The sequence below is a fragment of the Camellia sinensis genome, chromosome 6 (assembly GCF_055761805.1).
Source record: "Camellia sinensis isolate YWXY chromosome 6, ASM5576180v1, whole genome shotgun sequence".
NCBI classification, from domain to species: Eukaryota; Viridiplantae; Streptophyta; class Magnoliopsida; order Ericales; family Theaceae; genus Camellia; species Camellia sinensis.
This window is the reverse complement of record NC_138966.1, coordinates 37,364,365-37,508,543: the sequence shown is the minus strand read 5'-3', so window position 1 is coordinate 37,508,543 and position 144,179 is coordinate 37,364,365.

Sequence of the window (144,179 nt, the reverse complement as noted above, 5' to 3'; positions counted from 1 at the left end):
TAGGTGTTCGAGTGTTCGAACCGTAATGCGCAAGAAATGGTATGTAAACCCCGTATTTACATATCTGCCACTGTGCAGGAGAATCCGTATAGGTGTTCGAGTGTTCGAACCGTAATGCGTAAGAAATGATATGGAAACGCCGTATTTACATATCTGCCACTGTGCAGGAGAATCCGTATAGGTGTTCGAGTGTTCGAACTGTAATGCGTAACAAATGGTATGCAAACGCCGTATTTACATATCTGCCACTGTGCAGGAGAATCCGTATAGGTGTTCGAGTGTTCGAACCGTAATGCGTGAGAAATGGTATGGAAACCCCGTATTTACATATCTGCCACTGTGCAGGAGAATCCGTATAGGTGTTTGAGTGTTCGAACCGTAATACGCAAGAAATGGTATGTAAACCCCGTATTTACATATCTGCCACTGTGCAGGAGAATCCGTATAGGTGTTCGAGTGTTCGAACCGTAATGCGCAAGAAATGGTATGTAAACCCCGTATTTACATATCTGCCACTGTGCTGGAGAATCCGTAGAGGTGTTCGAGTGTTCGAACCGTAATGCGTGAGAAATGGTATGTAGACGCCGTATTTACATATCTGCCACTGTGCAAGAGAATCCGTATAGGTGTTCGAATGTTCGAACCGTAATGCGTAAGAAATGGTTTGTAAACGCCGTATTTACATATCTGCCACTGTGCAGGAGAATCCGTATAGGTGTTCGAGTGTTCGAACCGTAATGCGTAAGAAATGGTTTGTAAACGTCGTATTTACATATCTGCCACTGTGCAGGAGAATCCGTATAGGTGTTCGAGAGTTCGAATTGTAATGCGTAACAAATGGTATGCAAACGCCGTATTTACATATCTGCCACTGTGCAGGAGAATCCGTATAGGTGTTCGAGTGTTCGAACCGTAATGCGTAAGAAATGGTTTGTAAACGCCGTATTTACATATCTGCCACTGTGCAGGAGAATCCGTATAGGTGTTCGAGTGTTCGAACCGTAATGCGTGAGAAATGGTAAGTAAACGCCGTATTTACATATCTGCCACTGTGCAGGAGAATCCGTATAGTTGTTCGAGTGTTCGAACCGTAATGCGCAAGAAATGGTATGTAAACCCCGTATATACATATCTGCCACTGTGCAGGAGAATCCGTATAGGTGTTCGAGTGTTCGAACCGTAATGCGCAAGAAATGGTATGGAAACCCCGTATTTACATATCTGCCACTGTGCAGGAGAATCCGTATTGGTGTTCGAGTGTTCGAACCGTAATGCGCAAGAAATTGTATGTAAACCACGTATTTACATATCTGCCACTGTGCAGGAGAATCCGTGTAGGTGTTCGAGTGTTCCAACTGTAATGCGTGAGAAATGGTATGTAGACGCCGTATTTACATATCTGCCACTGTGCAGGAGAATCCGTATAGGTGTTCGAGTGTTCGAACCGTAATGCGTAAGAAATGGTTTGTAAACGCCGTATTTACATATCTGCCACTGTGCAGGAGAATCCGTATAGGTGTTCGAGTGTCCGAACTGTAATGCGTAACAAATGGTATGCAAACGCCGTATTTACATATCTGCCACTGTGCAGGAGAATCCGTATAGGTGTTCGAGTGTTCGAACCGTAATGCGTAAGAAATGGTTTGTAAACGCCGTATTTACATATCTGCCACTGTGCAGGAGAATCCGTATAGGTGTTCGAGTGTTCGAACCGTAATGCGTGAGAAATGGTAAGTAAACGCCGTATTTACATATCTGCCACTGTGCAGGAGAATCCGTATAGTTGTTCAAGTGTTCGAACCGTAATGCGCAAGAAATGGTATGTAAACCCCGTATATACATATCTGCCACTGTGCAGGAGAATCCGTATAGGTGTTCGAGTGTTCGAACCGTAATGCGCAAGAAACTGTATGTAAACCACGTATTTACATATCTGCCACTGTGTAGGAGAATCCGTGTAGGTGTTCGAGTGTTCGAACCGTAATGCGTGAGAAATGGTATGTAGACGCCGTATTTACATATCTGCCACTGTGCAGGAGAATCCGTATAGGTGTTCGAATGTTCGAACCGTAATGCGTAAGAAATGGTTTGTAAACGCCGTATTTACATATCTGCCACTGTGCAGGAGAATCCGTATAGGTGTTCGAGTGTTCGAACCGTAATGCGCAAGAAATGGTACGTAAACCCCGTATTTACATATCAGCCTCTGTGCAGGAGAATCCGTATAGGTGTTCGAGTGTTCGAACCGTAATGCGTAAGAAATGGTATGGAAACGCCGTATTTACATATCTGCCACTGTGCAGGAGAATCCGTATAGGTGTTCGAGTGTTCGAACTGTAATGCGTAACAAATGGTATGCAAACGCCGTATTTACATATCTGCCACTTTGCAGGAGAATCCGTATAGATGTTCGAGTGTTCGAACCGTAATGCGTGAGAAATGGTATGAAAACCCCGTATTTACATATCTGCCACTGTGCAGGAGAATCCGTATAGGTGTTTGAGTGTTCGAACCGTAATACGCAAGAAATGGTATGTAAACCCCGTATTTACATATCTGCCACTGTGCAGGAGAATCCGTATAGGTGTTCGAGTGTTCGAACCGTAATGCGCAAGAAATGGTATGTAAACCCCGTATTTACATATCTGGCACTGTGCTGGAGAATCCGTAGAGGTGTTCGAGGGTTCGAACCGTAATGCGTGAGAAATGGTATGTAGACGCCGTATTTACATATCTGCCACTGTGCAGGAGAATCCGTATAGGTGTTCGAATGTTCGAACCGTAATGCGTAAGAAATGGTTTGTAAACGCCGTATTTACATATCTGCCACTGTGCAGGAGAATCCGTATAGGTGTTCGAGTGTTCGAACCGTAATGCGCAAGAAACTGTATGTAAACCACGTATTTACATATCTGCCACTGTGCAGGAGAATCCGTGTAGGTGTTCGAGTGTTCGAACCGTAATGCGCAAGAAATGGTATGTAGAAGCCGTATTTACATATCTGCCACTGTGCAGGAGAATCCGTATAGGGGTTCGAATGTTCGAACCGTAATGCGTAAGAAATGGTATGCAAACGCCGTATTTACATATCTGCCACTGTGCAGGAGAATCCGTATAGGTGTTCGAGTGTTCGAACCGTAATGCGCAAGAAATGGTATGTAAACCCCGTATTTACATATCTGCCACTGTGCAGGAGAATCCGTATAGGTGTTCGAGTGTTCGAACCGTAATGCGTAAGAAATGGTATGTAAACCCCGTATTTACATAACTGCCACTGTGCAGGAGAATCCGTATAGGTGTTCGAGTATTCGAACCGTAATGCGCAAGAAATGGTATGTAAACCCCGTATTTACATATCTGCCACTGTGCTGGAGAATCCGTAGAGGTGTTCGAGTGTTCGAACCGTAATGCGTGAGAAATGGTATGTAGACGCCGTATTTACATATCTGCCACTGTGCAGGAGAATCCGTATAGGTGTTCGAATGTTCGAACCGTAATGCGTAAGAAATGGTTTGTAAACGCCGTATTTACATATCATCCACTGTGCAGGAGAATCCGTACAGGTGTTCGAGTGTTCGAACCGTAATGCGTAAGAAATGGTTTGTAAACGCCGTATTTACATATCTGCCACTGTGCAGGAGAATCCGTATAGGTGTTCGAGTGTTCGAACTGTAATGCGTAACAAATGGTATGCAAACGCCGTATTTACATATCTGCCACTATGCAGGAGAATCCGTATAGGTGTTCGAGTGTTCGAACCGTAATGCGTAAGAAATGGTTTGTAAACGCCGTATTTACATATCTGCCACTGTGCAGGAGAATCCGTATAGGTGTTCGAGTGTTCGAACCGTAATGCGTGAGAAATGGTAAGTAAACGCCGTATTTACATATCTGCCACTGTGCAGGAGAATCCGTATAGTTGTTCGAGTGTTCGAACCGTAATGCGCAAGAAATGGTATGTAAGCCCCGTATATACATATCTGCCACTGTGCAGGAGAATCCGTATAGGTGTTCGAGTGTTCGAACCGTAATGCGCAAGAAATGGTATGGAAACCCCGTATTTACATATCTGCCACTGTGCAGGAGAATCCGTATAGGTGTTCGAGTGTTCGAACCGTAATGCGCAAGAAACTGTATGTAAACCACGTATTTACATATCTGCCACTGTGCAGGAGAATCCGTGTAGGTGTTCGAGTGTTCGAACCGTAATGCGTGAGAAATGGTATGTAGACGCCGTATTTACATATCTGCCACTGTGCAGGAGAATCCGTATAGGTGTTCGAATGTTCGAACCGTAATGCGTAAGAAATGGTTTGTAAACGCCGTATTTACATATCTGCCACTGTGCAGGAGAATCCGTATAGGTGTTCGAGTGTTCGAACCGTAATGCGCAAGAAATGGTATGTAAACCCCGTATTTACATATCTGCCACTGTGCAGGAGAATCCGTATAGGTGTTCGAGTGTTCGAACCGTAATGCGTAAGAAATGGTATGGAAACGCCGTATTTACATATCTGCCACTGTGCAGGAGAATCCGTATAGGTGTTCGAGTGTTCGAACTGTAATGCGTAACAAATGGTATGCAAACGCCGTATTTACATATCTGCCACTGTGCAGGAGAATCCGTATAGGTGTTCGAGTGTTCGAACCGTAATGCGTGAGAAATGGTATGGAAACCCCGTATTTACATATCTGCCACTGTGCAGGAGAATCCGTATAGGTGTTCGAGTGTTCGAACCGTAATACGCAAGAAATGGTAAGTAAACCCCGTATTTACATATCTGCCACTGTGCAGGAGAATCCGTATAGGTGTTCGAGTATTCGAACCGTAATGTGCAAGAAATGGTATGTAAACCCCGTATTTACATATCTGCCACTGTGCTGGAGAATCCGTAGAGGTGTTCGAGTGTTCGAACCGTAATGCGTGAGAAATGGTATGTAGACGCCGTATTTACATATCTGCCACTGTGCAGGAGAATCCGTATAGGTGTTCGAATGTTCGAACCGTAATGCGTAAGAAATGGTTTGTAAACGCCGTATTTACATATCTGCCACTGTGCAGGAGAATCCGTATAGGTGTTCGAGTGTTCGAACCGTAATGCGTAAGAAATGGTTTGTAAACGCCGTATTTACATATCTGCCACTGTGCAGGAGAATCCGTATAGGTGTTCGAGTGTTCGAACTGTAATGCGTAACAAATGGTATGCAAACGCCGTATTTACATATTTGCCACTGTGCAGGAGAATCCGTGTAGGTGTTCGAGTGTTCGAACCGTAATGCGTAAGAAATGGTTTGTAAACGCCGTATTTACATATCTGCCACTGTGCAGGAGAATCCGTATAGGTGTTCGAGTGTTCGAACCGTAATGCGTGAGAAATGGTAAGTAAACGTCGTATTCACATATCTGCCACTGTGCAGGAGATTCCGTATAGTTGTTCGAGTGTTCGAACCGTAATGCGCAAGAAATGGTATGTAAACCCCGTATATACATATCTGCCACTGTGCAGGAGAATCCGTATAGGTGTTCGAGTGTTCGAACCGTAATGCGCAAGAAATGGTATGGAAACCCCGTATTTACATATCTGCCACTGTGCAGGAGAATCCGTATAGGTGTTCGAGTGTTCGAACCGTAATGCGCAAGAAACTGTATGTAAACCACGTATTTACATATCTGCCACTGTGCAGGAGAATCCGTGTAGGTGTTCGAGTGTTCGAACCGTAATGCGTGAGAAATGGTATGTAGACGCTGTATTTACATATCTGCCACTGTGCAGGAGAATCCGTATAGGAGTTCGAATGTTCGAACCGTAATGCGTAAGAAATGGTTTGTAAACGCCGTATTTACATATCTGCCACTGTGCAGGAGAATCCGTATAGGTGTTCGAGTGTTCGAACCGTAATGCGCAAGAAATGGTATGTAAACCCCGTATTTACATATCTGCCACTGTGCAGGAGAATCCGTATAGGTGTTCGAGTGTTCGAACCGTAATGCGTAAGAAATGGTATGGAAACGCCGTATTTACATATCTGCCACTGTGCAGGAGAATCCGTATAGGTGTTCGAGTGTTCGAACTGTAATGCGTAACAAATGGTATGCAAACGCCGTATTTGCATATCTGCCACTTTGCAGGAGAATCCGTATAGGTGTTCGAGTGTTCGAACCGTAATGCGTGAGAAATGGTATGGAAACCCCGTATTTACATATCTGCCACTGTGCAGGAGAATCCGTATAGGTGTTCGAATGTTCGAACCGTAATGCGCAAGAAACTGTATGTAAACCACGTATTTACATATCTGCCACTGTGCAGGAGAATCCGTGTAGGTGTTCGAGTGTTCGAACCGTAATGCGTGAGAAATGGTATGTAGACGCTGTATTTACATATCTGCCACTGTGTAGGAGAATCCGTATAGGAGTTCGAATGTTCGAACCGTAATGCGTAAGAAATGGTATGGAAACGCCGTATTTACATATCTGCCACTGTGCAGGAGAATCCGTATAGGTGTTCGAGTGTTCGAACCGTAATGCGTAACAAATGGTATGCAAACGCCGTATTTGCATATCTGCCACTGTGCAGGAGAATCCGTATAGGTGTTCGAGTGTTCGAACCGTAATACGCAAGAAATGGTATGTAAACCCCGTATTTACATATCTGCCACTGTGCAGGAGAATCCGTATAGGTGTTCGAGTGTTCGAACCGTAATGCGCAAGAAATGGTATGTAAACCCCGTATTTACATATCTGCCACTGTGCTGGAGAATCCGTAGATGTGTTCGAGTGTTCGAACCGTAATGCGTGAGAAATGGTATGTAGACGCCGTATTTACATATCTGCCACTGTGCAGGAGAATCCGTATAGGTGTTCGAATGTTCGAACCGTAATGCGTAAGAAATGGTTTGTAAACGCCGTATTTACATATCTGCCACTGTGCAGGAGAATCCGTATAGGTGTTCGAGTGTTCGAACCGTAATGCGTAAGAAATGGTTTGTAAACGCCGTATTTACATATCTGCCACTGTGCAGGAGAATCCGTATAGGTGTTCGAGTGTTCGAACTGTAATGCGTAACAAATGGTATGCAAACGCCGTATTTACATATCTGCCACTGTGCAGGAGAATCCGTATAGGTGTTCGAGTGTTCGAACCGTAATGCCTAAGAAATGGTTTGTAAACGCCGTATTTACATATCTGCCACTGTGCAGAAGAATCCGTATAGGTGTTCGAATGTTCGAACCGTAATGCGTAAGAAATGGTTTGTAAACGCCGTATTTACATATCTGCCACTGTGCAGGAGAATCCGTATAGTTGTTCGAGTGTTCGAACTGTAATGCGTAACAAATGGTATGCAAACGCCGTATTTACATATCTGCCACTGTGCAGGAGAATCCGTATAGGTGTTCGAGTGTTCGAACCGTAATGCCTAAGAAATGGTTTGTAAACGCCGTATTTACATATCTGCCACTGTGCAGAAGAATCCGTATAGGTTTTCGAGTGTTCGAACCGTAATGCGTAAGAAATGGTATGGAAACGCCGTATTTACATATCTGCCACTGTGCAGGAGAATCCGTATAGGTGTTCGAGTGTTCGAACTGTAATGCGTAACAAATGGTATGCAAACGCCGTATTTACATATCTGCCACTGTGCAGGAGAATCCGTATAGGTGTTCGAGTGTTCGAACCGTAATGCGTGAGAAATGGTATGGAAACCCCGTATTTACATATCTGCCACTGTGCAGGAGAATCCGTATAGGTGTTTGAGTGTTCGAACCGTAATACGCAAGAAATGGTATGTAAACCCCGTATTTACATATCTGCCACTGTGCAGGAGAATCCGTATAGGTGTTCGAGTGTTTGAACCGTAATGCGCAAGAAATGGTATGTAAACCCCGTATTTACATATCTGCCACTGTGCTGGAGAATCCGTAGAGGTGTTCCAGTGTTCGAACCGTAATGCGTGAGAAATGGTATGTAGACGCCGTATTTACATATCTGCCACTGTGCAAGAGAATCCGTATAGGTGTTCGAATGTTCGAACCGTAATGCGTAAGAAATGGTTTGTAAACGCCGTATTTACATATCTGCCACTGTGCAGGAGAATCCGTATAGGTGTTCGAGTGTTCGAACCGTAATGCGTAAGAAATGGTTTGTAAACGCCGTATTTACATATCTGCCACTGTGGAGGAGAATCCGTATAGGTGTTCGAGTGTTCGAACTGTAATCCGTAACAAATGGTATGCAAACGCCGTATTTACATATCTGCCACTGTGCAGGAGAATCCGTATAGGTGTTCGAGTGTTCGAACCGTAATGCGCAAGAAATTGTATGTAAACCCCGTATTTACATATCTGCCACTGTGCAGGAGAATCCGTATAGGTGTTCGAGTGTTCGAACCGTAATGCGCAAGAAATGGTATGGAAACCCCGTATTTACATATCTGCCACTGTGCAGGAGAATCCGTATAGGTGTTCGAGTGTTCGAACCGTAATGCGCAAGAAATTGTATGTAAACCACGTATTTACATATCTGCCACTGTGCAGGAGAATCCGTGTAGGTGTTCGAGTGTTCGAACCGTAATGCGTGAGAAATGGTATGTAGACGCCGTATTTACATATCTGCCACTGTGCAGGAGAATCCGTATAGGTGTTCGAGTGTTCGAACCGTAATGCGTAAGAAATGGTTTGTAAACGCCGTATTTACATATCTGCCACTGTGCAGGAGAATCCGTATAGGTGTTCGAGTGTTCGAACTGTAATGCGTAACAAATGGTATGCAAACGCCGTATTTACATATCTGCCACTGTGCAGGAGAATCCGTATAGGTGTTCGAGTGTTCGAACCGTAATGCGTAAGAAATGGTTTGTAAACGCCGTATTTACATATCTGCCACTGTGCAGGAGAATCCGTATAGGTGTTCGAGTGTTCGAACCGTAATGCGTGAGAAATGGTAAGTAAACGCCGTATTTACATATCTGCCACTGTGCAGGAGAATCCGTATAGTTGTTCGAGTGTTCGAACCGTAATGCGCAAGAAATGGTATGTAAACCCCGTATATACATATCTGCCACTGTGCAGGAGAATCCGTATAGGTGTTCGAGTGTTCGAACCGTAATGCGCAAGAAATGGTATGGAAACCCCGTATTTACATATCTGCCACTGTGCAGGAGAATCCGTATAGGTGTTCGAGTGTTCGAACCGTAATGTGCAAGAAATTGTATGTAAACCACGTATTTACATATCTGCCACTGTGCAGGAGAATCCGTGTAGGTGTTCGAGTGTTCGAACCGTAATGCGTGAGAAATGGTATGTAGACGCTGTATTTACATATCTGCCACTGTGCAGGAGAATCCGTATAGGTGTTCGAGTGTTCGAACCGTAATGCGTAAGAAATGGTTTGTAAACGCCGTATTTACATATCTGCCATTGTACAGGAGAATCCGTATAGGTGTTCGAGTGTTCGAACTATAATGCGTAACAAATGGTATGCAAACGCCGTATTTACATATCTGCCACTGTGCAGGAGAATCCGTATAGGTGTTCGAGTGTTCGAACCGTAATGCGTAAGAAATGGTTTGTAAACGCCGTATTTACATATCTGCCACTGTGCAGGAGAATCCGTATAGGTGTTCGAGTGTTCGAACCGTAATGCGTGAGAAATGGTAAGTAAACGCCGTATTTACATATCTGCCACTGTGCAGGAGAATCCGTATAGTTGTTCGAGTGTTCGAACCGTAATGCGCAAGAAATGGTATGTAAACCCCGTATATACATATCTGCCACTGTGCAGGAGAATCCGTATAGGTGTTCGAGTGTTCGAACCGTAATGCACAAGAAATTGTATGTAAACCACGTATTTACATATCTGCCACTGTGCAGGAGAATCCGTGTAGGTGTTCGAGTGTTCGAACCGTAATGCGTGAGAAATGGTATGTAGACGCCGTATTTACATATCTGCCACTGTGCAGGAGAATCCGTATAGGTGTTCGAATGTTCGAACCGTAATGCGTAAGAAATGGTTTGCAAACGCCGTATTTACATATCTGCCCCTGTGCAGGATAATCCGTATAGGTGTTCGAGTGTTCGAACCGTAATGCGCAAGAAATGGTATGTAAACCCCGTATTTACATATCTGCCACTGTGCAGGAGAATCCGTATAGGTGTTCGAGTGTTCGAACCGTAATGCGTAAGAAATGGTATGGAAACGCCGTATTTACATATCTGCCACTGTGCAGGAGAATCCGTATAGGTGTTCGAGTGTTCGAACTGTAATGCGTAACAAATGGTATGCAAACGCCGCATTTACATATCTGCCACTGTGCAGGAGAATCCGTATAGGTGTTCGAGTGTTCGAACCGTAATGCGTGAGAAATGGTATGGAAACCCCGTATTTACATATCTGCCACTGTGCAGGAGAATCCGTATAGGTGTTTGAGTGTTCGAACCGTAATACGCAAGAAATGGTATGTAAACCCCGTATTTACATATCTGCCACTGTGCAGGAGAATCCGTATAGGTGTTCGAGTGTTCGAACCGTAATGCGCAAGAAATGGTATGTAAACCCCGTATTTACATATCTGCCACTGTGCTGGAGAATCCGTAGAGGTCTTCGAGTGTTCGAACCGTAATGCGTAAGAAATGGTTTGTAAACGCCGTATTTACATATCTGCCACTGTGCAGGAGAATCCGTATAGGTGTTCGAGTGTTCGAACCGTAATGCGTGAGAAATGGTAAGTAAATGCCGTATTTACATATCTGCCACTGTGCAGGAGAATCCGTATAGTTGTTCGAGTGTTCGAACCGTAATGCGCAAGAAATGGTATGTAAACCCCGTATATACATATCTGCCACTGTGCAGGAGAATCCGTATAGGTGTTCGAGTGTTCGAACCGTAATGCGCAAGAAATGGTATGGAAACCCCGTATTTACATATCTGCCACTGTGCAGGAGAATCCGTATAGGTGTTCGAGTGTTCGAACCGTAATGCGCAAGAAATTGTATGTAAACCACGTATTTACATATCTGCCACTGTGCAGGAGAATCCGTGTAGGTGTTCGAGTGCTCGAACCGTAATGCGTGAGAAATGGTATGTAGACGCCGTATTTACATATCTGCCACTGTGCAGGAGAATCCGTATAGGTGTTCGAATGTTCGAACCGTAATGCGTAAGAAATGGTTTGTAAACGCCGTATTTACATATCTGCCACTGTGCAGGAGAATCCGTATAGGTGTTCGAGTGTTCGAACCGTAATGCGCAAGAAATGGTATGTAAACCCCGTATTTACATATCTGCCACTGTGCAGGAGAATCCGTATAGGTGTTCGAGTGTTCGAACCGTAATGCGTAAGAAATGGTATGGAAACGCCGTATTTACATATCTGCCACTGTGCAGGAGAATCCGTATAGGTGTTCGAGTGTTCGAACTGTAATGCGTAACAAATGGTATGCAAACGCCGTATTTACATATCTGCCACTGTGCAGGAGAATCCGTATAGGTGTTCGAGTGTTCGAACCGTAATGCGTGAGAAATGGTATGGAAACCCCGTATTTACATATCTGCCACTGTGCAGGAGAATCCGTATAGGTGTTCGAGTGTTCGAACCGTAATACGCAAGAAATGGTATGTAAACCCCGTATTTACATATCTGCCACTGTGCAGGAGAATCCGTATAGGTGTTCGAGTGTTCGAACCGTAATGCGCAAGAAATGGTATGTAAACCCCGTATTTACATATCTGCCACTGTGCTGGAGAATCCGTAGAGGTGTTCGAGTGTTCGAACCGTAATGCGTGAGAAATGGTATGTAGACGCCGTATTTACATATCTGCCACTGTGCAGGAGAATCCGTATAGGTGTTCGAATGTTCGAACCGTAATGCGTAAGAAATGGTTTGTAAACGCCGTATTTACATATCTGCCACTGTGCAGGAGAATCCGTATAGGTGTTCGAGTGTTCGAACCGTAATGCGTAAGAAATGGTTTGTAAACGCCGTATTTACATATCTGCCACTGTGGAGGAGAATCCGTATAGGTGTTCGAGTGTTCGAACTGTAATCCGTAACAAATGGTATGCAAACGCCGTATTTACATATCTGCCACTGTGCAGGAGAATCCGTATAGGTGTTCGAGTGTTCGAACCGTAATGCGCAAGAAATTGTATGTAAACCCCGTATTTACATATCTGCCACTGTGCAGGAGAATCCGTATAGGTGTTCGAGTGTTCGAACCGTAATGCGCAAGAAATGGTATGGAAACCCCGTATTTACATATCTGCCACTGTGCAGGAGAATCCGCATAGGTGTTCGAGTGTTCGAACCGTAATGCGCAAGAAATTGTATGTAAACCACGTATTTACATATCTGCCACTGTGCAGGAGAATCCGTATAGGTGTTCGAGTGTTCGAACCGTAATGCGTGAGAAATGGTATGTAGACGCCGTATTTACATATCTGCCACTGTGCAGGAGAATCCGTATAGGTGTTCGAGTGTTCGAACCGTAATGCGTGAGAAATGGTATGGAAACGCCGTATTTACATATCTGCCACTGTGCAGGAGAATCCGTATAGGTGTTCGAGTGTTCGAACCGTAATACGCAAGAAATGGTATGTAAACCCCGTATTTACATATCTGCCACTGTGCAGGAGAATCCGTATAGGTGTTCGAGTGTTCGAACTGAAATGCACAAGAAATGGTATGTAAACCCCGTATTACATATCTGCCACTGTGCTGGAGAATCCGTAGAGGTGTTCGAGTGTTCGAACCGTAATGCGTGAGAAATGGTATGTAGACGCCGTATTTACATATCTGCCACTGTGCAGGAGAATCCGTATAGGTGTTCGAATGTTCGAACCGTAATGCGTAAGAAATGGTTTGTAAACGCCGTATTTACATATCTGCCACTGTGCAGGAGAATCCGTATAGGTGTTCGAGTGTTCGAACCGTAATGCGTAAGAAATGGTTTGTAAACGCCGTATTTACATATCTGCCACTGTGCAGGAGAATCCGTATAGGTGTTCGAGTGTTCGAACTGTAATGCGTAACAAATGGTATGCAAACGCCGTATTTACATATCTGCCCCTGTGCAGGAGAATCCGTATAGGTGTTCGAGTGTTCGAACTGTAATGCGTAAGAAATGGTTTGTAAACGCCGTATTTACATATCTGCCACTGTGCAGGAGAATCCGTATAGGTGTTCGAGTGTTCGAACCGTAATGCGTGAGAAATGGAAAGTAAACGCCGTATTTACATATCTGCCACTGTGCAGGACAATCCGTATAGGTGTTCGAATGTTCGAACCGTAATGCGTAAGAAATGGTTTGTAAACGCCGTATTTACATATCTGCCACTGTGCAGGAGAATCCGTATAGGTGTTCGAGTGTTCGAACCGTAATGCGCAAGAAATGGTATGTAAACCCCGTATTTACATATCTGCCACTGTGCCGGAGAATCCGTATAGGTGTTCGAGTGTTCGAACCGTAATGCGTAAGAAATGGTATGGAAACGCCGTATTTACATATCTGCCACTGTGCAGGAGAATCCGTATAGGTGTTCGAGTGTTCGAACTGTAATGCGTAACAAATGGTATGCAAACGCCGTATTTACATATCTGCCACTGTGCAGGAGAATCCGTATAGGTGTTCGAGTGTCCGAACCGTAATGCGTGAGAAATGGTATGGAAACCCCGTATTTACATATCTGCCACTGTGCAGGAGAATCCGTATAGGTGTTCGAGTGTTCGAACCGTAATACGCAAGAAATGGTATGTAAACCCCGTATTTACATATCTGCCACTGTGCAGGAGAATCCGTATAGGTGTTCGAGTGTTCGAACCGTAATGCGCAAGAAATGGTATGTAAACCCCGTATTTACATATCTGTCACTGTGCTGGAGAATCCGTAGAGGTGTTCGAGTGTTCGAACCGTAATGCGTGAGAAATGGTATGTAGACGCCGTATTTACATATCTGCCACTGTGCAGGAGAATCCGTATAGGTGTTCGAATGTTCGAACCGTAATGCGTAAGAAATGGTTTGTAAACGCCGTATTTACATATCTGCCACTGTGCAGGAGAATCCGTATAGGTGTTCGAGTGTTCGAACCGTAATGCGTAAGAAATGGTTTGTAAACGCCGTATTTACATATCTGCCACTGTGCAGGAGAATCCGTATAGGTGTTCGAGTGTTCGAACTGTAATGCGTAACAAATGGTATGCAAACGCCGTATTTACATATCTGCCACTGTGCAGGAGAATCCGTATAGGTGTTCGAGTGTTCGAACCGTAATGCGTAAGAAATGGTTTGTAAACGCCGTATTTACATATCTGCCACTGTGCAGGAGAATCCGTATAGGTGTTCGAGTGTTCGAACCGTAATGCGTGAGAAATGGTAAGTAAACGCCGTATTTACATATCTGCCACTGTGCAGGAGAATCCGTATAGTTGTTCGAGTGTTCGAACCGTAATGCGCAAGAAATGGTATGTAAACCCCGTATATACATATCTGCCACTGTGTAGGAGAATCCGTATAGGTGTTCGAGTGTTCGAACCGTAATGCGCAAGAAATGGTATGGAAACCCCGTATTTACATATCTGCCACTGTGCAGGAGAATCCGTATAGGTGTTCGAGTGTTCGAACCGTAATGCGCAAGAAACTGTATGTAAACCACGTATTTACATATCTGCCACTGTGCAGGAGAATCCGTGTAGGTGTTCGAGCGTTCGAACCGTAATGCGTGAGAAATGGTATGTAGACGCCGTATTTACATACCTGCCACTGTGCAGGAGAATCCGTATAGGTGTTCGAATGTTCGAACCGTAATGCGTAAGAAATGGTTTGTAAACGCCGTATTTACATATCTGCCACTGTGCAGGAGAATCCGTATAGGTGTTCGAGTGTTCGAACCGTAATGCGCAAGAAATGGTATGTAAACCCCGTATTTACATATCTGCCACTGTGCAGGAGAATCCGTATAGGTGTTCGAGTGTTCGAACCGTAATGCGTAAGAAAATGGTATCGAAAAGCCGTATTTACATATCTGCCACTGTGCAGGAGAATCCGTATAGGTGTTCGAGTGTTCGAACTGTAATGCGTAACAAATGGTATGCAAACGCCGTATTTACATATCTGCCACTGTGCAGGAGAATCCGTATAGGTGTTCGAGTGTTCGAACCGTAATGCGTGAGAAATGGTATGGAAACCCCGTATTTACATATCTGCCACTGTGCAGGAGAATCCGTATAGGTGTTCGAGTGTTCGAACCGTAATACGCAAGAAATGGTATGTAAACCCCGTATTTACATATCTGCCACTGTGCAGGAGAATCCGTATAGGTGTTCGAGTGTTCGAACCGTAATGCGCAAGAAATGGTATGTAAACCCCGTATTTACATATCTGCCACTGTGCTGGAGAATCCGTAGAGGTGTTCGAGTGTTCGAACCGTAATGCGTGAGAAATGGTATGTAGACGCCGTATTTACATATCTGCCACTGTGCAGGAGAATCCGTATAGGTGTTCGAATGTTCGAACCGTAATGCGTAAGAAATGGTTTGTAAACGCCGTATTTATATATCTGCCACTGTGCAGGAGAATCCGTATAGGTGTTCGAGTGTTCGAACCGTAATGCGTAAGAAATGGTTTGTAAACGCCGTATTTACATATCCGCCACTGTGCAGGAGAATCCGTATAGGTGTTCGAGTGTTCGAACTGTAATGCGTAACAAATGGTATGCAAACGCCGTATTTACATATCTGCCACTGTGCAGGAGAATCCGTATAGGTGTTCTAGTGTTCGAACCGTAATGCGTAAGAAATGGTTTGTAAACGCCGTATTTACATATCTGCCACTGTGCAGGAGAATCCGTATAGGTGTTCGAGTGTTCGAACCGTAATGCGTAAGAAATGGTATGGAAACGCCGTATTTACATATCTGCCACCTTGCAGGAGAATCCGTATAGTTGTTCGAGTGTTCGAACCGTAATGCGCAAGAAATGGTATGTAAACCCCGTATATACATATCTGCCACTGTGCAGGATAATCCGTATAGGTGTTCGAGTGTTCGAACCGTAATGCGCAAGAAATGGTATGGAAACCCCGTATTTACATATCTGCCACTGTGCAGGAGAATCCGTATAGGTGTTCGAGTGTTCGAACCGTAATGCGTGAGAAATGGTAAGTAAACGCCGTATTTACATATCTGCCACTGTGCAGGAGAATCCGTATAGTTGTTCGAGTGTTCGAACCGTAATGCGCAAGAAATGGTATGTAAACCCCGTATATACATATCTGCCACTGTGCAGGAGAATCCGTATAGGTGTTCGAGTGTTCGAACCGTAATGCGCAAGAAACTGTATGTAAACCACGTATTTACATATCTGCCACTGTGCAGGAGAATCCGTGTAGGTGTTCGAGCGTTCGAACCGTAATGCGTGAGAAATGGTATGTAGACGCCGTATTTACATACCTGCCACTGTGCAGGAGAATCCGTATAGGTGTTCGAATGTTCGAACCGTAATGCGTAAGAAATGGTTTGTAAACGCCGTATTTACATATCTGCCACTGTGCAGGAGAATCCGTATAGGTGTTCGAGTGTTCGAACCGTAATGCGCAAGAAATGGTATGTAAACCCCGTATTTACATATCTGCCACTGTGCAGGAGAATCCGTATAGGTGTTCGAGTGTTCGAACCGTAATGCATAAGAAAATGGTATCGAAACGCCGTATTTACATATCTGCCACTGTGCAGGAGAATCCGTATAGGTGTTCGAGTGTTCGAACTGTAATGCGTAACAAATGGTATGCAAACGCCGTATTTACATATCTGCCACTGTGCAGGAGAATCCGTATAGGTGTTCGAGTGTTCGAATCGTAATGCGTGGGAAATGGTATGGAAACCCCGTATTTACATATCTGCCACTGTGCAGGAGAATCCGTATAGGTGTTCGAGTGTTCGAACCGTAATACGCAAGAAATGGTATGTAAACCCCGTATTTACATATCTGCCACTGTGCAGGAGAATCCGTATCGGTGTTCGAGTGTTCGAACCGTAATGCGCAAGAAATGGTATGTAAACCCCGTATTTACATATCTGCCACAGTGCTGGAGAATCCGTAGAGGTGTTCGAGTGTTCGAACCGTAATGCGTGAGAAATGGTATGTAGACGCCGTATTTACATATCTGCCACTGTGCAGGAGAATCCGTATAGGTGTTCGAATGTTCGAACCGTAATGCGTAAGAAATGGTTTGTAAACGCCGTATTTATATATCTGCCACTGTGCAGGAGAATCCGTATAGGTGTTCGAGTGTTCGAACCGTAATGCGTAAGAAATGGTTTGTAAACGCCGTATTTACATATCTGCCACTGTGCAGGAGAATCTGTATAGGTGTTCGAGTGTTCGAACTGTAATGCGTAACAAATGGTATGCAAACGCCGTATTTACATATCTGCCACTGTGCAGGAGAATCCGTATAGGTGTTCGAGTGTTCGAACCGTAATGCGTAAGAAATGGTTTGTAAACGCCGTATTTACATATCTGCCACTGTGCAGGAGAATCCGTATAGGTGTTCGAGTGTTCGAACCGTAATGCGTAAGAAATGGTATGGAAACGCCGTATTTACATATCTGCCACTGTGCAGGAGAATCCGTATAGTTGTTCGAGTGTTCGAACCGTAATGCGTGAGAAATGGTACGTAAACGCCGTATTTACATATCTGCCACTGTGCAGGAGAATCCGTATAGTTGTTCGAGTGTTCGAACCGTAATGCGCAAGAAATGGTATGTAAACCCCGTATATACATATCTGCCACTGTGCAGGAGAATCCGTATAGGTGTTCGAGTGTTCGAACCGTAATGCGCAAGAAACTGTATGTAAACCACGTATTTACATATCTGCCACAGTGCAGGAGAATCCGTGTAGGTGTTCGAGTGTTTGAACCGTAATGCGTGAGAAATGGTATGTAGACGCCGTATTTACATATCTGCCACTGTGCAGGATAATCCGTATAGGTGTTCGAATGTTCGAACCGTAATGCGTAAGAAATGGTTTGTAAACGCCGTATTTACATATCTGCCACTGTGCAGGAGAATCCGTATAGGTGTTCGAGTGTTCGAACCGTAATGCGCAAGAAATGGTATGTAAACCCCGTATTTACATATCTGCCACTGTGCAAGAGAATCCGTATAGGTGTTCGAGTGTTCGAACCGTAATGCGTAAGAAATGGTATGGAAACGCCGTATTTACATATCTGCCACTGTGCAGGAGAATCCGTATAGGTGTTCGAGTGTTCGAACTGTAATGCGTAACAAATGGTATGCAAACGCCGTATTTACATATCTGCCACTGTGCAGGAGAATCCGTATAGGTGTTCGAGTGTTCGAACCGTAATGCGTGAGAAATGGTATGGAAACCCCGTATTTACATATCTGCCACTGTGCAGGAGAATCCGTATAGGTGTTTGAGTGTTCGAACCGTAATACGCAAGAAATGGTATGTAAACCCCGTATTTACATATCTGCCACTGTGCAGGAGAATCCGTATAGGTGTTCGAGTGTTCGAACCGTAATGCGCAAGAAATGGTATGGAAACCCCGTATTTACATATCTGCCACTGTGCAGGAGAATCCGTATAGGTGTTCGAGTGTTCGAACCGTAATGCGCAAGAAATTGTATGTAAACCACGTATTTACATATCTGCCACTGTGCAGGAGAATCCGTGTAGGTGTTCGAGTGTTCGAACCGTAATGCGTGAGAAATGGTATGTAGACGCCGTATTTACATATCTGCCACTGTGCAGGAGAATCCGTATAGGTGTTCGAATGTTCGAACCGTAATGCGTAAGAAATGGTTTGTAAACGCCGTATTTACATATCTGCCACTGTGCAGGAGAATCCGTATAGGTGTTCGAGTGTTCGAACCGTTATGCGCAAGAAATGGTATGTAAACCCCGTATTTACATATCAGCCACTGTGCAGGAGAATCCGTATAGGTGTTCGAGTGTTCGAACCGTAATGCGTAAGAAATGGTATGGAAACGCCGTATTTACATATCTGCCACTGTGCAGGAGAATCCGTATAGGTGTTCGAGTGTTCGAACTGTAATGCGTAACAAATGGTATGCAAACGCCGTATTTACATATCTGCCACTGTGCAGGAGAATCCGTATAGGTGTTCGAGTGTTCGAACCGTAATGCGTGAGAAATGGTATTGAAACCCCGTATTTACATATCTGCCACTGTGCAGGAGAATCCGTATAGGTGTTCGAGTGTTCGAACCGTAATACGCAAGAAATGGTATGTAAACCCCGTATTTACATATCTGCCACTGTGCAGGAGAATCCGTATAGGTGTTCGAGTGTTCGAACCGTAATGCGCAAGAAATGGTATGTAAACCCCGTATTTACATATCTGCCACTGTGCTGGAGAATCCGTAGAGGTGTTCGAGTGTTCGAACCGTAATGCGTGAGAAATGGTATGTAGACGCCGTATTTACATATCTGCCACTGTGCAGGAGAATCCGTATAGGTGTTCGAATGTTCGAACCGTAATGCGTAAGAAATGGTTTGTAAACGCCGTATTTACATATCTGCCACTGTGCAGGAGAATCCGTATAGGTGTTCGAGTGTTCGAACCGTAATGCGTAAGAAATGGTTTGTAAACGCCGTATTTACATATCTGCCACTGTGCAGGAGAATCCGTATAGGTGTTCGAGTGTTCGAACTGTAATGCGTAACAAACGGTATGCAAACGCCGTATTTACATATCTGCCACTGTGCAGGAGAATCCGTATAGGTGTTCGAGTGTTCGAACCGTAATGCATAAGAAATGGTTTGTAAACGCCGTATTTACATATCTGCCACTGTGCAGGAGAATCCGTATAGGTGTTCGAGTGTTCGAACCGTAATGCGTGAGAAATGGTAAGTAAACGCCGTATTTACATATCTGCCACTGTGCAGGAGAATCCGTATAGTTGTTCGAGTGTTCGAACCGTAATGCGCAAGAAATGGTATGTAAACCCCGTATATATATATCTGCCACTGTGCAGGAGAATCCGTATAGGTGTTCGAGTGTTCGAACCGTAAAGCGCAAGAAATGGTATGGAAACCCCGTATTTACATATCTGCCACTGTGCAGGAGAATCCGTATAGGTGTTCGAGTGTTCGAACCGTAATGCGCAAGAAACTGTATGTAAACCACATATTTACATATCTGCCACTGTGCAGGAGAATCCGTGTAGGTGTTCGAGTGTTCGAACCGTAATGCGTGAGAAATGGTATGTAGACGCCGTATTTACATATCTGCCACTGTGCAGGAGAATCCGTATGGGTGTTCGAATGTTCGAACCGTAATGCGTAAGAAATGGTTTGTAAACGCCGTATTTACATATCTGCCACTGTGCAGGAGAATCCGTATAGGTGTTCGAGTGTTCGAACCGTAATGCGCAAGAAATGGTATGTAAACCCCGTATTTACATATCTGCCACTGTTCAGGAGAATCCGTATAGGTGTTCGAGTGTTCGAACCGTAATGCGTAAGAAATGATATGGAAACGCCGTATTTACATATCTGCCGCTGTGCAGGAGAATCCGTTTAGGTGTTCGAGTGTTCGAACTGTAATGCGTAACAAATGGTATGCAAACGCCGTATTTACATATCTGCCACTGTGCAGGAGAATCCGTATAGGTGTTCGAGTGTTCGAACCGTAATGCGTAAGAAATGGTTTGTAAACGCCGTATTTACATATCTGCCACTGTGCAGGAGAATCCGTATAGGTGTTCGAGTGTTCGAACTGTAATGCGTAACAAATGGTATGCAAACGCCGTATTTACATATCTGCCACTGTGCAGGAGAATCCGTATAGGTGTTCGAGTGTTCGAACCGTAATGCGTGAGAAATGGTATTGAAACCCCGTATTTACATATCTGCCACTGTGCAGGAGAATCCGTATAGGTGTTCGAGTGTTCGAACCGTAATGCGCAAGAAATGGTATGTAAACCCCGTATTTACATATCTGCCACTGTGCTGGAGAATCCGTAGAGGTGTTCGACTGTTCGAACCGTAATGCGTGAGAAATGGTATGTAGACGCCGTATTTACATATCTGCCACTGTGCAGGAGAATCCGTATAGGTGTTCGAATGTTCGAACCGTAATGCGTAAGAAATGGTTTGTAAACGCCGTATTTACATATCTGCCACTGTGCAGGAGAATCCGTATAGGTGTTCGAGTGTTCGAACCGTAATGCGTAAGAAATGGTTTGTAAACGCCGTATTTACATATCTGCCACTGTGCAGGAGAATCCGTATAGGTGTTCGAGTGTTCGAACTGTAATGCGTAACAAACGGTATGCAAACGCCGTATTTACATATCTGCCACTGTGCAGGAGAATCCGTATAGGTGTTCGAGTGTTCGAACCGTAATGCGTAAGAAATGGTTTGTAAACGCCGTATTTACATATCTGCCACTGTGCAGGAGAATCCGTATAGGTGTTCGAGTGTTCGAACCGTAATGCGTGAGAAATGGTAAGTAAACGCCGTATTTACATATCTGCCACTGTGCAGGAGAATCCGCATAGTTGTTCGAGTGTTCGAACCGTAATGCGCAAGAAATGGTATGTAAACCCCGTATATATATATCTGCCACTGTGCAGGAGAATCCGTATAGGTGTTCGAGTGTTCGAACCGTAAAGCGCAAGAAATGGTATGGAAACCCCGTATTTACATATCTGCCACTGTGCAGGAGAATCAGTATAGGTGTTCGAGTGTTCGAACCGTAATGCGCAAGAAACTGTATGTAAACCACATATTTACATATCTGCCACTGTGCAGGAGAATCCGTGTAGGTGTTCGAGTGTTCGAACCGTAATGCGTGAGAAATGGTATGTAGACGCCGTATTTACATATCTGCCACTGTGCAGGAGAATCCGTATGGGTGTTCGAATGTTCGAACCGTAATGCGTAAGAAATGGTTTGTAAACGCCGTATTTACATATCTGCCACTGTGCAGGAGAATCCGTATAGGTGTTCGAGTGTTCGAACCGTAATGCGCAAGAAATGGTATGTAAACCCCGTATTTACATATCTGCCACTGTTCAGGAGAATCCGTATAGGTGTTCGAGTGTTCGAACCGTAATGCGTAAGAAATGATATGGAAACGCCGTATTTACATATCTGCCGCTGTGCAGGAGAATCCGTATAGGTGTTCGAGTGTTCGAACTGTAATGCGTAACAAATGGTATGCAAACGCCGTATTTACATATCTGCCACTGTGCAGGAGAATCCGTATAGGTGTTCGAGTGTTCGAACCGTAATGCGTAAGAAATGGTTTGTAAACGCCGTATTTACATATCTGCCACTGTGCAGGAGAATCCGTATAGGTGTTCGAGTGTTCGAACTGTAATGCGTAACAAATGGTATGCAAACGCCGTATTTACATATCTGCCACTGTGCAGAAGAATCCGTATAGGTGTTCGAGTGTCGAACCGTAATGCGTGAGAAATGGTATTGGAACCCCGTATTTACATATCTGCCACTGTGCAGGAGAATCCGTATAGGTGTTCGAGTGTTCGAACCGTAATGCGCAAGAAATGGTATGTAAACCCCGTATTTACATATCTGCCACTGTGCTGGAGAATCCGTAGAGGTGTTCGACTGTTCGAACCGTAATGCGTGAGAAATGGTATGTAGACGCCGTATTTACATATCTGCCACTGTGCAGGAGAATCCGTATAGGTGTTCGAATGTTCGAACCGTAATGCGTAAGAAATGGTTTGTAAACGCCGTATTTACATATCTGCCACTGTGCAGGAGAATCCGTATAGGTGTTCGAGTGTTCGAACCGTAATGCGTAAGAAATGGTTTGTAAACGCCGTATTTACATATCTGCCACTGTGCAGGAGAATCCGTATAGGTGTTCGAGTGTTCGAACTGTAATGCGTAACAAACGGTATGCAAACGCCGTATTTACATATCTGCCACTGTGCAGGAGAATCCGTATAGGTGTTCGAGTGTTCGAACCGTAATGCGTAAGAAATGGTTTGTAAACGCCGTATTTACATATCTGCCACTGTGCAGGAGAATCCGTATAGGTGTTCGAGTGTTCGAACCGTAATGCGTGAGAAATGGTAAGTAAACGCCGTATTTACATATCTGCCACTGTGCAGGAGAATCCGTATAGTTGTTCGAGTGTTCGAACCGTAATGCGCAAGAAATGGTATGTAAACCCCGTATATACATATCTGCCACTGTGCAGGAGAATCCGTATAGGTGTTCGAGTGTTCGAACCGTAAAGCGCAAGAAATGGTATGGAAACCCCGTATTTACATATCTGCCACTGTGCAGGAGAATCCGTATAGGTGTTCGAGTGTTCGAACCGTAATGCGCAAGAAACTGTATGTAAACCACATATTTACATATCTGCCACTGTGCAGGAGAATCCGTGTAGGTGTTCGAGTGTTCGAACCGTAATGCGTGAGAAATGGTATGTAGACGCCGTATTTACATATCTGCCACTGTGCAGGAGAATCCGTATGGGTGTTCGAATGTTCGAACCGTAATGCGTAAGAAATGGTTTGTAAACGCCGTATTTACATATCTGCCACTGTGCAGGAGAATCCGTATAGGTGTTCGAGTGTTCGAACCGTAATGCGCAAGAAATGGTATGTAAACCCCGTATTTACATATCTGCCACTGTTCAGGAGAATCCGTATAGGTGTTCGAGTGTTCGAACCGTAATGCGTAAGAAATGATATGGAAACGCCGTATTTACATATCTGCCACTGTGCAGGAGAATCCGTATAGGTGTTCGAGTGTTCGAACTGTAATGCGTAACAAATGGTATGCAAATGCCGTATTTACATATCTGCCACTGTGCAGGAGAATCCGTATAGGTGTTCGAGTGTTCGAACCGTAATGCGTAAGAAATGGTTTGTAAACGCCGTATTTACATATCTGCCACTGTGCAGGAGGATCCGTATAGGTGTTCGAGTGTTCGAACTGTAATGCGTAACAAATGGTATGCAAACGGCGTATTTACATATCTGCCACTGTGCAGGAGAATCCGTATAGGTGTTCGAGTGTTCGAACCGTAATGCGTGAGAAATGGTATTGAAACCCCGTATTTACATATCTGCCACTGTGCAGGAGAATCCGTATAGGTGTTCGAGTGTTCGAACCGTAATGCGCAAGAAATGGTATGTAAACCCCGTATTTACATATCTGCCACTGTTCAGGAGAATCCGTATAGGTGTTCGAGTGTTCGAACCGTAATGCGTAAGAAATGATATGGAAACGCCGTATTTACATATCTGCCACTGTGCAGGAGAATCCGTATAGGTGTTCGAGTGTTCGAACTGTAATGCGTAACAAATGGTATGCAAACGCCGTATTTACATATCTGCCACTGTGCAGGAGAATCCGTATAGGTGTTCGAGTGTTCGAACCGTAATGCGTGAGAAATGGTATTGAAACCCCGTATTTACATATCTGCCACTGTGTAGGAGAATCCGTATAGGTGTTCTAGTGTTCGAACCGTAATGCGCAAGAAATGGTATGTAAACCCCGTATTTACATATCTGCCACTGTTCAGGAGAATCCGTATAGGTGTTCGAGTGTTCGAACCGTAATGCGTAAGAAATGATATGGAAACGCCGTATTTACATATCTGCCACTGTGCAGGAGAATCCGTATAGGTGTTCGAGTGTTCGAACTGTAATGCGTAACAAATGGTATGCAAACGCCGTATTTACATATCTGCCACTGTGCAGGAGAATCCGTATAGGTGTTCGAGTGTTCGAACCGTAATGCGTGAGAAATGGTATGGAAACCTCGTATTTACATATCTGCCACTGTGCAGGAGAATCCGTATAGGTGTTCGAGTGTTCGAACCGTAATACGCAAGAAATGGTATGTAAACCCCGTATTTACATATCTGCCACTGTGCAGGAGAATCCGTATAGGTGTTCGAGTGTTCGAACCGTAATGCGCAAGAAATGGTATGTAAACCCCGTATTTACATATCTGCCACTGTGCTGGAGAATCCGTAGAGGTGTTCGAGTGTTCGAACCGTAATGCGTGAGAAATGGTATGTAGACGCCGTATTTACATATCTGCCACTGTGCAGGAGAATCCGTATAGGTGTTCGAATGTTCGAACCGTAATGCGTAAGAAATGGTATGTAAACGCCGTATTTACATATCTGCCACTGTGCAGGAGAATCCGTATAGGTGTTCGAGTGTTCGAACCGTAATGCGTAAGAAATGGTTTGTAAACGTCGTATTTACATATCTGCCACTGTGCAGGAGAATCCGAATAGGTGTTCGAGTGTTCGAACTGTAATGCGTAACAAATGGTATGCAAACGCCGTATTTACATATCTGCCACTGTGCAGGAGAATCCGTATAGGTGTTCGAGTGTTCGAACCGTAATGCGTAAGAAATGGTTTGTAAACGCCGTATTTACATATCTGCCACTGTGCAGGAGAATCCGTATAGGTGTTCGAGTGTTCGAACCGTAATGCGTGAGAAATGGTAAGTAAACGCCGTATTTACATATCTGCCACTGTGCAGGAGAATCCGTATAGTTGTTCGAGTGTTCGAACCGTAATGCGCAAGAAATGGTACGTAAACCCCGTATATACATATCTGCCACTGTGCAGGAGAATCCGTATAGGTGTTCGAGTGTTCGAACCGTAATGCGCAAGAAATGGTATGGAAACCCCGTATTTACATATCTGCCACTGTGGAGGAGAATCCGTATAGGTGTTCGAGTGTTCGAACCGTAATGCGCAAGAAATTGTATGTAAACCACGTATTTACATATCTGCCACTGTGCAGGAGAATCCGTGTAGGTGTTCGAGTGTTCGAACCGTAATGCGTGAGAAATGGTATGTAGACGCCGTATTTACATATCTGCCACTGTGCAGGAGAATCCGTATAGGTGTTCGAATGTTCGAACCGTAATGCGTAAGAAATGGTTTGTAAACGCCGTATTTACATATCTGCCACTGTGCAGGAGAATCCGTATAGGTGTTCGAGTGTTCGAACCGTAATGCGCAAGAAATGGTATGTAAACCCCGTATTTACATATCTGCCACTGTGCAGGAGAATCCGTATAGGTGTTCGAGTGTTCGAACCGTAATGCGTAAGAAATGGTATGGAAACGCCGTATTTACATATCTGCCACTGTGCAGGAGAATCCGTATAGGTGTTCGAGTGTTCGAATTGTAATGCGTAACAAATGGTATGCAAACGCCGTATTTACATATCTGCCACTGTGTAGGAGAATCCGTATAGGTGTTCGAGTGTTCGAACCGTAATGCGTGAGAAATGGTATGGAAACCCCGTATTTACATATCTGCCACTGTGCAGGAGAATCCGTATAGGTGTTCGAGTGTTCGAACCGTAATACGCAAGAAATGGTATGTAAACCCCGTATTTACATATCTGCCACTGTGCAGGAGAATCCGTATAGGTGTTCGAGTGTTCGAACCGTAATGCGCAAGAAATGGTATGTAAACCCCGTATTTACATATCTGCCACTGTGCTGGAGAATCCGTAGAGGTGTTCGAGTGTTCAAACCGTAATGCGTGAGAAATGGTATGTAGACGCCGTATTTACATATCTGCCACTGTGCAGGAGAATCCGTATAGGTGTTCGAATGTTCGAACCGTAATGCGTAAGAAATAGTTTGTAAACGCCGTATTTACATATCTGCCACTGTGCAGGAGAATCCGTATAGGTGTTCGAGTGTTCGAATCGTAATGCGTAAAAATGGTTTGTAAACGCCGTATTTACATATCTGCCACTGTGCAGGAGAATCCGTATAGGTGTTCGAGTGTTCGAACTGTAATGCGTAACAAATGGTATGCAAACGCCGTATTTACATATCTGCCACTGTGCAGGAGAATCCGTATAGGTGTTCGAGTGTTCGAGCCGTAATGCGTAAGAAATGGTTTGTAAACGCCGTATTTACATATCTGCCACTGTGCAGGAGAATCCGTATAGGTGTTCGAGTGTTCGAACCGTAATGCGTGAGAAATGGTAAGTAAACGCCGTATTTACATATCTGCCACTGTGCAGGAGAATCCGTATAGTTGTTCGAGTGTTCGAACCGTAATGCGCAAGAAATGGTATGTAAACCCCGTATATACATATCTGCCACTGTGCAGGAGAATCCGTATAGGTGTTCGAGTGTTCGAACCGTAATGCGCAAGAAATGGTATGGAAACCCCGTATTTACATATCTGCCACTGTGCAGGAGAATCCGTATAGGTGTTCGAGTGTTCGAACCGTAATGCGTGAGAAATGGTAAGTAAACGCCGTATTTACATATCTGCCACTGTGCAGGAGAATCCGTATAGTTGTTCGAGTGTTCGAACCGTAATGCGCAAGAAATGGTACGTAAACCCCGTATATACATATCTGCCACTGTGCAGGAGAATCCGTATAGGTGTTCGAGTGTTCGAACCGTAATGCGCAAGAAATGGTATGGAAACCCCGTATTTACATATCTGCCACTGTGCAGGAGAATCCGTATAGGTGTTCGAGTGTTCGAACCGTAATGCCCAAGAAATTGTATGTAAACCACGTATTTACATATCTGCCACTGTGCAGGAGAATCCGTGTAGGTGTTCGAGTGTTCGAACCGTAATGCGTGAGAAATGGTATGTAGACGCCGTATTTACATATCTGCCACTGTGCAGGAGAATCCGTATAGGTGTTCGAATGTTCGAACCGTAATGCGTAAGAAATGGTTTGTAAACGCCGTATTTACATATCTGCCACTGTGCAGGAGAATCCGTATAGGTGTTCGAGTGTTCGAACCGTAATGCGCAAGAAATGGTATGTAAACCCCGTATTTACATATCTGCCACTGTGCAGGAGAATCCGTATAGGTGTTCGAGTGTTCGAACCGTAATGCGTAAGAAATGGTATGGAAACGCCGTATTTACATATCTGCCACTGTGCAGGAGAATCCGTATAGGTGTTCGAGTGTTCGAATTGTAATGCGTAACAAATGGTATGCAAACGCCGTATTTACATATCTGCCACTGTGTAGGAGAATCCGTATAGGTGTTCGAGTGTTCGAACCGTAATGCGTGAGAAATGGTATGGAAACCCCGTATTTACATATCTGCCACTGTGCAGGAGAATCCGTATAGGTGTTCGAGTGTCCGAACCGTAATACGCAAGAAATGGTATGTAAACCCCGTATTTACATATCTGCCACTGTGCTGGAGAATCCGTAGAGGTGTTCGAGTGTTCAAACCGTAATGCGTGAGAAATGGTATGTAGACGCCGTATTTACATATCTGCCACTGTGCAGGAGAATCCGTATAGGTGTTCGAATGTTCGAACCGTAATGCGTAAGAAATGGTTTGTAAACGCCGTATTTACATATCTGCCACTGTGCAGGAGAATCCGTATAGGTGTTCGAGTGTTCAAACCGTAATGCGTAAAAATGGTTTGTAAACGCCGTATTTACATATCTGCCACTGTGCAGGAGAATCCGTATAGGTGTTCGAGTGTTCGAACTGTAATGCGTAACAAATGGTATGCAAACGCCGTATTTACATATCTGCCACTGTGCAGGAGAATCCGTATAGGTGTTCGAGTGTTCGAGCCGTAATGCGTAAGAAATGGTTTGTAAACGCCGTATTTACATATCTGCCACTGTGCAGGAGAATCCGTATAGGTGTTCGAGTGTTCGAACCGTAATGCGTGAGAAATGGTAAGTAAACGCCGTATTTACATATCTGCCACTGTGCAGGAGAATCCGTATAGTTGTTCGAGTGTTCGAACCGTAATGCGCAAGAAATGGTATGTAAACCCCGTATATACATATCTGCCACTGTGCAGGAGAATCCGTATAGGTGTTCGAGTGTTCGAACCGTAATGCGCAAGAAATGGTATGGAAACCCCGTATTTACATATCTGCCACTGTGCAGGAGAATCCGTATAGGTGTTCGAGTGTTCGAACCGTAATGCGCAAGAAACTGTATGTAAACCACATATTTACATATCTGCCACTGTGCAGGAGAATCCGTGTAGGTGTTCGAGTGTTCGAACCGTAATGCGTGAGAAATGGTATGTAGACGCCGTATTTACATATCTGCCACTGTGCAGGAGAATCCGTATGGGTGTTCGAATGTTCGAACCGTAATGCGTAAGAAATGGTTTGTAAACGCCGTATTTACATATCTGCCACTGTGCAGGAGAATCCGTATAGGTGTTCGAGTGTTCGAACCGTATTGCGCAAGAAATGGTATGTAAACCCCGTATTTACATATCTGCCATTGTTCAGGAGAATCCGTATAGGTGTTCGAGTGTTCGAACCGTAATGCGTAAGAAATGATATGGAAACGCCGTAGTTACATATCTGCCACTGTGCAGGAGAATCCGTATAGGTGTTCGAGTGTTCGAACTGTAATGCGTAACAAATGGTATGCAAACGCCGTATTTACATATCTGCCACTGTGCAGGAGAATCCGTATAGGTGTTCGAGTGTTCGAACCGTAATGCGTGAGAAATGGTATGGAAACCCCGTATTTACATATCTGCCACTGTGCAGGAGAATCCGTATAGGTGTTCGAGTGTTCGAACCGTAATACGCAAGAAATGGTATGTAAACCCCGTATTTACATATCTGCCACTGTGCAGGAGAATCCGTATAGGTGTTCGAGTGTTCGAACCGTAATGCGCAAGAAATGGTATGTAAACCCCGTATTTACATATCTGCCACTGTGCTGGAGAATCCGTAGAGGTGTTCGAGTGTTCAAACCGTAATGCGTGAGAAATGGTATGTAGACGCCGTATTTACATATCTGCCACTGTGCAGGAGAATCCGTATAGGTGTTCGAATGTTCGAACCGTAATGCGTAAGAAATGGTTTGTAAACGCCGTATTTACATATCTGCCACTGTGCAGGAGAATCCGTATAGGTGTTCGAGTGTTCGAACCGTAATGCGTAAAAATGGTTTGTAAACGCCGTATTTACATATCTGCCACTGTGCAGGAGAATCCGTATAGGTGTTCGAGTGTTCGAACTGTAATGCGTAACAAATGGTATGCAAACGCCGTATTTACATATCTGCCACTGTGCAGGAGAATCCGTATAGGTGTTCGAGTGTTCGAGCCGTAATGCGTAAGAAATGGTTTGTAAACGCCGTATTTACATATCTGCCACTGTGCAGGAGAATCCGTATAGGTGTTCGAGTGTTCGAACCATAATGCGTGAGAAATGGTAAGTAAACGCCGTATTTACATATCTGCCACTGTGCAGGAGAATCCGTATAGTTGTTCGAGTGTTCGAACCGTAATGCGCAAGAAATGGTACGTAAACCCCGTATATACATATCTGCCACTGTGCAGGAGAATCCGTATAGGTGTTCGAGTGTTCGAACCGTAATGCGCAAGAAATGGTATGGAAACCCCGTATTTACATATCTGCCACTGTGCAGGAGAATCCGTATAGGTGTTCGAGTGTTCGAACCGTAATGCGCAAGAAATTGCATGTAAACCACGTATTTACATATCTGCCACTGTGCAGGAGAATCCGTGTAGGTGTTCGAGTGTTCGAACCGTAATGCGTGAGAAATGGTATGTAGACGCCGTATTTACATATCTGCCACTGTGCAGGAGAATCCGTATAGGTGTTCGAATGTTCGAACCGTAATGCGTAAGAAATGGTTTGTAAACGCCGTATTTACATATCTGCCACTGTGCAGGAGAATCCGTATAGGTGTTCGAGTGTTCGAACCGTAATGCGCAAGAAATGGTATGTAAACCCCGTATTTACATATCTGCCACTGTGCAGGAGAATCCGTATAGGTGTTCGAATGTTCGAACCGTAATGCGTAAGAAATGGTTTGTAAACGCCGTATTTACATATCTGCCACTGTGCAGGAGAATCCGTATAGGTGTTCGAGTGTTCGAACCGTAATGCGTAAAAATGGTTTGTAAACGCCGTATTTACATATCTGCCACTGTGCAGGAGAATCCGTATAGGTGTTCGAGTGTTCGAACTGTAATGCGTAACAAATGGTATGCAAACGCCGTATTTACATATTTGCCACTGTGCAGGAGAATCCGTATAGGTGTTCGAGTGTTCGAGCCGTAATGCGTAAGAAATGGTTTGTAAACGCCGTATTTACATATCTGCCACTGTGCAGGAGAATCCGTATAGGTGTTCGAGTGTTCGAACCGTAATGCGTGAGAAATGGTAAGTAAACGCCGTATTTACATATCTGCCACTGTGCAGGAGAATCCGTATAGTTGTTCGAGTGTTCGAACCGTAATGCGCAAGAAATGGTATGTAAACCCCGTATATACATATCTGCCACTGTGCAGGAGAATCCGTATAGGTGTTCGAGTGTTCGAACCGTAATGCGCAAGAAATGGTATGGAAACCCCGTATTTACATATCTGCCACTGTGCAGGAGAATCCGTATAGGTGTTCGAGTGTTCGAACCGTAATGCGCAAGAAACTGTATGTAAACCACATATTTACATATCTGCCACTGTGCAGGAGAATCCGTGTAGGTGTTCGAGTGTTCGAACCGTAATGCGTGAGAAATGGTATGTAGACGCCGTATTTACATATCTGCCACTGTGCAGGAGAATCCGTATGGGTGTTCGAATGTTCGAACCGTAATGCGTAAGAAATGGTTTGTAAACGCCGTATTTACATATCTGCCACTGTGCAGGAGAATCCGTATAGGTGTTCGAGTGTTCGAACCGTATTGCGCAAGAAATGGTATGTAAACCCCGTATTTACATATCTGCCATTGTTCAGGAGAATCCGTATAGGTGTTCGAGTGTTCGAACCGTAATGCGTAAGAAATGATATGGAAACGCCGTAGTTACATATCTGCCACTGTGCAGGAGAATCCGTATAGGTGTTCGAGTGTTCGAACTGTAATGCGTAACAAATGGTATGCAAACGCCGTATTTACATATCTGCCACTGTGCAGGAGAATCCGTATAGGTGTTCGAGTGTTCGAACCGTAATGCGTGAGAAATGGTATGGAAACCCCGTATTTACATATCTGCCACTGTGCAGGAGAATCCGTATAGGTGTTCGAGTGTTCGAACCGTAATACGCAAGAAATGGTATGTAAACCCCGTATTTACATATCTGCCACTGTGCAGGAGAATCCGTATAGGTGTTCGAGTGTTCGAACCGTAATGCGCAAGAAATGGTATGTAAACCCCGTATTTACATATCTGCCACAGTGCTGGAGAATCCGTAGAGGTGTTCGAGTGTTCAAACCGTAATGCGTGAGAAATGGTATGTAGACGCCGTATTTACATATCTGCCACTGTGCAGGAGAATCCGTATAGGTGTTCGAATGTTCGAACCGTAATGCGTAAGAAATGGTTTGTAAACGCCGTATTTACATATCTGCCACTGTGCAGGAGAATCCGTATAGGTGTTCGAGTGTTCGAACCGTAATGCGTAAAAATGGTTTGTAAACGCCGTATTTACATATCTGCCACTGTGCAGGAGAATCCGTATAGGTGTTCGAGTGTTCGAACTGTAATGCGTAACAAATGGTATGCAAACGCCGTATTTACATATCTGCCACTGTGCAGGAGAATCCGTATAGGTGTTCGAGTGTTCGAGCCGTAATGCGTAAGAAATGGTTTGTAAACGCCGTATTTACATATCTGCCACTGTGCAGGAGAATCCGTATAGGTGTTCGAGTGTTCGAACCGTAATGCGTGAGAAATGGTAAGTAAACGCCGTATTTACATATCTGCCACTGTGCAGGAGAATCCGTATAGTTGTTCGAGTGTTCGAACCGTAATGCGCAAGAAATGGTACGTAAACCCCGTATATACATATCTGCCACTGTGCAGGAGAATCCGTATAGGTGTTCGAGTGTTCGAACCGTAATGCGCAAGAAATGGTATGGAAACCCCGTATTTACATATCTGCCACTGTGCAGGAGAATCCGTATAGGTGTTCGAGTGTTCGAACCGTAATGCGCAAGAAATTGCATGTAAACCACGTATTTACATATCTGCCACTGTGCAGGAGAATCCGTGTAGGTGTTCGAGTGTTCGAACCGTAATGCGTGAGAAATGGTATGTAGACGCCGTATTTACATATCTGCCACTGTGCAGGAGAATCCGTATAGGTGTTCGAATGTTCGAACCGTAATGCGTAAGAAATGGTATGTAAACGCCGTATTTACATATCTGCCACTGTGGAGGAGAATCCGTATAGGTGTTCGAGTGTTCGAACCGTAATGCGTAAGAAATGGTTTGTAAACGCCGTATTTACATATCTGCCACTGTGCAGGAGAATCCGAATAGGTGTTCGAGTGTTCGAACTGTAATGCGTAACAAATGGTATGCAAACGCCGTATTTACATATCTGCCACTGTGCAGGAGAATCCGTATAGGTGTTCGAGTGTTCGAACCGTAATGCGTAAGAAATGGTTTGTAAACGCCGTATTTACATATCTGCCACTGTGCAGGAGAATCCGTATAGGTGTTCGAGTGTTCGAACCGTAATGCGTGAGAAATGGTAAGTAAACGCCGTATTTACATATCTGCCACTGTGCAGGAGAATCCGTATAGTTGTTCGAGTGTTCGAACCGTAATGCGCAAGAAATGGTACGTAAACCCCGTATATACATATCTGCCACTGTGCAGGAGAATCCGTATAGGTGTTCGAGTGTTCGAACCGTAATGCGCAAGAAATGGTATGGAAACCCCGTATTTACATATCTGCCACTGTGCAGGAGAATCCGTATAGGTGTTCGAGTGTTCGAACCGTAATGCGCAAGAAATTGTATGTAAACCACGTATTTACATATCTGCCACTGTGCAGGAGAATCCGTGTAGGTGTTCGAGTGTTCGAACCGTAATGCGTGAGAAATGGTATGTAGACGCCGTATTTACATATCTGCCACTGTGCAGGAGAATCCGTATAGGTGTTCGAATGTTCGAACCGTAATGCGTAAGAAATGGTTTGTAAACGCCGTATTTACATATCTGCCACTGTGCAGGAGAATCCGTATAGGTGTTCGAGTGTTCGAACCGTAATGCGCAAGAAATGGTATGTAAACCCCGTATTTACATATCTGCCACTGTGCAGGAGAATCCGTATAGGTGTTCGAGTGTTCGAACCGTAATGCGTAAGAAATGGTATGGAAACGCCGTATTTACATATCTGCCACTGTGCAGGAGAATCCGTATAGGTGTTCGAGTGTTCGAATTGTAATGCGTAACAAATGGTATGCAAACGCCGTATTTACATATCTGCCATTGTGTAGGAGAATCCGTATAGGTGTTCGAGTGTTCGAACCGTAATGCGTGAGAAATGGTATGGAAACCCCGTATTTACATATCTGCCACTGTGCAGGAGAATCCGTATAGGTGTTCGAGTGTTCGAACCGTAATACGCAAGAAATGGTATGTAAACCCCGTATTTACATATCTGCCACTGTGCAGGAGAATCCGTATAGGTGTTCGAGCGTTCGAACCGTAATGCGCAAGAAATGGCATGTAAACCCCGTATTTACATATCTGCCACTGTGCTGGAGAATCCGTAGAGGTGTTCGAGTGTTCAAACCGTAATGCGTGAGAAATGGTATGTAGACGCCGTATTTACATATCTGCCACTGTGCAGGAGAATCCGTATAGGTGTTCGAATGTTCGAACCGTAATGCGTAAGAAATGGTTTGTAAACGCCGTATTTACATATCTGCCACTGTGCAGGAGAATCCGTATAGGTGTTCGAGTGTTCGAACCGTAATGCGTAAAAATGGTTTGTAAACGCCGTATTTACATATCTGCCACTGTGCAGGAGAATCCGTATAGGTGTTCGAGTGTTCGAACTGTAATGCGTAACAAATGGTATGCAAACGCCGTATTTACATATCTGCCACTGTGCAGGAGAATCCGTATAGGTGTTCGAGTGTTCGAGCCGTAATGCGTAAGAAATGGTTTGTAAACGCCGTATTTACATATCTGCCACTGTGCAGGAGAATCCGTATAGGTGTTCGAGTGTTCGAACCGTAATGCGTGAGAAATGGTAAGTAAACGCCGTATTTACATATCTGCCACTGTGCAGGAGAATCCGTATAGTTGTTCGAGTGTTCGAACCGTAATGCGCAAGAAATGGTATGTAAACCCCGTATATACATATCTGCCACTGTGCAGGAGAATCCGTATAGGTGTTCGAGTGTTCGAACCGTAATGCGCAAGAAATGGTATGGAAACCCCGTATTTACATATCTGCCACTGTGCAGGAGAATCCGTATAGGTGTTCGAGTGTTCGAACCGTAATGCGCAAGAAACTGTATGTAAACCACATATTTACATATCTGCCACTGTGCAGGAGAATCCGTGTAGGTGTTCGAGTGTTCGAACCGTAATGCGTGAGAAATGGTATGTAGACGCCGTATTTACATATCTGCCACTGTGCAGGAGAATCCGTATGGGTGTTCGAATGTTCGAACCGTAATGCGTAAGAAATGGTTTGTAAACGCCGTATTTACATATCTGCCACTGTGCAGGAGAATCCGTATAGGTGTTCGAGTGTTCGAACCGTATTGCGCAAGAAATGGTATGTAAACCCCGTATTTACATATCTGCCATTGTTCAGGAGAATCCGTATAGGTGTTCGAGTGTTCGAACCGTAATGCGTAAGAAATGATATGGAAACGCCGTAGTTACATATCTGCCACTGTGCAGGAGAATCCGTATAGGTGTTCGAGTGTTCGAACTGTAATGCGTAACAAATGGTATGCAAACGCCGTATTTACATATCTGCCACTGTGCAGGAGAATCCGTATAGGTGTTCGAGTGTTCGAACCGTAATGCGTGAGAAATGGTATGGAAACCCCGTATTTACATATCTGCCACTGTGCAGGAGAATCCGTATAGGTGTTCGAGTGTTCGAACCGTAATACGCAAGAAATGGTATGTAAACCCCGTATTTACATATCTGCCACTGTGCAGGAGAATCCGTATAGGTGTTCGAGTGTTCGAACCGTAATGCGCAAGAAATGGTATGTAAACCCCGTATTTACATATCTGCCACTGTGCTGGAGAATCCGTAGAGGTGTTCGAGTGTTCAAACCGTAATGCGTGAGAAATGGTATGTAGACGCCGTATTTACATATCTGCCACTGTGCAGGAGAATCCGTATAGGTGTTCGAATGTTCGAACCGTAATGCGTAAGAAATGGTTTGTAAACGCCGTATTTACATATCTGCCACTGTGCAGGAGAATCCGTATAGGTGTTCGAGTGTTCGAACCGTAATGCGCAAGAAATGGTATGTAAACCCCGTATTTACATATCTGCCACTGTGCAGGAGAATCCGTATAGGTGTTCGAGTGTTCGAACCGTAATGCGTAAGAAATGGTATGGAAACGCCGTATTTACATATCTGCCACTGTGCAGGAGAATCCGTATAGGTGTTCGAGTGTTCGAATTGTAATGCGTAACAAATGGTATGCAAACGCCGTATTTACATATCTGCCACTGTGTAGGAGAATCCGTATAGGTGTTCGAGTGTTCGAACCGTAATGCGTGAGAAATGGTATGGAAACCCCGTATTTACATATCTGCCACTGTGCAGGAGAATCCGTATAGGTGTTCGAGTGTTCGAACCGTAATACGCAAGAAATGGTATGTAAACCCCGTATTTACATATCTGCCACTGTGCAGGAGAATCCGTATAGGTGTTCGAGTGTTCGAACCGTAATGCGCAAGAAATGGTATGTAAACCCCGTATTTACATATCTGCCACTGTGCTGGAGAATCCGTAGAGGTGTTCGAGTGTTCAAACCGTAATGCGTGAGAAATGGTATGTAGACGCCGTATTTACATATCTGCCACTGTGCAGGAGAATCCGTATAGGTGTTCGAATGTTCGAACCATAATGCGTAAGAAATGGTTTGTAAACGCCGTATTTACATATCTGCCACTGTGCAGGAGAATCCGTATAGGTGTTCGAGTGTTCGAACCGTAATGCGTAAAAATGGTTTGTAAACGCCGTATTTACATATCTGCCACTGTGCAGGAGAATCCGTATAGGTGTTCGAGTGTTCGAACCGTAATGCGCAAGAAATGGTATGTAAACCCCGTATTTACATATCTGCCACTGTGCAGGAGAATCCGTATAGGTGTTCGAGGGTTCGAACCGTAATGCGTAAGAAATGGTATGGAAACGCCGTATTTACATATCTGCCACTGTGCAGGAGAATCCGTATAGGTGTTCGAGTGTTCGAACTGTAATGCGTAACAAATGGTATGCAAACGCCGTATTTACATATCTGCCACTGTGCAGGAGAATCCGTATAGGTGTTCGAGTGTTCGAATTGTAATGCGTAACAAATGGTATGCAAACGCCGTATTTACATATCTGCCACTGTGTAGGAGAATCCGTATAGGTGTTCGAGTGTTCGAACCGTAATGCGTGAGAAATGGTATGGAAACCCCGTATTTACATATCTGCCACTGTGCAGGAGAATCCGTATAGGTGTTCGAGTGTTCGAACCGTAATACGCAAGAAATGGTATGTAAACCCCGTATTTACATATCTGCCACTGTGCAGGAGAATCCGTATAGGTGTTCGAGTGTTCGAACCGTAATGCGCAAGAAATGGTATGTAAACCCCGTATTTACATATCTGCCACTGTGCTGGAGAATCCGTAGAGGTGTTCGAGTGTTCAAACCGTAATGCGTGAGAAATGGTATGTAGACGCCGTATTTACATATCTGCCACTGTGCAGGAGAATCCGTATAGGTGTTCGAATGTTCGAACCGTAATGCGTAAGAAATGGTTTGTAAACGCCGTATTTACATATCTGCCACTGTGCAGGAGAATCCGTATAGGTGTTCGAGTGTTCGAACCGTAATGCGCAAGAAATGGTATGTAAACCCCGTATTTACATATCTGCCACTGTGCAGGAGAATCCGTATAGGTGTTCGAGTGTTCGAACCGTAATGCGTAAGAAATGGTATGGAAACGCCGTATTTACATATCTGCCACTGTGCAGGAGAATCCGTATAGGTGTTCGAGTGTTCGAATTGTAATGCGTAACAAATGGTATGCAAACGCCGTATTTACATATCTGCCACTGTGTAGGAGAATCCGTATAGGTGTTCGAGTGTTCGAACCGTAATGCGTGAGAAATGGTATGGAAACCCCGTATTTACATATCTGCCACTGTGCAGGAGAATCCGTATAGGTGTTCGAGTGTTCGAACCGTAATACGCAAGAAATGGTATGTAAACCCCGTATTTACATATCTGCCACTGTGCAGGAGAATCCGTATAGGTGTTCGAGTGTTCGAACCGTAATGCGCAAGAAATGGTATGTAAACCCCGTATTTACATATCTGCCACTGTGCTGGAGAATCCGTAGAGGTGTTCGAGTGTTCAAACCGTAATGCGTGAGAAATGGTATGTAGACGCCGTATTTACATATCTGCCACTGTGCAGGAGAATCCGTATAGGTGTTCGAATGTTCGAACCATAATGCGTAAGAAATGGTTTGTAAACGCCGTATTTACATATCTGCCACTGTGCAGGAGAATCCGTATAGGTGTTCGAGTGTTCGAACCGTAATGCGTAAAAATGGTTTGTAAACGCCGTATTTACATATCTGCCACTGTGCAGGAGAATCCGTATAGGTGTTCGAGTGTTCGAACCGTAATGCGCAAGAAATGGTATGTAAACCCCGTATTTACATATCTGCCACTGTGCAGGAGAATCCGTATAGGTGTTCGAGGGTTCGAACCGTAATGCGTAAGAAATGGTATGGAAACGCCGTATTTACATATCTGCCACTGTGCAGGAGAATCCGTATAGGTGTTCGAGTGTTCGAACTGTAATGCGTAACAAATGGTATGCAAACGCCGTATTTACATATCTGCCACTGTGCAGGAGAATCCGTATAGGTGTTCGAGTGTTCGAACCGTAATGCGTGAGAAATGGTATGGAAACCTCGTATTTACATATCTGCCACTGTGCAGGAGAATCCGTATAGGTGTTCGAGTGTTCGAACCGTAATACGCAAGAAATGGTATGTAAACCCCGTATTTACATATCTGCCACTGTGCAGGAGAATCCGTATAGGTGTTCGAGTGTTCGAACCGTAATGCGCAAGAAATGGTATGTAAACCCCGTATTTACATATCTGCCACTGTGCTGGAGAATCCGTAGAGGTGTTCGAGTGTTCGAACCGTAATGCGTGAGAAATGGTATGTAGACGCCGTATTTACATATCTGCCACTGTGCAGGAGAATCCGTATAGGTGTTCGAATGTTCGAACCGTAATGCGTAAGAAATGGTATGTAAACGCCGTATTTACATATCTGCCACTGTGCAGGAGAATCCGTATAGGTGTTCGAGTGTTCGAACCGTAATGCGCAAGAAATGGTATGTAAACCCCGTATTTACATATCTGCCACTGTGCAGGAGAATCCGTATAGGTGTTCGAGTGTTCGAACCGTAATGCGTAAGAAATGATATGGAAACGCCGTAGTTACATATCTGCCACTGTGCAGGAGAATCCGTATAGGTGTTCGAGTGTTCGAACTGTAATGCGTAACAAATGGTATGCAAACGCCGTATTTACATATCTGCCACTGTGCAGGAGAATCCGTATAGGTGTTCGAGTGTTCGAACCGTAATGCGTGAGAAATGGTATGGAAACCCCGTATTTACATATCTGCCACTGTGCAGGAGAATCCGTATAGGTGTTCGAGTGTTCGAACCGTAATACGCAAGAAATGGTATGTAAACCCCGTATTTACATATCTGCCACTGTGCAGGAGAATCCGTATAGGTGTTCGAGTGTTCGAACCGTAATGCGCAAGAAATGGTATGTAAACCCCGTATTTACATATCTGCCACTGTGCTGGAGAATCCGTAGAGGTGTTCGAGTGTTCAAACCGTAATGCGTGAGAAATGGTATGTAGACGCCGTATTTACATATCTGCCACTGTGCAGGAGAATCCGTATAGGTGTTCGAATGTTCGAACCGTAATGCGTAAGAAATGGTTTGTAAACGCCGTATTTACATATCTGCCACTGTGCAGGAGAATCCGTATAGGTGTTCGAGTGTTCGAACCGTAATGCGCAAGAAATGGTATGTAAACCCCGTATTTACATATCTGCCACTGTGCAGGAGAATCCGTATAGGTGTTCGAGTGTTCGAACCGTAATGCGTAAGAAATGGTATGGAAACGCCGTATTTACATATCTGCCACTGTGCAGGAGAATCCGTATAGGTGTTCGAGTGTTCGAACCGTAATACGCAAGAAATGGTATGTAAACCCCGTATTTACATATCTGCCACTGTGCAGGAGAATCCGTATAGGTGTTCGAGTGTTCGAACCGTAATGCGCAAGAAATGGTATGTAAACCCCGTATTTACATATCTGCCACTGTGCTGGAGAATCCGTAGAGGTGTTCGAGTGTTCAAACCGTAATGCGTGAGAAATGGTATGTAGACGCCGTATTTACATATCTGCCACTGTGCAGGAGAATCCGTATAGGTGTTCGAATGTTCGAACCGTAATGCGTAAGAAATGGTTTGTAAACGCCGTATTTACATATCTGCCACTGTGCAGGAGAATCCGTATAGGTGTTCGAGTGTTCGAACCGTAATGCGCAAGAAATGGTATGTAAACCCCGTATTTACATATCTGCCACTGTGCAGGAGAATCCGTATAGGTGTTCGAGTGTTCGAACCGTAATGCGTAAGAAATGGTATGGAAACGCCGTATTTACATATCTGCCACTGTGCAGGAGAATCCGTATAGGTGTTCGAGTGTTCGAATTGTAATGCGTAACAAATGGTATGCAAACGCCGTATTTACATATCTGCCACTGTGTAGGAGAATCCGTATAGGTGTTCGAGTGTTCGAACCGTAATGCGTGAGAAATGGTATGGAAACCCCGTATTTACATATCTGCCACTGTGCAGGAGAATCCGTATAGGTGTTCGAGTGTTCGAACCGTAATACGCAAGAAATGGTATGTAAACCCCGTATTTACATATCTGCCACTGTGCAGGAGAATCCGTATAGGTGTTCGAGTGTTCGAACCGTAATGCGCAAGAAATGGTATGTAAACCCCGTATTTACATATCTGCCACTGTGCTGGAGAATCCGTAGAGGTGTTCGAGTGTTCAAACCGTAATGCGTGAGAAATGGTATGTAGACGCCGTATTTACATATCTGCCACTGTGCAGGAGAATCCGTATAGGTGTTCGAATGTTCGAACCATAATGCGTAAGAAATGGTTTGTAAACGCCGTATTTACATATCTGCCACTGTGCAGGAGAATCCGTATAGGTGTTCGAGTGTTCGAACCGTAATGCGTAAAAATGGTTTGTAAACGCCGTATTTACATATCTGCCACTGTGCAGGAGAATCCGTATAGGTGTTCGAGTGTTCGAACCGTAATGCGCAAGAAATGGTATGTAAACCCCGTATTTACATATCTGCCACTGTGCAGGAGAATCCGTATAGGTGTTCGAGGGTTCGAACCGTAATGCGTAAGAAATGGTATGGAAACGCCGTATTTACATATCTGCCACTGTGCAGGAGAATCCGTATAGGTGTTCGAGTGTTCGAACTGTAATGCGTAACAAATGGTATGCAAACGCCGTATTTACATATCTGCCACTGTGCAGGAGAATCCGTATAGGTGTTCGAGTGTTCGAACCGTAATGCGTGAGAAATGGTATGGAAACCTCGTATTTACATATCTGCCACTGTGCAGGAGAATCCGTATAGGTGTTCGAGTGTTCGAACCGTAATACGCAAGAAATGGTATGTAAACCCCGTATTTACATATCTGCCACTGTGCAGGAGAATCCGTATAGGTGTTCGAGTGTTCGAACCGTAATGCGCAAGAAATGGTATGTAAACCCCGTATTTACATATCTGCCACTGTGCTGGAGAATCCGTAGAGGTGTTCGAGTGTTCGAACCGTAATGCGTGAGAAATGGTATGTAGACGCCGTATTTACATATCTGCCACTGTGCAGGAGAATCCGTATAGGTGTTCGAATGTTCGAACCGTAATGCGTAAGAAATGGTATGTAAACGCCGTATTTACATATCTGCCACTGTGCAGGAGAATCCGTATAGGTGTTCGAGTGTTCGAACCGTAATGCGCAAGAAATGGTATGTAAACCCCGTATTTACATATCTGCCACTGTGCAGGAGAATCCGTATAGGTGTTCGAGTGTTCGAACCGTAATGCGTGAGAAATGGTATGGAAACCTCGTATTTACATATCTGCCACTGTGCAGGAGAATCCGTATAGGTGTTCGAGTGTTCGAACCGTAATACGCAAGAAATGGTATGTAAACCCCGTATTTACATATCTGCCACTGTGCAGGAGAATCCGTATAGGTGTTCGAGTGTTCGAACCGTAATGCGCAAGAAATGGTATGTAAACCCCGTATTTACATATCTGCCACTGTGCTGGAGAATCCGTAGAGGTGTTCGAGTGTTCGAACCGTAATGCGTGAGAAATGGTATGTAGACGCCGTATTTACATATCTGCCACTGTGCAGGAGAATCCGTATAGGTGTTCGAATGTTCGAACCGTAATGCGTAAGAAATGGTATGTAAACGCCGTATTTACATATCTGCCACTGTGCAGGAGAATCCGTATAGGTGTTCGAGTGTTCGAACCGTAATGCGCAAGAAATGGTATGTAAACCCCGTATTTACATATCTGCCACTGTGCAGGAGAATCCGTATAGGTGTTCGAGTGTTCGAACCGTAATGCGTAAGAAATGATATGGAAACGCCGTAGTTACATATCTGCCACTGTGCAGGAGAATCCGTATAGGTGTTCGAGTGTTCGAACTGTAATGCGTAACAAATGGTATGCAAACGCCGTATTTACATATCTGCCACTGTGCAGGAGAATCCGTATAGGTGTTCGAGTGTTCGAACCGTAATGCGTGAGAAATGGTATGGAAACCCCGTATTTACATATCTGCCACTGTGCAGGAGAATCCGTATAGGTGTTCGAGTGTTCGAACCGTAATACGCAAGAAATGGTATGTAAACCCCGTATTTACATATCTGCCACTGTGCAGGAGAATCCGTATAGGTGTTCGAGTGTTCGAACCGTAATGCGCAAGAAATGGTATGTAAACCCCGTATTTACATATCTGCCACTGTGCTGGAGAATCCGTAGAGGTGTTCGAGTGTTCAAACCGTAATGCGTGAGAAATGGTATGTAGACGCCGTATTTACATATCTGCCACTGTGCAGGAGAATCCGTATAGGTGTTCGAATGTTCGAACCGTAATGCGTAAGAAATGGTTTGTAAACGCCGTATTTACATATCTGCCACTGTGCAGGAGAATCCGTATAGGTGTTCGAGTGTTCGAACCGTAATGCGCAAGAAATGGTATGTAAACCCCGTATTTACATATCTGCCACTGTGCAGGAGAATCCGTATAGGTGTTCGAGTGTTCGAACCGTAATGCGTAAGAAATGGTATGGAAACGCCGTATTTACATATCTGCCACTGTGCAGGAGAATCCGTATAGGTGTTCGAGTGTTCGAATTGTAATGCGTAACAAATGGTATGCAAACGCCGTATTTACATATCTGCCACTGTGTAGGAGAATCCGTATAGGTGTTCGAGTGTTCGAACCGTAATGCGTGAGAAATGGTATGGAAACCCCGTATTTACATATCTGCCACTGTGCAGGAGAATCCGTATAGGTGTTCGAGTGTTCGAACCGTAATACGCAAGAAATGGTATGTAAACCCCGTATTTACATATCTGCCACTGTGCAGGAGAATCCGTATAGGTGTTCGAGTGTTCGAACCGTAATGCGCAAGAAATGGTATGTAAACCCCGTATTTACATATCTGCCACTGTGCTGGAGAATCCGTAGAGGTGTTCGAGTGTTCAAACCGTAATGCGTGAGAAATGGTATGTAGACGCCGTATTTACATATCTGCCACTGTGCAGGAGAATCCGTATAGGTGTTCGAATGTTCGAACCATAATGCGTAAGAAATGGTTTGTAAACGCCGTATTTACATATCTGCCACTGTGCAGGAGAATCCGTATAGGTGTTCGAGTGTTCGAACCGTAATGCGTAAAAATGGTTTGTAAACGCCGTATTTACATATCTGCCACTGTGCAGGAGAATCCGTATAGGTGTTCGAGTGTTCGAACCGTAATGCGCAAGAAATGGTATGTAAACCCCGTATTTACATATCTGCCACTGTGCAGGAGAATCCGTATAGGTGTTCGAGGGTTCGAACCGTAATGCGTAAGAAATGGTATGGAAACGCCGTATTTACATATCTGCCACTGTGCAGGAGAATCCGTATAGGTGTTCGAGTGTTCGAACTGTAATGCGTAACAAATGGTATGCAAACGCCGTATTTACATATCTGCCACTGTGCAGGAGAATCCGTATAGGTGTTCGAGTGTTCGAACCGTAATGCGTGAGAAATGGTATGGAAACCTCGTATTTACATATCTGCCACTGTGCAGGAGAATCCGTATAGGTGTTCGAGTGTTCGAACCGTAATACGCAAGAAATGGTATGTAAACCCCGTATTTACATATCTGCCACTGTGCAGGAGAATCCGTATAGGTGTTCGAGTGTTCGAACCGTAATGCGCAAGAAATGGTATGTAAACCCCGTATTTACATATCTGCCACTGTGCTGGAGAATCCGTAGAGGTGTTCGAGTGTTCGAACCGTAATGCGTGAGAAATGGTATGTAGACGCCGTATTTACATATCTGCCACTGTGCAGGAGAATCCGTATAGGTGTTCGAATGTTCGAACCGTAATGCGTAAGAAATGGTATGTAAACGCCGTATTTACATATCTGCCACTGTGCAGGAGAATCCGTATAGGTGTTCGAGTGTTCGAACCGTAATGCGTAAGAAATGGTTTGTAAACGCCGTATTTACATATCTGCCACTGTGCAGGAGAATCCGAATAGGTGTTCGAGTGTTCGAACTGTAATGCGTAACAAATGGTATGCAAACGCCGTATTTACATATCTGCCACTGTGCAGGAGAATCCGTATAGGTGTTCGAGTGTTCGAACCGTAATGCGTAAGAAATGGTTTGTAAACGCCGTATTTACATATCTGCCACTGTGCAGGAGAATCCGTATAGGTGTTCGAGTGTTCGAACCGTAATGCGTGAGAAATGGTAAGTAAACGCCGTATTTACATATCTGCCACTGTGCAGGAGAATCCGTATAGTTGTTCGAGTGTTCGAACCGTAATGCGCAAGAAATGGTACGTAAACCCCGTATATACATATCTGCCACTGTGTAGGAGAATCCGTATAGGTGTTCGAGTGTTCGAACCGTAATGCGCAAGAAATGGTATGGAAACCCCGTATTTACATATCTGCCACTGTGCAGGAGAATCCGTATAGGTGTTCGAGTGTTCGAACCGTAATGCGCAAGAAATTGTATGTAAACCACGTATTTACATATCTGCCACTGTGCAGGAGAATCCGTGTAGGTGTTCGAGTGTTCGAACCGTAATGCGTGAGAAATGGTATGTAGATGCCGTATTTACATATCTGCCACTGTGCAGGAGAATCCGTATAGGTGTTCGAATGTTCGAACCGTAATGCGTAAGAAATGGTTTGTAAACGCCGTATTTACATATCTGCCACTGTGCAGGAGAATCCGTATAGGTGTTCGAGTGTTCGAACCGTAATGCGCAAGAAATAGTATGTAAACCCCGTATTTACATATCTGCCACTGTGCAGGAGAATCCGTATAGGTGTTCGAGTGTTCGAACCGTAATGCGTAAGAAATGGTATGGAAACGCCGTATTTACATATCTGCCACTGTGCAGGAGAATCCGTATAGGTGTTCGAGTGTTCGAATTGTAATGCGTAACAAATGGTATGCAAACGCCGTATTTACATATCTGCCACTGTGTAGGAGAATCCGTATAGGTGTTCGAGTGTTCGAACCGTAATGCGTGAGAAATGGTATGGAAACCCCGTATTTACATATCTGCCACTGTGCAGGAGAATCCGTATAGGTGTTCGAGTGTTCGAACCGTAATACGCAAGAAATGGTATGTAAACCCCGTATTTACATATCTGCCACTGTGCAGGAGAATCCGTATAGGTGTTCGAGTGTTCGAACCGTAATGCGCAAGAAATGGTATGTAAACCCCGTATTTACATATCTGCCACTGTGCTGGAGAATCCGTAGAGGTGTTCGAGTGTTCAAACCGTAATGCGTGAGAAATGGTATGTAGACGCCGTATTTACATATCTGCCACTGTGCAGGAGAATCCGTATAGGTGTTCGAATGTTCGAACCGTAATGCGTAAGAAATGGTTTGTAAACGCCGTATTTACATATCTGCCACTGTGCAGGAGAATCCGTATAGGTGTTCGAGTGTTCGAACCGTAATGCGCAAGAAATGGTATGTAAACCCCGTATTTACATATCTGCCACTGTGCAGGAGAATCCGTATAGGTGTTCGAGTGTTCGAACCGTAATGCGTAAGAAATGGTATGGAAACGCCGTATTTACATATCTGCCACTGTGCAGGAGAATCCGTATAGGTGTTCGAGTGTTCGAATTGTAATGCGTAACAAATGGTATGCAAACGCCGTATTTACATATCTGCCACTGTGTAGGAGAATCCGTATAGGTGTTCGAGTGTTCGAACCGTAATGCGTGAGAAATGGTATGGAAACCCCGTATTTACATATCTGCCACTGTGCAGGAGAATCCGTATAGGTGTTCGAGTGTTCGAACCGTAATACGCAAGAAATGGTATGTAAACCCCGTATTTACATATCTGCCACTGTGCAGGAGAATCCGTATAGGTGTTCGAGTGTTCGAACCGTAATGCGCAAGAAATGGTATGTAAACCCCGTATTTACATATCTGCCACTGTGCTGGAGAATCCGTAGAGGTGTTCGAGTGTTCAAACCGTAATGCGTGAGAAATGGTATGTAGACGCCGTATTTACATATCTGCCACTGTGCAGGAGAATCCGTATAGGTGTTCGAATGTTCGAACCATAATGCGTAAGAAATGGTTTGTAAACGCCGTATTTACATATCTGCCACTGTGCAGGAGAATCCGTATAGGTGTTCGAGTGTTCGAACCGTAATGCGTAAAAATGGTTTGTAAACGCCGTATTTACATATCTGCCACTGTGCAGGAGAATCCGTATAGGTGTTCGAGTGTTCGAACCGTAATGCGCAAGAAATGGTATGTAAACCCCGTATTTACATATCTGCCACTGTGCAGGAGAATCCGTATAGGTGTTCGAGGGTTCGAACCGTAATGCGTAAGAAATGGTATGGAAACGCCGTATTTACATATCTGCCACTGTGCAGGAGAATCCGTATAGGTGTTCGAGTGTTCGAACTGTAATGCGTAACAAATGGTATGCAAACGCCGTATTTACATATCTGCCACTGTGCAGGAGAATCCGTATAGGTGTTCGAGTGTTCGAACCGTAATGCGTGAGAAATGGTATGGAAACCTCGTATTTACATATCTGCCACTGTGCAGGAGAATCCGTATAGGTGTTCGAGTGTTCGAACCGTAATACGCAAGAAATGGTATGTAAACCCCGTATTTACATATCTGCCACTGTGCAGGAGAATCCGTATAGGTGTTCGAGTGTTCGAACCGTAATGCGCAAGAAATGGTATGTAAACCCCGTATTTACATATCTGCCACTGTGCTGGAGAATCCGTAGAGGTGTTCGAGTGTTCGAACCGTAATGCGTGAGAAATGGTATGTAGACGCCGTATTTACATATCTGCCACTGTGCAGGAGAATCCGTATAGGTGTTCGAATGTTCGAACCGTAATGCGTAAGAAATGGTATGTAAACGCCGTATTTACATATCTGCCACTGTGCAGGAGAATCCGTATAGGTGTTCGAGTGTTCGAACCGTAATGCGCAAGAAATGGTATGTAAACCCCGTATTTACATATCTGCCACTGTGCAGGAGAATCCGTATAGGTGTTCGAGTGTTCGAACCGTAATGCGTAAGAAATGATATGGAAACGCCGTAGTTACATATCTGCCACTGTGCAGGAGAATCCGTATAGGTGTTCGAGTGTTCGAACTGTAATGCGTAACAAATGGTATGCAAACGCCGTATTTACATATCTGCCACTGTGCAGGAGAATCCGTATAGGTGTTCGAGTGTTCGAACCGTAATGCGTGAGAAATGGTATGGAAACCCCGTATTTACATATCTGCCACTGTGCAGGAGAATCCGTATAGGTGTTCGAGTGTTCGAACCGTAATACGCAAGAAATGGTATGTAAACCCCGTATTTACATATCTGCCACTGTGCAGGAGAATCCGTATAGGTGTTCGAGTGTTCGAACCGTAATGCGCAAGAAATGGTATGTAAACCCCGTATTTACATATCTGCCACTGTGCTGGAGAATCCGTAGAGGTGTTCGAGTGTTCAAACCGTAATGCGTGAGAAATGGTATGTAGACGCCGTATTTACATATCTGCCACTGTGCAGGAGAATCCGTATAGGTGTTCGAATGTTCGAACCGTAATGCGTAAGAAATGGTTTGTAAACGCCGTATTTACATATCTGCCACTGTGCAGGAGAATCCGTATAGGTGTTCGAGTGTTCGAACCGTAATGCGCAAGAAATGGTATGTAAACCCCGTATTTACATATCTGCCACTGTGCAGGAGAATCCGTATAGGTGTTCGAGTGTTCGAACCGTAATGCGTAAGAAATGGTATGGAAACGCCGTATTTACATATCTGCCACTGTGCAGGAGAATCCGTATAGGTGTTCGAGTGTTCGAATTGTAATGCGTAACAAATGGTATGCAAACGCCGTATTTACATATCTGCCACTGTGTAGGAGAATCCGTATAGGTGTTCGAGTGTTCGAACCGTAATGCGTGAGAAATGGTATGGAAACCCCGTATTTACATATCTGCCACTGTGCAGGAGAATCCGTATAGGTGTTCGAGTGTTCGAACCGTAATACGCAAGAAATGGTATGTAAACCCCGTATTTACATATCTGCCACTGTGCAGGAGAATCCGTATAGGTGTTCGAGTGTTCGAACCGTAATGCGCAAGAAATGGTATGTAAACCCCGTATTTACATATCTGCCACTGTGCTGGAGAATCCGTAGAGGTGTTCGAGTGTTCAAACCGTAATGCGTGAGAAATGGTATGTAGACGCCGTATTTACATATCTGCCACTGTGCAGGAGAATCCGTATAGGTGTTCGAATGTTCGAACCATAATGCGTAAGAAATGGTTTGTAAACGCCGTATTTACATATCTGCCACTGTGCAGGAGAATCCGTATAGGTGTTCGAGTGTTCGAACCGTAATGCGTAAAAATGGTTTGTAAACGCCGTATTTACATATCTGCCACTGTGCAGGAGAATCCGTATAGGTGTTCGAGTGTTCGAACCGTAATGCGCAAGAAATGGTATGTAAACCCCGTATTTACATATCTGCCACTGTGCAGGAGAATCCGTATAGGTGTTCGAGGGTTCGAACCGTAATGCGTAAGAAATGGTATGGAAACGCCGTATTTACATATCTGCCACTGTGCAGGAGAATCCGTATAGGTGTTCGAGTGTTCGAACTGTAATGCGTAACAAATGGTATGCAAACGCCGTATTTACATATCTGCCACTGTGCAGGAGAATCCGTATAGGTGTTCGAGTGTTCGAACCGTAATGCGTGAGAAATGGTATGGAAACCTCGTATTTACATATCTGCCACTGTGCAGGAGAATCCGTATAGGTGTTCGAGTGTTCGAACCGTAATACGCAAGAAATGGTATGTAAACCCCGTATTTACATATCTGCCACTGTGGAGGAGAATCCGTATAGGTGTTCGAGTGTTCGAACCGTAATGCGCAAGAAATGGTATGTAAACCCCGTATTTACATATCTGCCACTGTGCTGGAGAATCCGTAGAGGTGTTCGAGTGTTCGAACCGTAATGCGTGAGAAATGGTATGTAGACGCCGTATTTACATATCTGCCACTGTGCAGGAGAATCCGTATAGGTGTTCGAATGTTCGAACCGTAATGCGTAAGAAATGGTATGTAAACGCCGTATTTACATATCTGCCACTGTGCAGGAGAATCCGTATAGGTGTTCGAGTGTTCGAACCGTAATGCGTAAGAAATGGTTTGTAAACGCCGTATTTACATATCTGCCACTGTGCAGGAGAATCCGAATAGGTGTTCGAGTGTTCGAACTGTAATGCGTAACAAATGGTATGCAAACGCCGTATTTACATATCTGCCACTGTGCAGGAGAATCCGTATAGGTGTTCGAGTGTTCGAACCGTAATGCGTAAGAAATGGTTTGTAAACGCCGTATTTACATATCTGCCACTGTGCAGGAGAATCCGTATAGGTGTTCGAGTGTTCGAACCGTAATGCGTGAGAAATGGTAAGTAAACGCCGTATTTACATATCTGCCACTGTGCAGGAGAATCCGTATAGTTGTTCGAGTGTTCGAACCGTAATGCGCAAGAAATGGTACGTAAACCCCGTATATACATATCTGCCACTGTGTAGGAGAATCCGTATAGGTGTTCGAGTGTTCGAACCGTAATGCGCAAGAAATGGTATGGAAACCCCGTATTTACATATCTGCCACTGTGCAGGAGAATCCGTATAGGTGTTCGAGTGTTCGAACCGTAATGCGCAAGAAATTGTATGTAAACCACGTATTTACATATCTGCCACTGTGCAGGAGAATCCGTGTAGGTGTTCGAGTGTTCGAACCGTAATGCGTGAGAAATGGTATGTAGATGCCGTATTTACATATCTGCCACTGTGCAGGAGAATCCGTATAGGTGTTCGAATGTTCGAACCGTAATGCGTAAGAAATGGTTTGTAAACGCCGTATTTACATATCTGCCACTGTGCAGGAGAATCCGTATAGGTGTTCGAGTGTTCGAACCGTAATGCGCAAGAAATGGTATGTAAACCCCGTATTTACATATCTGCCACTGTGCAGGAGAATCCGTATAGGTGTTCGAGTGTTCGAACCGTAATGCGTAAGAAATGGTATGGAAACGCCGTATTTACATATCTGCCACTGTGCAGGAGAATCCGTATAGGTGTTCGAGTGTTCGAATTGTAATGCGTAACAAATGGTATGCAAACGCCGTATTTACATATCTGCCACTGTGTAGGAGAATCCGTATAGGTGTTCGAGTGTTCGAACCGTAATGCGTGAGAAATGGTATGGAAACCCCGTATTTACATATCTGCCACTGTGCAGGAGAATCCGTATAGGTGTTCGAGTGTTCGAACCGTAATACGCAAGAAATGGTATGTAAACCCCGTATTTACATATCTGCCACTGTGCAGGAGAATCCGTATAGGTGTTCGAGTGTTCGAACCGTAATGCGCAAGAAATGGTATGTAAACCCCGTATTTACATATCTGCCACTGTGCTGGAGAATCCGTAGAGGTGTTCGAGTGTTCAAACCGTAATGCGTGAGAAATGGTATGTAGACGCCGTATTTACATATCTGCCACTGTGCAGGAGAATCCGTATAGGTGTTCGAATGTTCGAACCATAATGCGTAAGAAATGGTTTGTAAACGCCGTATTTACATATCTGCCACTGTGCAGGAGAATCCGTATAGGTGTTCGAGTGTTCGAACCGTAATGCGTAAAAATGGTTTGTAAACGCCGTATTTACATATCTGCCACTGTGCAGGAGAATCCGTATAGGTGTTCGAGTGTTCGAACTGTAATGCGTAACAAATGGTATGCAAACGCCGTATTTACATATCTGCCACTGTGCAGGAGAATCCGTATAGGTGTTCGAGTGTTCGAGCCGTAATGCGTAAGAAATGATTTGTAAACGCCGTATTTACATATCTGCCACTGTGCAGGAGAATCCGTATAGGTGTTCGAGTGTTTGAACCGTAATGCGTGAGAAATGGTAAGTAAACGCCGTATTTACATATCTGCCACTGTGCAGGAGAATCCGTATAGTTGTTCGAGTGTTCGAACCGTAATGCGCAAGAAATGGTATGTAAACCCCGTATATACATATCTGCCACTGTGCAGGAGAATCCGTATAGGTGTTCGAGTGTTCGAACCGTAATGCGCAAGAAATGGTATGGAAACCCCGTATTTACATATCTGCCACTGTGCAGGAGAATCCGTATAGGTGTTCGAGTGTTCGAACCGTAATGCGCAAGAAACTGTATGTAAACCACATATTTACATATCTGCCACTGTGCAGGAGAATCCGTGTAGGTGTTCGAGTGTTCGAACCGTAATGCGTGAGAAATGGTATGTAGACGCCGTATTTACATATCTGCCACTGTGCAGGAGAATCCGTATGGGTGTTCGAATGTTCGAACCGTAATGCGTAAGAAATGGTTTGTAAACGCCGTATTTACATATCTGCCACTGTGCAGGAGAATCCGTATAGGTGTTCGAGTGTTCGAACCGTAATGCGTGAGAAATGGTATGGAAACCTCGTATTTACATATCTGCCACTGTGCAGGAGAATCCGTATAGGTGTTCGAGTGTTCGAATCGTAATACGCAAGAAATGGTATGTAAACCCCGTATTTACATATCTGCCACTGTGCAGGAGAATCCGTATAGGTGTTCGAGTGTTCGAACCGTAATGCGCAAGAAATGGTATGTAAACCCCGTATTTACATATCTGCCACTGTGCTGGAGAATCCGTAGAGGTGTTCGAGTGTTCGAACCGTAATGCGTGAGAAATGGTATGTAGACGCCGTATTTACATATTTGCCACTGTGCAGGAGAATCCGTATAGGTGTTCGAATGTTCGAACCGTAATGCGTAAGAAATGGTATGTAAACGCCGTATTTACATATCTGCCACTGTGCAGGAGAATCCGTATAGGTGTTCGAGTGTTCGAACCGTAATGCGTAAGAAATGGTTTGTAAACGCCGTATTTACATATCTGCCACTGTGCAGGAGAATCCGAATAGGTGTTCGAGTGTTCGAACTGTAATGCGTAACAAATGGTATGCAAACGCCGTATTTACATATCTGCCACTGTGCAGGAGAATCCGTATAGGTGTTCGAGTGTTCGAACCGTAATGCGTAAGAAATGGTTTGTAAACGCCGTATTTACATATCTGCCACTGTGCAGGAGAATCCGTATAGGTGTTCGAGTGTTCGAACCGTAATGCGTGAGAAATGGTAAGTAAACGCCGTATTTACATATCTGCCACTGTGCAGGAGAATCCGTATAGTTGTTCGAGTGTTCGAACCGTAATGCGCAAGAAATGGTACGTAAACCCCGTATATACATATCTGCCACTGTGTAGGAGAATCCGTATAGGTGTTCGAGTGTTCGAACCGTAATGCGCAAGAAATGGTATGGAAACCCCGTATTTACATATCTGCCACTGTGCAGGAGAATCCGTATAGGTGTTCGAGTGTTCGAACCGTAATGCGCAAGAAATTGTATGTAAACCACGTATTTACATATCTGCCACTGTGCAGGAGAATCCGTGTAGGTGTTCGAGTGTTCGAACCGTAATGCGTGAGAAATGGTATGTAGACGCCGTATTTACATATCTGCCACTGTGCAGGAGAATCCGTATAGGTGTTCGAATGTTCGAACCGTAATGCGTGAGAAATGGTTTGTAAACGCCGTATTTACATATCTGCCACTGTGCAGGAGAATCCGTATAGGTGTTCGAGTGTTCGAACCGTAATGCGCAAGAAATGGTATGTAAACCCCGTATTTACATATCTGCCACTGTGCAGGAGAATCCGTATAGGTGTTCGAGTGTTCGAACCGTAATGCGTAAGAAATGGTATGGAAACGCCGTATTTACATATCTGCCACTGTGCAGGAGAATCCGTATAGGTGTTCGAGTGTTCGAATTGTAATGCGTAACAAATGGTATGCAAACGCCGTATTTACATATCTGCCACTGTGTAGGAGAATCCGTATAGGTGTTCGAGTGTTCGAACCGTAATGCGTGAGAAATGGTATGTAGACGCCGTATTTACATATCTGCCACTGTGCAGGAGAATCCGTATAGGTGTTCGAGTGTTCGAACCGTAATACGCAAGAAATGGTATGTAAACCCCGTATTTACATATCTGCCACTGTGCAGGAGAATCCGTATAGGTGTTCGAGTGTTCGAACCGTAATGCGCAAGAAATGGTATGTAAACCCCGTATTTACATATCTGCCACTGTGCTGGAGAATCCGTAGAGGTGTTCGAGTGTTCAAACCGTAATGCGTGAGAAATGGTATGTAGACGCCGTATTTACATATCTGCCACTGTGCAGGAGAATCCGTATAGGTGTTCGAATGTTCGAACCGTAATGCGTAAGAAATGGTTTGTAAACGCCGTATTTACATATCTGCCACTGTGCAGGAGAATCCGTATAGGTGTTCGAGTGTTCGAACCGTAATGCGTAAAAATGGTTTGTAAACGCCGTATTTACATATCTGCCACTGTGCAGGAGAATCCGTATAGGTGTTCGAGTGTTCGAACTGTAATGCGTAACAAATGGTATGCAAACGCCGTATTTACATATCTGCCACTGTGCAGGAGAATCCGTATAGGTGTTCGAGTGTTCGAGCCGTAATGCGTAAGAAATGGTTTGTAAACGCCGTATTTACATATCTGCCACTGTGCAGGAGAATCCGTATAGGTGTTCGAGTGTTTGAACCGTAATGCGTGAGAAATGGTAAGTGAACGCCGTATTTACATATCTGCCACTGTGCAGGGGAATCCGTATAGTTGTTCGAGTGTTCGAACCGTAATGCGCAAGAAATGGTATGTAAACCCCGTATATACATATCTGCCACTGTGCAGGAGAATCCGTATAGGTGTTCGAGTGTTCGAACCATAATGCGCAAGAAATGGTATGGAAACCCCGTATTTACATATCTGCCACTGTGCAGGAGAATCCGTATAGGTGTTCGAGTGTTCGAACCGTAATGCGCAAGAAACTGTATGTAAACCACATATTTACATATCTGCCACTGTGCAGGAGAATCCGTGTAGGTGTTCGAGTGTTCGAACCGTAATGCGTGAGAAATGGTATGTAGACGCCGTATTTACATATCTGCCACTGTGCAGGAGAATCCGTATGGGTGTTCGAATGTTCGAACCGTAATGCGTAAGCAATGGTTTGTAAACGCCGTATTTACATATCTGCCACTGTGCAGGAGAATCCGTATAGGTGTTCGAGTGTTCGAACCGTATTGCGCAAGAAATGGTATGTAAACCCCGTATTTACATATCTGCCATTGTTCAGGAGAATCCGTATAGGTGTTCGAGTGTTCGAACCGTAATGCGTAAGAAATGATATGGAAACGCCGTAGTTACATATCTGCCACTGTGCAGGAGAATCCGTATAGGTGTTCGAGTGTTCGAACCGTAATGCGTAAAAATGGTTTGTAAACGCCGTATTTACATATCTGCCACTGTGCAGGAGAATCCGTATAGGTGTTCGAGTGTTCGAACTGTAATGCGTAACAAATGGTATGCAAACGCCGTATTTACATATCTGCCACTGTGCAGGAGAATCCGTATAGGTGTTCGAGTGTTCGAGCCGTAATGCGTAAGAAATGGTTTGTAAACGCCGTATTTACATATCTGCCACTGTGCAGGAGAATCCGTATAGGTGTTCGAGTGTTTGAACCGTAATGCGTGAGAAATGGTAAGTAAACGCCGTATTTACATATCTGCCACTGTGCAGGAGAATCCGTATAGTTGTTCGAGTGTTCGAACCGTAATGCGCAAGAAATGGTATGTAAACCCCGTATATACATATCTGCCACTGTGCAGGAGAATCCGTATAGGTGTTCGAGTGTTCGAACCGTAATGCGCAAGAAATGGTATGGAAACCCCGTATTTACATATCTGCCACTGTGCAGGAGAATCCGTATAGGTGTTCGAGTGTTCGAACCGTAATGCGCAAGAAACTGTATGTAAACCACATATTTACATATCTGCCACTGTGCAGGAGAATCCGTGTAGGTGTTCGAGTGTTCGAACCGTAATGCGTGAGAAATGGTATGTAGACGCCGTATTTACATATCTGCCACTGTGCAGGAGAATCCGTATGGGTGTTCGAATGTTCGAACCGTAATGCGTAAGAAATGGTTTGTAAACGCCGTATTTACATATCTGCCACTGTGCAGGAGAATCCGTATAGGTGTTCGAGTGTTCGAACCGTATTGCGCAAGAAATGGTATGTAAATCCCGTATTTACATATCTGCCATTGTTCAGGAGAATCCGTATAGGTGTTCGAGTGTTCGAACCGTAATGCGTAAGAAATGATATGGAAACGCCGTAGTTACATATCTGCCACTGTGCAGGAGAATCCGTATAGGTGTTCGAGTGTTCGAACTGTAATGCGTAACAAATGGTATGCGAACGCCGTATTTACATATCTGCCACTGTGCAGGAGAATCCGTATAGGTGTTCGAGTGTTCGAACCGTAATGCGTGAGAAATGGTATGGAAACCCCGTATTTACATATCTGCCACTGTGCAGGAGAATCCGTATAGGTGTTCGAGTGTTCGAACCGTAATACGCAAGAAATGGTATGTAAACCCCGTATTTACATATCTGCCACTGTGCAGGAGAATCCGTATAGGTGTTCGAGTGTTCGAACCGTAATGCGCAAGAAATGGTATGTAAACCCCGTATTTACATATCTGCCACTGTGCTGGAGAATCCGTAGAGGTGTTCGAGTGTTCAAACCGTAATGCGTGAGAAATGGTATGTAGACGCCGTATTTACATATCTGCCACTGTGCAGGAGAATCCGTATAGGTGTTCGAATGTTCGAACCGTAATGCGTAAGAAATGGTTTGTAAACGCCGTATTTACATATCTGCCACTGTGCAGGAGAATCCGTATAGGTGTTCGAGTGTTCGAACCGTAATGCGTAAAAATGGTTTTTAAACGCCGTATTTACATATCTGCCACTGTGCAGGAGAATCCGTATAGGTGTTCGAGTGTTCGAACTGTAATGCGTAACAAATGGTATGCAAACGCCGTATTTACATATCTGCCACTGTGCAGGAGAATCCGTATAGGTGTTCGAGTGTTCGAGCCGTAATGCGTAAGAAATGGTTTGTAAACGCCGTATTTACATATCTGCCACTGTGCAGGAGAATCCGTATAGGTGTTCGAGTGTTCGAACCGTAATGCGTGAGAAATGGTAAGTAAACGCTGTATTTACATATCTGCCACTGTGCAGGAGAATCCGTATAGTTGTTCGAGTGTTCGAACCGTAATGCGCAAGAAATGGTACGTAAACCCCGTATATACATATCTGCCACTGTGCAGGAGAATCCGTATAGGTGTTCGAGTGTTCGAACCGTAATGCGCAAGAAATGGTATGGAAACCCCGTATTTACATATCTGCCACTGTGCAGGAGAATCCGTATAGGTGTTCGAGTGTTCGAACCGTAATGCGCAAGAAATTGCATGTAAACCACGTATTTACATATCTGCCACTGTGCAGGAGAATCCGTGTAGGTGTTCGAGTGTTCGAACCGTAATGCGTGAGAAATGGTATGTAGACGCCGTATTTACATATCTGCCACTGTGCAGGAGAATCCGTATAGGTGTTCGAATGTTCGAACCGTAATGCGTAAGAAATGGTTTGTAAACGCCGTATTTACATATCTGCCACTGTGCAGGAGAATCCGTATAGGTGTTCGAGTGTTCGAACCGTAATGCGCAAGAAATGGTATGTAAACCCCGTATTTACATATCTGCCACTGTGCAGGAGAATCCGTATAGGTGTTCGAGGGTTCGAACCGTAATGCGTAAGAAATGGTATGGAAACGCCGTATTTACATATCTGCCACTGTGCAGGAGAATCCGTATAGGTGTTCGAGTGTTCGAACTGTAATGCGTAACAAATGGTATGCAAACGCCGTATTTACATATCTGCCACTGTGCAGGAGAATCCGTATAAGTGTTCGAGTGTTCGAACCGTAATGCGCAAGAAATGGTATGGAAACCCCGTATTTACATATCTGCCACTGTGCAGGAGAATCCGTATAGGTGTTCGAGTGTTCGAACCGTAATGCGCAAGAAATTGTATGTAAACCACGTATTTACATATCTGCCACTGTGCAGGAGAATCCGTGTAGGTGTTCGAGTGTTCGAACCGTAATGCGTGAGAAATGGTATGTAGACGCCGTATTTACATATCTGCCACTGTGCAGGAGAATCCCTATAGGTGTTCGAGTGTTCGAACCGTAATGCGTAAGAAATGGTTTGTAAACGCCGTATTTACATATCTGCCACTGTGCAGGAGAATCCGTATAGGTGTTCGAGTGTTCGAACCGTATTGCGCAAGAAATGGTATGTAAACCCCGTATTTACATATCTGCCAATGTTCAGGAGAATCCGTATAGGTGTTCGAGTGTTCGAACCGTAATGCGTAAGAAATGATATGGAAACGCCGTAGTTACATATCTGCCACTGTGCAGGAGAATCCGTATAGGTGTTCGAGTGTTCGAACCGTAATGCGTAAAAATGGTTTGTAAACGCCGTATTTACATATCTGCCACTGTGCAGGAGAATCCGTATAGGTGTTCGAGTGTTCGAACTGTAATGCGTAACAAATGGTATGCAAACGCCGTATTTACATATCTGCCACTGTGCAGGAGAATCCGTATAGGTGTTCGAGTGTTCGAGCCGTAATGCGTAAGAAATGGTTTGTAAACGCCGTATTTACATATCTGCCACTGTGCAGGAGAATCCGTATAGGTGTTCGAGTGTTTGAACCGTAACGCGTGAGAAATGGTAAGTAAACGCCGTATTTACATATCTGCCACTGTGCAGGAGAATCCGTATAGTTGTTCGAGTGTTCGAACCGTAATGCGTGAGAAATGGTATGTAGACGCCGTATTTACATATCTGCCACTGTGCAGGAGAATCCGTATGGGTGTTCGAATGTTCGAACCGTAATGCGTAAGAAATGGTTTGTAAACGCCGTATTTACATATCTGCCACTGTGCAGGAGAATCCGTATAGGTGTTCGAGTGTTCGAACCGTAATGCGCAAGAAATGGTATGTAAACCCCGTATTTACATATCTGCCACTGTTCAGGAGAATCCGTATAGGTGTGAGTGTTCGAACCTTAATGCGTAAGAAATGGTATGGAAACGCCGTATTTACATATCTGCCACTGTGCAGGAGAATCCGTATAGGTGTTCGAGTGTTCGAACTGTAATGCGTAACAAATGGTATGCAAACGCCGTATTTACATATCTGCCACTGTGCAGGAGAATCCGTATAGGTGTTCGAGTGTTCGAACCGTAATGCGTGAGAAATGGTATGGAAACCTCGTATTTACATATCTGCCACTGTGCAGGAGAATCCGTATAGGTGTTCAAGTGTTCGAACCGTAATACGCAAGAAATGGTATGTAAACCCCGTATTTACATATCTGCCACTGTGCAGGAGAATCCGTATAGGTGTTCGAGTGTTCGAACCGTAATGCGCAAGAAATGGTATGTAAACCCCGTATTTACATATCTGCCACTGTGCTGGAGAATCCGTAGAGGTGTTCGAGTGTTCGAACCGTAATGCGTGAGAAATGGTATGTAGACGCCGTATTTACATATCTGCCACTGTGCAGGAGAATCCGTATAGGTGTTCGAATGTTCGAACCGTAATGCGTAAGAAATGGTTTGTAAACGCCGTATTTACATATCTGCCACTGTGCAGGAGAATCCGTATAGGTGTTCGAGTGTTCGAACCGTAATGCGTAAGAAATGGTTTGTAAACGCCGTATTTACATATCTGCCACTGTGCAGGAGAATCCGTATAGGTGTTCGAGTGTTCGAACTGTAATGCGTAACAAATGGTATGCAAACGCCGTATTTACATATCTGCCACTGTGCAGGAGAATCCGTATAGGTGTTCAAGTGTTCGAACCGTAATGCGTAAGAAATGGTTTGTAAACGCCGTATTTACATATCTGCCACTGTGCAGGAGAATCCGTATAGGTGTTCGAGTGTTCGAACCGTAATGCGTGAGAAATGGTATGGAAACGCCGTATTTACATATCTGCCACTGTGCAGGAGAATTCGTATAGGTGTTCGAGTGTTCGAACTGTAATGCGTAACAAATGGTATGCAAACGCCGTATTTACATATCTGCCACTGTGTAGGAGAATCCGTATAGGTGTTCGAGTGTTTGAACCGTAATGCATGAGAAATGGTATGGAAACCCCGTATTTACATATCTGCCACTGTGCAGGAGAATCCGTGTAGGTGTTCGAGTGTTCGAACCGTAATGCGTGAGAAATGGTATGTAGACGCCGTATTTACATATCTGCCACTGTGCAGGAGAATCCGTGTAGGTGTTCGAGTGTTCGAACCGTAATGCGTGAGAAATGGTATGTAGACGCCGTATTTACATATCTGCCACTGTGCTGGAGAATCCGTATAGGTGTTCGAATGTTCGAACCGTAATGCGTAAGAAATGGTTTGTAAACGCCGTATTTACATATCTGCCACTGTGCAGAAGAATCCGTATAGGTGTTCGAGTGTTCGAACCGTAATGCGCAAGAAATGGTATGTAAACCCCGTATTTACATATCTGCCACTGTGCAGGAGAATCCGTATAGGTGTTCGAGTGTTCGAACCGTAATGCGTAAGAAATGGTATGGAAACGCCGTATTTACATATCTGCCACTGTGCAGGAGAATCCGTATAGGTGTTCGAGTGTTCGAATTGTAATGCGTAACAAATGGTATGCAAACGCCGTATTTACATATCTGCCACTGTGTAGGAGAATCCGTATAGGTGTTCGAGTGTTCGAACCGTAATGCGTGAGAAATGGTATGGAAACCCCGTATTTACATATCTGCCACTGTGCAGGAGAATCCGTATAGGTGTTCGAGTGTTCGAACCGTAATACGCAAGAAATGGTATGTAAACCCCGTATTTACATATCTGCCACTGTGCAGGAGAATCCGTATAGGTGTTCGAGTGTTCGAACCGTAATGCGCAAGAAATGGTATGTAAACCCCGTATTTACATATCTGCCACTGTGCTGGAGAATCCGTAGAGGTGTTCGAGTGTTCAAACCGTAATGCGTGAGAAATGGTATGTAGACGCCGTATTTACATATCTGCCACTGTGCAGGAGAATCCGTATAGGTGTTCGAATGTTCGAACCGTAATGCGTAAGAAATGGTTTGTAAACGCCGTATTTACATATCTGCCACTGTGCAGGAGAATCCGTATAGGTGTTCGAGTGTTCGAACCGTAATGCGTAAAAATGGTTTGTAAACGCCGTATTTACATATCTGCCACTGTGCAGGAGAATCCGTATAGGTGTTCGAGTGTTCGAACTGTAATGCGTAACAAATGGTATGCAAACGCCGTATTTACATATCTGCCACTGTGCAGGAGAATCCGTATAGGTGTTCGAGTGTTCGAGCCGTAATGCGTAAGAAATGGTTTGTAAACGCCGTATTTACATATCTGCCACTGTGCAGGAGAATCCGTATAGGTGTTCGAGTGTTCGAACCGTAATGCGTGAGAAATGGTAAGTAAACGCCGTATTTACATATCTGCCACTGTGCAGGAGAATCCGTATAGTTGTTCGAGTGTTCGAACCGTAATGCGCAAGAAATGGTACGTAAACCCCGTATATACATATCTGCCACTGTGCAGGAGAATCCGTATAGGTGTTCGAGTGTTCGAACCGTAATGCGCAAGAAATGGTATGGAAACCCCGTACTTACATATCTGCCACTGTGCAGGAGAATCCGTATAGGTGTTCGAGTGTTCGAACCGTAATGCGCAAGAAATTGCATGTAAACCACGTATTTACATATCTGCCACTGTGCAGGAGAATCCGTGTAGGTGTTCGAGTGTTCGAACCGTAATGCGTGAGAAACGGTATGTAGACGCCGTATTTACATATCTGCCACTGTGCAGGAGAATCCGTATAGGTGTTCGAATGTTCGAACCGTAATGCGTAAGAAATGGTTTGTAAACGCCGTATTTACATATCTGCCACTGTGCAGGAGAATCCGTATAGGTGTTCGAGTGTTCGAACCGTAATGCGCAAGAAATGGTATGTAAACCCCGTATTTACATATCTGCCACTGTGCAGGAGAATCCGTATAGGTGTTCGAGGGTTCGAACCGTAATGCGTAAGAAATGGTATGGAAACGCCGTATTTACATATCTGCCACTGTGCAGGAGAATCCGTATAGGTGTTCGAGTGTTCGAACTGTAATGCGTAACAAATGGTATGCAAACGCCGTATTTACATATCTGCCACTGTGCAGGAGAATCCGTATAGGTGTTCGAGTGTTCGAACCGTAATGCGTGAGAAATGGTATGGAAACCCCGTATTTACATATCTGCCACTGTGCAGGAGAATCCGTATAGGTGTTCGAGTGTTCGAACCGTAATACGCAAGAAATGGTATGTAAACCCCGTATTTACATATCTGCCACTGTGCAGGAGAATCCGTATAGGTGTTCGAGTGTTCGAACCGTAATGCGCAAGAAATGGTATGTAAACCCCGTATTTACATATCTGCCACTGTGCTGGAGAATCCGTAGAGGTGTTCGAGTGTTCAAACCGTAATGCGTGAGAAATGGTATGTAGACGCCGTATTTACATATCTGCCACTGTGCAGGAGAATCCGTATAGGTGTTCGAATGTTCGAACCGTAATGCGTAAGAAATGGTTTGTAAACGCCGTATTTACATATCTGCCACTGTGCAGGAGAATCCGTATAGGTGTTCGAGTGTTCGAACCGTAATGCGTAAAAATGGTTTGTAAACGCCGTATTTACATATCTGCCACTGTGCAGGAGAATCCGTATAGGTGTTCGAGTGTTCGAACTGTAATGCGTAACAAATGGTATTCAAACGCCGTATTTACATATCTGCCACTGTGCAGGAGAATCCGTATAGGTGTTCGAGTGTTCGAGCCGTAATGCGTAAGAAATGGTTTGTAAACGCCGTATTTACATATCTGCCACTGTGCAGGAGAATCCGTATAGGTGTTCGAGTGTTCGAAACGTAATGCGTGAGAAATGGTAAGTAAACGCCGTATTTACATATTTGCCACTGTGCAGGAGAATCCGTATAGTTGTTCGAGTGTTCAAACCGTAATGCGCAAGAAATGGTACGTAAACCCCGTATATACATATCTGCCACTGTGCAGGAGAATCCGTATAGGTGTTCGAGTGTTCGAACCGTAATGCGCAAGAAATGGTATGGAAACCCCGTATTTACATATCTGCCACTGTGCAGGAGAATCCGTATAGGTGTTCGAGTGTTCGAACCGTAATGCGCAAGAAATTGCATGTAAACCACGTATTTACATATCTGCCACTGTGCAGGAGAATCCGTGTAGGTGTTCGAGTGTTCGAACCGTAATGCGTGAGAAATGGTATGTAGACGCCGTATTTACATATCTGCCACTGTGCAGGAGAATCCGTATAGGTGTTCGAATGTTCGAACCGTAATGCGTAAGAAATGGTTTGTCAATGCCGTATTTACATATCTGCCACTGTGCAGGAGAATCCGTATAGGTGTTCGAGTGTTCGAACCGTAATGCGCAAGAAATGGTATGTAAACCCCGTATTTACATATCTGCCACTGTGCAGGAGAATCCGTATAGGTGTTCGAGGGTTCGAACCGTAATGCGTAAGAAATGGTATGGAAACGCCGTATTTACATATCTGCCACTGTGCAGGAGAATCCATATAGGTGTTCGAGTGTTCGAACTGTAATGCGTAACAAATGGTATGCAAACGCCGTATTTACATATCTGCCACTGTGCAGGAGAATCCGTATAAGTGTTCGAGTGTTCGAACCCTAATGCGCAAGAAATGGTATGGAAACCCCGTATTTACATATCTGCCACTGTGCAGGAGAATCCGTATAGGTGTTCGAGTGTTCGAACCGTAATGCGCAAGAAATTGTATGTAAACCACGTATTTACATATCTGCCACTGTGCAGGAGAATCCGTGTAGGTGTTCGAGTGTTCGAACCGTAATGCGTGAGAAATGGTATGTAGACGCCGTATTTACATATCTGCCACTGTGTAGGAGAATCCGTATAGGTGTTCGAGTGTTCGAACCGTAATGCGTAAGAAATGGTTTGTAAACGCCGTATTTACATATCTGCCACTGTGCAGGAGAATCCGTATAGGTGTTCGAGTGTTCGAATTGTAATGTGTAACAAATGGTATGCACACGCCGTATTTACATATCTGCCACTGTGCAGGAGAATCCGTATAGGTGTTCGAGTGTTCGAGCCGTAATGCGTAAGAAATGGTTTGTAAACGCCGTATTTACATATCTGCCACTGTGCAGGAGAATCCGTATAGGTGTTCGAGTGTTCGAACCGTAATGCGTGAGAAATGGTAAGTAAACGCCGTATTTACATATCTGCCACTGTACAGGAGAATCCGTATAGTTGTTCGAGTGTTCGAACCGTAATGCGCAAGAAATGGTATGTAAACCCCGTATATACATATCTGCCACTGTGCAGGAGAATCCGTATAGGTGTTCGAGTATTCGAACCGTAATGCGCAAGAAATGGTATGGAAACCCCGTATTTACATATCTGCCACTGTGCAGGAGAATCCGTATAGGTGTTCGAGTGTTCGAACCGTAATGCGCAAGAAACTGTATGTAAACCACATATTTACATATCTGCCACTGTGCAGGAGAATCCGTGTAGGTGTTCGAGTGTTCGAACCGTAATGCGTGAGAAATGGTATGTAGACGCCGTATTTAGATATCTGCCACTGTGCAGGAGAATCCGTATGGGTGTTCGAATGTTCGAACCGTAATGCGTAAGAAATGGTTTGTAAACGCCGTATTTACATATCTGCCACTGTGCAGGAGAATCCGTATAGGTGTTCGAGTGTTCGAACCGTAATGCGCAAGAAATGGTATGTAAACCCCGTATTTACATATCTGCCACTGTTCAGGAGAATCCGTATAGGTGTGAGTGTTCGAACCTTAATGCGTAAGAAATGGTATGGAAACGCCGTATTTACATATCTGCCACTGTGCAGGAAAATCCGTATAGGTGTTCGAGTGTTCGAACTGTAATGCGTAACAAATGGTATGCAAACGCCGTATTTACATATCTGCCACTGTGCAGGAGAATCCGTATAGGTGTTCGAGTGTTCGAACCGTAATGCGTGAGAAATGGTATGGAAACCTCGTATTTACATATCTGCCACTGTGCAGGAGAATCCGTATAGGTGTTCAAGTGTTCGAACCGTAATACGCAAGAAATGGTATGTAAACCCCGTATTTACATATCTGCCACTGTGCAGGAGAATCCGTATAGGTGTTCGAGTGTTCGAACCGTAATGCGCAAGAAATGGTATGTAAACCCCGTATTTACATATCTGCCACTGTGCTGGAGAATCCGTAGAGGTGTTCGAGTGTTCGAACCGTAATGCGTGAGAAATGGTATGTAGACGCCGTATTTACATATCTGCCACTGTGCAGGAGAATCCGTATAGGTGTTCGAATGTTCGAACCGTAATGCGTAAGAAATGGTTTGTAAACGCCGTATTTACATATCTGCCACTGTGCAGGAGAATCCGTATAGGTGTTCGAGTGTTCGAACCGTAATGCGTAAGAAATGGTTTGTAAACGCCGTATTTACATATCTGCCACTGTGCAGGAGAATCCGTATAGGTGTTCGAGTGTTCGAACTGTAATGCGTAACAAATGGTATGCAAACGCCGTATTTACATATCTGCCACTGTGCAGGAGAATCCGTATAGGTGTTCAAGTGTTCGAACCGTAATGCGTAAGAAATGGTTTGTAAACGCCGTATTTACATATCTGCCACTGTGCAGGAGAATCCGTATAGGTGTTCGAGTGTTCGAACCGTAATGCGTGAGAAATGGTATGGAAACGCCGTATTTACATATCTGCCACTGTGCAGGAGAATCCGTATAGGTGTTCGAGTGTTCGAACTGTAATGCGTAACAAATGGTATGCAAACGCCGTATTTACATATCTGCCACTGTGTAGGAGAATCCGTATAGGTGTTCGAGTGTTTGAACCGTAATGCATGAGAAATGGTATGGAAACCCCGTATTTACATATCTGCCACTGTGCAGGAGAATCCGTGTAGGTGTTCGAGTGTTCGAACCGTAATGCGTGAGAAATGGTATGTAGACGCCGTATTTACATATCTGCCACTGTGCAGGAGAATCCGTGTAGGTGTTCGAGTGTTCGAACCGTAATGCGTGAGAAATGGTATGTAGACGCCGTATTTACATATCTGCCACTGTGCAGGAGAATCCGTATAGGTGTTCGAATGTTCGAACCGTAATGCGTAAGAAATGGTTTGTAAACGCCGTATTTACATATCTGCCACTGTGCAGAAGAATCCGTATAGGTGTTCGAGTGTTCGAACCGTAATGCGCAAGAAATGGTATGTAAACCCCGTATTTACATATCTGCCACTGTGCAGGAGAATCCGTATAGGTGTTCGAGTGTTCGAACCGTAATGCGTAAGAAATGGTATGGAAACGCCGTATTTACATATCTGCCACTGTGCAGGAGAATCCGTATAGGTGTTCGAGTGTTCGAACTGTAATGCGTAACAAATGGTATGCAAACGCCGTATTTACATATCTGCCACTGTGTAGGAGAATCCGTATAGGTGTTCGAGTGTTCGAACCGTAATGCGTGAGAAATGGTATGGAAACCCCGTATTTACATATCTGCCACTGTTCAGGAGAATCCGTATAGGTGTTTGAGTGTTCGAACCGTAATACGCAAGAAATGGTATGTATACCCTGTATTTACATATCTGCCACTGTGCAGGAGAATCCGTATAGGTGTTCGAGTGTTCGAACCGTTATGCGCAAGAAATGGTATGTAAACCCCGTATTTACATATCTGCCACTGTGCTGGAGAATCCGTATAGGTGTTCGAGTGTTCGAACCGTAATGCGTGAGAAATAGTATGTAGACGCCGTATTTACATATCTACCACTGTGCAGGAGAATCCGTATAGGTGTTCGAGTGTTCGAACCGTAATGCGTAAGAAATGGTATGTAAACGCCGTATTTACATATCTGCCACTGTGCAGGAGAATCCGTATAGGTGTTCGAGTGTTCGAACCCCAATGCGTAAGAAATGGTATGTAAACGTCGTATTTACATATCTGCCACTGTGCAGGAGAATCCGTATAGGTGTTCGAGTGTTCGAACCGTAATGCGTAAGAAATGGTTTGTAAACGCCGTATTTACATATCTGCCACTGTGCAGGAGAATCCGTATTGGTGTTCGAGTGTTCCAACTGTAATGCGTAACAAATGGTATGTAAACGCCGTATTTACATATCTGCCACTGTGCAGGAGAATCCGTATAGGTGTTCGAGTGTTCGAACCGTAATGCGTAAGAAATGGTTTGTAAACGCCGTATTTACATATCTGCCACTGTGCAGGAGAATCCGTATAGGTTTTCGAGTGTTCGAACTGTAATGCGTAAGAAATGGTATGTAAACGCCGTATTTACATATTTGCCACTGTGCAGGAGAATCCGTATAGGTGTTCGAGTGTTCGAACCCCAATTCGTAAGAAATGGTATGTAAACGCCGTATTTACATATCTGCCACTGTACAGGAGAATCCGTATAGGTGTTCGAGTGTTTGAACCGTAATGCGTAAGAAATGGTTTGTAAACGCCGTATTTACATATCTGCCACTGTGCAGGAGAATCCGTATAGGTGTTCGAGTGTTCGAACCGTAATGCGCAAGAATTGGTATGGAAACCCCGTATTTACATATCTGCCACTGTGGAGGAGAATCCGTATAGGTGTTCGAGTGTTCGAACCGTAATGCGTGAGAAATGGTAAGTAAACGCCGTATTTACATATCTGCCACTGTGCAGGAGAATCCGTATAGTTGTTCGAGTGTTCAAACCGTAACGCGCAAGAAATGGTATGTAAACCCCGTATATACATATCTGCCACTGTGCAGGAGAATCCGTATAGGTGTTCGAGTGTTCGAACCGTAATGCGCAAGAAATGGTATGGAAACCCCGTATTTACATATCTGCCACTGTGCAGGAGAATCCGTATAGGTGTTCGAGTGTTCGAACCGTAATGCGCAAGAAATTGTATGTAAACCACTTATTTACATATCTGCCACTGTGCAGGAGAATCCGTGTAGGTGTTCGAGTGTTCGAACCGTAATGCGTGAGAAATGGTATGTTGACGCCGTATTTACATATCTGCCACTGTGCAGGAGAATCCGTATTGGTGTTCGAATGTTCGAACCGTAATGCGTAAGAAATGGTTTGTAAACGCCGTATTTACATATCTGCCACTGTGCAGGAGAATCCGTATAGGTGTTCGAGTGTTCGAACCGTAATGCGCAAGAAATGGTATGTAAACCCCGTATTTACATATCTGCCACTGTGCAGGAGAATCCGTATAGTTGTTCGAGTGTTCGAACCGTAATGCGTAAGAAATGGTATGGAAACGCCGTATTTACATATCTGCCACTGTGCTGGAGAATCCGTATAGGTGTTCGAGTGTTCGAACTGTAATGCGTAACAAATGGTGTGCAAACGCCGTATTTACATATCTGCCACTGTGCAGGAGAATCCGTATAGGTGTTCGAGTGTTCGAACCGTAATGCGCAAGAAATGGTATGTAAATCCCGTATTTACATATCTGCCACTGTGCAGGAGAATCCGTATAGGTGTTCGAGTGTTCGAACGGTAATGCGTAAGAAATGGTATGGAAACGCCGTATTTACATATCTGCCACTGTGCAGGAGAATCCGTATAGGTGTTCGAGTGTTCGAACTGTAATGCGTAACAAATGGTATGCAAACGCCGTATTTACATATCTGCCACTGTGCAGGAGAATCCGTATAGGTGTTCGAGTGTTCGATCCGTAATGCGTGAGAAATGGTATGGAAACCCCGTATTTACATATCTGCCACTGTGCAGGAGAATCCGTATAGGTGTTTGAGTGTTCGAACCGTAATACGCAAGAAATGGTATGTAAACCCCGTATTTACATATCTGCCACTGTGCAGGAGAATCCGTATAGGTGTTCGAGTGTTCGAACCGTAATGCGCAAGAAATGGTATGTAAACCCCGTATTTACATATCTGCCACTGTGCTGGAGAATCCGTAGAGGTGTTCGAGTGTTCGAACCGTAATGCATGAGAAATGGTATGTAGACGCCGTATTTACATATCTGCCACTGTGCAGGAGAATCCGTATAGGTCTTCGAATGTTCGAACCGTAATGCGTAAGAAATGGTTTGTAAACGCCGTATTTACATATCTGCCACTGTGCAGGAGAAGCCGTATAGGTGTTCGAGTGTTCGAACCGTAATGCGTAAGAAATGGTTTGTAAACGCCGTATTTACATATCTGCCACTGTGCAGGAGAATCCGTATAGATGTTCGAGTGTTCAAACCGTAATGCGTGAGAAATGGTAAGTAAACGCCGTATTTACATATCTGCCACTGTGCAGGAGAATCCGTATAGGTGTTCGAGTGTTCGAACCGTAATGCGTAAGAAATGGTTTGTAAACGCCGTATTTACATATCTGCCACTGTGCAGGAGAATCCGTATAGGTGTTCGAGTGTTCAAACCGTAATGCGTGAGAAATGGTAAGTAAACGCTGTATTTACATATCTGCCACTGTGCAGGAGAATCCGTATAGTTGTTCGAGTGTTCGAACCGTAATGCGCAAGAAATGGTATGTAAACGCCGTATATACATATCTGCCACTGTGCAGGAGAATCCGTATAGGTGTTCGAGTGTTCGAACCGTAATGCGCAATAAATTGTATGTAAACGCCGTATTTACATATCTGCCACTGTGCAGGAGAATCCGTGTAGGTGTTCGAGTGTTCGAACCGTAATGCGTGAGAAATGGTATGTAGACGCCGTATTTACATTTCTGCCACTGTGCAGGAGAATCCGTATAGGTGTTCGAATGTTCGAACCGTAATGCATAAGAAATGGTTTGTAAACGCCGTATTTACATATCTGCCACTGTGCAGGAGAATCCGTATAGGTGTTCGAGTGTTCGAACCGTAATGCGCAAGGAATGGTATGTAAACCCCGTATTTACATATCTGCCACTGTGGAGGAGAATCCGTATAGGTGTTCGAGTGTTCGAACCCCAATTCGTAAGAAATGGTATGTAAACGCCGTATTTACATATCTGCCACTGTACAGGAGAATCCGTATAGGTGTTCGAGTGTTTGAACCGTAATGCGTAAGAAATGGTTTGTAAACGCCGTATTTACATATCTGCCACTGTGCAGGAGAATCCGTATAGGTGTTCGAGTGTTCGAACCGTAATGCGCAAGAATTGGTATGGAAACCCCGTATTTACATATCTGCCACTGTGGAGGAGAATCCGTATAGGTGTTCGAGTGTTCGAACCGTAATGCGTGAGAAATGGTAAGTAAACGCCGTATTTACATATCTGCCACTGTGCAGGAGAATCCGTATAGTTGTTCGAGTGTTCAAACCGTAACGCGCAAGAAATGGTATGTAAACCCCGTATATACATATCTGCCACTGTGCAGGAGAATCCGTATAGGTGTTCGAGTGTTCGAACCGTAATGCGCAAGAAATGGTATGGAAACCCCGTATTTACATATCTGCCACTGTGCAGGAGAATCCGTATAGGTGTTCGAGTGTTCGAACCGTAATGCGCAAGAAATTGTATGTAAACCACGTATTTACATATCTGCCACTGTGCAGGAGAATCCGTGTAGGTGTTCGAGTGTTCGAACCGTAATGCGTGAGAAATGGTATGTTGACGCCGTATTTACATATCTGCCACTGTGGAGGAGAATCCGTATAGGTGTTCGAGTGTTCGAACCCCAATTCGTAAGAAATGGTATGTAAACGCCGTATTTACATATCTGCCACTGTACAGGAGAATCCGTATAGGTGTTCGAGTGTTTGAACCGTAATGCGTAAGAAATGGTTTGTAAACGCCGTATTTACATATCTGCCACTGTGCAGGAGAATCCGTATAGGTGTTCGAGTGTTCGAACCGTAATGCGCAAGAATTGGTATGGAAACCCCGTATTTACATATCTGCCACTGTGGAGGAGAATCCGTATAGGTGTTCGAGTGTTCGAACCGTAATGCGTGAGAAATGGTAAGTAAACGCCGTATTTACATATCTGCCACTGTGCAGGAGAATCCGTATAGTTGTTCGAGTGTTCAAACCGTAACGCGCAAGAAATGGTATGTAAACCCCGTATATACATATCTGCCACTGTGCAGGAGAATCCGTATAGGTGTTCGAGTGTTCGAACCGTAATGCGCAAGAAATGGTATGGAAACCCCGTATTTACATATCTGCCACTGTGCAGGAGAATCCGTATAGGTGTTCGAGTGTTCGAACCGTAATGCGCAAGAAATTGTATGTAAACCACGTATTTACATATCTGCCACTGTGCAGGAGAATCCGTGTAGGTGTTCGAGTGTTCGAACCGTAATGCGTGAGAAATGGTATGTTGACGCCGTATTTACATATCTGCCACTGTGCAGGAGAATCCGTATTGGTGTTCGAATGTTCGAACCGTAATGCGTAAGAAATGGTTTGTAAACGCCGTATTTACATATCTGCCACTGTGCAGGAGAATCCGTATAGGTGTTCGAGTGTTCGAACCGTAATGCGCAAGAAATGGTATGTAAACCCCGTATTTACATATCTGCCACTGTGCAGGAGAATCCGTATAGTTGTTCGAGTGTTCGAACCGTAATGCGTAAGAAATGGTATGGAAACGCCGTATTTACATATCTGCCACTGTGCTGGAGAATCCGTATAGGTGTTCGAGTGTTCGAACTGTAATGCGTAACAAATGGTGTGCAAACGCCGTATTTACATATCTGCCACTGTGCAGGAGAATCCGTATAGGTGTTCGAGTGTTCGAACCGTAATGCGCAAGAAATGGTATGTAAATCCCGTATTTACATATCTGCCACTGTGCAGGAGAATCCGTATAGGTGTTCGAGTGTTCGAACGGTAATGCGTAAGAAATGGTATGGAAACGCCGTATTTACATATCTGCCACTGTGCAGGAGAATCCGTATAGGTGTTCGAGTGTTCGAACTGTAATGCGTAACAAATGGTATGCAAACGCCGTATTTACATATCTGCCACTGTGCAGGAGAATCCGTATAGGTGTTCGAGTGTTCGATCCGTAATGCGTGAGAAATGGTATGGAAACCCCGTATTTACATATCTGCCACTGTGCAGGAGAATCCGTATAGGTGTTTGAGTGTTCGAACCGTAATACGCAAGAAATGGTATGTAAACCCCGTATTTACATATCTGCCACTGTGCAGGAGAATCCGTATAGGTGTTCGAGTGTTCGAACCGTAATGCGCAAGAAATGGTATGTAAACCCCGTATTTACATATCTGCCACTGTGCTGGAGAATCCGTAGAGGTGTTCGAGTGTTCGACCCGTAATGCATGAGAAATGGTATGTAGACGCCGTATTTACATATCTGCCACTGTGCAGGAGAATCCGTATAGGTCTTCGAATGTTCGAACCGTAATGCGTAAGAAATGGTTTGTAAACGCCGTATTTACATATCTGCCACTGTGCAGGAGAAGCCGTATAGGTGTTCGAGTGTTCGAACCGTAATGCGTAAGAAATGGTTTGTAAACGCCGTATTTACATATCTGCCACTGTGCAGGAGAATCCGTATAGATGTTCGAGTGTTCAAACCGTAATGCGTGAGAAATGGTAAGTAAACGCCGTATTTACATATCTGCCACTGTGCAGGAGAATCCGTATAGGTGTTCGAGTGTTCGAACCGTAATGCGTAAGAAATGGTTTGTAAACGCCGTATTTACATATCTGCCACTGTGCAGGAGAATCCGTATAGGTGTTCGAGTGTTCAAACCGTAATGCGTGAGAAATGGTAAGTAAACGCTGTATTTACATATCTGCCACTGTGCAGGAGAATCCGTATAGTTGTTCGAGTGTTCGAACCGTAATGCGCAAGAAATGGTATGTAAACGCCGTATATACATATCTGCCACTGTGCAGGAGAATCCGTATAGGTGTTCGAGTGTTCGAACCGTAATGCGCAATAAATTGTATGTAAACGCCGTATTTACATATCTGCCACTGTGCAGGAGAATCCGTGTAGGTGTTCGAGTGTTCGAACCGTAATGCGTGAGAAATGGTATGTAGACGCCGTATTTACATTTCTGCCACTGTGCAGGAGAATCCGTATAGGTGTTCGAATGTTCGAACCGTAATGCATAAGAAATGGTTTGTAAACGCCGTATTTACATATCTGCCACTGTGCAGGAGAATCCGTATAGGTGTTCGAGTGTTCGAACCGTAATGCGCAAGGAATGGTATGTAAACCCCGTATTTACATATCTGCCACTGTGCAGGAGAATCCGTATAGGTGTTCGAGTGTTCGAACCGTAATGCGTAAGAAATGGTATGGAAACGCCGTATTTACATATCTGCCACTGTGCAGGAGAATCCGTATAGGTGTTCGAGTGTTCGAACTGTAATGCGTAACAAATGGTATGCAAACGCCGTATTTACATATCTGCCACTGTGTAGGAGAATCCGTATAGGTGTTCGAGTGTTTGAACCGTAATGCATGAGAAATGGTATGGAAACCCCGTATTTACATATCTGCCACTGTGCAGGAGAATCCGTATAGGTGTTTGAGTGTTCGAACCGTAATACGCAAGAAATGGTATGTAAACCCCGTATTTACATATCTGCCACTGTGCAGGAGAATCCGTATAGGTGTTCGAGTGTTCGAACCGTTATGCGCAAGAAATGGTATGGAAACCCCGTATTTACATATCTGCCACTGTGCTGGAGAATCCGTATAGGTGTTCGAGTGTTCGAACCGTAATGCGTGAGAAATGGTATGTCGACGCCGTATTTACATATCTGCCACTGTGCAGGAGAATCCGTATAGGTGTTCGAGTGTTCGAACCGTAATGCGTAAGAAATGGTATGTAAACGCCGTATTTACATATCTGCCACGGTGCAGGAGAATCCGTATAGGTGTTCGAGTGTTCGAACCCCAATGCGTAAGAAATGGTATGTAATCGCCGTATTTACATATCTGCCACTGTGTAGGAGAATCCGTATAGGTGTTCGAGTGTTCGAACCGTAATGCGCAAGAAATGGTATGTAAACCCCGTATTTACATATCTGCCACTGTGCAGGAGAATCCGTATAGGTGTTCGAGTGTTCGAACCGTAATGCGTAAGAAATGGTATGGAAACGCCGTATTTACATATCTGCCACTGTGCAGGAGAATCCGTTTAGGTGTTCGAGTGTTCGAACTGTAATGCGTAATAAATGGTATGCAAACGCCGTATTTACATATCTGCCACTGTGTAGGAGAATCCGTATAGGTGTTCGAGTGTTCGAACCGTAATGCGTGAGAAATGGTATGGAAACCCCGTATTTACATATCTGCCACTGTGCAGGAGAATCCGTATAGGTGTTTGAGTGTTCGAACCGTAATACGCAAGAAATGGTATGTAAACCCCGTATTTACATATCTGCCACTGTGCAGGAGAATCCGTATAGGTGTTCGAGTGTTCGAACCGTTATGCGCAAGAAATGGTATGGAAACCCCGTATTTACATATCTGCCACTGTGCTGGAGAATCCGTATAGGTGTTCGAGTGTTCGAACCGTAATGCGTGAGAAATGGTTTGTAGACGCCGTATTTACATATCTGCCACTGTGCAGGAGAATCCGTATAGGTGTTCGAGTGTTCGAACCGTAATGCGTAAGAAATGGTATGTAAACGCCGTATTTACATATCTGCCACTGTGCAGGAGAATCCGTATAGGTGTTCGAGTGTTCGGACCCCAATGCGTAAGAAATGGTATGTAAACGCCGTATTTACATATCTGCCACTGTGCAGGAGAATCCGTATAGGTGTTCGAGTGTTCGAACCGTAATGCGTAAGAAATGGTTTGTAAACGCCGTATTTACATATCTGCCACTGTGCAGGAGAATCCGTATAAGTGTTCGAGTGTTCAAACTGTAATGCGTAACAAATGGTATGTAAATGCCGTATTTACATATCTGCCACTGTGCAGGAGAATCCGTATAGGTGTTCGAGTGTTCGAACCGTAATGCGTAAGAAATGGTTTGTAAACGCCGTATTTACATATCTGCCACTGTGCAGGAGAATCCGTATAGGTTTTCGAGTGTTCGAACTGTAATGCGTAAGAAATGGTATGTAAACGCCGTATTTACATATTTGCCACTGTGCAGGAGAATCCGTATAGGTGTTCGAGTGTTCGAACCCCAATTCGTAAGAAACGGTATGTAAACGCCGTATTTACATATCTGCCACTGTGCAGGAGAATCCGTAAAGTTTTCGAGTGTTCGAAACGTAATGCGTAAGAAATGGTTTGTAAACGCCGTATTTACATATCTGCCACTGTGCAGGAGAATCCGTATAGGTGTTCGAGTGTTCGAACTGTAATGCGTAACAAATGGTATGCAAACGCCGTATTTACATATCTGCCACTGTGCAGGAGAATCCGTATAGGTGTTCGAGTGTTCGAACCGTAATGCGTAAGAAATGGTTTGTAAACGCCGTATTTACATATCTGCCACTGTGCAGGAGAATCCGTATAGGTGTTCGAGTGTTCGAACCGTAATGCGTAAGAAATGGTATGTAAACGCCGTATTTACATATCTGCCACTGTGCAGGAGAATCCGTATAGGTGTTCGAGTGTTTGAACCCCAATGCGTAAGAAATGGTATGTAAACGCCGTATTTACATATCTGCCACTGTGCAGGAGAATCCGTATAGGTGTTCGAGTGTTCGAACCGTAATGCGTAAGAAATGGTTTGTAAACGCCGTATTTACATATCTGCCACTGTGCAGGAGAATCCGTATAGGTGTTCGAGTGTTCCAACTGTAATGCGTAACAAATGGTATGTAAACGCCGTATTTACATATCTGCCACTGTGCAGGAGAATCCGTAAAGGTGTTCGACTGTTCGAACCGTAATGCGTAAGAAATGGTTTGTAAACGCCGTATTTACATATCTGCCACTGTGCAGGAGAATCCGTATAGGTTTTCGAGTGTTCGAACTGTAATGCGTAAGAAATGGTATGTAAACGCCGTATTTACATATTTGCCACTGTGCAGCAGAATCCGTATAGGTGTTCGAGTGTTCGAACCCCAATTCGTAAGAAATGGTATGTAAACGCCGTATTTACATATCTGCCACTGTGCAGGAGAATCCGTATAGGTGTTCGAGTGTTCGAACCGTAATGCGTAAGAAATGGTTTGTAAACGCCGTATTTACATATCTGCCACTGTGCAGGAGAATCCGTATAGGTGTTCGAGTGTTCGAACCGTAATGCGCAAGAATTGGTATGGAAACCCCGTATTTACATATCTGCCACTGTGCAGGAGAATCCGTATAGGTGTTCGAGTGTTCGAACCGTAATGCGTGAGAAATGGTAAGTAAACGCCGTATTTACATATCTGCCACTGTGCAGGAGAATCCGTATAGTTGTTCGAGTGTTCAAACCGTAACGCGCAAGAAATGGTATGTAAACCCCGTATATACATATCTGCCACTGTGCCGGAGAATCCGTATAGGTGTTCGAGTGTTCGAACCGTAATGCGCAAGAAATGGTATGGAAACCCCGTATTTACATATCTGCCACTGTGCAGGAGAATCCGTATAGGTGTTCGAGTGTTCGAACCGTAATGCACAAGAAATTGTATATAAACCACGTATTTACATATCTGCCACTGTGCAGGAGAATCCGTGTAGGTGTTCGAGTGTTCGAACCGTAATGCGTGAGAAATGGTATGTAGACGCCGTATTTACATATCTGCCACTGTGCAGGAGAGTCCGTATAGGTGTTCGAATGTTCGAACCGTAATGCGTAAGAAATGGTATGTAAACCCCGTATTTACATATCTGCCACTGTGCAGGAGAATCCGTATAGGTGTTCGAGTGTTCGAACCGTAATGCGTAAGAAATGGTATGGAAATGCCGTATTTACATATCTGCCACTGTGCAGGAGAATCCGTATAGGTGTTCGAGTGTTCGAACTGTAATGCGTAACAAATGGTATGCAAACGCCGTATTTAGATATCTGCCACTGTGCTGCAGAATCCGTGTAGGGGTTCGAGTGTTCGAACCGTAATGCGTAAGAAATGGTTTGTAAATGCCGTATTTACATATCTGCCACTGTGCGGGAGAATCCGTACAGGTGTTCGAGTGTTCGAACCGTAATGCGTGAGAAATGGTAAGTAAACGTCGTATTTACATATCTGCCACTGTGCAGGAGAATCCTCAAAGTTGTTCGACTGTTCGAACCGTAATGCACAAGAAATGGTATGTATACCCCGTATTTACATATCTGCCACTGTGCAGGAGAATCCGTATAGGTGTTCGAGTGTTCAAACTGTAATGCGCAAGAAACGGTATGTAAACCCCGTATTTACATATCTGCCACTGTGCAGGAGAATCCGTATAGGTGTTCGAGTGTTCGAACCGTAATGCGCAAGAAATGGTATGTAAACCCCGTATTTACATATCTGCCACTGTGCTGGAGAATCCGTATAGGTGTTCGAGTGTTCGAACCGTAATGCGTGAGAAATGGTATGTAGACGCCGTATTTACATATCTGCCACTGTGCAGGAGAATCCGTATAGGTGTTCGAATGTTCGAACCGTAATGCGTAAGAAATGGTTTCTAAACGCCGTATTTACATATCTGCCACTGTGCAGGAGAATCCGTATAGGTGTTCGAGTGTTCGAACCCCAATGCGTAAGAAATGGTATGTAAACGCCGTATTTACATATCTGCCACTGTGCAGGAGAATCCGTATAGGTGTTAGAGTGTTCGAACCATAATGCGTAAGAAATGGTTTGTAAACGCCGTATTTACATATCTGCCACTGTGCAGAAGAATCCGTATAGGTGTTCGAGTGTTCGAACTGTAATGCGTAACAAATAGTACGCAAACGCCGTATTTACATATCTTCCACTGTGCAGGAGAATCCGTATAGGTGTTCGAGTGTTCGAACCGTAATGCGTAAGAAATGGTTTGTAAACGCCGTATTTACATATCTGCCACTGTGCAGGAGAATCCGTATAGGTTTTCGAGTGTTCGAACTGTAATGCGTAAGAAATGGTATGTAAACGCCGTATTTACATATTTGCCACTGTGCAGGAGAATCCGTATAGGTGTTCGAGTGTTCGAACCCCAATTCGTAAGAAACGGTATGTAAACGCCGTATTTACATATCTGCCACTGTGCCGGAGAATCCGTAAAGGTGTTCGAGTGTTCGAAACGTAATGCGTAAGAAATGGTTTGTAAACGCCGTATTTACATATCTGCCACTGTGCAGGAGAATCCGTATAGGTGTTCGAGTGTTCGAACATTACTGCGTAACAAATGGTATGCAAACGCCGTATTTACATATCTGCCACTGTGCAGGAGAATCCGTATAGGTGTTCGAGTGTTCGAACCGTAATGCGTGAGAAATGGTAAGTAAACGCCGTATTTACATATCTGCCACTGTGCAGGAGAATCCGTATAGTTGTTCGAGTGTTCAAACCGTAACGCGCAAGAAATGGTATGTAAACCCCGTATATACATATCTGCCACTGTGCCGGAGAATCCGTATAGGTGTTCGAGTGTTCGAACCGTAATGCGCAAGAAATGGTATGGAAACCCCGTATTTACATATCTGCCACTGTGCAGGAGAATCCGTATAGGTGTTCGAGTGTTCGAACCGTAATGCACAAGAAATTGTATATAAACCACGTATTTACATATCTGCCACTGTGCAGGAGAATCCGTGTAGGTGTTCGAGTGTTCGAACCGTAATGCGTGAGAAATGGTATGTAGACGCCGTATTTACATATCTGCCACTGTGCAGGAGAGTCCGTATAGGTGTTCGAATGTTCGAACCGTAATGCGTAAGAAATGGTATGTAAACCCCGTATTTACATATCTGCCACTGTGCAGGAGAATCCGTATAGGTGTTCGAGTGTTCGAACCGTAATGCGTAAGAAATGGTATGGAAATGCCGTATTTACATATCTGCCACTGTGCAGGAGAATCCGTATAGGTGTTCGAGTGTTCGAACTGTAATGCGTAACAAATGGTATGCAAACGCCGTATTTAGATATCTGCCACTGTGCTGCAGAATCCGTATAGGGGTTCGAGTGTTCGAACCGTAATGCGTAAGAAATGGTTTGTAAATGCCGTATTTACATATCTGCCACTGTGCGGGAGAATCCGTACAGGTGTTCGAGTGTTCGAACCGTAATGCGTGAGAAATGGTAAGTAAACGTCGTATTTACATATCTGCCACTGTGCAGGAGAATCCTCAAAGTTGTTCGACTGTTCGAACCGTAATGCACAAGAAATGGTATGTATACCACGTATTTACATATCTGCCACTGTGCAGGAGAATCCGTATAGGTGTTCGAGTGTTCAAACTGTAATGCGCAAGAAACGGTATGTAAACCCCGTATTTACATATCTGCCACTGTGCAGGAGAATCCGTATAGGTGTTCGAGTGTTCGAACCGTAATGCGCAAGAAATGGTATGTAAACCCCGTATTTACATATCTGCCACTGTGCTGGAGAATCCGTATAGGTGTTCGAGTGTTCGAACCGTAATGCGTGAGAAATGGTATGTAGACGCCGTATTTACATATCTGCCACTGTGCAGGAGAATCCGTATAGGTGTTCGAATGTTCGAACCGTAATGCGTAAGAAATGGTTTCTAAACGCCGTATTTACATATCTGCCACTGTGCAGGAGAATCCGTATAGGTGTTCGAGTGTTCGAACCCCAATGCGTAAGAAATGGTATGTAAACGCCGTATTTACATATCTGCCACTGTGCAGGAGAATCCGTATAGGTGTTAGAGTGTTCGAACCATAATGCGTAAGAAATGGTTTGTAAACGCCGTATTTACATATCTGCCACTGTGCAGAAGAATCCGTATAGGTGTTCGAGTGTTCGAACTGTAATGCGTAACAAATAGTACGCAAACGCCGTATTTACATATCTTCCACTGTGCAGGAGAATCCGTATAGGTGTTCGAGTGTTCGAACCGTAATGCGTAAGAAATGGTTTGTAAACGCCGTATTTACATATCTGCCACTGTGCAGGAGAATCCGTATAGGTTTTCGAGTGTTCGAACTGTAATGCGTAAGAAATGGTATGTAAACGCCGTATTTACATATTTGCCACTGTGCAGGAGAATCCGTATAGGTGTTCGAGTGTTCGAACCCCAATTCGTAAGAAACGGTATGTAAACGCCGTATTTACATATCTGCCACTGTGCCGGAGAATCCGTAAAGGTGTTCGAGTGTTCGAAACGTAATGCGTAAGAAATGGTTTGTAAACGCCGTATTTACATATCTGCCACTGTGCAGGAGAATCCGTATAGGTGTTCGAGTGTTCGAACATTACTGCGTAACAAATGGTATGCAAACGCCGTATTTACATATCTGCCACTGTGCAGGAGAATCCGTATAGGTGTTCGAGTGTTCGAACCGTAATGCGTAAGAAATGGTTTGTAAACGCCGTATTTACATATCTGCCACTGTGCAGGAGAATCCGTATAGGTGTTCGAGTTTTCGAACCGTAATGCGTAAGAAATGGTATGTAAACGCCGTATTTACATATCTGTCACTGTGCAGGAGAATCCGTATAGGTGTTCGAGTGTTCGAACCCCAATGCGTAAGAAATGGTACGTAAACGCCGTATTTACATATCTGCCACTGTGCAGGAGAATCCGTATAGGTGTTCGAGTGTTCGAACCGTAATGCGTAAGAAATGGTTTGTAAACGCCGTATTTACATATCTGCCACTGTGCAGGAGAATCCGTATAGGTGTTCGAGTGTTCCAACTGTAATGCGTAACAAATGGTATGTAAACGCCGTATTTACATATCTGCCACTGTGTAGGAGAATCCGTAAAGGTGTTCGACTGTTCGAACCGTAATGCGTAAGAAATGGTTTGTAAACGCCGTATTTACATATCTGCCACTGTGCAGGAGAATCCGTATAGGTTTTCGAGTGTTCGAACTGTAATGCGTAAGAAATGGTATGTAAACGCCGTATTTACATATTTGCCACTGTGCAGCAGAATCCGTATAGGTGTTCGAGTGTTCGAACCCCAATTCGTAAGAAATGGTATGTAAACGCCGTATTTACATATCTGCCACTGTGCAGGAGAATCCGTATAGGTGTTCGAGTGTTCGAACCGTAATGCGTAAGAAATGGTTTGTAAACGCCGTATTTACATATCTGCCACTGTGCAGGAGAATCCGTATAGGTGTTCGAGTGTTCGAACCGTAATGCGTAACAAATGGTATGTAAACGCCGTATTTACATATCTGCCACTGTGTAGGAGAATCCGTATAGGTGTTCGAGTGTTCGAACCGTAATGCGTGAGAAATGGTAAGTAAACGCCGTATTTACATATCTGCCACTGTGCAGGAGAATCCGTATAGTTGTTCGAGTGTTCAAACCGTAACGCGCAAGAAATGGTATGTAAACCCCGTATATACATATCTGCCACTGTGTAGGAGAATCCGTATAGGTTTTCGAGTGTTCGAACTGTAATGCGTAAGAAATGGTATGTAAACGCCGTATTTACATATTTGCCACTGTGCAGCAGAATCCGTATAGGTGTTCGAGTGTTCGAACCCCAATTCGTAAGAAATGGTATGTAAACGCCGTATTTACATATCTGCCACTGTGCAGGAGAATCCGTATAGGTTTTCGAGTGTTCGAACTGTAATGCGTAAGAAATGGTATGTAAACGCCGTATTTACATATTTGCCACTGTGCAGCAGAATCCGTATAGGTGTTCGAGTGTTCGAACCCCAATTCGTAAGAAATGGTATGTAAACGCCGTATTTACATATCTGCCACTGTGCAGGAGAATCCGTATAGGTGTTCGAGTGTTCGAACCGTAATGCGTAAGAAATGGTTTGTAAACGCCGTATTTACATATCTGCCACTGTGCAGGAGAATCCGTATAGGTTTTCGAGTGTTCGAACTGTAATGCGTAAGAAATGGTATGTAAACGCCGTATTTACATATTTGCCACTGTGCAGCAGAATCCGTATAGGTGTTCGAGTGTTCGAACCCCAATTCGTAAGAAATGGTATGTAAACGCCGTATTTACATATCTGCCACTGTGCAGGAGAATCCGTATAGGTGTTCGAGTGTTCGAACCGTAATGCGTAAGAAATGGTTTGTAAACGCCGTATTTACATATCTGCCACTGTGCAGGAGAATCCGTATAGGTGTTCGAGTGTTCGAACCGTAATGCGTAACAAATGGTATGTAAACGCCGTATTTACATATCTGCCACTGTGTAGGAGAATCCGTATAGGTGTTCGAGTGTTCGAACCGTAATGCGTGAGAAATGGTAAGTAAACGCCGTATTTACATATCTGCCACTGTGCAGGAGAATCCGTATAGTTGTTCGAGTGTTCAAACCGTAACGCGCAAGAAATGGTATGTAAACCCCGTATTTACATATCTGCCACTGTGTAGGAGAATCCGTAAAGGTGTTCGACTGTTCGAACCGTAATGCGTAAGAAATGGTTTGTAAACGCCGTATTTACATATCTGCCACTGTGCAGGAGAATCCGTATAGGTTTTCGAGTGTTCGAACTGTAATGCGTAAGAAATGGTATGTAAACGCCGTATTTACATATTTGCCACTGTGCAGCAGAATCCGTATAGGTGTTCGAGTGTTCGAACCGTAATGCGTGAGAAATGGTATGTAGACGCCGTATTTACATATCTGCCACTGTGCAGGAGAATCCGTATAGGTGTTCGAATGTTCGAACCGTAATGCGTAAGAAATGGTTTCTAAACGCCGTATTTACATATCTGCCACTGTGCAGGAGAATCCGTATAGGTGTTCGAGTGTTCGAACCCCAATGCGTAAGAAATGGTATGTAAACGCCGTATTTACATATCTGCCACTGTGCAGGAGAATCCGTATAGGTTTTAGAGTGTTCGAACCATAATGCGTAAGAAATGGTTTGTAAACGCCGTATTTACATATCTGCCACTGTGCAGAAGAATCCGTATAGGTGTTCGAGTGTTCGAACTGTAATGCGTAACAAATAGTACGCAAACGCCGTATTTACATATCTTCCACTGTGCAGGAGAATCCGTATAGGTGTTCGAGTGTTCGAACCGTAATGCGTAAGAAATGGTTTGTAAACGCCGTATTTACATATCTGCCACTGTGCAGGAGAATCCGTATAGGTTTTCGAGTGTTCGAACTGTAATGCGTAAGAAATGGTATGTAAACGCTGTATTTACATATTTGCCACTGTGCAGCAGAATCCGTATAGGTGTTCGAGTGTTCGAACCCCAATTCGTAAGAAATGGTATGTAAACGCCGTATTTACATATCTGCCACTGTGCAGGAGAATCCGTATAGGTGTTCGAGTGTTCGAACCGTAATGCGTAAGAAATGGCTTGTAAACGCCGTATTTACATATCTGCCACTGTGCAGGAGAATCCGTATAGGTGTTCGAGTGTTCGAACCGTAATGCGTAACAAATGGTATGTAAACGCCGTATTTACATATCTGCCACTGTGTAGGAGAATCCGTATAGGTGTTCGAGTGTTCGAACCGTAATGCGTGAGAAATGGTAAGTAAACGCCGTATTTACATATCTGCCACTGTGCAGGAGAATCCGTATAGTTGTTCGAGTGTTCAAACCGTAACGCGCAAGAAATGGTATGTAAACCCCGTATTTACATATCTGCCACTGTGTAGGAGAATCCGTAAAGGTGTTCGACTGTTCGAACCGTAATGCGTAAGAAATGGTTTGTAAACGCCGTATTTACATATCTGCCACTGTGCAGGAGAATCCGTATAGGTTTTCGAGTGTTCGAACTGTAATGCGTAAGAAATGGTATGTAAACGCCGTATTTACATATTTGCCACTGTGCAGCAGAATCCGTATAGGTGTTCGAGTGTTCGAACCGTAATGCGTGAGAAATGGTATGTAAACCCCGTATTTACATATCTGCCACTGTGCAGGAGAATCCGTATAGGTGTTCGAATGTTCGAACCCCAATTCGTAAGAAATGGTATGTAAACGCCGTATTTACATATCTGCCACTGTGCAGGAGAATCCGTATAGGTGTTCGAGTGTTCGAACCGTAACGCGCAAGAAATGGTATGTAAACCCCGTATATACATATCTGCCACTGTGTAGGAGAATCCGTATAGGTTTTCGAGTGTTCGAACTGTAATGCGTAAGAAATGGTATGTAAACGCCGTATTTACATATTTGCCACTGTGCAGCAGAATCCGTATAGGTGTTCGAGTGTTCGAACCCCAATTCGTAAGAAATGGTATGTAAACGCCGTATTTACATATCTGCCACTGTGCAGGAGAATCCGTATAGGTTTTCGAGTGTTCGAACTGTAATGCGTAAGAAATGGTATGTAAACGCCGTATTTACATATTTGCCACTGTGCAGCAGAATCCGTATAGGTGTTCGAGTGTTCGAACCCCAATTCGTAAGAAATGGTATGTAAACGCCGTATTTACATATCTGCCACTGTGCAGGAGAATCCGTATAGGTGTTCGAGTGTTCGAACCGTAATGCGTAAGAAATGGTTTGTAAACGCCGTATTTACATATCTGCCACTGTGCAGGAGAATCCGTATAGGTTTTCGAGTGTTCGAACTGTAATGCGTAAGAAATGGTATGTAAACGCCGTATTTACATATTTGCCACTGTGCAGCAGAATCCGTATAGGTGTTCGAGTGTTCGAACCCCAATTCGTAAGAAATGGTATGTAAACGCCGTATTTACATATCTGCCACTGTGCAGGAGAATCCGTATAGGTGTTCGAGTGTTCGAACCGTAATGCGTAAGAAATGGTTTGTAAACGCCGTATTTACATATCTGCCACTGTGCAGGAGAATCCGTATAGGTGTTCGAGTGTTCGAACCGTAATGCGTAACAAATGGTATGTAAACGCCGTATTTACATATCTGCCACTGTGTAGGAGAATCCGTATAGGTGTTCGAGTGTTCGAACCGTAATGCGTGAGAAATGGTAAGTAAACGCCGTATTTACATATCTGCCACTGTGCAGGAGAATCCGTATAGTTGTTCGAGTGTTCAAACCGTAACGCGCAAGAAATGGTATGTAAACCCCGTATTTACATATCTGCCACTGTGTAGGAGAATCCGTAAAGGTGTTCGACTGTTCGAACCGTAATGCGTAAGAAATGGTTTGTAAACGCCGTATTTACATATCTGCCACTGTGCAGGAGAATCCGTATAGGTTTTCGAGTGTTCGAACTGTAATGCGTAAGAAATGGTATGTAAACGCCGTATTTACATATTTGCCACTGTGCAGCAGAATCCGTATAGGTGTTCGAGTGTTCGAACCGTAATGCGTGAGAAATGGTATGTAGACGCCGTATTTACATATCTGCCACTGTGCAGGAGAATCCGTATAGGTGTTCGAATGTTCGAACCGTAATGCGTAAGAAATGGTTTCTAAACGCCGTATTTACATATCTGCCACTGTGCAGGAGAATCCGTATAGGTGTTCGAGTGTTCGAACCCCAATGCGTAAGAAATGGTATGTAAACGCCGTATTTACATATCTGCCACTGTGCAGGAGAATCCGTATAGGTTTTAGAGTGTTCGAACCATAATGCGTAAGAAATGGTTTGTAAACGCCGTATTTACATATCTGCCACTGTGCAGAAGAATCCGTATAGGTGTTCGAGTGTTCGAACTGTAATGCGTAACAAATAGTACGCAAACGCCGTATTTACATATCTTCCACTGTGCAGGAGAATCCGTATAGGTGTTCGAGTGTTCGAACCGTAATGCGTAAGAAATGGTTTGTAAACGCCGTATTTACATATCTGCCACTGTGCAGGAGAATCCGTATAGGTTTTCGAGTGTTCGAACTGTAATGCGTAAGAAATGGTATGTAAACGCTGTATTTACATATTTGCCACTGTGCAGCAGAATCCGTATAGGTGTTCGAGTGTTCGAACCCCAATTCGTAAGAAATGGTATGTAAACGCCGTATTTACATATCTGCCACTGTGCAGGAGAATCCGTATAGGTGTTCGAGTGTTCGAACCGTAATGCGTAAGAAATGGCTTGTAAACGCCGTATTTACATATCTGCCACTGTGCAGGAGAATCCGTATAGGTGTTCGAGTGTTCGAACCGTAATGCGTAACAAATGGTATGTAAACGCCGTATTTACATATCTGCCACTGTGTAGGAGAATCCGTATAGGTGTTCGAGTGTTCGAACCGTAATGCGTGAGAAATGGTAAGTAAACGCCGTATTTACATATCTGCCACTGTGCAGGAGAATCCGTATAGTTGTTCGAGTGTTCAAACCGTAACGCGCAAGAAATGGTATGTAAACCCCGTATTTACATATCTGCCACTGTGTAGGAGAATCCGTAAAGGTGTTCGACTGTTCGAACCGTAATGCGTAAGAAATGGTTTGTAAACGCCGTATTTACATATCTGCCACTGTGCAGGAGAATCCGTATAGGTTTTCGAGTGTTCGAACTGTAATGCGTAAGAAATGGTATGTAAACGCCGTATTTACATATTTGCCACTGTGCAGCAGAATCCGTATAGGTGTTCGAGTGTTCGAACCGTAATGCGTGAGAAATGGTATGTAAACCCCGTATTTACATATCTGCCACTGTGCAGGAGAATCCGTATAGGTGTTCGAATGTTCGAACCGTAATGCGTAAGAAATGGTTTCTAAACGCCGTATTTACATATCTGCCACTGTGCAGGAGAATCCGTATAGGTGTTCGAGTGTTCGAACCCCAATGCGTAAGAAATGGTATGTAAACGCCGTATTTACATATCTGCCACTGTGCAGGAGAATCCGTATAGGTGTTAGAGTGTTCGAACCATAATGCGTAAGAAATGGTTTGTAAACGCCGTATTTACATATCTGCCACTGTGCAGAAGAATCCGTATAGGTGTTCGAGTGTTCGAACTGTAATGCGTAACAAATAGTACGCAAACGCCGTATTTACATATCTTCCACTGTGCAGGAGAATCCGTATAGGTGTTCGAGTGTTCGAACCGTAATGCGTAAGAAATGGTTTGTAAACGCCGTATTTACATATCTGCCACTGTGCAGGAGAATCCGTATAGGTTTTCGAGTGTTCGAACTGTAATGCGTAAGAAATGGTATGTAAACGCCGTATTTACATATTTGCCACTGTGCAGGAGAATCCGTATAGGTGTTCGAGTGTTCGAACCCCAATTCGTAAGAAACGGTATGTAAACGCCGTATTTACATATCTGCCACTGTGCCGGAGAATCCGTAAAGGTGTTCGAGTGTTCGAAACGTAATGCGTAAGAAATGGTTTGTAAACGCCGTATTTACATATCTGCCACTATGCAGGAGAATCCGTATAGGTGTTCGAGTGTTCGAACTGTACTGCGTAACAAATGGTATGCAAACGCCGTATTTACATATCTGCCACTGTGCAGCAGAATCCGTATAGGTGTTCGAGTGTTCGAACCGTAATGCGTAAGAAATGGTTTGTAAACGCCGTATTTACATATCTGCCACTGTGCAGGAGAATCCGTATAGGTGTTCGAGTTTTCGAACCGTAATGCGTAAGAAATGGTATGTAAACGCCGTATTTACATATCTGTCACTGTGCAGGAGAATCCGTATAGGTGTTCGAGTGTTCGAACCCCAATGCGTAAGAAATGGTACGTAAACGCCGTATTTACATATCTGCCACTGTGCAGGAGAATCCGTATAGGTGTTCGAGTGTTCGAACCGTAATGCGTAAGAAATGGTTTGTAAACGCCGTATTTACATATCTGCCACTGTGCAGGAGAATCCGTATAGGTGTTCGAGTGTTCCAACTGTAATGCGTAACAAATGGTATGTAAACGCCGTATTTACATATCTGCCACTGTGTAGGAGAATCCGTAAAGGTGTTCGACTGTTCGAACCGTAATGCGTAAGAAATGGTTTGTAAACGCCGTATTTACATATCTGCCACTGTGCAGGAGAATCCGTATAGGTTTTCGAGTGTTCGAACTGTAATGCGTAAGAAATGGTATGTAAACGCCGTATTTACATATTTGCCACTGTGCAGCAGAATCCGTATAGGTGTTCGAGTGTTCGAACCCCAATTCGTAAGAAATGGTATGTAAACGCCGTATTTACATATCTGCCACTGTGCAGGAGAATCCGTATAGGTGTTCGAGTGTTCGAACCGTAATGCGTAAGAAATGGTTTGTAAACGCCGTATTTACATATCTGCCACTGTGCAGGAGAATCCGTATAGGTGTTCGAGTGTTCGAACCGTAATGCGCAAGAATTGGTATGGAAACCCCGTATTTACATATCTGCCACTGTGCAGGAGAATCCGTATAGGTGTTCGAGTGTTCGAACCGTAATGCGTGAGAAATGGTAAGTAAACGCCGTATTTACATATCTGCCACTGTGCAGGAGAATCCGTATAGTTGTTCGAGTGTTCAAACCGTAACGCGCAAGAAATGGTATGTAAACCCCGTATATACATATCTGCCACTGTGCCGGAGAATCCGTATAGGTGTTCAAGTGTTCGAACCGTAATGCGCAAGAAATGGTATGGAAACCCCGTATTTACATATCTGCCACTGTGCAGGAGAATCCGTATAGGTGTTCGAGTGTTCGAACCGTAATGCACAAGAAATTGTATATAAACCACGTATTTACATATCTGCCACTGTGCAGGAGAATCCGTGTAGGTGTTCGAGTGTTCGAACCGTAATGCGTGAGAAATGGTATGTAGACGCCGTATTTACATATCTGCCACTGTGCAGGAGAGTCCGTATAGGTGTTCGAATGTTCGAACCGTAATGCGTAAGAAATGGTATGTAAACCCCGTATTTACATATCTGCCACTGTGCAGGAGAATCCGTATAGGTGTTCGAGTGTTCGAACCGTAATGCGTAAGAAATGGTATGGAAATGCCGTATTTACATATCTGCCACTGTGCAGGAGAATCCGTATAGGTGTTCGAGTGTTCGAACTGTAATGCGTAACAAATGGTATGCAAACGCCGTATTTAGATATCTGCCACTGTGCTGCAGAATCCGTATAGGGGTTCGAGTGTTCGAACCGTAATGCGTAAGAAATGGTTTGTAAATGCCGTATTTACATATCTGCCACTGTGCAGGAGAATCCGTACAGGTGTTCGAGTGTTCGAACCGTAATGCGTGAGAAATGGTAAGTAAACGTCGTATTTACATATCTGCCACTGTGCAGGAGAATCCTCAAAGTTGTTCGACTGTTCGAACCGTAATGCACAAGAAATGGTATGTATACCCCGTATTTACATATCTGCCACTGTGCAGGAGAATCCGTATAGGTGTTCGAGTGTTCAAACTGTAATGCGCAAGAAACGGTATGTAAACCCCGTATTTACATATCTGCCACTGTGCAGGAGAATCCGTATAGGTGTTCGAGTGTTCGAACCGTAATGCGCAAGAAATGGTATGTAAACCCCGTATTTACATATCTGCCACTGTGCTGGAGAATCCGTATAGGTGTTCGAGTGTTCGAACCGTAATGCGTGAGAAATGGTATGTAGACGCCGTATTTACATATCTGCCACTGTGCAGGAGAATCCGTATAGGTGTTCGAATGTTCGAACCGTAATGCGTAAGAAATGGTTTCTAAACGCCGTATTTACATATCTGCCACTGTGCAGGAGAATCCGTATAGGTGTTCGAGTGTTCGAACCCCAATGCGTAAGAAATGGTATGTAAACGCCGTATTTACATATCTGCCACTGTGCAGGAGAATCCGTATAGGTGTTAGAGTGTTCGAACCATAATGCGTAAGAAATGGTTTGTAAACGCCGTATTTACATATCTGCCACTGTGCAGAAGAATCCGTATAGGTGTTCGAGTGTTCGAACTGTAATGCGTAACAAATAGTACGCAAACGCCGTATTTACATATCTTCCACTGTGCAGGAGAATCCGTATAGGTGTTCGAGTGTTCGAACCGTAATGCGTAAGAAATGGTTTGTAAACGCCGTATTTACATATCTGCCACTGTGCAGGAGAATCTGTATAGGTTTTCGAGTGTTCGAACTGTAATGCGTAAGAAATGGTATGTAAACGCCGTATTTACATATTTGCCACTGTGCAGGAGAATCCGTATAGGTGTTCGAGTGTTCGAACCCCAATTCGTAAGAAACGGTATGTAAACGCCGTATTTACATATCTGCCACTGTGCCGGAGAATCCGTAAAGGTGTTCGAGTGTTCGAAACGTAATGCGTAAGAAATGGTTTGTAAACGCCGTATTTACATATCTGCCACTGTGCAGGAGAATCCGTATAGGTGTTCGAGTGTTCGAACATTACTGCGTAACAAATGGTATGCAAACGCCGTATTTACATATCTGCCACTGTGCAGGAGAATCCGTATAGGTGTTCGAGTGTTCGAACCGTAATGCGTAAGAAATGGTTTGTAAACGCCGTATTTACATATCTGCCACTGTGCAGGAGAATCCGTATAGGTGTTCGAGTTTTCGAACCGTAATGCGTAAGAAATGGTATGTAAACGCCGTATTTACATATCTGTCACTGTGCAGGAGAATCCGTATAGGTGTTCGAGTGTTCGAACCCCAATGCGTAAGAAATGGTACGTAAACGCCGTATTTACATATCTGCCACTGTGCAGGAGAATCCGTATAGGTGTTCGAGTGTTCGAACCGTAATGCGTAAGAAATGGTTTGTAAACGCCGTATTTACATATCTGCCACTGTGCAGGAGAATCCGTATAGGTGTTCGAGTGTTCCAACTGTAATGCGTAACAAATGGTATGTAAACGCCGTATTTACATATCTGCCACTGTGTAGGAGAATCCGTAAAGGTGTTCGACTGTTCGAACCGTAATGCGTAAGAAATGGTTTGTAAACGCCGTATTTACATATCTGCCACTGTGCAGGAGAATCCGTATAGGTTTTCGAGTGTTCGAACTGTAATGCGTAAGAAATGGTATGTAAACGCCGTATTTACATATTTGCCACTGTGCAGCAGAATCCGTATAGGTGTTCGAGTGTTCGAACCCCAATTCGTAAGAAATGGTATGTAAACGCCGTATTTACATATCTGCCACTGTGCAGGAGAATCCGTATAGGTGTTCGAGTGTTCGAACCGTAATGCGTAAGAAATGGTTTGTAAACGCCGTATTTACATATCTGCCACTGTGCAGGAGAATCCGTATAGGTGTTCGGCTGTTCGAACCGTAATGCGCAAGAATTGGTATGGAAACCCCGTATTTACATATCTGCCACTGTGCAGGAGAATCCGTATAGGTGTTTGAGTGTTCGAACCGTAATGCGTGAGAAATGGTAAGTAAACGCTGTATTTACATATCTGCCACTGTGCAGGAGAATCCGTATAGTTGTTCGAGTGTTCAAACCGTAACGCGCAAGAAATGGTATGTAAACCCCGTATATACATATCTGCCACTGTGCCGGAGAATCCGTATAGGTGTTCGAGTGTTCGAACCGTAATGCGCAAGAAATGGTATGGAAACCCCGTATTTACATATCTGCCACTGTGCAGGAGAATCCGTATAGGTGTTCGAGTGTTCGAACCGTAATGCGCAAGAAATTGTATATAAACCACGTATTTACATATCTGCCACTGTGCAGGAGAATCCGTGTAGGTGTTCGAGTGTTCGAACCGTAATGCGTGAGAAATGGTATGTAGACGCCGTATTTACATATCTGCCACTGTGCAGGAGAGTCCGTATAGGTGTTCGAATGTTCGAACCGTAATGCGTAAGAAATGGTATGTAAACCCCGTATTTACATATCTGCCACTGTGCAGGAGAATCCGTATAGGTGTTCGAGTGTTCGAACCGTAATGCGTAAGAAATGGTATGGAAACGCCGTATTTACATATCTGCCACTGTGCAGGAGAATCCGTATAGGTGTTCGAGTGTTCGAACTGTAATGCGTAACAAATGGTATGCAAACGCCGTATTTAGATATCTGCCACTGTGCTGGAGAATCCGTATAGGGGTTCGAGTGTTCGAACCGTAATGCGTAAGAAATGGTTTGTAAACGCCGTATTTACATATCTGCCACTTTGCAGGAGAATCCTTATAGGTGTTCGAGTGTTCGAACCGTAATGCGTGAGAAATGGTAAGTAAACGTCGTATTTACATATCTGCCACTGTGCAGGAGAATCCTCAAAGTTGTTCGACTGTTCGAACCGTAATGCGCAAGAAATGGTATGTATACCCCGTATTTACATATCTGCCACTGTGCAGGAGAATCCGTATAGGTGTTCGAGTGTTCAAACCGTAATGCGCAAGAAATGGTATGTAAACCCCGTATTTACATATCTGCCACTGTGCAGGAGAATCCGTATAGGTGTTCGAGTGTTCGAACCGTAATGCGCAAGAAATGGTATGTAAACCCCGTATTTACATATCTGCCACTGTGCTGGAGAATCCGTATAGGTGTTCGAGTGTTCGAACCGTAATGCGTGAGAAATGGTATGTAGACGCCGTATTTACATATCTGCCACTGTGCAGGAGAATCCGTATAGGTGTTCGAATGTTCGAACCGTTATGCGTAAGAAATGGTTTCTAAACGCCGTATTTACATATCTGCCACTGTGCAGGAGAATCCGTATAGGTGTTCGAGTGTTCGAACCCCAATGCGTAAGAAATGGTATGTAAACGCCGTATTTACATATCTGCCACTGTGCAGGAGAATCCGTATAGGTGTTAGAGTGTTCGAACCATAATGCGTAAGAAATGGTTTGTAAACGCCGTATTTACATATCTGCCACTGTGCAGAAGAATCCGTATAGGTGTTCGAGTGTTCGAACTGTAATGCGTAACAAATAGTACGCAAACGCCGTATTTACATATCTGCCACTGTGCAGGAGAATCCGTATAGGTGTTCGAGTGTTCGAACCGTAATGCGTAAGAAATGGTTTGTAAACGCCGTATTTACATATCTGCCACTGTGCAGTAGAATCCGTATAGGTGTTCGAGTGTTCGAACCGTAATGCGTAAGAAATGGTATGTAAACGCCGTATTTACATATCTGCCACTGTGCAGGAGAATCCGTATAGGTGTTCGAGTGTTCGAACCCCAATGCGTAAGAAATGGTATGTAAACGCCGTATTTACATATCTGCCACTGTGCAGGAGAATCCGTATAGGTGTTCGAGTGTTCGAACCGTAATGCGCAAGAAATGGTATGTAAACCCCGTATTTACATATCTGCCATTGTGCTGGAGAATCCGTATTGGTGTTCGAGTGTTCGAACCGTAATGCGTGAGAAATGGTATGTAGACGCCGTATTTACATATCTGCCACTGTGCAGGAGAATCCGTATAGGTTTTCGAGTGTTCGAACTGTAATGCGTAAGAAATGGTATGTAAACGCCGTATTTACATATCTGCCACTGTGCAGGAGAATCCGTATAGGTGTTCCAGTGTTCGAACCGTAATGCGTAAGAAATGGTTTGTAAACGCCGTATTTACATATCTGCCACTGTGCAGGAGAATCCGTATAGGTGTTCGAGTGTTCGAACCGTAATGCGTAAGAAATGGTATGTAAACGCCGTATTTACATATCTGCCACTGTGCAGCAGAATCCGTATAGTTGTTCGAGTGTTCGAACCCCAATGCGTAAGAAATGGTATGTAAACGCCGTATTTACATATCTGCCACTGTGCTGGAGAATCCGTATAGGTGTTCGAGTGTTCGAACCGTAATGCGTAAGAAATGGTTTGTAAACGCCGTATTTACATATCTGCCACTGTGCAGGAGAATCCGTATAGGTTTTCGAGTGTTCGAACTGTAATGCGTAAGAAATGGTATGTAAACGCCGTATTTACATATCTGCCACTGTGCAGGAGAATCCGTATAGGTGTTCCAGTGTTCGAACCGTAATGCGTAAGAAATGGTTTGTAAACGCCGTATTTACATATCTGCCACTTTGCAGGAGAATCCGTATAGGTGTTCGAGTGTTCGAACCGTAATGCGTAAGAAATGGTATGTAAACGCCGTATTTACATATCTGCCACTGTGCAGCAGAATCCGTATAGTTGTTCGAGTGTTCGAACCCCAATGCGTAAGAAATGGTATGTAAACGCCGTATTTACATATCTGCCACTGTGCAGGAGAATCCGTATAGGTGTTCGAGTGTTCGAACCGTAATGCGTAAGAAATGGTTTGTAAACGCCGTATTTACATATCTGCCACTGTGCAGTAGAATCCGTATAGGTGTTCGAGTGTTCGAACCGTAATGCGTAAGAAATGGTATGTAAACGCCGTATTTACATATCTGCCACTGTGCAGGAGAATCCGTATAGGTGTTCGAGTGTTCGAACCCCAATGCGTAAGAAATGGTATGTAAACGCCGTATTTACATATCTGCCACTGTGCAGGAGAATCCGTATAGGTGTTAGAGTGTTCGAACCATAATGCGTAAGAAATGGTTTGTAAACGCCGTATTTACATATCTGCCACTGTGCAGAAGAATCCGTATAGGTGTTCGAGTGTTCGAACTGTAATGCGTAACAAATAGTACGCAAACGCCGTATTTACATATCTGCCACTGTGCAGGAGAATCCGTATAGGTGTTCGAGTGTTCGAACCGTAATGCGTAAGAAATGGTTTGTAAACGCCGTATTTACATATCTGCCACTGTGCAGTAGAATCCGTATAGGTGTTCGAGTGTTCGAACCGTAATGCGTAAGAAATGGTATGTAAACGCCGTATTTACATATCTGCCACTGTGCAGGAGAATCCGTATAGGTGTTCGAGTGTTCGAACCCCAATGCGTAAGAAATGGTATGTAAACGCCGTATTTACATATCTGCCACTGTGCAGGAGAATCCGTATAGGTGTTCGAGTGTTCGAACCGTAATGCGTAAGAAATGGTTTGTAAACGCCGTATTTACAGATCTGCCACTGTGCAGGAGAATCCGTATAGGTGTTCGAGTGTTCGAACTGTAATGCGGAACAAATGGTATGTAAACGCCGTATTTACATATCTGCCACTGTGCAGGAGAATCCGTATAGGTGTTCGAGTGTTCGAACCGTAATGCGTAAGAAATGGTTTGTAAACGCCGTATTTACATATCTGCCACTGTGCAGGAGAATCCGTAGAGGTTTTCGAGTGTTCGAACTGTAATGCGTCAGAAATGGTATGTAAACGCCGTATTTACATATCTGCCACTGTGCAGGAGAATCCGTATAGGTGTTCCAGTGTTCGAACCGTAATGCGTAAGAAATGGTTTGTAAACGCCGTATTTACATATCTGCCACTGTGCAGGAGAATCCGTATAGGTGTTCGAGTGTTCGAACCGTAATGCGTAAGAAATGGTATGTAAACGCCGTATTTACATATCTGCCACTGTGCAACAGAATCCGTATAGTTGTTCGAGTGTTCGAACCCCAATGCGTAAGAAATGGTATGTAAACGCCGTATTTACATATCTGCCACTGTGCAGGAGAATCCGTATAGGTGTTCGAGTGTTCGAACCGTAATGCGTAAGAAATGGTTTGTAAACGCCGTATTTACATATCTGCCACTGTGCAGGAGAATCCGTATAGGTGTTCGAGTGTTCGAACCGTAATGCGTGAGAAATGGTAAGTAAACGTCGTATTTACATATCTGCCACTGTGCAGGAGAATCCTCAAAGTTGTTCGACTGTTCGAACCGTAATGCGCAAGAAATGGTATGTATACCCCGTATTTACATATCTGCCACTGTGCAGGAGAATCCGTATAGGTGTTCGAGTGTTCAAACCGTAATGCGCAAGAAATGGTATGTAAACCCCGTATTTACATATCTGCCACTGTGCAGGAGAATCCGTATAGGTGTTCGAGTGTTCGAACCGTAATGCGCAAGAAATGGTATGTAAACCCCGTATTTACATATCTGCCACTGTGCTGGAGAATCCGTATAGGTGTTCGAGTGTTCGAACCGTAATGCGTGAGAAATGGTATGTAGACGCCGTATTTACATATCTGCCACTGTGCAGGAGAATCCGTATCGGTGTTCGAATGTTCGAACCGTTATGCGTAAGAAATGGTTTCTAAACGCCGTATTTACATATCTGCCACTGTGCAGGAGAATCCGTATAGGTGTTCGAGTGTTCGAACCCCAATGCGTAAGAAATGGTATGTAAACGCCGTATTTACATATCTGCCACTGTGCAGGAGAATCCGTATAGGTGTTAGAGTGTTCGAACCATAATGCGTAAGAAATGGTTTGTAAACGCCGTATTTACATATCTGCCACTGTGCTGAAGAATCCGTATAGGTGTTCGAGTGTTCGAACTGTAATGCGTAACAAATAGTACGCAAACGGCGTATTTACATATCTGCCACTGTGCAGGAGAATCCGTATAGGTGTTCGAGTGTTCGAACCGTAATGCGTAAGAAATGGTTTGTAAACGCCGTATTTACATATCTGCCACTGTGCAGTAGAATCCGTATAGGTGTTCGAGTGTTCGAACCGTAATGCGTAAGAAATGGTATGTAAACGCCGTATTTACATATCTGCCACTGTGCAGGAGAATCCGTATAGGTGTTCGAGTGTTCGAACCCCAATGCGTAAGAAATGGTATGTAAACGCCGTATTTACATATCTGCCACTGTGCAGGAGAATCCGTATAGGTGTTCAAGTGTTCGAACCGTAATGCGTAAGAAATGGTTTGTAAACGCCGTATTTACAGATCTGCCACTGTGCAGGAGAATCCGTATAGGTGTTCGAGTGTTCGAACTGTAATGCGTAACAAATGGTATGTAAACGCCGTATTTACATATCTGCCACTGTGGAGGAGAATCCGTATAGGTGTTCGAGTGTTCGAACCGTAATGCGTAAGAAATGGTTTGTAAACGCCGTATTTACATATCTGCCACTGTGCAGGAGAATCCGTATAGGTTTTCGAGTGTTCGAACTGTAATGCGTAAGAAATGCTATGTAAACGCCGTATTTACATATCTGCCACTGTGCAGGAGAATCCGTATAGGTGTTCCAGTGTTCGAACCGTAATGCGTAAGAAATGGTTCGTAAACGCCGTATTCACATATCTGCCACTGTGTAGGAGAATCCGTATAGGTGTTCGAGTGTTCGAACCGTAATGCGTAAGAAATAGTTTGTAAACGCCGTATTTACATATCTGCCACTGTGCAGGAGAATCCGTATAGGTGTTCGAGTGTTCGAACCGTAATGCGTAAGAAATGGTATGTAAACGCCGTATTTACATATCTGCCACTGTGCAGCAGAATCCGTATAGGTGTACTAGTGTTCGTACCCCAATGCGTAAGAAATGGTATGTAAACGCCGTATTTACATATCTGCCACTGTGCAGGAGAATCCGTATAGGTGTTCGAGTGTTCGAACCGTAATGCGTAAGAAATGGTTTGTAAACGCCGTATTTACATATCTGCCACTGTGCAGGAGAATACGTATAGGTGTTCGAGTGTTCCAACTGTAATGCGTAACAAATGGTTTGTAAACGCCGTATTTACATATCTGCCACTGTGCAGGAGAATCCGTATAGGTGTTCGACTGTTCGAACCGTAATGCGTAAGAAATGGTTTGTAAACGCCGTATTTACATATCTGCCACTGTGCAGGAGAATCCGTATAGGTTTTCGAGTGTTCGAACTGTAATGCGTAAGAAATGGTATGTAAACGCCGTATTTACATATTTGCCACTGTGCAGGAGAATCCGTATAGGTGTTCGAGTGTTCGAACCCCAATTCGTAAGAAATGGTATGTAAACGCCGTATTTACATATCTGCCACTGTGTAGGAGAATCCGTATAGGTGTTCGAGTGTTCGAACCGTAATGCGTAAGAAATGGTTTGTAAACGCCGTATTTACATATCTGCCACTGTGTAGGAGAATCTGTATAGGTGTTCGAGTGTTCGAACCGTAATGCGCAAGAATTGGTATGGAAACCCCGTATTTACATATCAGCCACTGTGCAGGAGAATCCGTATAGGTGTTCGAGTGTTCGAACCGTAATGCGTGAGAAATGGTAAGTAAACGCCGTATTTACATATCTGCCACTGTGCAGGAGAATCCGTATAGTTGTTCGAGTGTTCAAACCGTAATGCGTAAGAAATGGTTTGTAAACGCCGTATTTACATATCTGCCACTGTGCAGGAGAATCCGTAGAGGTTTTCGAGTGTTCGAACTGTAATGCGTCAGAAATGGTATGTAAACGCCGTATTTACATATCTGCCACTGTGCAGGAGAATCCGTATAGGTGTTCCAGTGTTCGAACCGTAATGCGTAAGAAATGGTTTGTAAACGCCGTATTTACATATCTGCCACTGTGCAGGAGAATCCGTATAGGTGTTCGAGTGTTCGAACCGTAATGCGTAAGAAATGGTATGTAAACGCCGTATTTACATATCTGCCACTGTGCAGCAGAATCCGTATAGTTGTTCGAGTGTTCGAACCCCAATGCGTAAGAAATGGTATGTAAACGCCGTATTTACATATCTGCCACTGTGCAGGAGAATCCGTATAGGTGTTCGAGTGTTCGAACCGTAATGCGTAAGAAATGGTTTGTAAACGCCGTATTTACATATCTGCCACTGTGCAGGAGAATCCGTATAGGTGTTCGAGTGTTCGAACCGTAATGCGTGAGAAATGGTAAGTAAACGTCGTATTTACATATCTGCCACTGTGCAGGAGAATCCTCAAAGTTGTTCGACTGTTCGAACCGTAATGCGCAAGAAATGGTATGTATACCCCGTATTTACATATCTGCCACTGTGCAGGAGAATCCGTATAGGTGTTCGAGTGTTCGAACCGTAATGCGCAAGAAATGGTATGTAAACCCCGTATTTACATATCTGCCACTGTGCAGGAGAATCCGTATAGGTGTTCGAGTGTTCGAACCGTAATGCGCAAGAATTGGTATGGAAACCCCGTATTTACATATCAGCCACTGTGCAGGAGAATCCGTATAGGTGTTCGAGTGTTCGAACCGTAATGCGTGAGAAATGGTAAGTAAACGCCGTATTTACATATCTGCCACTGTGCAGGAGAATCCGTATAGTTGTTCGAGTGTTCAAACCGTAACGCGCAACAAATGGTATGTAAACCCCGTATATACATATCTGCCACTGTGCTGGAGAATCCGTATAGGTGTTCGAGTGTTCGAACCGTAATGCGTGAGAAATGGTATGTAGACGCCGTATTTACATATCTGCCACTGTGCAGGAGAATCCGTATAGGTGTTCGAATGTTCGAACCGTTATGCGTAAGAAATGGTTTCTAAACGCCGTATTTACATATCTGCCACTGTGCAGGAGAATCCGTATAGGTGTTCGAGTGTTCGAACCCCAATGCGTAAGAAATGGTATGTAAACGCCGTATTTACATATCTGCCACTGTGCAGGAGAATCCGTATAGGTGTTAGAGTGTTCGAACCCTAATGCGTAAGAAATGGTATGTAAACGCCGTATTTACATATCTGCCACTGTGCAGGAGAATCCGTATAGGTGTTAGAGTGTTCGAACCATAATGCGTAAGAAATGGTTTGTAAACGCCGTATTTACATATCTGCCACTGTGTTGAAGAATCCGTATAGGTGTTCGAGTGTTCGAACTGTAATGCGTAACAAATAGTACGCAAACGGCGTATTTACATATCTGCCACTGTGCAGGAGAATCCGTATAGGTGTTCGAGTGTTCGAACCGTAATGCGTAAGAAATGGTTTGTAAACGCCGTATTTACATATCTGCCACTGTGCAGTAGAATCCGTATAGGTGTTCGAGTGTTCGAACCGTAATGCGTAAGAAATGGTATGTAAACGCCGTATTTACATATCTGCCACTGTGCAGGAGAATCCGTATAGGTGTTCGAGTGTTCGAACCCCAATGCGTAAGAAATGGTATGTAAACGCCGTATTTACATATCTGCCACTGTGCAGGAGAATCCGTATAGGTGTTCAAGTGTTCGAACCGTAATGCGTAAGAAATGGTTTGTAAACGCCGTATTTACAGATCTGCCACTGTGCAGGAGAATCCGTATAGGTGTTCGAGTGTTCGAACTGTAATGCGTAACAAATGGTATGTAAACGCCGTATTTACATATCTGCCACTGTGGAGGAGAATCCGTATAGGTGTTCGAGTGTTCGAACCGTAATGCGTAAGAAATGGTTTGTAAACGCCGTATTTACATATCTGCCACTGTGCAGGAGAATCCGTATAGGTTTTCGAGTGTTCGAACTGTAATGCGTAAGAAATGGTATGTAAACGCCGTATTTACATATCTGCCACTGTGCAGGAGAATCCGTATAGGTGTTCCAGTGTTCGAACCGTAATGCGTAAGAAATGGTTCGTAAACGCCGTATTCACATATCTGCCACTGTGCAGGAGAATCCGTATAGGTGTTCGAGTGTTCGAACCGTAATGCGTAAGAAATAGTTTGTAAACGCCGTATTTACATATCTGCCACTGTGCAGGAGAATCCGTATAGGTGTTCGAGTGTTCGAACTGTAATGCGTAAGAAATGGTATGTAAACGCCGTATTTACATATCTGCCACTGTGCAGCAGAATCCGTATAGGTGTACTAGTGTTCGAACCCCAATGCGTAAGAAATGGTATGTAAACTCTGTATTTACATATCTGCCACTGTGCAGGAGAATCCGTATAGGTGTTCGAGTGTTCGAACCGTAATGCGTAAGAAATGGTTTGTAAACGCCGTATTTACATATCTGCCACTGTGCAGGAGAATCCGTATAGGTGTTCGAGTGTTCGAACCGTAATGCGTGAGAAATGGTAAGTAAACGTCGTATTTACATATCGGCCACTGTGCAGGAGAATCCTCAAAGTTGTTCGACTGTTCGAACCGTAATGCGCAAGAAATGGTATGTATACCCCGTATTTACATATCTGCCACTGTGCAGGAGAATCCGTATAGGTGTTCGAGTGTTCAAACCGTAATGCGCAAGAAATGGTATGTAAACCCCGTATTTACATATCTGCCACTGTGCAGGAGAATCCGTATAGGTGTTCGAGTGTTCGAACCGTAATGCGCAAGAAATGGTATGTAAACCCCGTATTTACATATCTGCCACTGTGCTGGAGAATCCGTATAGGTGTTCGAGTGTTCGAACCGTAATGCGTGAGAAATGGTATGTAGACGCCGTATTTACATATCTGCCACTGTGCAGGAGAATCCGTATAGGTGTTCGAATGTTCGAACCGTTATGCGTAAGAAATGGTTTCTAAACGCCGTAATTACATATCTGCCACTGTGCAGGAGAATCCGTATAGGTGTTCGAGTGTTCGAACCCCAATGCGTAAGAAATGGTATGTAAACGCCGTATTTACATATCTGCCACTGTGCAGGAGAATCCGTATAGGTGTTAGAGTGTTCGAACCATAATGCGTAAGAAATGGTTTGTAAACGCCGTATTTACATATCTGCCACTGTGCTGAAGAATCCGTATAGGTGTTCGAGTGTTCGAACTGTAATGCGTAACAAATAGTACGCAAACGGCGTATTTACATATCTGCCACTGTGCAGGAGAATCCGTATAGGTGTTCAAGTGTTCGAACCGTAATGCGTAAGAAATGGTTTGTAAACGCCGTATTTACAGATCTGCCACTGTGCAGGAGAATCCGTATAGGTGTTCGAGTGTTCGAACTGTAATGCGTAACAAATGGTATGTAAACGCCGTATTTACATATCTGCCACTGTGGAGGAGAATCCGTATAGGTGTTCGAGTGTTCGAACTGTAATGCGTAAGAAATGGTTTGTAAACGCCGTATTTACATATCTGCCACTGTGCAGGAGAATCCGTATAGGTTTTCGAGTGTTCGAACTGTAATGCGTAAGAAATGGTATGTAAACGCCGTATTTACATATCTGCCACTGTGCAGGAGAATCCGTATAGGTGTTCCAGTGTTCGAACCGTAATGCGTAAGAAATGGTTCGTAAACGCCGTATTCACATATCTGCCACTGTGCAGGAGAATCCGTATAGGTGTTCGAGTGTTCGAACCGTAATGCGTAAGAAATAGTTTGTAAACGCCGTATTTACATATCTGCCACTGTGCAGGAGAATCCGTATAGGTGTTCGAGTGTTCGAACCGTAATGCGTAAGAAATGGTATGTAAACGCCGTATTTACATATCTGCCACTGTGCAGCAGAATCCGTATAGGTGTACTAGTGTTCGAACCCCAATGCGTAAGAAATGGTATGTAAACGCCGTATTTACATATCTGCCACTGTGCAGGAGAATCCGTATAGGTGTTCGAGTGTTCGAACCGTAATGCGTAAGAAATGGTTTGTAAACGCCGTATTTACATATCTGCCACTGTGCAGGAGAATACGTATAGGTGTTCGAGTGTTCCAACTGTAATGCGTAACAAATGGTATGTAAACGCCGTATTTACATATCTGCCACTGTGCAGGAGAATCCGTATAGGTGTTCGACTGTTCGAACCGTAATGCGTAAGAAATGGTTTGTAAACGCCGTATTTACATATCTGCCACTGTGCAGGAGAATCCGTATAGGTTTTCGAGTGTTCGAACTGTAATGCGTAAGAAATGGTATGTAAACGCCGTATTTACATATTTGCCACTGTGCAGGAGAATCCGTATAGGTGTTCGAGTGTTCGAACCCCAATTCGTAAGAAATGGTATGTAAACGCCGTATTTACATATCTGCCACTGTGTAGGAGAATCCGTATAGGTGTTCGAGTGTTCGAACCGTAATGCGTAAGAAATGGTTTGTAAACGCCGTATTTACATATCTGCCACTGTGTAGGAGAATCCGTATAGGTGTTCGAGTATTCGAACCGTAATGCGCAAGAATTGGTATGGAAACCCCGTATTTACATATCAGCCACTGTGCAGGAGAATCCGTATAGGTGTTCGAGTGTTCGAACCGTAATGCGTGAGAAATGGTAAGTAAACGCCGTATTTACATATCTGCCACTGTGCAGGAGAATCCGTATAGTTGTTCGAGTGTTCAAACCGTAACGCGCAACAAATGGTATGTAAACCCCGTATATACATATCTGCCACTGTGCCGGAGAATCCGTATAGGTGTTCGAGTGTTCGAACCGTAATGCGCAAGAAATGGTATGGAAACCCCGTATTTACATATCTGCCACTGTGCAGGAGAATCCGTATAGGGGTTCGAGTGTTCGAACCGTAATGCGCAAGAAATTGTATGTAAACCACGTATATACATATCTGCCACTGTGCAGGAGAATCCGTGTAGGTGTTCGAGTGTTCGAACCGTAATGCGTGAGAAATGGTATGTAGACGCCGTATTTACATATCTGCCACTGTGCAGGAGAGTCCGTATAGGTGTTCGAATGTTCGAACCGTAATGCGTAAGAAATGGTTTGTAAACGCAGTATTTACATATCTGCCAATGTGCAGGAGAATCCGTATAGGTGTTCGAGTGTTCGAACCGTAATGCGCAAGAAATGGTATGTAAACCCCGTATTTACATATCTGCCACTGTGCAGGAGAATCCGTATAGGTGTTCGAGTGTTCGAACCGTAATGCGTAAGAAATGGTATGGAAACGCCGTATTTACATATCTGCCACTGTGCAGGAGAATCCGTATAGGTGTTCGAGTGTTCGAACTGTAATGCGTAACAAATGGTATGCAAACGCCGTATTTACATATCTGCCACTGTGCAGGAGAATCCGTATAGGTGTTCGAGTGTTCGAACCGTAATGCGTAAGAAATGGTAAGTAAACGCCGTATTTACATATCTGCCACTGTGCAGGAGAATCCGTATAGTTGTTCGAGTGTTCAAACCGTAACGCGCAAGAAATGGTATGTAAACCCCGTATATACATATCTGCCACTGTGCAGGAGAATCCGTATAGGTGTTCGAGTGTTCGAACCGTAATGCGCAAGAAATGGTATGGAAACCCCGTATTTACATATCTGCCACTGTGCAGGAGAATCCGTATAGGTGTTCGAGTGTTCGAACCGTAATGCGCAAGAATTGGTATGGAAACCCCGTATTTACATATCTGCCACTTTGCAGGAGAATCCGTATAGGTGTTCGAGTGTTCGAACCGTAATGCGTGAGAAATGGTAAGTAAACGCCGTATTTACATATCTGCCACTGTGCAGGAGAATCCGTATTGTTGTTCGAGTGTTCAAACCGTAACGCGCAAGAAATGGTATGTAAACCCCGTATATACATATCTGCCACTGTGCCGGAGAATCCGTATAGGTGTTCGAGTGTTCGAACCGTAATGCGCAAGAAATGGTATGGAAACCCCGTATTTACATATCTGCCACTGTGCAGGAGAATCCGTATAGGTGTTTGAGTGTTCGAACCGTAATGCGCAAGAAATTGTATGTAAACCACGTATTTACATATCTGCCACTGTGTAGGAGAATCCGTGTAGGTGTTCGAGTGTTCGAACCGTAATGCGTGAGAAATGGTACGTAGACGCCGTATTTACATATCTGCCACTGTGCAGGAGAGTCCGTATAGGTGTTCGAATGTTCGATCCATAATGCGTAAGAAATGGTTTGTAAACGCCGTATTTACATATCTGCCACTGTGCAGGACAATCCGTACAGGTGTTCGAGTGTTCGAACCGTAATGCGCAAGAAATTGTATGTAAACCATGTATTTACATATCTGCCACTGTGCAGGAGAATCCGTGTAGGTGTTCGAGTGTTCGAACCGTAATGCGTGAGAAATGGTATGTAGACACCGTATTTACATATCTGCCACTGTGCAGGAGAATCCGTATAGGTGTTCGAATGTTCGAACCGTAATGCGTAAGAAATGGTTTGTAAACGCCGTATTTACAAATCTGCCACTGTGCAGGAGAATCCGTATAGGTGTTCGAGTGTTCGAACCGTAATGCGCAAGAAATGGTATGTAAACCCCGTATTTACATATCTGCCACTGTGCAGGAGAATCCGTATAGGTGTTCGAGTGTTCGAACCGTAATGCGTAACAAATGGTATGGAAACGCCGTATTTACATATCTGCCACTGTGCAGGAGAATCCGTATAGGTGTTCGAGTGTTCGAGCTATAATGCGTAACAAATGGAATGCAAACGCCGTATTTACATATCTGCCACTGTGCAGGAGAATCCATATAGGTGTTCGAGTGTTCGAACCGTAATGCGTAAGAAATGGTTTGTAAACGCCGTATTTACATATCTGCCACTGTGCAGGAGAATCCGTATAGGTGTTCGAGTGTTCGAACCGTAATGCGCAAAAATGGTATGGAAACCCCGTATTTACATATCTGCCACTGTGCAGGAGAATCCGTATAGGTGTTCGAGTGTTCGAACCGTAATGCGCAAGAAATTGTATGTAAACCACGTATTTACATATCTGCCACTGTGCAGGAGAATCCGTGTAGGTGTTCGAGTGTTCGAACCGTAATGCGTGAGAAATGGTATGTAGACGCCGTATTTACATATCTGCCACTGTGCAGGAGAATCCGTATAGGTGTTCGAATGTTCGAACCGTGATGCGTAAGAAATGGTTTGTAAACGCCGTATTTACATATCTGCCACTGTGCAGGAGAATCCGTATAGGTGTTCGAGTGTTCGAAACGTAATGCGCAAGAAATGGTATGTAAACCCCGTATTTACATATCTGCCACTGTGCAGGAGAATCCGTATAGGTGTTCGAGTGTTCGAACCGTAATGCGTAACAAATGGTATGGAAACGCCGTATTTACATATCTGCCACTGTGCAGGAGAATCCGTATAGGTGTTCGAGTGTTCGAACTGTAATGCGTAACAAATGGAATGCAAACGCCGTATTTACATATCTGCCACTGTGCAGGAGAATCCGTATAGGTGTTCGAGTGTTCGAACCGTAATGCGTAAGAAATGGTTTGTAAACGCCGTATTTACATATCTGCCACTGTGCAGGAGAATCCGTATAGGTGTTCGAGTGTTCGAACCCCAATGCGTAAGAAATGGTATGTAAACACCGTATTTACATATCTGCCACTGTGCAGGAGAATCCGTATAGGTGTTCGAGTGTTCGAACCGTAATGCGTAAGAAATGGCTTGTAAACGCCGTATTTACATATCTGCCACTGTGCAGGAGAATCCGTATAGGTGTTCGAGTGTTCCAACTGTAATGCGTAACAAATGGTATGTAAACGCCGTATTTACATATCTGCCACTGTGCAGGAGAATCCGTATAGGTGTTCGACTGTTCGAACCGTAATGCGTAAGAAATGGTTTGTAAATGCCGTATTTACATATCTGCCACTGTGCAGGAGAATCCGTATAGGTTTTCGAGTGTTCGAACTGTAATGCGTAAGAAATGGTATGTAAACGCCGTATTTACATATTTGCCACTGTGCAGCAGAATCCGTATTGGTGTTCGAGTGTTCGAACCCCAATTCGTAAGAAATGGTATGTAAACGCCGTATTTACATATCTGCCACTGTGCAGGAGAATCCGTATAGGTGTTCGAGTGTTCGAACTGTAATGCGTAAGAAATGGTTTGTAAACGCCGTATTTACATATCTGCCACTGTGCAGGAGAATCCGTATAGGTGTTCGAGTGTGCGAACCGTAATGCGCAAGAATTGGTATGGAAACCCCGTATTTACATATCTGCCACTGTGCAGGAGAATCCGTATAGGTGTTCGAGTGTTCGAACCGTAATGCGTGAGAAATGGTAAGTAAACGCCGTATTTACATATCTGCCACTGTGCAGGAGAATCCGTATAGTTGTTCGAGTGTTCAAACCGTAACGCGCAAGAAATGGTATGTAAACCCCGTATATACATATCTGCCACTGTGCCGTAGAATCCGTATAGGTGTTCGAGTGTTCGAACCGTAATGCGCAAGAAATGGTATGGAAACCCCGTATTTACATATCTGTCACTGTGCAGGAGAATCCGTATAGGTGTTCGAGTGTTCGCACCGTAATGCGCAAGAAATTGTATGTAAACCACGTATTTACATATCTGCCACTGTGCAGGAGAATCCGTGTAGGTGTTCGAGTGTTCGAACCGTAATGCGTGAGAAATGGTATGTAGACGCCGTATTTACATATCTGCCACTGTGCAGGAGAGTCCGTATAGGTGTTCGAATGTTCGAACCGTAATGCGTAAGAAATGGTTTGTAAACGCCGTATTTACATATCTGCCACTGTGCAAGAGAATCCGTATAGGTGTTCGAGTGTTCGAACCGTAATGCGCAAGAAATGGTATGGAAACCCCGTATTTACATATCTGCCACTGTGCAGGAGAATCCGTATAGGTGTTCGAGTGTTCGAACCGTAATGCGCAAGAATTGGTATGGAAACCCCGTATTTACATATCTGCCACTGTGCAGGAGAATCCGTATAGGTGTTCGAGTGTTCGAACCGTAATGCGTGAGAAATGGTAAGTAAACGCCGTATTTACATATCTGCCACTGTGCAGGAGAATCCGTATTGTTGTTCGAGTGTTCAAACCGTAACGCGCAAGAAATGGTATGTAAACCCCGTATATACATATCTGCCACTGTGCCGGAGAATCCGTATAGGTGTTCGAGTGTTCGAACCGTAATGCGCAAGAAATGGAATGGAAACCCCGTATTTACATATCTGCCACTGTGCAGGAGAATCCGTATAGGTGTTCGAGTGTTCGAACCGTAATGCGCAAGAAATTGTATGTAAACCACGTATTTACATATCTGCCACTGTGTAGGAGAATCCGTGTAGGTGTTCGAGTGTTCGAACCGTAATGCGTGAGAAATGGTACGTAGACGCCGTATTTACATATCTGCCACTGTGCAGGAGAGTCCGTATAGGTGTTCGAATGTTCGATCCATAATGCGTAAGAAATGGTTTGTAAACGCCGTATTTACATATCTGCCACTGTGCAGGACAATCCGTACAGGTGTTCGAGTGTTCGAACCGTAATGCGCAAGAAATGGTATGTAAACCCCGTATTTACATATCTGCCACTGTGCAGGAGAATCCGTATAGGTGTTCGAGTGTTCGAACCGTAATGCGTAAGAAATGGTATGGAAACGCCGTATTTACATATATGCCACTGTGCAGGAGAATCCGTATAGGTGTTCGAGTGTTCGAACTGTAATGCGTAACAAATAGTATGCAAACGCCGTATTTACATATCTGCCACTGTGCAGGAGAATCCGTATAGGTGTTCGAGTGTTCGAACCGTAATGCATAAGAAATGGTAAGTAAACGCCGTATTTACATATCTGCCACTGTGCAGGAGAATCCGTATAGTTGTTCGAGTGTTCAAACCGTAACGCGCAAGAAATGGTATGTAAACCCCGTATATACATATATGCCACTGTGCAGGAGAATCCGTATAGGTGTTCGAGTGTTCGAACCGTAATGCGCAAAAATGGTATGGAAACCCCGTATTTACATATCTGCCACTGTGCAGGAGAATCCGTATAGGTGTTCGAGTGTTCGAACCGTAATGCGCAAGAAATTGTATGTAAACCATGTATTTACATATCTGCCACTGTGCAGGAGAATCCGTGTAGGTGTTCGAGTGTTCGAACCGTAATGCGTGAGAAATGGTATGTAGACACCGTATTTACATATCTGCCACTGTGCAGGAGAATCCGTATAGGTGTTCGAATGTTCGAACCGTAATGCGTAAGAAATGGTTTGTAAACGCCGTATTTACATATCTGCCACTGTGCAGGAGAATCCGTATAGGTGTTCGAGTGTTCGAACCGTAATGCGCAAGAAATGGTATGTAAACCCCGTATTTACATATCTGCCACTGTGCAGGAGAATCCGTATAGGTGTTCGAGTGTTCGAACCGTAATGCGTAACAAATGGTATGGAAACGCCGTATTTACATATCTGCCACTGTGCAGGAGAATCCGTATAGGTGTTCGAGTGTTCGAACTATAATGCGTAACAAATGGAATGCAAACGCCGTATGTACATATCTGCCACTGTGCAGGAGAATCCGTATAGGTGTTCGAGTGTTCGAACCGTAATGCGTAAGAAATGGTTTGTAAACGCCGTATTTACATATCTGCCACTATGCAGGAGAATCCGTATAGGTGTTCGAGTGTTCGAACCGTAATGCGCAAAAATGGTATGGAAACCCCGTATTTACATATCTGCCACTGTGCAGGAGAATCCGTATAGGTGTTCGAGTGTTCGAACCATAATGCGCAAGAAATTGTATGTAAACCACGTATTTACATATCTGCCACTGTGCAGGAGAATCCGTGTAGGTGTTCGAGTGTTCGAACCGTAATGCGTGAGAAATGGTATGTAGACGCCGTATTTACATATCTGCCACTGTGCAGGAGAATCCGTATTGTTGTTCGAGTGTTCAAACCGTAACGCGCAAGAAATGGTATGTAAACCCCGTATATACATATCTGCCACTGTGCCGGAGAATCCGTATAGGTGTTCGAGTGTTCGAACCGTAATGCGCAAGAAATGGAATGGAAACCCCGTATTTACATATCTGCCACTGTGCAGGAGAATCCGTATAGGTGTTCGAGTGTTCGAACCGTAATGCGCAAGAAATTGTATGTAAACCACGTATTTACATATCTGCCACTGTGTAGGAGAATCCGTGTAGGTGTTCGAGTGTTCGAACCGTAATGCGTGAGAAATGGTACGTAGACGCCGTATTTACATATCTGCCACTGTGCAGGAGAGTCCGTATAGGTGTTCGAATGTTCGATCCATAATGCGTAAGAAATGGTTTGTAAACGCCGTATTTACATATCTGCCACTGTGCAGGACAATCCGTACAGGTGTTCGAGTGTTCGAACCGTAATGCGCAAGAAATGGTATGTAAACCCCGTATTTACATATCTGCCACTGTGCAGGAGAATCCGTATAGGTGTTCGAGTGTTCGAACCGTAATGCGTAAGAAATGGTATGGAAACGCCGTATTTACATATATGCCACTGTGCAGGAGAATCCGTATAGGTGTTCGAGTGTTCGAACTGTAATGCGTAACAAATGGTATGCAAACGCCGTATTTACATATCTGCCACTGTGCAGGAGAATCCGTATAGGTGTTCGAGTGTTCGAACCGTAATGCATAAGAAATGGTAAGTAAACGCCGTATTTACATATCTGCCACTGTGCAGGAGAATCCGTATAGTTGTTCGAGTGTTCAAACCGTAACGCGCAAGAAATGGTATGTAAACCCCGTATATACATATATGCCACTGTGCAGGAGAATCCGTATAGGTGTTCGAGTGTTCGAACCGTAATGCGCAAAAATGGTATGGAAACCCCGTATTTACATATCTGCCACTGTGCAGGAGAATCCGTATAGGTGTTCGAGTGTTCGAACCGTAATGCGCAAGAAATTGTATGTAAACCATGTATTTACATATCTGCCACTGTGCAGGAGAATCCGTGTAGGTGTTCGAGTGTTCGAACCGTAATGCGTGAGAAATGGTATGTAGACACCGTATTTACATATCTGCCACTGTGCAGGAGAATCCGTATAGGTGTTCGAATGTTCGAACCGTAATGCGTAAGAAATGGTTTGTAAACGCCGTATTTACATATCTGCCACTGTGCAGGAGAATCCGTATAGGTGTTCGAGTGTTCGAACCGTAATGCGCAAGAAATGGTATGTAAACCCCGTATTTACATATCTGCCACTGTGCAGGAGAATCCGTATAGGTGTTCGAGTGTTCGAACCGTAATGCGTAACAAATGGTATGGAAACGCCGTATTTACATATCTGCCACTGTGCAGGAGAATCCGTATAGGTGTTCGAGTGTTCGAACTATAATGCGTAACAAATGGAATGCAAACGCCGTATTTACATATCTGCCACTGTGCAGGAGAATCCGTATAGGTGTTCGACTGTTCGAACCGTAATGCGTAAGAAATGGTTTGTAAACGCCGTATTTACATATCTGCCACTGTGCAGGAGAATCCGTATAGGTGTTCGAGTGTTCGAACCGTAATGCGCAAAAATGGTATGGAAACCCCGTATTTACATATCTGCCACTGTGCAGTAGAATCCGTATAGGTGTTCGAGTGTTCGAACCGTAATGCGCAAGAAATTGTATGTAAACCACGTATTTACATATCTGCCACTGTGCAGGAGAATCCGTGTAGGTGTTCGAGTGTTCGAACCGTAATGCGTGAGAAATGGTATGTAGACGCCGTATTTACATATCTGCCACTGTGCAGGAGAATCCGTATAGGTGTTCGAATGTTCGAACCGTAATGCGTAAGAAATGGTTTGTAAACGCCGTATTTACATATCTGCCACTGTGCAGGAGAATCAGTATAGTTGTTCGAGTGTTCAAACCGTAACGCGCAAGAAATGGTATGTAAACCCCGTATATACATATCTGCCACTGTGCCGTAGAATCCGTATAGGTGTTCGAGTGTTCGAACCGTAATGCGCAAGAAATGGTATGGAAACCCCGTATTTACATATCTGTCACTGTGCAGGAGAATCCGTATAGGTGTTCGAGTGTTCGCACCGTAATGCGCAAGAAATTGTATGTAAACCACGTATTTACATATCTGCCACTGTGCAGGAGAATCCGTGTAGGTGTTCGAGTGTTCGAACCGTAATGCGTGAGAAATGGTATGTAGACGCCGTATTTACATATCTGCCACTGTGCAGGAGAGTCCGTATAGGTGTTCGAATGTTCGAACCGTAATGCGTAAGAAATGGTTTGTAAACGCCGTATTTACATATCTGCCACTGTGCAGGAGAATCCGTATAGGTGTTCGAGTGTTCGAACCGTAATGCGCAAGAAATGGTATGGAAACCCCGTATTTACATATATGCCACTGTGCAGGAGAATCCGTATAGGTGTTCGAGTGTTCGAACTGTAATGCGTAACAAATGGTATGCAAACGCCGTATTTACATATCTGCCACTGTGCAGGAGAATCCGTATAGGTGTTCGAGTGTTCGTACCGTAATGCGTGAGAAATGGTAAGTAAACGCCGTATTTACATATCTGCCACTGTGCAGGAGAATCCGTATAGTTGTTCGAGTGTTCAAACCGTAACGCGCAAGAAATGGTATGTAAACCCCGTATATACATATATGCCACTGTGCAGGAGAATCCGTATAGGTGTTCGAGTGTTCGAACCGTAATGCGCAAAAATGGTATGGAAACCCCGTATTTACATATCTGCCACTGTGCAGGAGAATCCGTATAGGTGTTCGAGTGTTCGAACCGTAATGCGCAAGAAATTGTATGTAAACCATGTATTTACATATCTGCCACTGTGCAGGAGAATCCGTGTAGGTGTTCGAGTGTTCGAACCGTAATGCGTGAGAAATGGTATGTAGACGCCGTATTTACATATCTGCCACTGTGCAGGAGAATCCGTATAGGTGTTCGAATGTTCGAACCGTAATGCGTAAGAAATGGTTTGTAAACGCCGTATTTACATATCTGCCACTGTGCAGGAGAATCCGTATAGGTGTTCGAGTGTTCGAACCGTAATGCGCAAGAAATGGTATGTAAACCCCGTATTTACATATCTGCCACTGTGCAGGAGAATCCGTATAGGTGTTCGAGTGTTCGAACCGTAATGCGTAACAAATGGTATGGAAACGCCGTATTTACATATCTGCCACTGTGCAGGAGAATCCGTATAGGTGTTCGAGTGTTCGAACTATAATGCGTAACAAATGGAATGCAAACGCCGTATTTACATATCTGCCACTGTGCAGGAGAATCCGTATAGGTGTTCGAGTGTTCGAACCGTAATGCGTAAGAAATGGTTTGTAAACGCCGTATTTACATATCTGCCACTGTGCAGGAGAATCCGTATAGGTGTTCGAGTGTTCGAACCGTAATGCGCAAAAATGGTATGGAAACCCCGTATTTACATATCTGCCACTGTGCAGTAGAATCCGTATAGGTGTTCGAGTGTTCGAACAGTAATGCGCAAGAAATTGTATGTAAACCACGTATTTACATATCTGCCACTGTGCAGGAGAATCCGTGTAGGTGTTCGAGTGTTCGAACCGTAATGCGTGAGAAATGGTATGTAGACGCCGTATTTACATATCTGCCACTGTGCAGGAGAATCCGTATAGGTGTTCGAATGTTCGAACCGTAATGCGTAAGAAATGGTTTGTAAACGCCGTATTTACATATCTGCCACTGTGCAGGAGAATCCGTATAGTTGTTCGAGTGTTCAAACCGTAACGCGCAAGAAATGGTATGTAAACCCCGTATATACATATCTGCCACTGTGCCGTAGAATCCGTATAGGTGTTCGAGTGTTCGAACCGTAATGCGCAAGAAATGGTATGGAAACCCCGTATTTACATATCTGTCACTGTGCAGGAGAATCCGTATAGGTGTTCGAGTGTTCGCACCGTAATGCGCAAGAAATTGTATGTAAACCACGTATTTACATATCTGCCACTGTGCAGGAGAATCCGTGTAGGTGTTCGAGTGTTCGAACCGTAATGCGTGAGAAATGGTATGTAGACGCCGTATTTACATATCTGCCACTGTGCAGGAGAGTCCGTATAGGTGTTCGAATGTTCGAACCGTAATGCGTAAGAAATGGTTTGTAAACGCCGTATTTACATATCTGCCACTGTGCAGGAGAATCCGTATAGGTGTTCGAGTGTTCGAACCGTAATGCGCAAGAAATGGTATGGAAACCCCGTATTTACATATATGCCACTGTGCAGGAGAATCCGTATAGGTGTTCGAGTGTTCGAACTGTAATGCGTAACAAATGGTATGCAAACGCCGTATTTACATATCTGCCACTGTGCAGGAGAATCCGTATAGGTGTTCGAGTGTTCGAACCGTAATGCGTGAGAAATGGTAAGTAAACGCCGTATTTACATATCTGCCACTGTGCAGGAGAATCCGTATAGTTGTTCGAGTGTTCAAACCGTAACGCGCAAGAAATGGTATGTAAACCCCGTATATACATATATGCCACTGTGCAGGAGAATCCGTATAGGTGTTCGAGTTTTCGAACCGTAATGCGCAAAAATGGTATGGAAACCCCGTATTTACATATCTGCCACTGTGCAGGAGAATCCGTATAGGTGTTCGAGTGTTCGAACCGTAATGCGCAAGAAATTGTATGTAAACCATGTATTTACATATCTGCCACTGTGCAGGAGAATCCGTGTAGGTGTTCGAGTGTTCGAACCGTAATGCGTGAGAAATGGTATGTAGACGCCGTATTTACATATCTGCCACTGTGCAGGAGAATCCGTATAGGTGTTCGAATGTTCGAACCGTAATGCGTAAGAAATGGTTTGTAAACGCCGTATTTACATATCTGCCACTGTGCAGGAGAATCCGTATAGGTGTTCGAGTGTTCGAACCGTAATGCGCAAGAAATGGTATGTAAACCCCGTATTTACATATCTGCCACTGTGCAGGAGAATCCGTATAGGTGTTCGAGTGTTCGAACCGTAATGCGTAACAAATGGTATGGAAACGCCGTATTTACATATCTGCCACTGTGCAGGAGAATCCGTATAGGTGTTCGAGTGTTCGAACTATAATGCGTAACAAATGGAATGCAAACGCCGTATTTACATATCTGCCACTGTGCAGGAGAATCCGTATAGGTGTTCGAGTGTTCGAACCGTAATGCGTAAGAAATGGTTTGTAAACGCCGTATTTACATATCTGCCACTGTGCAGGAGAATCCGTATAGGTGTTCGAGTGTTCGAACCGTAATGCGCAAAAATGGTATGGAAACCCCGTATTTACATATCTGCCACTGTGCAGTAGAATCCGTATAGGTGTTCGAGTGTTCGAACAGTAATGCGCAAGAAATTGTATGTAAACCACGTATTTACATATCTGCCACTGTGCAGGAGAATCCGTGTAGGTGTTCGAGTGTTCGAACCGTAATGCGTGAGAAATGGTATGTAGACGCCGTATTTACATATCTGCCACTGTGCAGGAGAATCCGTATAGGTGTTCGAATGTTCGAACCGTAATGCGTAAGAAATGGTTTGTAAACGCCGTATTTACATATCTGCCACTGTGCAGGAGAATCCGTATAGGTGTTCGAGTGTTCGAACCGTAATGCGCAAGAAATGGTATGTAAACCCCGTATTTACATATCTGCCACTGTGCAGGAGAATCCGTATAGGTGTTCGAGTGTTCGAACCGTAATGCGTAACAAATGGTATGGAAACGCCGTATTTACATATCTGCCACTGTGCAGGAGAATCCGTATAGGTGTTCGAGTGTTCGAACTATAATGCGTAACAAATGGAATGCAAACGCCGTATTTACATATCTGCCACTGTGCAGGAGAATCCGTATAGGTGTTCGAGTGTTCGAACCGTAATGCGTAAGAAATGGTTTGTAAACGCCGTATTTACATATCTGCCACTGTGCAGGAGAATCCGTATAGGTGTTCGAGTGTTCGAACCGTAATGCGCAAAAATGGTATGGAAACCCCGTATTTACATATCTGCCACTGTGCAGTAGAATCCGTATAGGTGTTCGAGTGTTCGAACAGTAATGCGCAAGAAATTGTATGTAAACCACGTATTTACATATCTGCCACTGTGCAGGAGAATCCGTGTAGGTGTTCGAGTGTTCGAACCGTAATGCGTGAGAAATGGTATGTAGACGCCGTATTTACATATCTGCCACTGTGCAGGAGAATCCGTATAGGTGTTCGAATGTTCGAACCGTAATGCGTAAGAAATGGTTTGTAAACGCCGTATTTACATATCTGCCACTGTGCAGGAGAATCCGTATAGTTGTTCGAGTGTTCAAACCGTAACGCGCAAGAAATGGTATGTAAACCCCGTATATACATATCTGCCACTGTGCCGTAGAATCCGTATAGGTGTTCGAGTGTTCGAACCGTAATGCGCAAGAAATGGTATGGAAACCCCGTATTTACATATCTGTCACTGTGCAGGAGAATCCGTATAGGTGTTCGAGTGTTCGCACCGTAATGCGCAAGAAATTGTATGTAAACCACGTATTTACATATCTGCCACTGTGCAGGAGAATCCGTGTAGGTGTTCGAGTGTTCGAACCGTAATGCGTGAGAAATGGTATGTAGACGCCGTATTTACATATCTGCCACTGTGCAGGAGAGTCCGTATAGGTGTTCGAATGTTCGAACCGTAATGCGTAAGAAATGGTTTGTAAACGCCGTATTTACATATCTGCCACTGTGCAGGAGAATCCGTATAGGTGTTCGAGTGTTCGAACCGTAATGCGCAAGAAATGGTATGGAAACCCCGTATTTACATATATGCCACTGTGCAGGAGAATCCGTATAGGTGTTCGAGTGTTCGAACTGTAATGCGTAACAAATGGTATGCAAACGCCGTATTTACATATCTGCCACTGTGCAGGAGAATCCGTATAGGTGTTCGAGTGTTCGAACCGTAATGCGTGAGAAATGGTAAGTAAACGCCGTATTTACATATCTGCCACTGTGCAGGAGAATCCGTATAGTTGTTCGAGTGTTCAAACCGTAACGCGCAAGAAATGGTATGTAAACCCCGTATATACATATATGCCACTGTGCAGGAGAATCCGTATAGGTGTTCGAGTTTTCGAACCGTAATGCGCAAAAATGGTATGGAAACCCCGTATTTACATATCTGCCACTGTGCAGGAGAATCCGTATAGGTGTTCGAGTGTTCGAACCGTAATGCGCAAGAAATTGTATGTAAACCATGTATTTACATATCTGCCACTGTGCAGGAGAATCCGTGTAGGTGTTCGAGTGTTCGAACCGTAATGCGTGAGAAATGGTATGTAGACGCCGTATTTACATATCTGCCACTGTGCAGGAGAATCCGTATAGGTGTTCGAATGTTCGAACCGTAATGCGTAAGAAATGGTTTGTAAACGCCGTATTTACATATCTGCCACTGTGCAGGAGAATCCGTATAGGTGTTCGAGTGTTCGAACCGTAATGCGCAAGAAATGGTATGTAAACCCCGTATTTACATATCTGCCACTGTGCAGGAGAATCCGTATAGGTGTTCGAGTGTTCGAACCGTAATGCGTAACAAATGGTATGGAAACGCCGTATTTACATATCTGCCACTGTGCAGGAGAATCCGTATAGGTGTTCGAGTGTTCGAACTATAATGCGTAACAAATGGAATGCAAACGCCGTATTTACATATCTGCCACTGTGCAGGAGAATCCGTATAGGTGTTCGAGTGTTCGAACCGTAATGCGTAAGAAATGGTTTGTAAACGCCGTATTTACATATCTGCCACTGTGCAGGAGAATCCGTATAGGTGTTCGAGTGTTCGAACCGTAATGCGCAAAAATGGTATGGAAACCCCGTATTTACATATCTGCCACTGTGCAGTAGAATCCGTATAGGTGTTCGAGTGTTCGAACAGTAATGCGCAAGAAATTGTATGTAAACCACGTATTTACATATCTGCCACTGTGCAGGAGAATCCGTGTAGGTGTTCGAGTGTTCGAACCGTAATGCGTGAGAAATGGTATGTAGACGCCGTATTTACATATCTGCCACTGTGCAGGAGAATCCGTATAGGTGTTCGAATGTTCGAACCGTAATGCGTAAGAAATGGTTTGTAAACGCCGTATTTACATATCTGCCACTGTGCAGGAGAATCCGTATAGTTGTTCGAGTGTTCAAACCGTAACGCGCAAGAAATGGTATGTAAACCCCGTATATACAATTCTGCCACTGTGCCGTAGAATCCGTATAGGTGTTCGAGTGTTCGAACCGTAATGCGCAAGAAATGGTATGGAAACCCCGTATTTACATATCTGTCACTGTGCAGGAGAATCCGTATAGGTGTTCGAGTGTTCGCACCGTAATGCGCAAGAAATTGTATGTAAACCACGTATTTACATATCTGCCACTGTGCAGGAGAATCCATGTAGGTGTTCGAGTGTTCGAACCGTAATGCGTGAGAAATGGTATGTAGACGCCGTATTTACATATCTGCCACTGTGCAGGAGAGTCCGTATAGGTGTTCGAATGTTCGAACCGTAATGCGTAAGAAATGGTTTGTAAACGCCGTATTTACATATCTGCCACTGTGCAGGAGAATCCGTATAGGTGTTCGAGTGTTCGAACCGTAATGCGCAAGAAATGGTATGGAAACCCCGTATTTACATATATGCCACTGTGCAGGAGAATCCGTATAGGTGTTCGAGTGTTCGAACTGTAATGCGTAACAAATGGTATGCAAACGCCGTATTTACATATCTGCCACTGTGCAGGAGAATCCGTATAGGTGTTCGAGTGTTCGAACCGTAATGCGTGAGAAATGGTAAGTAAACGCCGTATTTACATATCTGCCACTGTGCAGGAGAATCCGTATAGTTGTTCGAGTGTTCAAACCGTAACGCGCAAGAAATGGTATGTAAACCCCGTATATACATATATGCCACTGTGCAGGAGAATCCGTATAGGTGTTCGAGTGTTCGAACCGTAATGCGCAAAAATGGTATGGAAACCCCGTATTTACATATCTGCCACTGTGCAGGAGAATCCGTATAGGTGTTCGAGTGTTCGAACCGTAATGCGCAAGAAATTGTATGTAAACCATGTATTTACATATCTGCCACTGTGCAGGAGAATCCGTGTAGGTGTTCGAGTGTTCGAACCGTAATGCGTGAGAAATGGTATGTAGACGCCGTATTTACATATCTGCCACTGTGCAGGAGAATCCGTATAGGTGTTCGAATGTTCGAACCGTAATGCGTAAGAAATGGTTTGTAAACGCCGTATTTACATATCTGCCACTGTGCAGGAGAATCCGTATAGGTGTTCGAGTGTTCGAACCGTAATGCGCAAGAAATGGTATGTAAACCCCGTATTTACATATCTGCCACTGTGCAGGAGAATCCGTATAGGTGTTCGAGTGTTCGAACCGTAATGCGTAACAAATGGTATGGAAACGCCGTATTTACATATCTGCCACTGTGCAGGAGAATCCGTATAGGTGTTCGAGTGTTCGAACTATAATGCGTAACAAATGGAATGCAAACGCCGTATTTACATATCTGCCACTGTGCCGGAGAATCCGTATAGGTGTTCGAGTGTTCGAACCGTAATGCGTAAGAAATGGTTTGTAAACGCCGTATTTACATATCTGCCACTGTGCAGGAGAATCCGTATAGGTGTTCGAGTGTTCGAACCGTAATGCGCAAAAATGGTATGGAAACCCCGTATTTACATATCTGCCACTGTGCAGGAGAATCCGTATAGGTGTTCGAGTGTTCGAACCGTAATGCGCAAGAAATTGTATGTAAACCACGTATTTACATATCTGCCACTGTGCAGGAGAATCCGTGTAGGTGTTCGAGTGTTCGAACCGTAATGCGTGAGAAATGGTATGTAGACGCCGTATTTACATATCTGCCACTGTGCAGGAGAATCCGTATAGGTGTTCGAATGTTCGAACCGTAATGCGTAAGAAATGGTTTGTAAACGCCGTATTTACATATCTGCCACTGTGCAGGAGAATCCGTATAGTTGTTCGAGTGTTCAAACCGTAACGCGCAAGAAATGGTATGTAAACCCCGTATATACATATCTGCCACTGTGCCGTAGAATCCGTATAGGTGTTCGAGTGTTCGAACCGTAATGCGCAAGAAATGGTATGGAAACCCCGTATTTACATATCTGTCACTGTGCAGGAGAATCCGTATAGGTGTTCGAGTGTTCGCACCGTAATGCGCAAGAAATTGTATGTAAACCACGTATTTACATATCTGCCACTGTGCAGGAGAATCCGTGTAGGTGTTCGAGTGTTCGAACCGTAATGCGTGAGAAATGGTATGTAGACGCCGTATTTACATATCTGCCACTGTGCAGGAGAGTCCGTATAGGTGTTCGAATGTTCGAACCGTAATGCGTAAGAAATGGTTTGTAAACGCCGTATTTACATATCTGCCACCGTGCAGGAGAATCCGTATAGGTGTTCGAGTGTTCGAACCGTAATGCGCAAGAAATGGTATGGAAACCCCGTATTTACATATCTGCCACTGTGTAGGAGAATCCGTATAGGTGTTCGAGTGTTCGAACCGTAATGCGCAAGAATTGGTATGGAAACCCCGTATTTACATATCTGCCACTGTGCAGGAGAATCCGTATAGGTGTTCGAGTGTTCGAACCGTAATGCGTGAGAAATGGTAAGTAAACGCCGTATTTACATATCTGCCACTGTGCAGGAGAATCCGTATTGTTGTTCGAGTGTTCAAACCGTAACGCGCAAGAAATGGTATGTAAACCCCGTATATACATATCTGCCACTGTGCCGGAGAATCCGTATAGGTGTTCGAGTGTTCGAACCGTAATGCGCAAGAAATGGAATGGAAACCCCGTATTTACATATCTGCCACTGTGCAGGAGAATCCGTATAGGTGTTCGAGTGTTCGAACCGTAATGCGCAAGAAATTGTATGTAAACCACGTATTTACATATCTGCCACTGTGTAGGAGAATCCGTGTAGGTGTTCGAGTGTTCGAACCGTAATGCGTGAGAAATGGTACGTAGACGCCGTATTTACATATCTGCCACTGTGCAGGAGAGTCCGTATAGGTGTTCGAATGTTCGATCCATAATGCGTAAGAAATGGTTTGTAAACGCCGTATTTACATATCTGCCACTGTGCAGGACAATCCGTACAGGTGTTCGAGTGTTCGAACCGTAATGCGCAAGAAATGGTATGTAAACCCCGTATTTACATATCTGCCACTGTGCAGGAGAATCCGTATAGGTGTTCGAGTGTTCGAACCGTAATGCGTAAGAAATGGTATGGAAACGCCGTATTTACATATATGCCACTGTGCAGGAGAATCCGTATAGGTGTTCGAGTGTTCGAACTGTAATGCGTAACAAATGGTATGCAAACGCCGTATTTACATATCTGCCACTGTGCAGGAGAATCCGTATAGGTGTTCGAGTGTTCGAACCGTAATGCATAAGAAATGGTAAGTAAACGCCGTATTTACATATCTGCCACTGTGCAGGAGAATCCGTATAGGTGTTCGAGTGTTCGAACCGTAATGCGCAAGAAATGGAATGGAAACCCCGTATTTACATATCTGCCACTGTGCAGGAGAATCCGTATAGGTGTTCGAGTGTTCGAACCGTAATGCGCAAGAAATTGTATGTAAACCACGTATTTACATATCTGCCACTGTGTAGGAGAATCCGTGTAGGTGTTCGAGTGTTCGAACCGTAATGCGTGAGAAATGGTACGTAGACGCCGTATTTACATATCTGCCACTGTGCAGGAGAGTCCGTATAGGTGTTCGAATGTTCGATCCATAATGCGTAAGAAATGGTTTGTAAACGCCGTATTTACATATCTGCCACTGTGCAGGACAATCCGTACAGGTGTTCGAGTGTTCGAACCGTAATGCGCAAGAAATGGTATGTAAACCCCGTATTTACATATCTGCCACTGTGCAGGAGAATCCGTATAGGTGTTCGAGTGTTCGAACCGTAATGCGTAAGAAATGGTATGGAAACGCCGTATTTACATATATGCCACTGTGCAGGAGAATCCGTATAGGTGTTCGAGTGTTCGAACTGTAATGCGTAACAAATGGTATGCAAACGCCGTATTTACATATCTGCCACTGTGCAGGAGAATCCGTATAGGTGTTCGAGTGTTCGAACCGTAATGCATAAGAAATGGTAAGTAAACGCCGTATTTACATATCTGCCACTGTGCAGGAGAATCCGTATAGTTGTTCGAGTGTTCAAACCGTAACGCGCAAGAAATGGTATGTAAACCCCGTATATACATATATGCCACTGTGCAGGAGAATCCGTATAGGTGTTCGAGTGTTCGAACCGTAATGCGCAAAAATGGTATGGAAACCCCGTATTTACATATCTGCCACTGTGCAGGAGAATCCGTATAGGTGTTCGAGTGTTCGAACCGTAATGCGCAAGAAATTGTATGTAAACCATGTATTTACATATCTGCCACTGTGCAGGAGAATCCGTGTAGGTGTTCGAGTGTTCGAACCGTAATGCGTGAGAAATGGTATGTAGACACCGTATTTACATATCTGCCACTGTGCAGGAGAATCCGTATAGGTGTTCGAATGTTCGAACCGTAATGCGTAAGAAATGGTTTGTAAACGCCGTATTTACATATCTGCCACTGTGCAGGAGAATCCGTATAGGTGTTCGAGTGTTCGAACCGTAATGCGCAAGAAATGGTATGTAAACCCCGTATTTACATATCTGCCACTGTGCAGGAGAATCCGTATAGGTGTTCGAGTGTTCGAACCGTAATGCGTAACAAATGGTATGGAAACGCCGTATTTACATATCTGCCACTGTGCAGGAGAATCCGTATAGGTGTTTGAGTGTTCGAACTATAATGCGTAACAAATGGAATGCAAACGCCGTATTTACATATCTGCCACTGTGCAGGAGAATCCGTATAGGTGTTCGAGTGTTCGAACCGTAATGCGTAAGAAATGGTTTGTAAACGCCGTATTTACATATCTGCCACTGTGCAGGAGAATCCGTATAGGTGTTCGAGTGTTCGAACCGTAATGCGCAAAAATGGTATGGAAACCCCGTATTTACATATCTGCCACTGTGCAGGAGAATCCGTATAGGTGTTCGAGTGTTCGAACCATAATGCGCAAGAAATTGTATGTAAACCACGTATTTACATATCTGCCACTGTGCAGGAGAATCCGTGTAGGTGTTCGAGTGTTCGAACCGTAATGCGTGAGAAATGGTATGTAGACGCCGTATTTACATATCTGCCACTGTGCAGGAGAATCCGTATTGTTGTTCGAGTGTTCAAACCGTAACGCGCAAGAAATGGTATGTAAACCCCGTATATACATATCTGCCACTGTGCCGGAGAATCCGTATAGGTGTTCGAGTGTTCGAACCGTAATGCGCAAGAAATGGAATGGAAACCCCGTATTTACATATCTGCCACTGTGCAGGAGAATCCGTATAGGTGTTCGAGTGTTCGAACCGTAATGCGCAAGAAATTGTATGTAAACCACGTATTTACATATCTGCCACTGTGTAGGAGAATCCGTGTAGGTGTTCGAGTGTTCGAACCGTAATGCGTGAGAAATGGTACGTAGACGCCGTATTTACATATCTGCCACTGTGCAGGAGAGTCCGTATAGGTGTTCGAATGTTCGATCCATAATGCGTAAGAAATGGTTTGTAAACGCCGTATTTACATATCTGCCACTGTGCAGGACAATCCGTACAGGTGTTCGAGTGTTCGAACCGTAATGCGCAAGAAATGGTATGTAAACCCCGTATTTACATATCTGCCACTGTGCAGGAGAATCCGTATAGGTGTTCGAGTGTTCGAACCGTAATGCGTAAGAAATGGTATGGAAACGCCGTATTTACATATATGCCACTGTGCAGGAGAATCCGTATAGGTGTTCGAGTGTTCGAACTGTAATGCGTAACAAATGGTATGCAAACGCCGTATTTACATATCTGCCACTGTGCAGGAGAATCCGTATAGGTGTTCGAGTGTTCGAACCGTAATGCATAAGAAATGGTAAGTAAACGCCGTATTTACATATCTGCCACTGTGCAGGAGAATCCGTATAGTTGTTCGAGTGTTCAAACCGTAACGCGCAAGAAATGGTATGTAAACCCCGTATATACATATATGCCACTGTGCAGGAGAATCCGTATAGGTGTTCGAGTGTTCGAACCGTAATGCGCAAAAATGGTATGGAAACCCCGTATTTACATATCTGCCACTGTGCAGGAGAATCCGTATAGGTGTTCGAGTGTTCGAACCGTAATGCGCAAGAAATTGTATGTAAACCATGTATTTACATATCTGCCACTGTGCAGGAGAATCCGTGTAGGTGTTCGAGTGTTCGAACCGTAATGCGTGAGAAATGGTATGTAGACACCGTATTTACATATCTGCCACTGTGCAGGAGAATCCGTATAGGTGTTCGAATGTTCGAACCGTAATGCGTAAGAAATGGTTTGTAAACGCCGTATTTACATATCTGCCACTGTGCAGGAGAATCGGTATAGGTGTTCGAGTATTCGAACCGTAATGCGCAAGAAATGGTATGTAAACCCCGTATTTACATATCTGCCACTGTGCAGGAGAATCCGTATAGGTGTTCGAGTGTTCGAACCGTAATGCGTAACAAATGGTATGGAAACGCCGTATTTACATATCTGCCACTGTGCAGGAGAATCCGTATAGGTGTTCGAGTGTTCGAACTATAATGCGTAACAAATGGAATGCAAACGCCGTATTTACATATCTGCCACTGTGCAGGAGAATCCGTATAGGTGTTCGAGTGTTCGAACCGTAATGCGTAAGAAATGGTTTGTAAACGCCGTATTTACATATCTGCCACTGTGCAGGAGAATCCGTATAGGTGTTCGAGTGTTCGAACCGTAATGCGCAAAAATGGTATGGAAACCCCGTATTTACATATCTGCCACTGTGCAGTAGAATCCGTATAGGTGTTCGAGTGTTCGAACCGTAATGCGCAAGAAATTGTATGTAAACCACGTATTTACATATCTGCCACTGTGCAGGAGAATCCGTGTAGGTGTTCGAGTGTTCGAACCGAAATGCGTGAGAAATGGTATGTAGACGCCGTATTTACATATCTGCCACTGTGCAGGAGAATCCGTATAGGTGTTCGAATGTTCGAACCGTAATGCGTAAGAAATGGTTTGTAAACGCCGTATTTACATATCTGCCACTGTGCAGGAGAATCCGTATAGTTGTTCGAGTGTTCAAACCGTAACGCGCAAGAAATGGTATGTAAACCCCGTATATACATATCTGCCACTGTGCCGTAGAATCCGTATAGGTGTTCGAGTGTTCGAACCGTAATGCGCAAGAAATGGTATGGAAACCCCGTATTTACATATCTGTCACTGTGCAGGAGAATCCGTATAGGTGTTCGAGTGTTCGCACCGTAATGCGCAAGAAATTGTATGTAAACCACGTATTTACATATCTGCCACTGTGCAGGAGAATCCGTGTAGGTGTTCGAGTGTTCGAACCGTAATGCGTGAGAAATGGTATGTAGACGCCGTATTTACATATCTGCCACTGTGCAGGAGAGTCCGTATAGGTGTTCGAATGTTCGAACCGTAATGCGTAAGAAATGGTTTGTAAACGCCGTATTTACATATCTGCCACTGTGCAGGAGAATCCGTATAGGTGTTCGAGTGTTCGAACCGTAATGCGCAAGAAATGGTATGGAAACCCCGTATTTACATATATGCCACTGTGCAGGAGAATCCGTATAGGTGTTCGAGTGTTCGAACTGTAATGCGTAACAAATGGTATGCAAACGCCGTATTTACATATCTGCCACTGTGCAGGAGAATCCGTATAGGTGTTCGAGTGTTCGAACCGTAATGCGTGAGAAATGGTAAGTAAACGCCGTATTTACATATCTGCCACTGTGCAGGAGAATCCGTATAGTTGTTCGAGTGTTCAAACCGTAACGCGCAAGAAATGGTATGTAAACCCCGTATATACATATATGCCACTGTGCAGGAGAATCCGTATAGGTGTTCGAGTGTTCGAACCGTAATGCGCAAAAATGGTATGGAAACCCCGTATTTACATATCTGCCACTGTGCAGGAGAATCCGTATAGGTGTTCGAGTGTTCGAACCGTAATGCGCAAGAAATTGTATGTAAACCATGTATTTACATATCTGCCACTGTGCAGGAGAATCCGTGTAGGTGTTCGAGTGTTCGAACCGTAATGCGTGAGAAATGGTATGTAGACGCCGTATTTACATATCTGCCACTGTGCAGGAGAATCCGTATAGGTGTTCGAATGTTCGAACCGTAATGCGTAAGAAATGGTTTGTAAACGCCGTATTTACATATCTGCCACTGTGCAGGAGAATCCGTATAGGTGTTCGAGTGTTCGAACCGTAATGCGCAAGAAATGGTATGTAAACCCCGTATTTACATATCTGCCACTGTGCAGGAGAATCCGTATAGGTGTTCGAGTGTTCGAACCGTAATGCGTAACAAATGGTATGGAAACGCCGTATTTACATATCTGCCACTGTGCAGGAGAATCCGTATAGGTGTTCGAGTGTTCGAACTATAATGCGTAACAAATGGAATGCAAACGCCGTATTTACATATCTGCCACTGTGCAGGAGAATCCGTATAGGTGTTCGAGTGTTCGAACCGTAATGCGTAAGAAATGGTTTGTAAACGCCGTATTTACATATCTGCCACTGTGCAGGAGAATCCGTATAGGTGTTCGAGTGTTCGAACCGTAATGCGCAAAAATGGTATGGAAACCCCGTATTTACATATCTGCCACTGTGCAGTAGAATCCGTATAGGTGTTCGAGTGTTCGAACAGTAATGCGCAAGAAATTGTATGTAAACCACGTATTTACATATCTGCCACTGTGCAGGAGAATCCGTGTAGGTGTTCGAGTGTTCGAACCGTAATGCGTGAGAAATGGTATGTAGACGCCGTATTTACATATCTGCCACTGTGCAGGAGAATCCGTATAGGTGTTCGAATGTTCGAACCGTAATGCGTAAGAAATGGTTTGTAAACGCCGTATTTACATATCTGCCACTGTGCAGGAGAATCCGTATAGTTGTTCGAGTGTTCAAACCGTAACGCGCAAGAAATGGTATGTAAACCCCGTATATACATATCTGCCACTGTGCCGTAGAATCCGTATAGGTGTTCGAGTGTTCGAACCGTAATGCGCAAGAAATGGTATGGAAACCCCGTATTTACATATCTGTCACTGTGCAGGAGAATCCGTATAGGTGTTCGAGTGTTCGCACCGTAATGCGCAAGAAATTGTATGTAAACCACGTATTTACATATCTGCCACTGTGCAGGAGAATCCATGTAGGTGTTCGAGTGTTCGAACCGTAATGCGTGAGAAATGGTATGTAGACGCCGTATTTACGTATCTGCCACTGTGCAGGAGAGTCCGTATAGGTGTTCGAATGTTCGAACCGTAATGCGTAAGAAATGGTTTGTAAACGCCGTATTTACATATCTGCCACTGTGCAGGAGAATCCGTATAGGTGTTCGAGTGTTCGAACCGTAATGCGCAAGAAATGGTATGGAAACCCCGTATTTACATATATGCCACTGTGCAGGAGAATCCGTATAGGTGTTCGAGTGTTCGAACTGTAATGCGTAACAAATGGTATGCAAACGCCGTATTTACATATCTGCCACTGTGCAGGAGAATCCGTATAGGTGTTCGAGTGTTCGAACCGTAATGCGTGAGAAATGGTAAGTAAACGCCGTATTTACATATCTGCCACTGTGCAGGAGAATCCGTATAGTTGTTCGAGTGTTCAAACCGTAACGCGCAAGAAATGGTATGTAAACCCCGTATATACATATATGCCACTGTGCAGGAGAATCCGTATAGGTGTTCGAGTGTTCGAACCGTAATGCGCAAAAATGGTATGGAAACCCCGTATTTACATATCTGCCACTGTGCAGGAGAATCCGTATAGGTGTTCGAGTGTTCGAACCGTAATGCGCAAGAAATTGTATGTAAACCATGTATTTACATATCTGCCACTGTGCAGGAGAATCCGTGTAGGTGTTCGAGTGTTCGAACCGTAATGCGTGAGAAATGGTATGTAGACGCCGTATTTACATATCTGCCACTGTGCAGGAGAATCCGTATAGGTGTTCGAATGTTCGAACCGTAATGCGTAAGAAATGGTTTGTAAACGCCGTATTTACATATCTGCCACTGTGCAGGAGAATCCGTATAGGTGTTCGAGTGTTCGAACCGTAATGCGCAAGAAATGGTATGTAAACCCCGTATTTACATATCTGCCACTGTGCAGGAGAATCCGTATAGGTGTTCGAGTGTTCGAACCGTAATGCGTAACAAATGGTATGGAAACGCCGTATTTACATATCTGCCACTGTGCAGGAGAATCCGTATAGGTGTTCGAGTGTTCGAACTATAATGCGTAACAAATGGAATGCAAACGCCGTATTTACATATCTGCCACTGTGCAGGAGAATCCGTATAGGTGTTCGAGTGTTCGAACCGTAATGCGTAAGAAATGGTTTGTAAACGCCGTATTTACATATCTGCCACTGTGCAGGAGAATCCGTATAGGTGTTCGAGTGTTCGAACCGTAATGCGCAAAAATGGTATGGAAACCCCGTATTTACATATCTGCCACTGTGCAGTAGAATCCGTATAGGTGTTCGAGTGTTCGAACAGTAATGCGCAAGAAATTGTATGTAAACCACGTATTTACATATCTGCCACTGTGCAGGAGAATCCGTGTAGGTGTTCGAGTGTTCGAACCGTAATGCGTGAGAAATGGTATGTAGACGCCGTATTTACATATCTGCCACTGTGCAGGAGAATCCGTATAGGTGTTCGAATGTTCGAACCGTAATGCGTAAGAAATGGTTTGTAAACGCCGTATTTACATATCTGCCACTGTGCAGGAGAATCCGTATAGTTGTTCGAGTGTTCAAACCGTAACGCGCAAGAAATGGTATGTAAACCCCGTATATACATATCTGCCACTGTGCCGTAGAATCCGTATAGGTGTTCGAGTGTTCGAACCGTAATGCGCAAGAAATGGTATGGAAACCCCGTATTTACATATCTGTCACTGTGCAGGAGAATCCGTATAGGTGTTCGAGTGTTCGCACCGTAATGCGCAAGAAATTGTATGTAAACCACGTATTTACATATCTGCCACTGTGCAGGAGAATCCATGTAGGTGTTCGAGTGTTCGAACCGTAATGCGTGAGAAATGGTATGTAGACGCCGTATTTACATATCTGCCACTGTGCAGGAGAGTCCGTATAGGTGTTCGAATGTTCGAACCGTAATGCGTAAGAAATGGTTTGTAAACGCCGTATTTACATATCTGCCACTGTGCAGGAGAATCCGTATAGGTGTTCGAGTGTTCGAACCGTAATGCGCAAGAAATGGTATGGAAACCCCGTATTTACATATATGCCACTGTGCAGGAGAATCCGTATAGGTGTTCGAGTGTTCGAACTGTAATGCGTAACAAATGGTATGCAAACGCCGTATTTACATATCTGCCACTGTGCAGGAGAATCCGTATAGGTGTTCGAGTGTTCGAACCGTAATGCGTGAGAAATGGTAAGTAAACGCCGTATTTACATATCTGCCACTGTGCAGGAGAATCCGTATAGTTGTTCGAGTGTTCAAACCGTAACGCGCAAGAAATGGTATGTAAACCCCGTATATACATATATGCCACTGTGCAGGAGAATCCGTATAGGTGTTCGAGTGTTCGAACCGTAATGCGCAAAAATGGTATGGAAACCCCGTATTTACATATCTGCCACTGTGCAGGAGAATCCGTATAGGTGTTCGAGTGTTCGAACCGTAATGCGCAAGAAATTGTATGTAAACCATGTATTTACATATCTGCCACTGTGCAGGAGAATCCGTGTAGGTGTTCGAGTGTTCGAACCGTAATGCATGAGAAATGGTATGTAGACGCCGTATTTACATATCTGCCACTGTGCAGGAGAATCCGTATAGGTGTTCGAATGTTCGAACCGTAATGCGTAAGAAATGGTTTGTAAACGCCGTATTTACATATCTGCCACTGTGCAGGAGAATCCGTATAGGTGTTCGAGTGTTCGAACCGTAATGCGCAAGAAATGGTATGTAAACCCCGTATTTACATATCTGCCACTGTGCAGGAGAATCCGTATAGGTGTTCGAGTGTTCGAACCGTAATGCGTAACAAATGGTATGGAAACGCCGTATTTACATATCTGCCACTGTGCAGGAGAATCCGTATAGGTGTTCGAGTGTTCGAACTATAATGCGTAACAAATGGAATGCAAACGCCGTATTTACATATCTGCCACTGTGCCGGAGAATCCGTATAGGTGTTCGAGTGTTCGAACCGTAATGCGTAAGAAATGGTTTGTAAACGCCGTATTTACATATCTGCCACTGTGCAGGAGAATCCGTATAGGTGTTCGAGTGTTCGAACCGTAATGCGCAAAAATGGTATGGAAACCCCGTATTTACATATCTGCCACTGTGCAGGAGAATCCGTATAGGTGTTCGAGTGTTCGAACCGTAATGCGCAAGAAATTGTATGTAAACCACGTATTTACATATCTGCCACTGTGCAGGAGAATCCGTGTAGGTGTTCGAGTGTTCGAACCGTAATGCGTGAGAAATGGTATGTAGACGCCGTATTTACATATCTGCCACTGTGCAGGAGAATCCGTATAGGTGTTCGAATGTTCGAACCGTAATGCGTAAGAAATGGTTTGTAAACGCCGTATTTACATATCTGCCACTGTGCAGGAGAATCCGTATAGTTGTTCGAGTGTTCAAACCGTAACGCGCAAGAAATGGTATGTAAACCCCGTATATACATATCTGCCACTGTGCCGTAGAATCCGTATAGGTGTTCGAGTGTTCGAACCGTAATGCGCAAGAAATGGTATGGAAACCCCGTATTTACATATCTGTCACTGTGCAGGAGAATCTGTATAGGTGTTCGAGTGTTCGCACCGTAATGCGCAAGAAATTGTATGTAAACCACGTATTTACATATCTGCCACTGTGCAGGAGAATCCGTGTAGGTGTTCGAGTGTTCGAACCGTAATGCGTGAGAAATGGTATGTAGACGCCGTATTTACATATCTGCCACTGTGCAGGAGAGTCCGTATAGGTGTTCGAATGTTCGAACCGTAATGCGTAAGAAATGGTTTGTAAACGCCGTATTTACATATCTGCCACTGTGCAGGAGAATCCGTATAGGTGTTCGAGTGTTCGAACCGTAATGCGCAAGAAATGGTATGGAAACCCCGTATTTACATATCTGCCACTGTGTAGGAGAATCCGTATAGGTGTTCGAGTGTTCGAACCGTAATGCGCAAGAATTGGTATGGAAACCCCGTATTTACATATCTGCCACTGTGCAGGAGAATCCGTATAGGTGTTCGAGTGTTCGAACCGTAATGCGTGAGAAATGGTAAGTAAACGCCGTATTTACATATCTGCCACTGTGCAGGAGAATCCGTATTGTTGTTCGAGTGTTCAAACCGTAACGCGCAAGAAATGGTATGTAAACCCCGTATATACATATCTGCCACTGTGCCGGAGAATCCGTATAGGTGTTCGAGTGTTCGAACCGTAATGCGCAAGAAATGGAATGGAAACCCCGTATTTACATATCTGCCACTGTGCAGGAGAATCCGTATAGGTGTTCGAGTGTTCGAACCGTAATGCGCAAGAAATTGTATGTAAACCACGTATTTACATATCTGCCACTGTGTAGGAGAATCCGTGTAGGTGTTCGAGTGTTCGAACCGTAATGCGTGAGAAATGGTACGTAGACGCCGTATTTACATATCTGCCACTGTGCAGGAGAGTCCGTATAGGTGTTCGAATGTTCGATCCATAATGCGTAAGAAATGGTTTGTAAACGCCGTATTTACATATCTGCCACTGTGCAGGACAATCCGTACAGGTGTTCGAGTGTTCGAACCGTAATGCGCAAGAAATGGTATGTAAACCCCGTATTTACATATCTGCCACTGTGCAGGAGAATCCGTATAGGTGTTCGAGTGTTCGAACCGTAATGCGTAAGAAATGGTATGGAAACGCCGTATTTACATATATGCCACTGTGCAGGAGAATCCGTATAGGTGTTCGAGTGTTCGAACTGTAATGCGTAACAAATGGTATGCAAACGCCGTATTTACATATCTGCCACTGTGCAGGAGAATCCGTATAGGTGTTCGAGTGTTCGAACCGTAATGCATAAGAAATGGTAAGTAAACGCCGTATTTACATATCTGCCACTGTGCAGGAGAATCCGTATAGGTGTTCGAGTGTTCGAACCGTAATGCGCAAGAAATGGAATGGAAACCCCGTATTTACATATCTGCCACTGTGCAGGAGAATCCGTATAGGTGTTCGAGTGTTCGAACCGTAATGCGCAAGAAATTGTATGTAAACCACGTATTTACATATCTGCCACTGTGTAGGAGAATCCGTGTAGGTGTTCGAGTGTTCGAACCGTAATGCGTGAGAAATGGTACGTAGACGCCGTATTTACATATCTGCCACTGTGCAGGAGAGTCCGTATAGGTGTTCGAATGTACGATCCATAATGCGTAAGAAATGGTTTGTAAACGCCGTATTTACATATCTGCCACTGTGCAGGACAATCCGTACAGGTGTTCGAGTGTTCGAACCGTAATGCGCAAGAAATGGTATGTAAACCCCGTATTTACATATCTGCCACTGTGCAGGAGAATCCGTATAGGTGTTCGAGTGTTCGAACCGTAATGCGTAAGAAATGGTATGGAAACGCCGTATTTACATATATGCCACTGTGCAGGAGAATCCGTATAGGTGTTCGAGTGTTCGAACTGTAATGCATAACAAATGGTATGCAAACGCCGTATTTACATATCTGCCACTGTGCAGGAGAATCCGTATAGGTGTTCGAGTGTTCGAACCGTAATGCATAAGAAATGGTAAGTAAACGCCGTATTTACATATCTGCCACTGTGCAGGAGAATCCGTATAGTTGTTCGAGTGTTCAAACCGTAACGCGCAAGAAATGGTATGTAAACCCCGTATATACATATATGGCACTGTGCAGGAGAATCCGTATAGGTGTTCGAGTGTTCGAACCGTAATGCGGAAAAATGGTATGGAAACCCCGTATTTACATATCTGCCACTGTGCAGGAGAATCCGTATAGGTGTTCGAGTGTTCGAACCGTAATGCGCAAGAAATTGTATGTAAACCATGTATTTACATATCTGCCACTGTGCAGGAGAATCCGTGTAGGTGTTCGAGTGTTCGAACCGTAATGCGTGAGAAATGGTATGTAGACACCGTATTTACATATCTGCCACTGTGCAGGAGAATCCGTATAGGTGTTCGAATGTTCGAACCGTAATGCGTAAGAAATGGTTTGTAAACGCCGTATTTACATATCTGCCACTGTGCAGGAGAATCCGTATAGGTGTTCGAGTGTTCGAACCGTAATGCGCAAGAAATGGTATGTAAACCCCGTATTTACATATCTGCCACTGTGCAGGAGAGTCCGTATAGGTGTTCGAGTGTTCGAACCGTAATGCGTAACAAATGGTATGGAAACGCCGTATTTACATATCTGCCACTGTGCAGGAGAATCCGTATAGGTGTTCGAGTGTTCGAACTATAATGCGTAACAAATGGAATGCAAACGCCGTATTTACATATCTGCCACTGTGCAGGAGAATCCGTATAGGTGTTCGAGTGTTCGAACCGTAATGCGTAAGAAATGGTTTGTAAACGCCGTATTTACATATCTGCCACTGTGCAGGAGAATCCGTATAGGTGTTCGAGTGTTCGAACCGTAATGCGCAAAAATGGTATGGAAACCCCGTATTTACATATCTGCCACTGTGCAGGAGAATCCGTATAGGTGTTCGAGTGTTCGAACCGTAATGCGCAAGAAATTGTATGTAAACCACGTATTTACATATCTGCCACTGTGCAGGAGAATCCGTGTAGGTGTTCGAGTGTTCGAACCGTAATGCGTGAGAAATGGTATGTAGACGCCGTATTTACATATCTGCCACTGTGCAGGAGAATCCGTATAGGTGTTCGAATGTTCGAACCGTAATGCGTAAGAAATGGTTTGTAAACGCCGTATTTACATATCTGCCACTGTGCAGGAGAATCCGTATAGTTGTTCGAGTGTTCAAACCGTAACGCGCAAGAAATGGTATGTAAACCCCGTATATACATATCTGCCACTGTGCCGTAGAATCCGTATAGGTGTTCGAGTGTTCGAACCGTAATGCGCAAGAAATGGTATGGAAACCCCGTATTTACAAATCTGTCACTGTGCAGGAGAATCCGTATAGGTGTTCGAGTGTTCGCACCGTAATGCGCAAGAAATTGTATGTAAACCACGTATTTACATATCTGCCACTGTGCAGGAGAATCCGTGTAGGTGTTCGAGTGTTCGAACCGTAATGCGTGAGAAATGGTATGTAGACGCCGTATTTACATATCTGCCATTGTGCAGGAGAGTCCGTATAGGTGTTCGAATGTTCGAACCGTAATGCGTAAGAAATGGTTTGTAAACGCCGTATTTACATATCTGCCACTGTGCAGGAGAATCCGTATAGGTGTTCGAGTGTTCGAACCGTAATGCGCAAGAAATGGTATGTAAACCCCGTATTTACATATCTGCCACTGTGCAGGAGAATCCGTATAGGTGTTCGAGTGTTCGAACCGTAATAAGTAAGAAATGGTATGGAAACGCCGTATTTACATATCTGCCACTATGCAGGAGAATCCGTATAGGTGTTCGAGTGTTCGAACTGTAATACGTAACAAATGGTATGCAAACGCCGTATTTACATATCTGCCACTGTGCAGGAGAATCCGTATAGGTGTTCGAGTGTTCGAACCGTAATGCGTAAGAAATGGTTTGTAAACGCCGTATTTACATATCTGCCACTGTGCAGGAGAATCCGTATAGGTGTTCGAGTGTTCGAACCGTTATGCGTGAGAAATGGTAAGTAAACGTCGTATTTACATATCTGCCACTGTGCAGGAGAATCCGCAAAGGTGTTCGACTGTTCGAACCGTAATGCGCAAGAAATGGTATGTATACCTCGTATTTACATATCTGCCACTGTGCAGGAGAATCCGTATAGGTGTTCGAGTGTTCAAACCGTAATGCGCAAGAAATGGTATGTAAACCCCGTATTTACATATCTGCCACAGTGCAGGAGAATCCGTATAGGTGTTCGAGTGTTCGAACCGTAATGCGCAAGAAATGGTATGTAAACCCCGTATTTACATATCTGCCACTGTGCTGGAGAATCCGTATAGGTGTTCGAGTGTTCGAACCGTAATGCGTGAGAAATGGTATGTAGACGCCGTATTTACATATCTGCCACTGCGCAGGAGAATCCGTATAGGTGTTCGAATGTTCGAACCGTAATGCGTAAGAAATGGTTTGTAAACGCCGTATTTACATATCTGCCACTGTGCAGGAGAATCCGTATAGGTGTTCGAGTGTTCGAAACCCAATGCGTAAGAAATGGTATGTAAACGCCGTATTTACATATCTGCCACTGTGCAGGAGAATCCGTATAGGTGTTAGAGTGTTCGAACCGTAATGCGTAAGAAATGGTTTGTAAACGCCGTATTTACATATCTGCCACTGTGCAGGAGAATCCGTATAGGTGTTCGAGTGTTCGAACTGTAATGCGTAACAAATGGTACGCAAACGCCGTATTTACATATCTGCCACTGTGCAGGAGAATCCGTATAGGTGTTCGAGTGTTCGAACCGTAATGCGTAAGAAATGGTTTGTAAACGCCGTATTTACATATCTGCCACTGTGCCGGAGAATCCGTATATGTGTTCGAGTGTTCGAACCGTAATGCGTAAGAAATGGTATGTAAACGCCGTATTTACATATCTGCCACTGTGCAGGAGAATTCGTATAGGTGTTCGAGTGTTCGAACCCCAATGCGTAAGAAATGGTATGTAAACTCCGTATTTACATATCTGCCACTGTGCAGGAGAATCCGTATAGGTATTCGAGTGTTCGAACCGTAATGCGTAAGAAATGGTTTGTAAACGCCGTATTTACATATCTGCCACTGTGCAGGAGAATCCGTATAGGTGTTCGAGTGTTCGAACCGTAATGCGTAAGAAATTTTATGTAAACGCCGTATTTACATATCTGCCACTGTGCAGGAGAATCCGTATAGGTGTTCGAGTGTTCGAACCCCAATGCGTAAGAAATGGTATGTAAACGCCGTATTTACATATCTGCCACTGTGCAGGAGAATCCGTATAGGTGTTCAAGTGTTCGAACCGTAATGCGTAAGAAATGGTTTGTAAACGCCGTATTTACATATCTGCCACTGTGCTGGAGAATCCGTATAGGTGTTCGAGTGTTCGAACTGTAATGCGTAACAAATGGTATGTAAACGCCGTATTTACATATCTGCCACTGTGCAGGAGAATTCGTATAGGTGTTCGAGTGTTCGAACCGTAATGCGTAAGAAATGGTTTGTAAACGCTGTATTTACATATCTGCCACTGTGCAGGAAAATCCGCATAGGTTTTCGAGTGTTCGAACTGTAATGCGTAAGAAATGGTATGTAAACGCCGTATTTACATATCTGCCACTGTGCAGGAGAATCCGTATAGGTGTTCGAGTGTTCGAACCCCAATTCGTAAGAAATGGTATGTAAACGCCGTATTTACATATCTGCCACTGTGCAGGAGAATCCGTATAGGTGTTCGAGTGTTCGAACCGTAATGCGTAAGAAATGGTTTGTAAACGCCGTATTTACATATCTGCCACTGTGCAGGAGAATCCGTATAGGTGTTCGAGTGTTCGAACCGTAATGCGCAAGATTTGGTATGGAAACCCCGTATTTACATATCTGCCACTGTGCAGGAGAATCCGTATAGGTGTTCGAGTGTTCGAACCGTAATGCGTGAGAGATGGTAAGTAAACGCCGTATTTACATATCTGCCACTGTGCAGGAGAATCCGTATAGTTGTTCGAGTGTTCAAACCGTAATGCCCAAGAAATGGTATGTAAACCCTGTATATACATATCTGCCACTGTGCAGGAGAATCCGTATAGGTGTTCGAGTGTTCGAACCGTAATGCGCAAGAAATGGTATGGAAACCCCGTATTTACATATCTGCCACTGTGCAGGAGAATCCATATAGGTGTTCGAATGTTCGAACCGTAATGCGTAAGAAATGGTTTCTAAACGCCGTATTTACATATCTGCCACTGTGCAGGAGAATCCGTATAGGTGTTCGAGTGTTCGAACCGTAATGCGCAAGAAATGGTATGTAAACCCCGTATTTACATATCTGCCACTGTGCAGGAGAATCCGTATAGGTGTTCGAGTGTTCGAACCGTAATGCGTAAGAAATGGTATGGAAACGCCGTATTTACATATCTGCCACTTTGCAGGAGAATCCGTATAGGTGTTCGAGTGTTCGAACTGTAATGCGTAACAAATGGTATGCAAACGCCGTATTTACATATCTGCCACTGTGCAGGAGAATCCGTGTAGGTGTTCGAGTCTTCGAACCGTAATGCGTGAGAAATGGTATGTAGACGCCGTATTTACATATCTGCCACTGTGTAGGAGAGTCCGTATAGGTGTTCGACTGTTCGAACCGTAATGCGTAAGAAATGGTTTGTAAACGCCGTATTTACATATCTGCCACTGTGCTGGAGAATCCGTATAGGTGTTCGAGTGTTCGAACCATAATGCGCAAGAAATGGTATGTAAACCCCGTATTTACATATCTGCCACTGTGTAGGAGAATCCGTATAGGTGTTCGAGTGTTCGAACCGTAATGCGTAATAAATGGTATGGAAACGCCGTATTTACATATCTGCCACTGTGCAGGAGAATCCGTATAGGTGTTCGAGTGTTCGAACCGTAATGCGCAAAAATGGTATGGAAACCCCGTATTTACATATCTGCCACTGTGCAGGAGAATCCGTATAGGTGTTCGAGTGTTCGAACCGTAATGCGCAAGAAATTGTATGTAAACCACGTATTTACATATCTGCCACTGTGCAGGAGAATCCGTGTAGGTGTTCGAGTGTTCGAACCGTAATGCGTGAGAAATGGTATGTAGACGCCGTATTTACATATCTGCCACTGTGCAGGAGAATCCGTATAGGTGTTCGAATGTTCGAACCGTAATGCGTAAGAAATGGTTTGTAAACGCCGTATTTACATATCTGCCACTGTGCAGGAGAATCCGTATAGTTGTTCGAGTGTTCAAACCGTAACGCGCAAGAAATGGTATGTAAACCCCGTATATACATATCTGCCACTGTGCCGTAGAATCCGTATAGGTGTTCGAGTGTTCGAACCGTAATGCGCAAGAAATGGTATGGAAACCACGTATTTACATATCTGTCACTGTGCAGGAGAATCCGTATAGGTGTTCGAGTGTTCGCACCGTAATGCGCAAGAAATTGTATGTAAACCACGTATTTACATATCTGCCACTGTGCAGGAGAATCCGTGTAGGTGTTCGAGTGTTCGAACCGTAATGCGTGAGAAATGGTATGTAGACGCCGTATTTACATATCTGCCACTGTGCAGGAGAGTCCGTATAGGTGTTCGAATGTTCGAACCGTAATGCGTAAGAAATGGTTTGTAAACGCCGTATTTACATATCTGCCACTGTGCAGGAGAATCCGTATAGGTGTTCGAGTGTTCGAACCGTAATGCGCAAGAAATGGTATGTAAACCCCGTATTTACATATCTGCCACTGTGCAGGAGAATCCGTATAGGTGTTCGAGTGTTCGAACCGTAATGCGTAAGAAATGGTATGGAAACGCTGTATTTACATATCTGCCACTATGCAGGAGAATCCGTATAGGTGTTCGAGTGTTCGAACTGTAATACGTAACAAATGGTATGCAAACGCCGTATTTACATATCTGCCACTGTGCAGGAGAATCCGTATAGGTGTTCGAGTGTTCGAACCGTAATGCGTAAGAAATGGTTTGTAAACGCCGTATTTACATATCTGCCACTGTGCAGGAGAATCCGTATAGGTGTTCGAGTGTTCGAACCGTTATGCGTGAGAAATGGTAAGTAAACGTCGTATTTACATATCTGCCACTGTGCAGGAGAATCCGCAAAGGTGTTCGACTGTTCGAACCGTAATGCGCAAGAAATGGTATGTATACCTCGTATTTACATATCTGCCACTGTGCAGGAGAATCCGTATAGGTGTTCGAGTGTTCAAACCGTAATGCGCAAGAAATGGTATGTAAACCCCGTATTTACATATCTGCCACAGTGCAGGAGAATCCGTATAGGTGTTCGAGTGTTCGAACCGTAATGCGCAAGAAATGGTATGTAAACCCCGTATTTACATATCTGCCACTGTGCTGGGGAATCCGTATAGGTGTTCGAGTGTTCGAACCGTAATGCGTGAGAAATGGTATGTAGACGCCGTATTTACATATCTGCCACTGCGCAGGAGAATCCGTATAGGTGTTCGAATGTTCGAACCGTAATGCGTAAGAAATGGTTTGTAAACGCCGTATTTACATATCTGCCACTGTGCAGGAGAATCCGTATAGGTGTTCGAGTGTTCGAAACCCAATGCGTAAGAAATGGTATGTAAACGCCGTATTTACATATCTGCCACTGTGCAGGAGAATCCGTATAGGTGTTAGAGTGTTCGAACCGTAATGCGTAAGAAATGGTTTGTAAACGCCGTATTTACATATCTGCCACTGTGCAGGAGAATCCGTATAGGTGTTCGAGTGTTCGAACTGTAATGCGTAACAAATGGTACGCAAACGCCGTATTTACATATCTGCCACTGTGCAGGAGAATCCGTATAGGTGTTCGAGTGTTCGAACCGTAATGCGTAAGAAATGGTTTGTAAACGCCGTATTTACATATCTGCCACTGTGCCGGAGAATCCGTATATGTGTTCGAGTGTTCGAACCGTAATGCGTAAGAAATGGTATGTAAACGCCGTATTTACATATCTGCCACTGTGCAGGAGAATCCGTATAGGTGTTCGAGTGTTCGAACCCCAATGCGTAAGAAATGGTATGTAAACTCCGTATTTACATATCTGCCACTGTGCAGGAGAATCCGTATAGGTATTCGAGTGTTCGAACCGTAATGCGTAAGAAATGGTTTGTAAACGCCGTATTTACATATCTGCCACTGTGCAGGAGAATCCGTATAGGTGTTCGAGTGTTCGAACCGTAATGCGTAAGAAATTTTATGTAAACGCCGTATTTACATATCTGCCACTGTGCAGGAGAATCCGTATAGGTGTTCGAGTGTTCGAACCCCAATGCGTAAGAAATGGTATGTAAACGCCGTATTTACATATCTGCCACTGTGCAGGAGAATCCGTATAGGTGTTCAAGTGTTCGAACCGTAATGCGTAAGAAATGGTTTGTAAACGCCGTATTTACATATCTGCCACTGTGCTGGAGAATCCGTATAGGTGTTCGAGTGTTCGAACTGTAATGCGTAACAAATGGTATGTAAACGCCGTATTTACATATCTGCCACTGTGCAGGAGAATTCGTATAGGTGTTCGAGTGTTCGAACCGTAATGCGTAAGAAATGGTTTGTAAACGCTGTATTTACATATCTGCCACTGTGCAGGAAAATCCGCATAGGTTTTCGAGTGTTCGAACTGTAATGCGTAAGAAATGGTATGTAAACGCCGTATTTACATATCTGCCACTGTGCAGGAGAATCCGTATAGGTGTTCGAGTGTTCGAACCCCAATTCGTAAGAAATGGTATGTAAACGCCGTATTTACATATCTGCCACTGTGCAGGAGAATCCGTATAGGTGTTCGAGTGTTCGAACCGTAATGCGTAAGAAATGGTTTGTAAACGCCGTATTTACATATCTGCCACTGTGCAGGAGAATCCGTATAGGTGTTCGAGTGTTCGAACCGTAATGCGCAAGATTTGGTATGGAAACCCCGTATTTACATATCTGCCACTGTGCAGGAGAATCCGTATAGGTGTTCGAGTGTTCGAACCGTAATGCGTGAGAGATGGTAAGTAAACGCCGTATTTACATATCTGCCACTGTGCAGGAGAATCCGTATAGTTGTTCGAGTGTTCAAACCGTAATGCCCAAGAAATGGTATGTAAACCCTGTATATACATATCTGCCACTATGCAGGAGAATCCGTATAGGTGTTCGAGTGTTCGAACCGTAATGCGCAAGAAATGGTATGGAAACCCCGTATTTACATATCTGCCACTGTGCAGGAGAATCCGTATAGGTGTTCGAATGTTCGAACCGTAATGCGTAAGAAATGGTTTCTAAACGCCGTATTTACATATCTGCCACTGTGCAGGAGAATCCGTATAGGTGTTCGAGTGTTCGTACCGTAATGCGCAAGAAATGGTATGTAAACCCCGTATTTACATATCTGCCACTGTGCAGGAGAATCCGTATAGGTGTTCGAGTGTTCGAACCGTAATGCGTAAGAAATGGTATGGAAACGCCGTATTTACATATCTGCCACTTTGCAGGAGAATCCGTATAGGTGTTCGAGTGTTCGAACTGTAATGCGTAACAAATGGTATGCAAACGCCGTATTTACATATCTGCCACTGTGCAGGAGAATCCGTGTAGGTGTTCGAGTGTTCGAACCGTAATGCGTGAGAAATGGTATGTAGACGCCGTATTTACATATCTGCCACTGTGTAGGAGAGTCCGTATAGGTGTTCGACTGTTCGAACCGTAATGCGTAAGAAATGGTTTGTAAACGCCGTATTTACATATCTGCCACTGTGCTGGAGAATCCGTATAGGTGTTCGAGTGTTCGAACCATAATGCGCAAGAAATGGTATGTAAACCCCGTATTTACATATCTGCCACTGTGTAGGAGAATCCGTATAGGTGTTCGAGTGTTCGAACCGTAATGCGTAATAAATGGTATGGAAACGCCGTATTTACATATCTGCCACTGTGCAGGAGAATCCGTATAGGTGTTCGAGTGTTCGAACCGTAATGCGCAAAAATGGTATGGAAACCCCGTATTTACATATCTGCCACTGTGCAGGAGAATCCGTATAGGTGTTCGAGTGTTCGAACCGTAATGCGCAAGAAATTGTATGTAAACCACGTATTTACATATCTGCCACTGTGCAGGAGAATCCGTGTAGGTGTTCGAGTGTTCGAACCGTAATGCGTGAGAAATGGTATGTAGACGCCGTATTTACATATCTGCCACTGTGCAGGAGAATCCGTATAGGTGTTCGAATGTTCGAACCGTAATGCGTAAGAAATGGTTTGTAAACGCCGTATTTACATATCTGCCACTGTGCAGGAGAATCCGTATAGTTGTTCGAGTGTTCAAACCGTAACGCGCAAGAAATGGTATGTAAACCCCGTATATACATATCTGCCACTGTGCCGTAGAATCCGTATAGGTGTTCGAGTGTTCGAACCGTAATGCGCAAGAAATGGTATGGAAACCCCGTATTTACATATCTGTCACTGTGCAGGAGAATCCGTATAGGTGTTCGAGTGTTCGCACCGTAATGCGCAAGAAATTGTATGTAAACCACGTATTTACATATCTGCCACTGTGCAGGAGAATCCGTGTTGGTGTTCGAGTGTTCGACCCGTAATGCGTGAGAAATGGTATGTAGACGCCGTATTTACATATCTGCCACTGTGCAGGAGAGTCCGTATAGGTGTTCGAATGTTCGAACCGTAATGCGTAAGAAATGGTTTGTAAACGCCGTATTTACATATCTGCCACTGTGCAGGAGAATCCGTATAGGTGTTCGAGTGTTCGAACCGTAATGCGCAAGAAATGGTATGTAAACCCCGTATTTACATATCTGCCACTGTGCAGGAGAATCCGTATAGGTGTTCGAGTGTTCGAACCGTAATGCGTAAGAAATGGTATGGAAACGCCGTATTTACATATCTGCCACTATGCAGGAGAATCCGTATAGGTGTTCGAGTGTTCGAACTGTAATACGTAACAAATGGTATGCAAACGCCGTATTTACATATCTGCCACTGTGCAGGAGAATCCGTATAGGTGTTCGAGTGTTCGAACCGTAATGCGTAAGAAATGGTTTGTAAACGCCGTATTTACATATCTGCCACTGTGCAGGAGAATCCGTATAGGTGTTCGAGTGTTCGAACCGTTATGCGTGAGAAATGGTAAGTAAACGTCGTATTTACATATCTGCCACTGTGCAGGAGAATCCGCAAAGGTGTTCGACTGTTCGAACCGTAATGCGCAAGAAATGGTATGTATACCTCGTATTTACATATCTGCCACTGTGCAGGAGAATCCGTATAGGTGTTCGAGTGTTCAAACCGTAATGCGCAAGAAATGGTATGTAAACCCCGTATTTACATATCTGCCACAGTGCAGGAGAATCCGTATAGGTGTTCGAGTGTTTGAACCGTAATGCGCAAGAAATGGTATGTAAACCCCGTATTTACATATCTGCCACTGTGCTGGAGAATCCGTATAGGTGTTCGAGTGTTCGAACCGTAATGCGTGAGAAATGGTATGTAGACGCCGTATTTACATATCTGCCACTGCGCAGGAGAATCCGTATAGGTGTTCGAATGTTCGAACCGTAATGCGTAAGAAATGGTTTGTAAACGCCGTATTTACATATCTGCCACTGTGCAGGAGAATCCGTATAGGTGTTCGAGTGTTCGAAACCCAATGCGTAAGAAATGGTATGTAAACGCCGTATTTACATATCTGCCACTGTGCAGGAGAATCCGTATAGGTGTTAGAGTGTTCGAACCGTAATGCGTAAGAAATGGTTTGTAAACGCCGTATTTACATATCTGCCACTGTGCAGGAGAATCCGTATAGGTGTTCGAGTGTTCGAACTGTAATGCGTAACAAATGGTACGCAAACGCCGTATTTACATATCTGCCACTGTGCAGGAGAATCCGTATAGGTGTTCGAGTGTTCGAACCGTAATGCGTAAGAAATGGTTTGTAAACGCCGTATTTACATATCTGCCACTGTGCCGGAGAATCCGTATATGTGTTCGAGTGTTCGAACCGTAATGCGTAAGAAATGGTATGTAAACGCCGTATTTACATATCTGCCACTGTGCAGGAGAATCCGTATAGGTGTTCGAGTGTTCGAACCCCAATGCGTAAGAAATGGTATGTAAACTCCGTATTTACATATCTGCCACTGTGCAGGAGAATCCGTATAGGTATTCGAGTGTTCGAACCGTAATGCGTAAGAAATGGTTTGTAAACGCCGTATTTACATATCTGCCACTGTGCAGGAGAATCCGTATAGGTGTTCGAGTGTTCGAACCGTAATGCGTAAGAAATTTTATGTAAACGCCGTATTTACATATCTGCCACTGTGCAGGAGAATCCGTATAGGTGTTCGAGTGTTCGAACCCCAATGCGTAAGAAATGGTATGTAAACGCCGTATTTACATATCTGCCACTGTGCAGGAGAATCCGTATAGGTGTTCAAGTGTTCGAACCGTAATGCGTAAGAAATGGTTTGTAAACGCCGTATTTACATATCTGCCACTGTGCTGGAGAATCCGTATAGGTGTTCGAGTGTTCGAACTGTAATGCGTAACAAATGGTATGTAAACGC